Raw genomic sequence first — 144,179 nt, 5'->3', positions numbered from 1 at the left:
TACACACACTACACACTAGCAGTGTGTGTGTGTGTGTGTGTGTATGTGTGTGTGTGTGTGTGTGTGTGTGTGTGTGTGTGTGTGTGTGTGTGTGTGTGTGTGTGTGTGTGTGTGTGTGTGTGTGTGTGTGTGTGTGTTTGTGTGTGTGTGTGTGTGTGTGTGTGTGTGTGTGTGTGTGTGTGTGCCAAGTTAGATTTTACAGATCCCAGGATCGTTTATTCCAAAGTCATCCCTAGTTTCCATCATGAACTCTTCAGTCTCTAACAGCATTTAGAGATATACTATATTTTCATTACACAGGTGTATATTCCCTAAGTATGTGCATATATCGCCACACATGTAAGAGAATATATACCCTTATGTGTGTTTGTGAGCACATTACGGGCTATTCGTGCCCGTGCCACCTCTTGGATGGCTTAATCTTCATCTTAGTGAGCACAACAGCGTTCTTAAGTCACCTTCCCCTGACCCTGGAGATCGTCTACTACACTTACACCTCTTTAGCATATTTGCTGCATAAACTTGGCTTCTGTTACTGAGGCTTATAGTGAGGCAGCTGACTGACTGTTTTCAAAAGATATTTCTACAACTTTACACACACATCTTTTGCACATATACATACTTATAAACATACTAATGCATATGCACACACACTCCAATAAATAAGTGCATTAATAAATTAAATCATTGCGAGTAAATCCATCAGAGTTGGACGCAACAAAATAAAGTTTCCTGGAAAAAATAACCTGTTCCTTCCCCTAGTAGTGAGAGCTCGAACCACCGACATATTTTAATAGAGAAAACCAAACATTAAATCAGTGTCTGAAGTCTATTTCAGAATTGCCTTTAAAGTCTACGCTCAGCTTTGTAGCCAAAGACGTTGATGTTATACCCCCTCGACTACTTGTCACCTGAGTGACTACTTGTCACTCAGGTGACTGGTAAGATTTTGCGATTTAAACTGGTAAGATTTAAACTTATTATTAAACTGGTAAGATTTAAACTTATTATTAAACTGGTAAGATTTAAACTTATTATTAAACTGGTAAGATTTTGCGATTTGATGACCAAAAGGTTTGATGAGGTTGGGATGGGGGAGAAAGGATGAGGGTTCTAGAAAGCAAAATTGTAAAGATCATTTGGTTTGAAGTATAATCATCCGAGCAGAAGATTTTGGATGAAATTGCAGATTGTATATGAACTATCAAGGGTTACTCTATTCTACCAAAGACACATTCACGGGAGACATCTCCCGTCACGTAGGGTGCAGTCGCACCTCCACAGATCTCCAGTATCATCTATTGATACTGGTAATGGCTCTAAAGGGCCACCACTTACAGGCTATTCATGCCCGTTCCACCTTTTGGGTGGCTTAATCTTCATCAATCAATCAATCTACCAAAGGCGCCAGGATCTCACACAGATGCGAACGACCCGAGGCGGCACTTTACAGAAATTAGCTTACATGTTGTCGGAGTCACGCAGGTCAAGGGTGTGAGGAAGATGTATTATGATTGCATTCATTGTCTGTCTGTCTGTCTCTATCTCTCTCTTTAAACACTTCGTGCGCCATTTTCCTTCCCTCTTCACACGCCTTCATTATAAACGCACACACCGCAATAGTAACTGATTTCTCAAGGATTTATAACCGCATTCTTGAGGCATCAGGGGTCGCTTTGAGTATCTCTCGCTCGTAAAGGAATTTTAATTTGCTTATGTAAGACGAATGTGTGTGTGTGTGTGTGTGTGTGTGTGTGTGTGTGTGTGTGTGTGTGTGTGTGTGTGTGTGTGTGTGTGTGTGTGTGTGTGTGTGTGTGTGTGTACTCACCTAATTGTGCTTGCGGGGGTTGAGCTTTGGCTCTTTGGTCCCGCCTCTCAACTGTCAATCAACTGGTGTACAGATTCCTGAGCCTACTGGGCTCTATCATACCTACATGTGTGTGTGTGTGTGTGTGTGTGTGTGTGTGTGTGTGTGTGTGTGTGTGTGTGTGTGGCCTTGAAGGACCACTTGCATGATTTTTTTGTCGCTATTTAGTGACGCACCCCCATAATAATCCCATAACTGCGTATACTGTCTCCCCTATTACCACCCATGATGTCATGCCATCCCCACTAATACTCTCACCCCATCGTTCACTCCAATACTCTCACTCATCACCCATCACGTTTACAATCACCTCTCCGTCCCATCCCTATCCATACTTCCACCGCATCACCACCAATACTTCCAATCCATCACTCCATATATAATCACTCAAACGATAATAATCAACAATTTAAGTTGAATATGGTACAAGGAATAACCAAGAAATTTAGTCTTTATAAACTAATGAGTCATACGAATCCGTAAATTCCATGGCGATTACAGAGGAATGTATTTCAAGGTCTCATAAGAAATGCTAGAAACAAGAGTCCTCACTCAGACTCCTGGTCTTGTAGAAGCCAAAAATGGGGATTAATTTTGTTTATGATGGAAGCCTGGACGGCAAGATTTGAAATAAGTTTTTCATCTGTTCATTTCATTTTCATCTGTTTTTCATTTACATTTTCTGCTATATCATATACTGTGCCCACTGTTCTTGGCAGATTAATGCATCTATTGTACATACACTCATTACGTTCATTTTTAATTTTTATTTAAAAGATAATCACAGGACATTTACAGTCAACAAGGAGGTACAATCATAGCTCTTTTCTAGTTCTATAACAAAAAGAATCACAGTTTTTGCTTTCCAATCTTGCAAAGACATTTACCATTCCAGCAGAAACAATCACAGCTCGTGAACAAAACCACAAGGGCCGTGATGAGGGTTCGAACCTACGTCCGAGAGGATCCCAGACGAGCCTTAATCGACTGTGCCACGACACAGAAACAATTGCAACCGGGAGTTCACCTGCCCTCACACGGATCCTGCAGTCTCTCCGAGACACAAACCAGGTTATACACAATGAAGTAAGGGTGAAGAGGAAGAACAGCTTATTGATAAGCTGTTCTTCCTCTTCACCCTTACTTCATTCACTTCACCCGGACTCTGCACCCGTGCAGAGTCCGGGTGCACGGGGCAATTGTGCAAAACCCTGATTTTTGTCTCGGAGAGACTGCAGGATCCTTGTGAGGGAAGATGAACTTCCGGATGTAATTCTTTTCTGCGTCGTGGCACAGTCGATTAAGGCAGCGTCTGGGATCCTCTCGGACGTAGGTGCGAACCCTCATCACGGCCCTTGTGGATTTGTTCATTTGATGCATCACGCTATTGCGATTTCTGTGTGTAATCACAGCTCTTTTCCAATCATCTAGTTCCAACCCCTTTCACGTAAGCAACTTGTGGTATACTAACCTGCACTCATTTCGCTTTCCACTCACGAGAACCTTGAGTTAAGAATAGGGAAACAGAAGGATCAAACTCAAAGAGTAGGAGAAAATTTATAGAAAAGGTTCCAGGAGAATGAGAAGTGTGAAGGGGAGTGGGAAGTTTAATGAAAACATTGAAGGGGGAACTGGTCCGGCGTAAGGCGAGAAGGGAAGGTGCCCCTATTTTTAGTCCCCCCCCTTTTAGAATGATAGTGATAACCGCAGCTCCCAGACAGCGTTACGTCCTGTTGAGTCACCACTACTGCTACCTCCTCGCTCTTCCTTCTCTCCCTCTCACCCTCTACACCAGTCCTTTAGCAGTTATCATCCTGATACAATTCCCCCCCCCCCCCCTCTCCCCTTTTCATTACGTAATTCCCTTTTCACTCGTCCTCTTCTCCCCTCATATTTCCTCCCCTCCTTTTCCTCTTTTGTTCCCTTCTCACACTGGACGCCACCTCTCTCTCTCTCTCTCTCTCTCTCTCTCTCTCTCTCTCTCTCTCTCTCTCCTGTTCTGGGTTCTCTAACACACTGTCGCTGTAGTGTTTGGTGCACGTCGGTGAGTTTCGATTCCGTGTTTACAGTATTGATTGTCTCAACAGGTAAACCACGAGGGGAGAGGAAGCAGCTACCTGCAAGGCTGGCTTTTACATTTACCAGTTATGTTTTGTTTATCCGTCTCTCATCTTCACTCAGTCTATATTATTTCTTCAATCACCTTCACTTATGATAATTTTTCTCGGTATTTTTGGTAAGCGAAAATGTTCTAAGTACAGCCTCTCTACACGTGTGTGCTTGGCGTGACGACTTCCCTCACCTGCTGAATACCTGCTCGGTCGTCACGGCGGCACTTCAAGGATTAACAGACTGACGAAACCCTTAAGGCTCTCGACTGAAGCTGATTTAGTGAGAGAGAGAGAGAGAGAGAGAGAGAGAGAGAGAGAGAGAGAGAGAGAGAGAGAGAGAGAGAGAGAGAGAGAGAGAGAGAGAGAGAGAGAGAGACAGACAGACAGAGACAGAGAGATAGAGAGACAGAGACAGAGACAGAGACAGAGAGATAGAGAAACAGAGACAGAGACAGAGACAGAGACAGAGAGAGAGACAGAAACAGAGACAGAGACTCTCACAGTGAGGGGGGGAGTGGGAAAGACCAGGTATACTGTGGTGAATTTCCGGGACTCAGCAGTAAATTACACGAGTGCGGGAACACGGGGTCACCTCTGGCAGGTAGACGGCGCCAGTCATCATCTTCTAGGTAAAGGATCACAATTCGCTGAAGTAAATATAAAAGTGACTCTTCATACAGCTGCCTGGGAAGTCAGCTATGAAGAGCATATCTCTGGCAAAATCGATTTTAGTGTGTGTGTGTGTGTGTGTGTGTGTGTGTGTGTGTGTGTGTGTGTGTGTGTGTGTGTGTGGATCAAATCACCTCATTCTTTGGGGCACACGTGAGGAACACAAATGCAAACAAGCCTGAATGGTCCCCAGGACTATATACAACTGAAAACTCACACCCCAGAAGTGACTCGAACCCATACTGCCAGGAGCAACGCAACTGGTATGTACAGGGACGCCTTAATCCGCTTGACCATCACGACCGGACAAAAGGAAGTGGTTCAAATAGCTTCGGCTATCACTTCCTTTTGTCAGGTCGTGATGGTCAAGCGGATTAAGGCGTCCCTGTACATACCAGTTGCGTTGCTCCTGGCAGTATGGGTTCGAGTCACTTCTGGGGTGTGAGTTTTCAGTTGTATATAGTCCTGGGGACCATTCAGGCTTGTTTGCATATATATATATATATATATATATATATATATATATATATATATATATATATATATATATATATATATATATATATACATTATATATATATGCGAACAAGCCTGAATGGACCCCAGGACAATATGCAACTGAAAACTCAAATGTGAGAGAGTTTGTTTTTCATGTGAGAGAAACACAAATTTCAAATTGATTGAGAGTTTGCTTTTCAAATGACTTTTCTGGGGTGTGAGTTTTCAATTATATATATATATATATATATATATATATATATATATATATATATATATATATATACATACATATATACATACATATATATATATATATATACATATATATACATATATATATACATTATATATATATATATATATATATATATATATATATATATATATATATATATATATATATATATATATATATATATATATATATATATATATATATAATTCGCATATTTATAACTCACAGGTTTTTTTTATTCAGGTGTGGCAATTTTAACACTGCCCAGCTAATATGAGGGAAAAACTCTCACTTGAAAAACAAACTCTCTTTCATTGAAGAGTTAACTGTCATTTGAAAAGCAAACTCTCAATCAATTTGAAATTTGTGTTTCTCGCACATGAAAAACAAACTCTCTCACATTTGAAACACAAACTCTCATTTGGAAAACAAACTCTCCTTCTCATGAAATACAATCTCTCATTCTCATGAAATACAAACTCTCATTCTCATGAAATACAAACTCTCATTCTCATGAAATACAAACTCTCATTCTCATGAAAAACAAACTCTCTTTCACCTGAAAAACAGAGCACACTTATCTGGCAAGCGAGAGGAAATGAAGAAATCTACTTGTGTCACACTTTTTCAAACGTTCGAATTCAGGCCCACGTGTTCAGAGATGCCCGAACCTGATAACTACCACGATGAAAGGTCACTCGCGTTGCATATGATGAGCTTAAATTAGATTGTTTACTCTAGATTTTCTCTTTGTCATAATTTTTGTATTTTGACTGTGATTATTTCAACTCATAAAATTACTATTTAAATAAGAGGATAACTATTTGGACTATATATGGTACATATATTGACGTAATGGACAATTAAATAATACAATTTGGTACTTTTTAATACAATTTTTACTTTGTAGAGTCTGAACAAAGCTAAACACCAAAATTAAATATTCCTTGGCTCTAGTATGGTACATATGTGTGCTATATTTGGCCTCAGATGGCGTGTACCTGAGTACATTTGAGTACGAATTGGTTGATTGTTGGTTAACTGCTGTTACCCGAGGTGTTGAACCGCGAGCACGTCATCTGAACAACCTCTACCAGTTGACTTCTACCAGTTGACTTCTACCAGTTGAATTCTACCAGTTACTCGCACCACTTCCAGATTTGTTTCATCTGAGAACCACTTAGAAGAGATCAAACCTACGTCTAGTAGAATCTTGCCTCATATCCGCAAATCAACTCTATATTAATAAACATACATACATACATACATACATACATACATACATACATACATACATACATACATACATACATACATACATAGGCGGTGGAAACAGGAGGCCAGACACAGGATACAGAATGGGAGATGAAGTACTTCATGAAACGAACAGAGAGAAAGATCTAGGAGTTGATATCACACCAAACCTGTCTCCTGAAGCCCACATAAAAAGAATTACATCTGCAGCATATGCGAGGCTGGCTAACATCAGAACAGCCTTCAGGAACCTGTGTAAGGAATCATTCAGAACCGTGTATACCACATATGTAAGACCAATCCTGGAGTATGCGGCTCCAGCATAGAGCCCGTATCTTGTCAAGCACAAGACGAAGCTGGAAAAAGTTCAGAGGTATGCCTCTAAACTAGTTTCAGAACTAAGAGGCATGAGTTACGAGGGAACGCTGCGGGAAATGCACCTTACGACACTGGAAGATAGAAGAGTAAGGGGAGACATGATCACTACCCACAAAATTCCCAGGGAACTGACAGGGTAGATAAGGATAAACTGTTTAACACGGGTGGTACGCGAACAAGGAGATACAGGTGGAAACTGAGTACCCAAATGAGCCACAAGGACGTTAGAAAGAACTTTTGCAGTGTCAGAGTAGTTAACAAATGGAATGCATTAGGCATTGATGTGGTGGAGGCTGACTCCAAACACAGTTTGAAATATAGATATGATAGAGCCCAGTAGGCTCAGGAATCTGTACAACAGTTGATTGACGGTTGAGAGGCGTGACCAAAGAGCCAGAGCTCAACCCCCGCAAGCACAAATAGATGAGTACATACATACGTACATACATACATACATACATACATACATACATACATACATACATACATACATACATACATACATACATTACGGAGTGTCTGCTTTCAGACGAATATTCGACAGAGCAAAATACCACAAAAAATGAACCCTTAAATGGGCGAACCCTGTGAGAAGAGATGCCGAGTCTCTGGCAGTTAATGCTAGATAATTCGTTCCTAGTGTCTGGGATTTGATCTGGGTTTAAATCCTGGCCAAGGAGGATGGAGTAAAGGCGACAATTCTATACAGTTCGTTTCTGTTAACCCAGCTGTGATTGGGTACTGGTTATAAACCGACTGGCGGATTGTGTTCCAGGGAAAATTCGTGGGTAAGGCTTACCATGAGCTATGGGAACGGAAAACTCTCATTCTACTAATTGGAGTCAGAAGTCGTCTGCCTCTTTGCCCACATGTGTAAAAGGACGAGAGGGAGGGAGGGAGGGAGGGAGGGAAGGAGAGAGAGAGAGAGAGAGAGAGAGAGAGAGAGAGAGAGAGAGAGAGAGAGAGAGAGAGAGAGAGAGAGAGAGAGAGAGAGAGAGAGAGAGAGAGAATGAGAGTGAGAGAGAGAGAGAGAGAGAGAGAGAGAGAGAGAGAGAGAGAGAGAGAGAGAGAGAGAGAGAGAGAGAGAGAGAGAGAATGAGAGTGAGAGAGAGAGAGAGAGAGAGAGAGAGAGAGAGAGAGAGAGAGAGAGAGAGAGAGAGAGAGAGAGAGAGAGAGAGAGAGAGAGAGAGAGAGAGAGAGAATGAGAGTGAGAGAGAGAGAGAGAGAGAGAGAGAGAGAGAGAGAGAGAGAGAGAGAGAGAGAGAGAGAGAGAGAGAGAGAGAGAGAGAGAGAATGAGAGTGAGAGTACAGGCCAAGGAGGATTGTCTGGGCGCCAATCTTTAACTGTTCGACACTGTTCCCCCAGCTATAATTGGCTGTCTGGTTGTTACCTGATTGACGAGTCGTGTTCCAAAAAAAGCTAATGTGTCAAGGTAACTATACGCTACGGGGGAGTGAAAACTTTGCCTGTTAATACGAATCAGAAAGCCAACTATTCTTGTATCGCGTAAAAAAAACACACACACACGCTGGACTTGAACGTACAGTGTTGACTCCAAACATCGCGGGAACGTTTCGGCCCCGGAGGATATAAGAGAAGCGCTGAGCAGCAGGACAGTCAGAACTACGTGCAACCTGAGTGTCAAGGTAGGCGGTCTCTCCTTGAGGACCGAGCACAAGACATCTACGGATTTCTGAACTCGAGCAAAGCATTATAAGGCCTTTGTGAATGGAGAAAATTATCGTCATGAAGAAGCTGCAGGAGGCGAGGATGGTGGTCACTAGTGGCTACCAAGCAAGGAGTGACGATAATGTTAAGACGGACCTTAGTGATCTGAGGGGCACGTTCTACAGGACCCCCAGCAGGAAGGTAGGAAGGGGCTCCACGAGGACCAAACATTGGAGCTTTAGAGGACTGGTGACGGATGCAATGGACTTCGTGGTTGTGGCGGATGACTCTGACTTCGCGGTGGTGACACACGTGGGGCCGTTCTCTCTTGATATAGACGAACTCATCAAATTCGGAGACGATTTTGAAGATGCCAAGAGTTTACGCAGTAGTTTCAGCAGTGGCTTTTATGAGGGCAGTGACGTCAGCATCAGGAGCAGGAGCAACAGCAGCACCAGCAGCAGCAGCACTAGCAGCAGCAGCAGCAGCACCTTCAGTAACGGCGTCTTCAAACGCTTCGAATATCAGGTATTTTGTCCAGGTTTATAACGTTAGTTACGGATAGTTTAGGACAGAAAAGGTTAAGTTAAATTTGGTTAAAACAGAATAGATCAAGTTTGGACTCTTGCCAAGATGACGTCGCGTACTACTCGTAAGAACGTCAGAACGTAAGTTCTGACGATCGTCGAGATGGTCTACATTCAGTGTGCCTGGACGAAAAATATTAACACAGAACCTAAAACGCTTCACGTTGAAGCCATCATCGAGAAAGATCACCACCGAGAGGAGAGAACGTCTGGCGTCCGAGGCTGCCAAAAGAGACGCCGCGGACAGGTCGATGACAATAGTGTTCAGAGGAACACTCAACGTTTCAGATCATAAAAACTTGTTTGATTTACGATACCACAGTGAGGTCATTATTCCTCAGCGCCCCTCAGGGTGATGCCGAGAGGTTCCACAGAGCTTTCAGCAATTTTTGTTATGAGTTCAGTGACTCATGAACCATAATAGCAATTGCAGCATCAGAAGCAATTTTTTTTATTATTATTTTCACCAACCACATGGGCTGGGTGGTAAAGCGACGGTCTCGCTTCATGCAGGTCGGAATTCAATCCCCGACCGTTCAAGCGGTTGGGCACCATTCCTTCACCCCGTCCCATCCCAAATCCTTATCCTGATCCCTTATAAGTGCTATATAGTCGTAATGGCGTTGCGCTTTCTCCTGGTAGTTCCCTTCCTTCAGGTATGAATGATAACTGTTTCTTTTAGGAACTAAGAAGAACAAGCGCTTCAGTTGTTCCTATAACTCTGAAAAAAGTGGTTGAGTGTTGGTATGCAAGTGGTGAGCGGTGAAAGCACCAACTCTACCACTTGCTCTCACCACCTCCAGATTTGTTTCGTCACATAACCTCTTAGAACAGCTCAAGCCTACGTCTGGTAGAACCCTGCCTCAGATCCATAAAGTAACCATATCTCATATAATATATATCTATATCGTATAATATAGATATTTCCATTTATACATACACGGAATTTTTAAATGGGAAAACCCTCAATGTGTCCGTATGCGAATGCGGGAGAGAGCGAGCGAACGCCTCTGGACGCTCGCAACGGGTTTTGTGTTGACTCCACACACCGCGGGAACGTTTCGGCCCAGGAGAATATAAGAGAAGCGCTGAGCAACGGGAAAACCAGTACCAAGTGTAACCTGAGTGTAAAGGTAGCCAGCCAGTGTCTCTTGAGGTCCGAGCACAGGACATCTGCGGATTTTTTAATTCGAGCAAAGCATTATAAGGCCTTTCTGTTGCTAAGCCACATTTTGTAGGCTGGCTAAATTTGGTCTTTGTGAATGGAGAAAATTATCATCAGGAAGGAGCTGCAAGAGGCGAGGATGGTGGTCGTTGGTGGCTACCAAGCAAGGAGTGACGATAATGTTAAGACGGACCTTAGTGTTCTGAGGGGCACGTTCTATAGGACCCCCAGCAGGAGGAGCGCGGGAAGGCGCTCCACGAGGACCAAACATTGGAGTTTTAGAGGACTGGTGACGGATGCAACGGACTTCGTGGTTGTGGCGGATGAAACTGACTTCGCGGTGGTGACGGATTTCGCGGTGACGGATGAAGCAAACTTTTCGGTTGTGTCACGTGTGGGGTCGTTCTATCTTGACGTAGACGAACTCATCAAATTCGGCGACGATGATATTGAGGACGCTAAGAGTTTACGCAGTAGTTTCAGCAGTGGGTTTTATGAGGGCAGTGACGTCGGTAACAGGAGCAGCAGCAGCACCAGGAACAGCGTCTTGAAGTGCTTCGAATATCAGGTATTTTGTTCAGGTGTTTTAATGTTTGTGTTGAAAAACACCAATAAACCAATTTGCCTTCGTATATATATTTTTACACATAATTGATGAAATGTAAGATTCCTGGCCACACATCATACCTGTGTCATCCCACTGAATATCAATTTTTATGATAAACTATATTTTACGCATGTTTCTGTGACTTGTTTGCGTGTGCGTTTTGCATTTGCTATATCCTGGTAAGTCAGAGTGATAATAAATAATTTGTAACGAATGATAGGTGGAAATAGTAAGTTGTAGGGAACAACATCAGTAACGCAAAAGCTTACTATTAAAGCTTTAACACATGACGATTAACGTAGAAGCTTTAAGAAATACCGAAACTCCTGTGTACGTTTCTCACAAATGAGAACACCAGCCGTGACTTCACAAACGTGACTTCCCCGTCACATCCAAAACGGCCAACAGGAAAACAAATGAACATCCTTGCACGTGTGTGTGTGTATTGTAAACATTAAGACAGACTCTTAATAAAACGTTCAGTGTTGGCTCTCCCATAAGGCCATAAGGGAAGGCGTTATACTCGAGCCGACCACCCCAGACACCTCGGAAATGCCAAAGAACAGGTATTTAGCATCCCGGGGTGAAGACGTTCTTTCCGGGAACTCCGCACTCACTGACCGCGCGTTTGTTCAGCAATATGTGATGCCTTGTGGTGTCACCGGGGCGGGTCTTATCTCCGGGTGGCGGCAACGGCATCCGCACAGCTTGGGTTAGATGTTAGACGGTGTTATACGAGTTCTTACATACAAGAGTTCTTGTTTGTAAGTCGCTAATGAGGTCAGTGACGTTAGCAACAGGAGCAAAGACATCGGCAGGGATGTAGAAGTAGCAACAGGAACAACAGCAGCGCAGAGCAAGTAGCACAAACAATAGAAGAAACAGTAGCAACAGAAGAAGCAGTAGCAACAACAGGACGCAGCGATAACAGGAAGCAGCACCAGAAAGAAGTAGCAACAACAGGAAGCAGCAGCAACAGCAGCTGGAGCAACAGAAGCAGTAAAAACAACAGGAAGTAGCAACAACAGAAGCAGCAGCAGCAGCTAGAGCAACAGAAGCAGCAACAACAACAGCAGCTGGAGCAACGGAAGCAGCAACAACAGCAGCAGCTGGAGCAACGGAAGCAGCAGCAGCAGCACCAACAGTCACAGGAACACATACACCAAAAGCCCTCGGGCTCTGAATATTCTTGATTATCAGTGTACAATTATAAGCCAAGGCGTCAACGATACCTGTTGCCTTGGAGAGCTGTTAAGAACATACTCTGAAAATAGTGACATGTATATACACGTCTTTTCACTTACAAATTAAAATTATCCGTTGAAACCGGTAATGACAATAAAATTTCCATGGAAAAAAAAGAGGTGAAGCAAAAATTCCTCTTTCGATATGAAATCAACCGTGCTCATTTCAAGCAGTGAAAGCAGCCATGCATATTTTATAGCATGAAGTCAGTCATGCACATTTTGAGGGAATGAGCACAACCAAACCCATTTATATAGCTGCATGCAGTAAAGTGCCAATAGATGTAAAGTGCCTTGTATAGAGACTGTTGCGAGCCTCTTGTTGAATCACTTGTGATATAAAAAAGATTATTAATATGTATAAGTGTGTGTGTACATGGATGTATATATATGTACATGTGTATGTAACATTAACAATTGTGTAACTAGCTTCAAAAGATTGTCACTTAGCTAAACGAATTATGGGGTTTCTGAATTAATTATGAATCCGATTATGTGCCTCTGCAACCCTCTCCACCATCGCCCAGGGGATGGGTATGGGGTGCATAATAAAGAAAGAAATTGAATCCAAAGCGGGCCAAATCGCGCGCAGGAAATGTTGATGTTCCAACCAGTGCAGGAAATGAGAGGCTCCCCCGAGCAGTGATGCAGTGGACGCCTCAGGCTGCAGTCGTCTATAGCTGGTGTGTCCACCACCACTTAATGTGTCCGTATATAAGCACGTATATACTCCTTACTAAGCGTCTCAAGGTGAAGCAGACAACACGCAGGTCAGCTTCTCTTTCGACGACTCGCCCTACGTTGTGGCGACATCTGTAGTGACGTTAGCGGCGACATTAGTGTGACACATTGCCTTGAAAACAATTGATAGATTCGTTGTACAAACAGGAGATCAGCAACAATGAATCTTTGAGTGTAAAAGGCCAGCAACATCCGGTAACCAAGTAAATACTACAGGACTTTTTTGTGGACAATTATATAACAGTTCAGTTGACATTTTTGGCCTCTACAATGGAGCAAGTTCTCATCGCGAGAGAGATGCAGGAGGGGATGATGGCGGTCTTCGGTAGCTATCAACCAAGACGCCACAAAAATGTCAAAATAGACATTAGTGTTCTTAGGAGCACCTTCTACCGGACCCCCAGCAGGAGGAACACGAGGAGACGCACCAAGAAGACGCTTCAGAGGAGATTCGACGCGGTGGTGACGAACGAGGAAGGCTTTGTAGTGGTGACACGAGCCGAGTCGTTCTATCTCGACGTAGACGAACTCAACAAATTTGACGATGACGAAGTTGATGATACCAAGAGTTTATGTAGCAGTTTCAGCAGTGGGTTTTATGAGAGCAGTGACGTCAGCAACAGGAGCAGCAACAGGAGCAGCACCGTCAGCAACAGCGTCTTCAAATTCTTCGAGTATGAGGTATTCTGCACTGGTATTTACCGTTTCTGACTGATACTAAAGGCTGATGTTGCATTAGTGACCATGGAACACCTAGCAGTTAAGAAACACTAGCTAGCGTACTTGATGGGATTGTAGATTTGACTACGCTCATCTGAAATATGAGCAACACAACATTGATTTTCCAAAACACTACACAAAGGAAAACTACAAAACTCCATTCGTATTCTCATTGCTTTAACATTATATTTGTCAATACTTGATCTGTTACTCACACCTTAATAAAATATACGAAATGTAATTAAATTCCCATTCGTGGCCTCATAATTTGCATACGATAGAAAGATAAATAAGTGTAGTGAAGTATTATCGCCAATGTAGTACAGATTTTCTTTGCTCGAAAAAATATGCGTAGTCTGAATCCACACATCATTACAAAGAATTCGCTAACGCCATGTCATTTAAACCGAAAATAAGACAATCCGCACAAATTACACATCTCAACACATGGTACATATGTGTGTTGCTGTTATTGCTGCTCCATGTGGCTCCATTTAAATTGAAACAACAAAGCTTCAGAGTACAGCAAGTGGAGTTATTTTACTGTGTCAGTGGTCCAAGTGGGAGTTATTTTGTCCACATGATAATTTAACGTGACTTTATTGTCTCTATGACCATGATTTGGTGGCCTTAAAACCACCAGAGTAATTAAAAAGTGACTTCAGCGCCCCTATGACCATTGAAGTGGTTTTAATATTTATTTTAATTTTTTTTGGTGAACTGTGCCTTATAATTAATATATGAAATAAAAACAAATTGGAAACAGAAGGAAATATGAACGTACCTCAAAATTATTGGATTTCAGGTCCCTTGAAGAGTTGAGTATCTTACCTGTAATAGAAAGAAAGTGAATTATACACCCCAGTCCTCATACACAAAAAAAATATAATATAATCTCCATACTCGATATATAAATATGTCGTACCAAATAGCCAGAACGCACTGCTTGACCTAGTACGCAAGCCCGATTTGCCTAACAGGCAGAGTGATTACCGTTATTTTCAAATAGTTTTCTTCAAATTAATGTTATAATATTATATTAATAACATGAATTACTCAGTTAGGTTAGGTTAGGTTAGGTTAGGTTAGGTTTGATCAAATTGCTATGTAAGTTTAAATTTAAAAATCATATAAAATGTAACGAGAGCGTTATCATTCCACAAGAATTTTGTTTAGAAAAATATATAATTTCAGGAATACTGATGAAGTGACACTTGAGGGTGGAGGTATTGCTTACCTTCCTCTGCTGGATGAGGGCCTCGCTCTCTTCTGGCGTTTCCTACAATACTTTAAACTCTCTCGAGTCAACCTTAAGTCGCGTACACAAATAGAGAATTTCCCATGTCACAGTTTCTTGCTTAATCTTCACTGCACCATAATACACTTGAAGGATCTTTGCTAGACAAAGCACGAATAACGAAAGCACTGTTATAACACATACTAGCGAACGTACCACAAAGCCAACCATTGGCAAACTTGGCAATATCCAGTCAGTTCATAACTCACTGTTACAGATCACATGCTCGATTGGTCTCACCCGGCCCTTGTTGCCAAGATTGTCAGTGACGCTTTACACATGTTCCCGTCGCACTCATCAGACAACCCGTCCTAGACTCAAGTCCATTACATCCAGCGGTCGACCCCACAGACGCATTCATAAATTTTAACATGCTGCTCATTCAAAACGGGAATTTTCTCAAATATAAATTATTATTATAATATATTAGCATATTGTGCATATATAGACATAGGTTAGGTTAGGTGTTTAGGTTCTGTTGGCGATTATTTGTATTTGTAATACGTGGGTGAAGCATTTACAGCGTTGTGGTTCGAACAAAACTCGTCTGTGAAGCCCTTGTTCCGGAAGTGTTCGAACGAAATCAGTTGTGAGTCGTGTATAAACTGTTTTCATTCATAAACAGGAGGTTTGGCGGATGCATGAAATCACTTTTAGATCTTTGTTTAGAGGACTGGCTGTATTTGTCAACCCCTCCTCCAAACAAAGACCCAAAAGTGATTCCATGCACCCGCCAAACCCCCTGTTTATGAATGAAAACGGTTTACTCACGACTCACAACTGATTTCGTTCGAACACTTCCGGAACAAGTGCTTCACAGACGAGTATGGTTCGAACCACAACGCTGTAAATGCTTCACCCACGTACAACAAATACAAATAATCACCAACAGAACCTAAACACCTAACCTAACCAGTGCCTAACCATGCACAATATGCTAATATATAACAATATTAATTTATATTTGAGAAAATTCCTTTTTTGGATGACCAGCATGTTAAAATTAATGAATGCATCGGTGGGGTCGACCGCTGGATGTAATGGACTGAGTCAAGGACGGGTTGACAAATATAAATAAAATCGCCAAAAGAACCTGACCACCTAACCCGCTGGGTTAATTGCTGCAGGCATTTGAAGACTCGAACGGGATGATGCCGGCCTCAAAGACGAACGCGTTGATTTTGACGTGTTGTGTACCCAGTGACGTTGTTTCCTCAAATATGAATAGATAAATAGAAGAGGGGGGGGGGAGATGAGTGGCAGAGAAGGACCAAGAGTGACAGTAGATGGGGTGAGGGAAGTACATCCCTTCTAATGCGTTGTGTGTGCTTTCCTCAGAGGCTAAGAGTCCCCTTCTTCCAGCCAAAGGTGGTACTCCCTTCCATATTTTATATTGAATAGATAAATGAATATTTTAATATACACTATGTTATAGCCAAAGCGTGACATTGAGTAAATAAAATATGGCAAGTAGCTAGATCTGGAATTGTTTAGTAATAAATGCAACAATTATTGTTCATTGACTTTATCTTGCACTTTCTAGAAGTAGAGGCGATGTCAATGCAAACTTCTAATGTAATGGGGTTGGGAAGGAGCTACATAAAAGGCGGGACCCAGGAGATAGAGTGAGAAATATTAAGTAAAAACCGGGAGAGAACGGGAACGAGTGAAAGAGCAGTAGTGAAGGAAGGAGAGGAGAGGGGAAAATATAGGGAGGAAAAGGGGAAAGGGGAATATGTAGGAAGGGAGAAGGGAAGATGTAGGGAGGAAGAGTGGGAGGGGAAGATGTAGAGAGAGGGGGAGGGACAGGGAGAAAGATAGAGATCATCGGGCCAGAATCTACACGACGAGTCGCAAGGCCCAGAATTGCCTTGATTCCTTCAAATGGTTGAGAGACGCCTTATTGTACATGAGTGTAGGGATTGCAAGAGGCCAGCCAGCCAGCCCTCCATCACCGGCTGTATCACCCGTCCTTCTCAGTACAATGTTGTACTGCCATAACTGTCGCGCTCACAACAACAACCAGTACCAGTGTTGCCCCATCACCACCACTGTTGCCCCATCACCACCTCCACTGTTGCCCCATCACCACCACTCTTGCCCCATCACCACCACCATCACTGTTACCCATCACCACTATTGTTGCCCCATCACCACAACTGTTGCCCCATCACCACTACTATTGCTCCATCACCACGACTGTTGCCCCATCACCACCACTGTTGCCCCATCACCACCACTGTTGCGCCATCACCACCACTATTGCTCCATCACCACCACTGTTGCCCCATCACCACCACTGTTGCCCCATCACCACCACTGTTGCCCCATCACCACCACTGTGGCTTCACTTGGCAGTTGCATAAAAGGATCGCGTATGAGGGTTGCATGTTAGAGTGGTGATGGAACATAACTGCATGGTGGAGTTAATTGTTCATTAGTGCGTGATTCCCGTCTCTCGTGACTGCTGTTATACGCTGTTATGTGGCTCTCAATTTTGCTCATTTGTTAATATAATCATGAAGTTGTGAAATGTTGACTTTTGTCTCTTCAAGTCACTTCGGATTGGCTGCATGTTCCTCTTGTGATAATACAGTGAACTGTATTATATTCTGATGGGTGTTATACGCACTTATTGTGGGGTTTAAAGTGTACTTTAGCGTTGCATATCATCAGGAAGCCACTTGCTATACATCCACTTTTATTTAAGTTGGGGTTTGGTATTATTCAACTGGACTAAACATCATTCTTGTTGAAAATTATTAGTTCGCCAACAAATGCACTTCATGCACTGTCTCCCCATTAAATATATGGAAGAGCTAGCTAGGTCATTCATAGCCAGGCACTCCTCGTCACAGACATGTGTTTCATAAGTGTTAGGATTTCTCCAATTATATTTCGAACGGAAATTCAATCTTGCGTTATTCTTTTTGCCTGGGCAAAGTTTTTGTCGTCTTTGGTCCTGAGACTATCTAGTCATACGATGTAAGTTACTCTTCGTGACTCCAGTGACGCCAAATGACTGTCACCTGGTTGGTACAACGATACCAACGGGTTGTATTGACGGGTCGTATTCCAGGGGCAATTAAGATTAATGACCAGCTCGAAACGCTGTGCGTGCTAGTACTCACCTAGTTATACTCACCTAGTTGTGTTTGCGGGGGTTGAGCTCTGGCTCTTTGGTCCCGCCTCTCAACTATCAATCAACCGGTGTACAGATTCCTGAGCCTATTGGGCTCTATCATATCTATATTTGAAACTGTGTATGAAGTCAGCCTCCACCACAACACTACTTAATGCAGGCGATGAGTCACAATAACGTGGCTGAAGTATGTTGACCAGACCACACACTAGAAATTGAAGGGACGACGACGTTTCGGTCCGTCCTGGACCATTCTCAAGTCGATCTTGAGACTCTTGAGATTCTTGAGATTCTCAATCGACTTGAGAATGGTCCAGGACGGACCGAAACGTCGTCGTCCCTTCAATTTCTAGTGTGTGGTCTGGTCATCAAAACTACTTAATGCATTCCATTTGTTAACTACCCTGACACTGAAAAAAAATATTTCTAACGTCTCTGGGGCTCATCTGGGTACTAAGTTTCCACCTGTGTCCCCTTGTTCGTGCTCCACCCGTGCTGAAGAGTTTGTCTTTGTGGCTTTACAAGAATGTAAGAACTCCTGTATATATGAATAAAACAAATGAATAAACAAAATACTTGAGCAAGGAGTCGATGAGATCTACATTAGTTTCATCATGTACCAAGGTACTTGTCGTAACGCAGTTGCATGGAAATTCATGCGCATTCGGGCAAATATTGCGTATCTTTTTACGTAACTATTTATAGGTGTCATCCGCGATAGGTCTTTTACAATCTTAGAGTCGTGCCCTCTTTATATAAGTCATTAATTTTATAATACGCCCTTAATATAAAAAAAACTCTTGATATCATTGTTATTATTTATTTTAACATTATTATTTACCTTATTTTCTTCAGGAATACCTCTTAAATTTAATGCAATATCCCGGCAACAAATACATTCTTGTGTAAGGGGGGGAATTTTTCCACTTAGCGAAGACGAACAACAAATAACATTTAGACAATGTTAAACACGAGACAAGACCAGAGCAACGAGGACGTCTTGTAGTTACGCAGGATAACCAGGAAAGCTATGGGACGTTGGACTGGGATGCGGGCACTAACAAGGTGGTCACTATAGTGGCTCTCATTGTTGACCCTGACCAAGGGCACCTCATTTTGTGTAGGGGCTGTCAATGAGGCTCCCTGGTGACCCTTCACTCTGCTCCGCTCCCCGTCTACTTCATGTTCTGACGGCCAGAGAGAACATGAGAATATGATCTTAATCTACTTCATGTTCTCTCTGGCCGTTTCAGAGAGCACTTTACACCAACTCTGAGACAAACGTTTCACAGAGTTTCCAATTCTTAGCACTAACGTGAGGTTCAGGGAGATTCAGCAACGTCAAGAAACACAGCGAATAATACACTCATTGATATACTTGACAACACAACAACATACGTATACAGAGATAAACAAACACTTGCAAGAAACACTGGAACGTTGTCGTGACCCCTCCCCCCCCTACCCCCAACATATGTTCAGGATACAGCGAAACGTTTTCTGCGGCGGCTGGACGGACTAAGGTTCACGCACGACAACAACAGTCAATGTTGGGAAACCCAGTAGTCATGTGCTGGAGAGAGCGGGAAGTCCCCAGTGATAATGCTTTCCGACTTTAGAAGAAGAAGAAAACATACTTCTCTACCTTTGCTTCTATTGTTCTCTCTCTCTCTCTCTCTCTCTCTCTCTCTCTCTCTCTCTCTCTCTCTCTCTCTCTCTCTCTCTCTCTCTCTCTCTCTCTCTCTCTCTCTCTCTCTCTCTCTCTCTCTCTCTCTCTCTCTCTCTCTCTCTCTCTCTCTCTCTCTCTCTCTCTCTCTCTCTCTCTCTCTCTCTCTCTCTCTCTCCCTCTCTCTCTCTCATGGATAAGTTCTCACCAAGTTACTTTCTACCACCCCACAGGCCGAGGAGCTGCTGACGGATGTGCTGTACTCGGTCCACTCTCTAATGGGCGGCACGGGCGGGGGTGTGTGGGCGGTGGGCGGCCCAGCGGTCATTGCAGCTGTTTCAGCCGGCGGCCAAATCGGTTCAGGGACTTCCAACCGCACAAGCGTGTCCCTGGACCAGGTTCTCCAGGTCTTGCAAGCAGCCTTCCAGGTGAACCAGGACACCGTGGATCGACTCTTACAAGACGTTCAAAGCAGACAGGTGAGTGTCGACCACGACTATTGAGGGAGAACGGAAAAAGCGCCAAGCCATTACGGCTATATAGCACTTGGAAGGGGTTAGAATAAGGATTTGGGATGGGATCGGGGGGGGGGGGGGAAGGGAGGAATTGGGCCACTTGCATGATCGGGGATTGAACGCCGACCTGCATGATGTGAGACTGTTGCTCTACCGTCCAACCCAAGTGGCTGGACGGTAGAGAGAGAGAGAGAGAGAGAGAGAGAGAGAGAGAGAGAGAGAGAGAGAGAGAGAGAGAGAGAGAGCAATAGCAGCAAAGGTCAGGTATGTGTGCTGAGTGCAGGACGGTCAGCTGTAGAGGTTGGAAGGTGTGCGTGTGTGGGGTCGTTGACTGGGGTCAAGGAGACCAGGGGTACAGTGTTGTTTGGAGGCAGCTGTGAGATTTGGAATGCGTATTGGATAGGGGGTTATTTAGTTGGAGGTAGAGGACGGGAGGAGAGGAAGCCAAGCGTGTCGGGATAGAGTATAGGTTGACAGGTATAGAAGACTTCAGTAGATGTGTGTGGAGCCATGTATGACGTGAGGAAGGCGGGGGTATGACGTGAGGAAGGCGGGGGTATGACGTGAGGAAGGCGGGGGTATGACGTGAGGAAGGAGGGGGTATGACGTGAGGAAGGCGGGGGTATGACGTGAGGAAGGCGGGGGTATGACGTGAGGAAAGAGGGGGTATGACGTGAGGAAGGCGGGGGTATGACGTGAGGAAAGAGGGGGTATGACGTGAGGAAGGAGGGGGTATGACGTGAGGAAGGCGGGGGTATGACGTGAGGAAAGAGGGGGTATGACGTGAGGAAGGAGGGGGTATGACGTGAGGAAGGCGGGGTATGGCGTGAGGAAGGCGGGGGTATGACGTGAGGAAGGCGGGGGTATGGCGTGAGGAAGGCGGGGGTATGGCGTGAGGAAGGCGGGGGTATGACTTGAGGAAGGAGGATGGGGGCGTGGGGGGGATGTGTCGCGTCTGTTTACCACGCCACTTTTGTCTCCCATCATCCTGCACCACGAATGTTTTCCCCTCCTCGGGGCCTCGGGAACATCGGTGGGCAGCAGACTCAGTGACATCTAAACCCACGTCACCAGAAGTGGCGAAACATCCTGCCCCAGCATTTCAGAAGAGAGCTATTCGAAGCTCAGGAAGCTGGTGCCACAACTGTGTCTGCGGCGACTCGTATAGGTCATACGGGGGTTGAGCAGTGCCATTTATAGTGAAGTATTCATCTCGAGATGAATACCTGGGTAAAGTGGGAACAGATGTTGCGCTGACATCAATTGTACCGTCATTATAGAGAGTACATGCCGCTGCTGTGTTTTTTTTTTTTTTTTTTTTTTTTTTTTATATATACAAGAGTTGTTACATTCTTGTACAGCCACTAGTACGCGTAGCGTTTCGGGCAAGTCCTTAATCCTATGGTCCCTGGAATACGATCCCCTGCCGCGAAGAATCGTTTTTTCATCCAAGTACACATTTTACTGTTGCGTTAAACAGAGGCTACAGTTAAGGAATTGCGCCCAGTAAATCCTCCCCGGCCAGGATACGAACCCATGACATAGCGCTCGCGGAACGCCAGGCGACCACTACACCACGGAGACTGCTTTATTCGACATTTTTGCTGACATAGGTTGGTCATGTGTTAGCATAGCGCTCTAATATGTTCCATGTAGTACATATATATCAGAGTAATTAGGTAACAGTATGGCGCAAGAGAGGATTAACTTATTCAAGTATAAAGTTGGAAAAGAAATACGATATGAAATAATTATCTTTAAGTAAAATAATTATAACTTCTGTGAACCTCAACACTCCTCATCACACTATTTAAATAAACAAATATGCTAACTACTTGTTTATTGTTTACTGAAACAGGACTTGTTGGGTTTCCTGTGATTTATATTTGTTTTAGTTTATGAAATGTTTATATTAAGGATAATAATGCATTATAAGTAAAGAGACGAATTTATTGAACTTGACCTTCCGTAGGCTCCTGAAGTTACTCTTCACCTGAGTTTGAAAGAGGCGAAGGAACTCCGACCAAAGACTGTCAAGGGTGAGTTATTATGTGTCACTGTCAAGTGTGAGTTATTGTTTGTCATTTGTCGTGTGTGTATGTGTATCAGTGTCATGGGTGAGACATGTGTCACTGTCAAGTGTGAGTTATTGTTTGTCATTTGTCGTGTGTGTGTGTATCAGTGTCATGGGTGAGACATGTGTCACTGTCAAGTGTGAGTTATTGTTTGTCATTGTCAAGTGTGAGTGTGAGTGTCAATGTCAAAGGCGAGTCATGTGTTATTGTCAAGTGTGAGTTATTGCATGTTATTTGTCAAGTGTGTTTGTGAGTGTCAATGTCAAAAGTGAATCATGTGTCATTGCCAAGTGTAAGTTATTGTTTATTATTGTCAAGTGTGTGTGTCAATCTCAAGGGTGAGACAGATATGTCACTTTCAAGTGTAAAATGATTATTTATCATTGTCAAGTGTATGTGTGAGGCACTTCAGCTGTCACTGGGTCATGCGTATGGACATTTTTCGTTGATTCTTCCCGTCTTGCTTGTGTTGTACTGGAGTACAGATGTTTCGAGTCCGTGTTCGAGGCCCCTCTTGACTCGCGTGCCGGGATCATGTAGACATGTGTGATTTACAACACACACACACACACACACACACACACACACACACACACACACACACACACACACACACACACACACACACACACACACACACACACACACACACACACCGGCCCATCCTCCTATTTTCGTAGTACTTATGGGAAGAATGAGGACCATAGTACATATACTGACATGCAACGCAATTAGAAAGTAGAAATCGGCACTATTGAGTTTAGACAAACCGGAAAGCGATTTTCTACTTATGTTGCAAAGACATACTAAATTATCCTAGCCTATCCTTCCTAAGCCTAATACACGATATCTGAGGCCTCATGTAGTACATCTGTGTGCTATACTAGGCCTAGGATTATTTTTGTTTTTAGCTTAATTTTTGTCGGACTCTATAAAATGAATAGTACAAAATTCTACTATCTAATTACTTAATACGTTAATGTTTGTACTATGGTGCACAGAGTTACAAAAAGTACTGCTCTTTTGGCCCGCCTCTCAACTGTCAATCAATCAACTGTTACTAACTACTAACTAATTTATTTATTTATTTATTTATTTATTTATTTATTTATTTATTTTTCAACACATACACATACACACACACCCCAGGAAGCAGCCCGTAACAGCTGTCTAACACCCAGGTTCCTATTTACTGCTAGGTAACAGGGGCATCAGGGTGAAAGAAATTCTGTCCATCTGTTTCCGCCGGCGCCGGGAATCGAACCCGGGCCACAGGACTACATATCCAGCGTGCTTTCCTCTCAGCTATCAGCGCCCTGTGTGTGTGTGTGTGTGTGTGTGTGTGTGTGTGTGTGTGTGTGTGTGTGTGTGTGTGTGTGTGTGTGTGTGTGTGTGTGTGTGTGTGTGTGTTATCAAATTAATCGCCAGTGCGTAAGTCATATATCACTTTTATCTCTATAATTAAAACAATAAAGTTAATAATTTATTTCCATTCACTAGGGACAACAAACTCCTACGTGACCTTGGGAATTCCTAATTCAGGCGAGTCCCACCGGACGAGGCTTGAGAAGGATACTCTTAATCCCAAATGGAATCAGGATTTCACCTTGTGAGTAATACCATTGATCCTATACCTGGCTATTCTCTACTAGTGATACCTACTTATAAAATACCCGTTTTCTAATGCCCAGAATCCAAAAGTAATCATGACTGATAATATGATTAGTATATTCTTCTTAGTCATTATAACTGCATCATTGTCCATCATCATTAACCAGTCTTCATTGTGAATTATCATCATTCGTCAGTTATCAATGTGCATCATTACTCAATACTCAGCATCGTACACCATCATGCATCATCGTATATCATCATATATCATCACAACAATTCGGAAACACAGATTTGATAATAACTATTTAACTCTTTGTATTTCAGACGTGTAAACAATCTCCAGAAGGACGTCCTTCAAGTGGAAGTCTGGTGAGTACTGGTCAACACACCCCCAAACACCTGTCACCCCAAACACCTGTCACCCCAAACACCTGTCACCCCAAACACCTGTCACCCCAAACACCTGTCACCCCAAACACCTGTCACCCCAAACACCTGTCACCCCAAACACCTGTCACCCCAAACACCTGTCACCCCAAACACCTGTCACCCCGCAACACAAAGTTAGGAATAACATAAATAAATAAAACTCTTGAATAAACATTTTACTGTATGAGCTCACCTGCCCAACGTAATGCAGGTGTTCGTTATTTATATATATCAGCAAACACAATGATAACAAATCCACAAGGGCCGTGACGAGGATTCGAACCTGCGTCCGAGAGCATCCCAGGCGCTGCCTTAATCGACTCAGCTACGACATGGTAAAAGGAGTTGAAACCGAAGTTCTACTGAACTTACTGGATCTGTAGGCAGCGTCTGGGATGCTCTCAGACGCAGGTTCGAATCCTCGTCACGGCCCTTGTGGATTTGTTCATTTGATGCATCACGCAATTGTGATTTCTGTGTGTAAACACAACGTTATTTGTACGTTTGTAACACCGGCGTTTACTAACGTGAAAACTTTGTGGTTATTTCGTGTAATGTCAAACCGCAAGGATTGACCATACAACTATTTTAAATGTAAAAATAAGCATAAATCTAATAAAAATATGAAGAGTGTGTGATTTTCAGTTGCATTCAGACTCGTCAACACAGGTCGTATGCCGCTAATTGTTTGTGTGTGATATACAGGCACGAGCATGACGCTCTGGGGGTGAAGCAGCTGACAGCTGTGCGGGACATCAAGGGCCTCAGTCGGCTGGTCCGGGGCACGACAGCTCAAGCCCAACACCAAGCAGCTCACCTTCTGGGCCAAGTCACCTTCAATGTCAAGGTTAGTCACACACGATGGGAAGGGCAAGCTATCTCTTCTTCTGCGTCAAATATTGCAGTTTAACTCAAAACAATTATATTTGTATGTTACTGAATATGACAGAGGGTGAGATTAATGATTCTAGCACGAATCTTTTCTATGGTTCTTATATTTTTCATCACTTGAGAAGGAAGTCGAAAAATTAACTCTCCAAACCTCATTATACAATTTTATTATGGCCTGATGTTAAGAGATGTGTTTCGTTGACCATGTCAACATTGCCAAAGGTATAATGGGATTAAATTTGATTGATTAATAAAGATTAAGCCACCCTTGAGGTGGCACGGGCATGAATAGCCCGTAAGATTAAATTTGGCTGGAGCACCCGGATATATAACCGAGAGTGAGGTGAAGTGGCACATGGGCCACTGGGCCCACTGCAGCCTAACCATCTCGTATGTTTCAATGACGGCTGGAGTAGTATGTTGGATGTCCACTCGTGGTCTCGAAGATGGCAAATTGCAACATGGTGTTTGCTGGCTGTTGATAGTTGGTTGTGTTTGTTTGATGTGCAATGTCTCGCCAATGTCCAGTCTTTTATTGTCGATTATTTCAGTTTGGTTTTTCAGGAAATCTCTGGTGATGATCTGATTGTGTGCTGATACATGTTCCTTGATTGGGCTTTGTTGTTGGTGCATTGCCAGACGCCTTGAAAGAGATGATGTTGTCTTGCCTATATGCTGAGATCGTTGCGGCTGATAGTCCCCAAATGGATATGTGAAAGCACAGACGCCATTCGTCTCTTTCAAGGCGTTTCGTTTCGTGTTTCGAGAAGTTTTCTTTAGCAAATTGGTGGTCTTCTTGCACATATAGTATATTATTAGCTAAACCTTCTGCCTGATGTCGGTAAAGGGGTCACGTTTCTAACTTTAATGTCTTTCAGGACTATATCTTCCGTTTTGTGAGCACTAGAACACTATATTGTTGAATTGAAACCGTAAAAGACTTTAGACCTCCTGGCCTATTGAACTGTTTCATTGACTCAGGTGTTTTGGACGACATCCTAACAATTTATCCAAAATTTGCTTGTCCATTTTAAAGAATTAAGATTTTTTTAATTTATATTACTTCTAAGCTGCATCACTTATGAACCCATCCCTGCCCTTGTGTGGCAGTGCACAATAGAAAGTTGTTTTTACATATTCATACACTAAAATATTGATTGCAACCACGATATATACGTGCTTCAGCCTACAGTTTAGACCTATTGTCTTGTGTATGACTCTCTGTCCTGTGTGACAGTGAATACCAGCATTATCCTCACTTTAATAAGACTTAATTGAAATCCTAAGATTAGGCAAAATTGTAATTAATTTTGTCAATAAAGATGTTAATAATAATAATACGTGGAAAACATGTTCCTGTTGAAAACATATATAGGAGGGACCGGATAATTGTTAACGTGGGGAGAACTTCGATAAGTTGAATGGACTTCATATGTCCCCATGGACGGGAAACTGACCCAAGCTTGTACTGTGTGTGGCAGGACGTGAGTGAGCGCGGCCTCAATGGGTGGCATCCCCTGGAGAAGAAGAGTGAGGTAGAGGAGTCCAAGGAGAGAGGCAGCATACTTCTAGTGGGATCCCTGTCCTCTTCAGCACACCTCGAGAACAAAAATCGACAGTCATACGATTCCCTGCTGGCTCGTCTTGTTCATCATCAACTAATAGAAGAAGCAAACAACAAACAGGTGGGGATTTCTTGTTTGTTTAACAAGAAATACAAATTGCATTGTTACATAAATGTTTAATCCAAAATAAACTGATGTTAGTCTTTGAATTTAGTTGTTGCATTTCAAAACAGTCTGAATATATAAATGCATTCAAATATTAATATATATTTGTTCAAAATATATAAAATAATTGTTAGCAATATAAGGAATTTTTTTTAAGTTAATGTTTCAACAGAAAATGCTGATTGTGCATAAAGATACGAATATAAAGAACTGTGTATGATAATTAACCATTCACGATGTTTACCTTTCAGGTGTATCGGTGAATATATATATAGAGAGTTAACTTTAGTCTTGGACTAAAGTAAACTTGATGGTTGGTCATTAAGCTATTGTGGTGGCCATAATATCCCTCCCGCGGTTGATAGGCCTTAAGCCCATATACCCAACCAATAAACACAGTATATAAGGTATATACTTACTAGCATTCTGTATTCCAGAGTTTTGTAACACGTCTTATTCACTTTCAGGAGGACGAGTGGTCGCCGCCCTGGAACGGGCGAGTGAGCGGCAGCGCAGCGGCGGCCCTGGCGCAGTTCGCCATAATGTTAGGGCTGAACGACGCGGCTCTCCAGTTGTCGTGGTGGTGCGTGGGCAGCAGGATCGCCACCGTGGACACCGCCTGGACCCTCTCTCAGCTCCACCGCGTGCAGGCCGCCCTGGCCAAGGGTGCTTATCGAGACGAAGACTTGGGGGAGCTGCGGACATCTCTCTCCAGCTTCGTTCGCGCCAGTGCCGAACGGATTAAAACTCTGCACACAGCATTTCCTCCCTCTTCTGGTGTTCTGGCGCAGCACCAACTCACTTACACTCTAAAGTAGGTGGTGTTCGTAATATGTAAAGTATTGTATAGTTATAATTGCATTTTGTTCGTCATTAGATGATGTTATGATGTATTTGTAAAGTTTAAACACTCTGCTCCTTATTAGTTTGGTATAATATGCCACTTTTTATACTAAAAGTATAATTAAAGTTTTTGTTTTCATTAGTGCTTCACGTAGACAAAGAGGACAGACGTGTATACATTGAAATGTACACCCCTCTTCTCATTGTATATTGACTGAGAGTTTACTTTAGTCCTGAACTATGCCCAGGACTTTAGTATACTTGCTCGCTGGTCATTAAGTTACTTTGATGGCCTTAATACTTTTATAATACTTGCCTTTAATACTCCCTACTTTTATAGGTCTTAAACCCTATATCGAACTAGCCAACTTACAAAAAGTCTATACCCTGATGTGGATTTAACGTGCTGACAATGTTTTCAGGGTCCTGTACAGTATGCAGAACCACAATGAAACCCAAGTACTACTGGCTGAAGAAGGCCTTCCCTACCTACACGAGACTGTCACATCAAGCCTAGCTGTGCATACTAAGAACTGGTGAGTCGACGTGATCTGGCCTCACACTGCACTGACGCTCTCTTAATGTGTGTGTGTGTGTGTGTAAGCTGCTAGTATGTGTAGAAAATATTAATTACCAGTTTTATATTTGTCAAACCTTTTAAGACAATATTAAATTTACTTTGCACATTCATTTTGTCAACTTTAAATTAGTACCATTGCGTTTCCAATAATGTTTTAACTTGATACAAACTTCTTTTTAATGTATAAGAATCCATTATAAAATACAAAAAAATGCATTATTCAAAAGTTGCATTATTTTAAGAGTTTTTTAAGGCCTCGCTTTGCATAGAATGTTTTTTTTTTCTATAACTACTAAATAAACTTCAGTAAAGAAAGTTCATGGAGCCTATAGATCCCTCTATCACGTGACACAACATAGCTTCATACTGATGTGTTACATGTGGGTGGTGACAGGTGGACAGCGATGATCGAGGAACAGCTGAGAGGAGTTAGAACAGCTGATGAGCAGATCTCAAGAGTCATCAACATCGTCGATGAGTCCAACACCTTCCTCACCTACGCTGACAAATTCTACAATAGCATTTTCTTAAAGTGAGACAACTGTTTCATTTCTTCTTTATTGTGTCATTTGTGTCTTTTTATGGAATATTGATATTATATTATTAAATATGTATATATAACCTTTCATTATACTCATTTATATCTCCCTTGGAAGTGGGAGACAGAATAAGGATGCATATATATATATATATATATATATATATATATATATATATATATATATATATATATATATATATATATATATATATATATATATATATATATATATATATATATATATAATAGATATATAGATATATCATAATGTTTTGAAGGCCTATATTATATGCAGATTAGTTTATTATTTATTCATTTAAATGTGAAAACTAACACGGGTGTCTCACTAGGGAGATGAACATCCCATACATGCAGACAACCTACCTTGTGGTGAGCAAGAAGGTCAATCCCTGCGTGCGGCCTTTAGTCATGAACATCTACAACCGTATGCCCTTATTCAACGAGCAGAGGGAAGACGCTGATGACGCCCAATACGCCCTGGAGGTGGGCACGTCCCTGTGGCAGCTGTACAGGAATCTTAGCCACCTACACACGTGAGTTAGGCATTCTGATGTATTTAGAATTGATTCAGTTTTCTCACACAGGCACACATGGGCGTCCTTTTCTATTGGCTACTTCTCCATCTCGTATATTGGTAAATTGCGTCAGTATGACGATGATATCTATCTACCGTAGACAGGAATTGTGTGAAATAATAGATGTGGGATCGCTCTAGACTGACAGATGCTGATAGCAATACTTGTTGATAGGTGAAGCCTATTATTAAGATCTAACATACGCGTGTTCTTTGATAAATGAATGATCTTCATTTTATGGTATACTCCACATGTGTAAATATTTTATCTATTGCAGTTAACATTGCTGTCAGCTGATGTGTATATATTGATTAGGCTCGTTCGTTTCCCTTAAGAAAGTGTAATGTTATTTTTTGTCTCGCTTTCCTTACTCACAGGTTGGGCGAGTCACTTCCAGCTGAGGCTCGTAGTGAGTCCGGGGTGCGTGAGTACCACCGGTGGTTCTCCCGCGGGGTGATGAGGTGGCTGGAGCTGGCCATCTCTCGCGCTCAGGATATGATCAGAAAAGCCGTCGACCTAGATTGCTTCGAGCCCGTCGATGCATTCTGTAACTTCAGCTCCTCTGCAACTGATACCATTGGAATATTCCACGATGTGAGTTGCAACGATTACATGTTCCATATTGAGGTTTTATGGCAATCTTTGTAAGCGGCCTCGCTCAACATCCATCCCTACCTTCCCCACCCCCTTAAAAGTGAAAAATATGGCAGAGGTAATTTTTCTAACATTTTCATTACCCAGGTAAAAATCTGGTGGTTGAAGCTGGCCTGGCCCGACCCAGAGAACAGCGCCGTGTTACTGGCCAAGATCTTGGAAGACATCTGCTCCTGCGGGACCACCTACTCAGACCTCCTCAGGAATAAAGTTGACACCATGCTCTTCAGACAAGATAATTCCAGTCGCGTCTTCTTCACCAGTCAGGTACAATGTCACTCTTGTGTCTTCATCAACAGCTCCTTAACCTTTCAATATGTGTTGAGGATCATAACATTTCTGAAGTGTTCGAAATAGCTGCCATTGATTTTTTTAATTTAATGTATCTTAAACAATTATAGAACACCGTAGCAAAGCAAGCTTTTACTGAACGCTGGCTCGCTTGTTGCTGAACAGTTAATATGGTTTCCTTTATACTCTATTGTAACACAAACGTCACTCATCGCCCAGATTTGTGTGGGGCTCAACAACATCGAGAGAGTGCGACAGGAGCTCACGGGACTCCCAGGACACTTCGGGTTCGATGCTCAGCTGGAGGAGATTAGGAGCTCAGGGAGTGGTAACGGAGCCGCTGCCCAACTGGAGGCTACCGTTGAGAGGCTGATATTCAGCGCCGCAGAGAATATGGAAGCCAAAGTCAACGAGTTTATTGAAACTGTGATAGACAAGGTAAGTAATTAACGTGAGCTTGGCGACACTTTAATTGGAAGTTTTAATTTGTCTTAAGTATGAGTGATTGTTAGGTTCAGTTGTCGAAAATTTTCATCTGATGGAAAAGAAAATCAGCATGTCACATTGTGCAACGATTCTAGAAATATATTGTGGCCTCTATTTTTTTCGCTCAGTGTGTTTGAGAGTGAAATAGGCTGTTCCGAAATTTTCGTTCATCGCGCTCGGCTAATTTAGCCGTGTTAAGCACTTCAGCCTACTATATATAATTGTATCCGTAAATTTCAGTAAAAATTATCAAACATTTAAAATACTCTTAAATCACAGCAACAACAGCAGAGTTTTTTTAATACCATTCATTTAGAGGTGTCGCAAGTGGTTGGGCACCGTTCTTTTAGCCAGTCATTGTGTTCAGGTACTTAACCTATCATCATATCCTAACCCTTATTCCTTTCCCCCGCCTCGTACCAATCCAAATCCTTATCATGATCCCTTCCCAGTGCTATATAGTCGTAATGGCTTGGCGCTTTCCCCTGACAGTTCCCTCCCTCTTAGTCCGTCCTCATAACCCAACTCTTGGACGACTTATAACCACACTAGTTATATTAGCACTTTGATAGTCACCCTTCCTGTACTAGATGCTCATAACATTCTTTCCTCCAACAGATGAGACCGACACTTGAGAAGGCAGCGAATGACGCCTGTGAAGCCCAAGATGAGTTCTTGTTCTTAGGGGAAGTTCTTAACCCAGCCATGGAACTCCTGCGTAAACACCTCCACACCTCTAACTTCCACAGGTTCTTGTGGCGTGTGTGGGAAGTCATTATTGACATCTTCAATTCCATTGTTAGGCGAAATACTGAGGTAAGATTTTTATAAGACTGTCCATTCATTCAGAAGCTTTTCAGAGTGTTCACATGCTGTTTCGAATCACAGCAGATTGTACTCGCCTAATTTTGCTCGCCAGTGTTGAGCTTCGGCTCCTTGGTGCCGCCTCTTTACTTTCAATTATGTAGTATATAGGTTCCTGAGCCTATTGTAGTTTCCATCATATCTTGAACTAGATTTGAAACTGTATAGAGTCTCCTTCCACCACCTCACTTCTTAATACTTTCCAATTGTTCATAACTTTGACATTAACAAAATTGTGTATAATATCTTGTTTTCTGGCTCATTTATGTTCTCAGTTTTCACTTGTACCTTCTTATTCGTGTACCACTCCTGCTAAATAGTCTACCGTATCTGTCCTATTAATTCCACTGAGAATTTTGAAAGTAGTATTCATACCTCCGTTAACTTGTCTGTCTTCCAGCGATGGAAGTTAAACTCCAGTAGTCATTTGTTGAACTATTCATTCAGTTTGTCCAGGTCATTTTGTAGTCTCTTACTCCCCTACTTCATTTTAATCCTCCCTATAACTTTTCCGTCATAAACAAGGGCTAGAAGAAGGATTCTATTCACCCCCTTGAAGATCATTTGCATATATCAGGAAGAAGTAAGGAGCCCCATGAGACCGCTCGTGACATCTCGCCACTCTGAGGTCTCACTTCTCACAGTGACTCGCTGTCCTCTGGTGCTTCAATACACACTTATATACTGGAGCACGTTCCCTGCAACTTATGCATGCTTCTCCAACCTATACTCTAGTCTGTCATGCAGCATCACCTCAAATGCGCAGTTTTATGATTCGAAGCTGTTGAGGTGCATGTGAACACCCTGTATGTGGTTTGTGTCATGGACGTGATCCGTATATTGTTGCTGTTTCTTAATATTTTATTCCAAGTTACAGATGAAGATTTATAAAGTTATCGTCTTTTTCAGAGAAGAAGAGCTAATTACTTTGGTGGTGTACACAGCATCGTACAAGCGACGCTGAACTTCTTCACACCAAACGATGGAGTCGGTCTAGACGAAGTCACAGCTCAGACTCCTGGTGAGCGCTTTATCTTTAATTTAATAAGTAATCAAACGAGTACATTTTCCCTCTCTCTCTCTCTGGTGCTATATAGTCGAAGTGGCTTGGCGCTTTCCTCTGATAATTCCTTCCCTCCTGCCCCCCCCCCCTCTCTCTCTCTCTCTCTCTCTTTCTCTCTCTCTCTCTCTCTCTCTCTCTCTCTCTCTCTCTCTCTCTCTCTCTCTCTCTCTCTCTCTCTCTCTCTCTCTCTCTCTCTCTCTCTCTCTCTCTCTCTCTCTCTCTCTCTTAAAATTGAAATATATTTACTATCCAAGTACTTTAACTTTTCTGAGATAACCGTAACAAATTAACATTCATATTGTATGTGATAAAAAAATTCTCTTTCTCAGAATACACTTCTCTCATTGAGCTGCTGGAATGTCTGAGAATGTCCACAGAGGCGCTAATCTCAAAATATTACCAGGAGCGTTATGACGAACAGGTTGAGGACATTCTTCCATCTAAAGCCCAGCTTGTTGCGAAGGTAAGCTTGCACTAGCTACGAAGCCTCGTTTTAAAACGAGAATCATGTGTAGTGGAAATCTTATTTTCGTAAACGGTGTTGAATACATGCTAGTGATTTTAATGGAACCAGATTTTGTAAATATATATATTTATATATGTGTGTAAATCACGAAAGTTAACACGTGATGAAAAATGTGACAGTGTCAGACCACGGAGGAAGAATTGAAACATGAATTTCTCTAAGTAATTTCGTATTTAATAATACATCTTCAGAAGGGTAGGAAGCGTCGCCCTTCTGAAGATGTATTATTAAATACGAAAGTACTTAAGAAAATTCCTGTTTCAATTCTTCCTCCGTGGTCTGACACTTTCATATTTATATATCGAATGTGTTTTATAATAGAGGTGATTTATTGATGAAGATTATAATTAAGCCACCCAAGAGGTGGTACGGGCATATAAATGATAGTTGTTGTTGTTGTTATAGATTCAGCTACTCGGAACAAGTTCCAAGTAGCACGGGCTATGGTGAGCCCGTAGTGGACTTACCTGGCACAGGAGAGGGCGCTGTGTGTGCGTGAATGATAGTTTTTCTTTCTCTCTCTCTCTTATAGATGCTTTTCACTCGTCCCGGGAAGCTGATCGTTGAGGTGATCATGGCTCGGGACATCGTGGTTGAGAGCGACGCTGGTAGTGTGAGCTCTCGCGGCGGGGGCCAGGCTGGGTTCCACAACCAGCCTGTGGACTCGTACGTTAAAGTGCAGCTGGTGCCCCAGGAATGGTTCCCGGCTGCCTCCATATACAAGACCAAGATACAGCGCAAGCAAGACCCAGCCGTATACGAGGAAACCTTTGAGTTGTGAGTGTTTTCGCAGCGACAATTCAGGATTTGCCTTTTCCTCGCAGCCCATTCTCCTAAACTGATATTACTTAACAACAATTGTTTGGTAGAACGTACAAAACTGCACTGTTGCAGCCAACCATGTCCACTTTTTTACTACTAATTTTGCAGAGGGCATGACAAAATATACAAAAATTCATCCTTAAACATTTCTGATATATTACATACATGTGCTATATTACGCCTAAGATAGCATATATATATTAAGCAATAAGATTACACACAGAAATCACAATAGCATGATATATCAAAGGAATAAATCCACAAGGGCTGTGATCATATATATATATATATATATATATATATATATATATATATATATATATATATATATATATATATATATATATATATATAATACTGAATTTACTTTAGTCTTGGACTGTGTTCAGGATTAAAGTATACTTGTTGATAGGTCAGCAAACTAGAGATACGAACTTAATAAGTCTCCTGCAATTGACATAATCCTTAATCCCAACACCAAAAACTACTTTAAATAATTGTTTTATGAACCTGTACTTAAGCCAGTATAGGCTAAAATCCCTTTTTCTTTCTTTCCAGTGATATGAGTAAGAACGATGACGGTGTCCGCGCAGGGTTCATATTGTTTACACTCAAAGATTACAACCTAGGTCGCTCCAACACCTTCATAGGGGAAGCCTTGGTCCCTCTGGCCAACCTCCCCTGTGTTGACTCCTCTCAAGTCCATACAGTCTCCAACACTTACTTCAAGATGACCACCCCGGGACTCGACATAGGTAGGCTATAGCTGGTCCGTGATGTTCATGTACTCATACCTGATGTGTCATGATACTGCATATGTGTGTGTGTGTGTGTTTGGCTTGTACTTGAAGCGCTGAAATGCCTCATGTAATCATTTTATGTCCTGCTCTAGGCCAGGAAGCGTCAAGCATCTATACACATCAGCTTGAGAAGCCTCAGCATCATTACTTAAGCATACCGGCTTTGTTTACGTTTTATAAACAGTTTGTGAGCTGCGAATAGCTTCAAGGTTGTTTATTCCAATAATATGCTGGGATTGTGAAGTTTCAATGCTTGTTAGTTCTTTTAATAAATTTAAACAACGCCGCCATGATTGTTGACAGATGCACAGGTTTTGTAAGTGGAAGTGTAAATGTTTGAGGAATCTTGGCCCAGGTGTCTACTGATATATCGACCGTTGCGAAATTTTGCTGGTGTCAGGATGTTTTATTTTTTTTATATTCACGACTTTAAACTTTGAACCGTTAAAACTTAAATTTAATGTTGTAACATAGTATTTGTAAAAATATATATATCTTCTGTACTTATAAGAGAAAATGATTGTTTAACATTGGAGGCCAGACGCTAAGGGCTAGTTTCACTCATTTTTGCACGAGGAATGCTCTCGGGTAGGTGACGGACATAGGTCTACCTCTACCAACCTAAATTAAATGCTTTAAGAAATGTTAGCCATTATAAATACCCAAAGGCCACTTTCAAGGAATAAGGTGACGAAATATGGTGACTAACATAATGTTGTTACTGAAAGATGAAAGAAAAAAGGAAAAGAAAGGAAAATCAAAACATTTGAAACTCGTACATTTGTTTTAATGCTTCTTAAGTGGGTGTCGCAGGTGTGGTGAGGGTGGGAGGACGAGGAGCTTGATAGCTAGATAGATATAAAAACAAGTAGAGATTGAGACAGATAGTGATAAAGATAGGTAGACAGAGATAGAGACAAAGAGAAACGGGAGACAGACAGGCAGGCCCGAGCAACACCGGGTACCCCTCCTAGAATACGGAAATTTGAAGGAGAATTAAACCAGTAGTAGAGTAGTAGAGTACTTTTATGTGCAGAAGATCAGTTGTATAAGTAGTTGAAAAACTTTAATCAGCGTCACAGGAAAACTATTTAATTTCTTGTTGCAAAACTCTGGTCAACTTGAAGAAACTGAATTATAACTTACTACAATGCTTTCCAAGCCGAAGAAAGATCAAAACATAGACAGGAACTAGCCAAGGTAGTCTAAATAAATGGATAAATGCATTTTGTCGATCATGAATAAACTTTTTCTTAATATGTACATAACACGCACATAATATGCATTTAGCATGCCCTAAACATGCACTAAGTAATGTCAAATATTAATTATATATTACCTTTTTTCCAGGGTACAAATCCCTTCGTGCGCTGCACTTCAGAACGGCAGACAAGATTGCGTATTCATTTGTAAAGAGAGTTTCAAAACGACTCTTAGATGCAAGAGCCAAATTAAGTACAACGCTTCGACCAGACGAGGAAAAGTCGCGATCAAAGAGTCCCACGCTAATAGAAAGATTGAAATTTTCTTGAAGCAGCATGGCGTCACATCAGAGTTATGATGTGAGTAGACCACACCATGAGGTGCTCAACATCACTCCGGCACGCCGGAGGTGTTAACGCGAGCGGCAGTTCATCATTCAACTGGACCTCTTCAGCTATCAACTGGAATTGAAAATTACACTGATCATTTGTGAAATCAACTTGTGAGTCATTTAGAGCTTCCGGAACAGTATCTCGAGATATAACTCTTAAAGTTGGTTTGGTTGAGTTGCTGAAGCTGGCCTGCTGCAGTTGTTGAAGCTGGCCTGCTGCAGTTGTTGAAGCTGGCCTGCTGCAGTTGTTGAAGCTGGCCTGCTGCAGTTGTTGAAGCTGGCCTGCTGCAGTTGTTGAAGCTGGCCTGCTGCAGTTGTTGAAGCTGGCCTGCTGCAGTTGTTGAAGCTGGCCTGCTGCAGTTGTTGAAGCTGGCCTGCTGCAGTTGTTGAAGCTGGCCTGCTGCAGTCGTTGAAGCTGGCCTGCTGCAGTTGTTGAAGCTGGCCTGCTGCAGTTGTTGAAGCTGGCCTGCTGCAGTCGTTGAAGCTGGCCTGCTGCAGTCGTTGAAGCTGGCCTGCGGCAGTTGTTGAAGCTGGCCTGCTTCAATTGTTGAAGCTGGCCTGCTTCAATTGTTGAAGCTGGCCTGCTTCAATTGTTGAAGCTGGCCTGCTGCAGTTTCGTTCGCTGCAGTTGTCTGAGCGAACGAAAAAATACTCTACAACCACTTGAATTCAGAAAAAAAGTTTTTGTTTAATTGAAGTCGACCATAACGAATCTGTGTATATATTTATCTGTGATTTCTTGTACATAAATTATTTTTTTGGTGCAAACGACACAATGCGCAGTTTCGTGAAGCTAATACAAAGGCTATGAGGCCCAGGTGGTAATAGCTCAGGCTTGTACAGGTCGTACTAGCTCAGGCTTGAATAGGTGGCACATGCTCAGGCTTGTACAGGTCGTACTAGCTCAGGCTTGAATAGGTGGCACATGCTCAGGCTTGTACAGGTGTTTACGAGCGTGCCGCGTGCTCAGGTTTGTACAGATGCACGTGTTGAAATGGATGAAATATTATTTCTTCTCTTCTGTTGTCTGCTAATATCTGCAAAAACAACTGTCACTCAAAACACATCCAACTTAATGTGATGTAAGGAGACGAACAATAGCCTGAGTGTTGTGTTAATTATGCAGTGTTTGCATAACATATTTGAGATAATTTTAGTGAGAACATTTGTCAAGTTAGCCCAGATTTCATTGTTTGAGATGACAAGGTAGATCTGTTGTTCGGAACGACTCGGTGCCCAGATTGTGTTGCAAACACGAGTTGGTCAGTAAAGCTCTCGTGTAGAACTTACTCTAGGTTCAAGTCCAAACTCTTGTGTCAAGAGAAGGACTTGCCTTTCTGTTAATAAGTTTGAAATGTAAACATTTATTCCACAGATATATCTTTTTTCAACTGTTTGACAAATTGCCAAGCGATATTGTTCTGCCCTGGGTTTGGCGATTTGGTAAATAGGCATTTTCTTGAATTACATTGTATTTTGAATTTGAGAATTTGAATCTAAACACGTGATCTGAGTACACTCTCGGTAATATCAGAATCTCACCCAACATGACATGTGTCCGATCTCGATAATATCAGAGGTAACATGAACGAAAAGGAACGGGTGTCATTAAAGATACCCGTTCGAATCCTTGAGTCAATCTTGTCATAGACGTACTTCCCTCTCTGGCCGTTCTGTGCTTCACAATACTCTTTAGTTTCCTAAGTGTTAAACTAGTCATGCCGGCCCGAGATGCTCTCTCAAGACGTATCTGATATATTGTACCTTTTATAGACACATTTCACTGTTTTATATGATGTAAAATAATGAATATTTATGACATAAAATGTATAGTTTCATTTAACCTAATTTAGTAACAAATTGCTGTAACAAATATAAAACAAATTGGTGAAACCTAAACTTGAGATAATAAAGATGGGAGCTTTTATACAGATCTTAATAAAATAAAGATAATAATGATATTTCGTGAGAAATTCCCACAAAATACCAAAATCTCCATTACGACGCTAACACATGTTTTGTCCAGTATTCTGGACTTGCGGAAGTCTCAACTTGTATCTAGGCTTATGTCTTAATTCTTGTCTATGTCAAGACACCATACACAAGCCACGTGTTAAAACCCCCCACAGTAATATAAAAATAATAATAATCATAATAATAATAATAATAATAATAATAATAATAATAATAATAATAATAATAATAATAATAATAATAATAATAATAATAATAATAATAATAATTATAATAATAATAATATTAATAATAATAATAATAATAATCTCTCCCGCTGATAGGGAGCAGGAGAGGTAAACTTAATCACCACCCGCCGGTCTGAGACCTTCTCAAGACCATAGACGGAAGCCAGATCCACTTTCAACACGTCCAGGAGCGCCACCTCCACGACAGACCAGTCGTAGCATCGGAAAACTCCAAGCCCACGGAGTCAACCCTCTGAATCGGTTAGACTTCTAAATCTGCAGATTTGTTAGCGAGAGGTTAGCAGAACTTCGCTGCCGCTCTCACACCGCCCAATACACCTTACAGTAACAAATACCACCCCCCCTCTCCTCCCTCAAAATTCTGTGGATCACATGCATAGCACTTTTGGGGGGAACTATTTTGGCAAAATTTATTTCCCTAGATAAAGCCCAACTGATTACTAACCCTCGGAGGTATACCATATATACCGTCCTTTCAAAAAACTAGACCAAAAACTCCACTGATATACAACCAAATACGGTATGAAACTAGGTATGTACTAGGGAGAAATATCACGCAACTCAGATCTTGACAGGACCACTCGCAGCTAATTCTGGATTAGGTAAGACTGTCCACAGTCTTACCTAAAGTTATTGGACAAAATTCATGATGGGGGATGAATATCTTCAGGAAAATCAAGAGGCATTTTTGTTTTAATAATTTTATCATTTGAACGATACTCATCAATCACTCAAATGCAACTTGTAAACAGGTGATCGATGATTAGATCGTATCTATGCCAATCAAAAACTATTTCTGTAACTATAACATTTTCTTAAGTTTAATTAAGCGACGATCAGTCAGTTTAAGCACCTCAGGTATGGTTTAATAGCGTAGAATTGCCATTTAATGCTTCTCTCACATCACAATTCAATAATTACATTACAATACCTTATGGATCAAGAAGATTATTACTACATTATTATAAATGAGATAAAAATGATCAGGACATTAGCTGATGATGTCTGACAAACGACACCATAAGCGCTCACTACTTGATTGACTCGCAAATTATATTAACATAGGCACAGAGAGTCGTAATTATTTATCAAACCAGTTGTCTAGTGCTCATTTACAAAGAGGTTTTCCGGGCTTCACTTAATATGACATTTTCCTGGAGCTCATTTACAAAGAGGTTTTCCGGGCTTCACTTAATATGACATTTTCCTGGAGCTCATTTACAAAGAGGTTTTCCGGGCTTCACTTAATATGACATTTTCCTGGAGCTCATTTACAACGAGGTATTTCTGGTGCCCATTTACAATTTTTTTTTAACATTTACCATAGATGTTGCCTAGAGTTGAGATTGTTAGCAAGTTGTTATATGTTTTGTGTGTTGTCATGTTCTCTTTGTTGACATGTTCTTTGTTGTAATGTTCTTTGTGTTGATATGTTCTTTGTGTTGATATATGTTCTTTATGTTGATATATGTTCTTTGTGTTGATATATGTTCTTTGTGTTGATATGTTCTTTGTGTTGATATATGTTCTTTGTGTTGATATATGTTCTTTGTGTTGATATGTTCTTTGTGTTATGTCATGGTCTATGTTGTGTGTGTACGTGTTTATGCGCTGTTATTTAATTTTAAACAGGATTAAATGCCTTCTGGGACTTGCTAAAGAATTCATAATAGAAGCTGGACTCAGTGCGAGATGAGATGACCTTAGTGGTGGTGGTGGTGAAGCTGGTGCTGTTGTATCCTCCGGGGGGCGTGACGTAGGGCTCCCAGGGCTCCTTGCAATAGCACAGTTGGTCCGACCTCAAGTGTTTCTTGATCACAAATCCTGGTTTCTGTTGTGGGGAAAAAAACACGACATACAAAAACAAAACAGTTGATAGGCAGGCGATGAGTCACAATAACGTGGCTGAAGTATTTTTGACCAGACCACACACTAGAAGGTGAAGGGACGACGACGTTTCGGTCCGTCCTGGACCATTCTCAAGTCGACTTGAGAATGGTCCAGGACGGACCGAAACGTCGTCGTCCCTTCAACTTCTAGTGTGTGGTCTGGTCAAAAAACAGTTGATAGGTTTGTCATACGTCGCTGTAGAAAGATGTTTAAGTGGTTTATTAGATGGTTTAAAAAGAATGGATGATTTTTTTTTTTTGACAGCATTAATTCTTCTCTTGGACTTCAAAAATACTTGTGCAATGCGCTTTGGATCAAGAAGATTATTACTACTTTATGATAACTGAGATAAAAATTATCAGGACATTAGCTGATGATGTCTGACAAGCGACACCATAAGCGCTCACTATTTGATTGACTCGCAAATTATATTAACATAGGCACAGAGAGTCGAAATTATTTATCAAACCAGTTGGACTCTGTGGATTGAATCCCGATGCAAGTTATTGTTGTTGATAATTTAGTTAAAGAGAGCAATAAGTGCTAGAAACGACGTACATACGCACTAAGAGCAGTTTTATTGATCAAGCAATCACAGGCGAAACTACCTTTACAATATTTGTTGTAAAATCTATACAAGTTCCTCCAGATGAGGTGGTCGCTTAGACACCGAACATCCTGTTCAAGTACGGTACATTATAAAAATCTCAGTCCGTCTGTACTACTTTTTTGGCTTTGTTATTCCACGTTTTGAGCTGGTGCTCGTGTAGTTCCTGTGACATACCTGAGTGATGTTGTTTTCATTACATACCAGATCAGAAGCCCAAATTTGGTAGCGATCAGTGTGAGTAAAGTCAAGAGCACAGGTCATCGCCTCCAGGGACACCACCACCACCACCACTACCCTGAGGAAGGAGACGAGACTCTTCAGGTCCACTGGGACAACACCTGGGGGCTCTAGGATTCCAATGCTTCGTGTGAGCACCGAACATATATCGTGTGAGCACCCTGTGAGCACCGAGCATATCCCACCCTGTACATCAGTTGAGTGACGGTTGAAAAGCGGGACCAAAGAACCGAAGCTCAACCCCCGCGCAAGAACAGTTATGTGAGTACCTTTTGGCAAAGGTGGACCATGATATGGTCATCCACGACCACTCACTAATAATTTTTAGTGTACAATACTTTGATAAAAAAGAAAGTACTGATACTTTGAAAGTATCGGTACTTTCTTAACATATACAAATACTTATTCATATTTATGACATAAAACCATCAGTGAAAATTACTCAAGACATTCATTTAAACACTATATATTTGGTAAGAACGAAACGTAAACATTTTAGGCAGTTGATGGCCTCAAACTACAAATAGTGTCTTATATTAATCTTAGACTCTAACAACAACTCCCTTATCTGTGAGGAAAATATGTTGCAAACACTGTCGATGTTAAAAAGTAACTTTTCAACCTGATATGCAATAAGCAGTAAAATTGCATGACTCGTGTTGATAATTTTCTTATATATATATATATATATATATATATATATATATATATATATATATATATATATATATATATATATATATATATATATATATATATATATATATATATATGTCGTACCTAGTAGCCAGAACGCCCTTCTCAGCCTACTATGCAAGGCCCGATTTGCCTAATAAGCCAAGTTTTCCTGAATTAATATATTTTCTCTAATTTTTTTCTTATGAAATGATAAAGCTACCCATTTCATTATGTATGAGGTCAATCTATTTTTATTGGAGTTAAAATTAACGTAGATATATGACCGAACCTAACCAACCCTACCTAACCTAACCTAACCTATCTTAATAGGTTAGGTTAGGTTAGGTGGCCGAAAATGTTAGGTTAGGTTAGGTTAGGTAGGTTAGGTAGCCGAAAAACAATTAATTCATGAAAACTTGGCTTATTAGGCAAATCGGGCCTTGCATAGTAGGCTGAGAAGTGCGTTCTGGCTACTAGGTACGACATATATATATATATATATATATATATATATATATATATATATATATATATATATATATATATATATATATATATATATATATATAAACACCTTCGGTAAAACATATGTAAATAAGGAACAACGCAGCAGCTTTGAAATATTTATGGTCACAAAATTGATATTGAATATGTATTTTGGTGGAATAAGTATAAATAACGATAAATTTACAACCTTTACTCACACTTTATGCGCCACAATTTTAACCCAGTCGACCACAATGTTAAAATTCTGGCGGAAATTTAAAGTCAAAAGTCAATGTTAAAGACAAATTAAAGACACCAAAACAACCAGTGACTGGTAAGGTTGGCTGACTAGGTTAGATCACCTCCAGACTTGCAAAACCATTTCAAAGCTGACGATTGTGGCAACAGGTTGCACAGCGGGCAACAGGTTGCACAGCGGGCAACAGAGGGAGACAACGAATGAGTTAAAGACTCTTCATGTAGTCTTCCCACACATGGTGTGTTTTCTAAATCTTAAAACTATATATGTATCGTTATATTAGGCTGGACTAGGGAGTTAGGTTACGTTAGGCAGGGTTTAGTGGTTAGGTTAGGTTAGCTTAGGCTTGGGGATGGGTATGGGGTCTACTATACTGTCCACGGGATGAGTGTGGGGTCCAGTACATCCCACGGGATGCGTATGGGATCTACAACCACCCATGGGATTGGAATGGGATCTACTAACGTCCATGGGATTGGAATGAGGTCTACTACCGTCCATGGGATTGGAATGGGGTCTACTACCGTCCATGGGATTGGAATGGGGTCTACTACCGTCCATGGGATTGGAATGGGGTCTACTCCCGTCCATGGGATTGGAATGGGGTCTACTACCGTCCATGGGATTGGAATGGGGTCTACTACCGTCCATGGGATTGGAATGGGGTCTACTTCCGTCCATGGGATTGGAATGGGGTCTACTTCCGTCCATGGGATTGGAATGGGGTCTACTTCCGTCCATGGGATTGGAATGGGGTCTACTACCGTCCATGGGATTGGAATGGGGTCTACTGCCGTCCATGGGATTGGAATGGGGTCTACTACCGTCCATGGGATTGGAATGGGGTCTACTACCGTCCATGGGATTGGAATGGAGTCTACTACCGTTCATGGGATGGGAATGGGGTCAATTACCATTCATTGGATGGTTATGGGATGCATATGTAATATATTAACAAAATCAATCAAAATTTCACTTATTCAAGGGGGGGGGGGGGATTCATATCATTTGTCATATCACCGCTTTGACATTAATGTTCACCTATTTCAACGTTCACACAATAATTGTAGAAGCGTATAAACTGCTTACTATACATTATTTACATCAAATCAGTTACCGATGAATTACGCAAAAATCTTAAACACGTCACCTGCACAGAGTTGTGTATGCTGGAACCGTCATATCCTTGAGAGATTATCACGCGTGAGTATGTTTATCTGTGATGGTATACTGCAGATTGTGGAGGAGCTCAAGTATAGCCTCACCAAGAAGGGTTGTAATGAATAACATTCACTGCCTCTCGGTTGCGTGCGCTAAAGCATCTCGTAGCTAACAGCCACAACTATGAAGCGATCCACACCCACGCACAGACAGTCTTCTGATGGGCCCACGCACCGCCAGGCTGCGAACGACTCCGATCTGATTGGAGCGCCACCTGGCTGGTGTGTATGACTAAACTCGGCACACACTTGTGTGGGGTTAAATCCTTAACCGCTCTATACGTCTGTGGGAATGATTTAGGGTTGATTAAATGCTTAGAATATATGGCATCCGTCCAGTGGTAGATGACTTATGGGGTCAAGAATATTCATGGTATTCAGGCGAGCCTTTCTGGAATGTCTAGTGGTATTTTCGCCTTTAAAACCAATAAGTCTAACGACGTATTTATGCGACTGAGTTTACAGAAGCCTCTAATGCTTTTACAGAAATGTGGGACAAATTTGCATAAGTGAAAATTATTTCACGTTGGGTAACTAATAAATTAAAATTGTTGTGTACAAATAGGTGCACGCATGTGCACGCAAAAACAAACAAACACACGCACACACACACACACACACCCTTCACTCCATACCCTCCCTATCCCTCCTCCCCCCTCACCCAGTATCCTCCATGTCCCCCCTATCTCCTTACCCCATACCCTACCTGTTCCCCCCTTCCCTTGAACCCCCACCCCCTTCCCTTGAACCCCCCCACCCCAAAACCCTCCGAGACCCTGCACACCACCTCACAGATCTTCAAGCCAGGGAACAGCTTTCCTCACCAGCAGAATGCTCACCAAGAAGAGGACAAGGAAATGAACAGAAGAAAGTGAGCTTCAAGACAATGTGCACTAACATAGATGGGATAACAAATAAAACAAGTGAACTCGGAGAATGGGCACTGGAAGAAAACCCAGACATAATAGCACTCACAGAAACAAAGCTAACGAAAACCATAACAAATGCAGTGCTTCCACAGGACTACTGTGTAGTGAGGAAAGAGAGAGAAGGGAGAGGAGGAGGTGGTGTAGCTTTGCTGATAAGAAAAGGTTGGAGTTTCGAAGAGATGGTTAATCAGAGCTGTGAAGGTTTCAGTGACTACATATCAGGCACCATAACAACTGGAGGACAGAAAATCATAGTAGTAGTCATATATAACTCCCCACCAAACGACAGTAGATCCAGACAGGAATATGATAAAAACAACATGGCCACCATCAATATAATAGAGAGAGCTGCTTCTGTGGCTAGCAGGAACGGATCCAGACTACTAATCATGAGAGAGAGAGAGAGAGAGAGAGAGAGAGAGAGAGAGAGAGAGAGAGAGAGAGAGAGAGAGAGAGAGAGAGAGAGAGAGAGAGAGAGAGAGAGAGAGAGAGAGAGAGAGAGAAGAGAGAGAGAGAGAGAGAGAGAGAGAGAGAGAGAGAGAGAGAGAGAGAGAGAGAGAGAGAGAGAGAGAGAGAGAGAGAGAGAGAGAGAGAGAGAGAGAGAGAGAGAGAAAGAGAGAGAGAGAGAGAGAGAGAGAGAGAGAGAGAGAGAGAGAGAGAGAGAGAGAGAGAGAGAGAGAGAGAGAGAGAGAGAGAGAGAGAGAGAGAGAGAGAGAGAGAGAGAGAGAGAGAGAGAGAGAGAGAGATTATTAAGCTTTGCCTGGGCCCCATTCGCTGCGGTACCCATGACCAAGACATATATTAAAACGTGACTGTCTTCCCTACTCCTTGTGTTATCACTCACGACTGTTATCTTTATGTATATACCACAAATTACAGCGCAGCTAACGACGGTAAAAAAATACATATACGGCTGTCAGAAACATTTCAGTTCAGAGGAGTGGCAGGTGCCTCGGGGTCCCAGAAGGTACTCTGCATATGAGCAGGAACGGAGTGTGGGCGTTTCTGGCCCTCAATACCTCAGCCAAAGTAACTGAAGGAGGTGTTCAGCACTGAAGGGGGAATGCAGGCAAAGATGTCCTCTCTGTCAGACACCACAGCCGGCGAGATGAGGTAATTGTGTGCCTCGTATCTCTAGCTCACCCATCACCAGCTCGAGGCCTTGGCCCAGGGTTTTCTCCCGTGCGTATTCAAGTTATGTTGACCAAACCACACACCAGAAGATGGAGAGCCGACGACCGTCACTTCATCTTCCGGTGTGTACTCACCTAGTTGTGATTGCGGGGGTTGAGCTCTGGCTCTTTGGTCCCGCCTCTCAACCGTCAATCAACAGGTGTACAGATTCCTGAGCCTATCGGGCTCTGTCATATCTACACTTGAAACTGTGTATGGAGTCAACCTCCACCACATCACCCCCTAATGCATTCCATTTGTCAACCACTCTGACACTAAAAAAGTTCTTTCTAATATCTCTGTGGCTCATTTGGGCACTCAGTTTCCACCTGTGTCCCCTTGTGCGTGTTCCCCTTGTGTTAATTGTGTGGTTTGGTCGTCGTGTCTTCAGCCACGGTATTGTGACTCGTCGTTTGCCAGTTATGTTATTGTCATATGGCACAGGGAGGATCGACTGGGCACTGAAATTTAACTGTTCAAAGCTGTTCAAAAAATTTATATAATCTAAGTAGGTTGAAATCTTATGAATTATATATGTTTTCAAATTAACAATTTAGACCTATGATCGTCTGTCATATGTGGTAGTGAAATGAGCAGCATCTTCATTTCAATAAAACATAACCAAATTACTCCGATTAGGCAAAATTGTATGTTAATTTTGTCAATAAATATATTAATAATGACGATAATCTTAACCCAGCAATAATTGAGGATCTGGATGTAAATCGATTGATGGGGTGCGTTCCAGGGAAATCAGGCAGAGAAAGGCTTACCATTTGCCATGGAAAGGAAAAGCTCTCACTCTAACAACTGTAACACTGGCTTTCAGTATACAGTGGCTTTGATTATTATGAGAAAATAGTTTCCAATTGATGTCAAACTTTCTATGAGTGACTAGTGTTCAAGATATGGAGGAACGGTGCCGCCTCCGCCAGCGTGTGTTCTCTTGTATCTAATTCACATGTGTTCATTTACATTTATTGAAAGTCTCTCTTTACACATATATGTGCATGTAATATGTTAAGTCTGTGAGGTATAATTATCAGGTGAGAGCCATTAGTCTCAATATATATATATATATATATATATATATATATATATATATATATATATATATATATATATATATATATATATATATATATATATATATATATATATATATATATATATATATATATATATACATATATATATATATATATATATATATATATATATATATATATATATATATATATATATGTCGTACCTAGTAGCCAGAACTCACTTCTCAGCCTACTATTCAAGGCCCGATTTGCCTAATAAGCCAAGTTTTCCTGAATAAATATATTTACTATAATTTTTTTCTTATGAAATGATAAAGCAACCCTTTTCTCTATGTATGAGGTCAATTTTTTTTTATTGGAGTTAAAATTAACGTAGATATATGACCGAACCTAACCAACCCTACCTAACCTAACCTAACCTATATTTATAGGTAAGGTTAGGTTAGGTAGCCAAAAAGAGCTAGGTTAGGTTAGGTTAGGTAGGTTAGGTAGACGAAAAAACATTAATTCATGAAAACTTGGCTTATTAGGCAAATCGGGCCTTGAATAGTAGGCTGAGAAGTGCGTTCTGGCTATTAGGTACGACATATATATATATATATATATATATATATATATATATATATATATATATATATATATATATATATATATATATATATATATATATATATATGCAGAGAGGTGTACTCCTCTTCTCGGTGTATATACACAAACAGTTTACTTTAGCTGTAGACAATGTTCAGGGCTACAGTACACTTTCTAGTTGGTTAGAACGCTACTGTAGAGGTCTTAATAGCCCTCCAGAGGCTGATAGTCCTCAAGTCCAACACGAAACCAAGTTAATGACAATATGTCAACAAACTAGATAATGATCATTTAAATATAAATAATTTGATCTCAACGGTAGTTTAAAATGCAAGAAATTTTAAATTAATTAAAATGATACGTCTTATTCTTGGACAAAAAAAAATAGTAATACTAATTAATATAACTATGTGTTGAGGAAGCTTGTGTTGTTCATGTGTTTTCTTGCTGGCAGGATGTTGGTGTTGACGCTGGTGTTGACGCTGGGTATTGCTGAGGCTAGTGTTGCCACCTGGCGTGAAACCTATCAAGCTTGGGCCGACAAACTGGTTAGCAAAACTACAGTTTTCACTAAATCTTTGTGTTAGTCCTTAAATACATGAATGGCGTGCAGGTAATGTCTCTGTATGTGTATATTCGTTTACCATTCGATTAAATGATTATACCGTTAGTCATTCAATTCTCATATACCAGATCTTGGTGTGTCGTCATATCCCCTTCTAGTGGTATATTGTCCTACTAGCTTAGTGCTTTCATCTGATAATTGTCTTACGTTTCATGTTGTGACGGCGGTACAGAGACCAGGGTACAGCATCCAAGTGCGGTACATCAACTACAGGCGCTGCTACTGCAAGGTTCCCATTGGTCCCGTAGACAGTGAGTTACACATCTGTGTTTCAAAGGGACAATAGAGGGGGGGGGGGATAAATAAGGGTTTGAGTGCAGACAAAAAGCTCTTTTTCCCCAGCTAACTACTCAACTACTCACTTACGCCATTTCCTGCTGATGGTCAACTAGCATTTAATTTTGTTTCCCGTTGTCGTGGACAAGAAACCTGTACTTATCGAGTTCACCGCAGGCTAAGTTTTGACCTTCGCCAGGAGTTAGGAGAAGCGAGGTATCAGGTGAAGGGAAACGTGCCCAACCGTCTCTGTCCTGCCCGAGGATTGAACCCGGGATCCTCGGTTGAGAGCCGAACTTCACTCAGAAGAGTCGTTTTAAAGTAAATCAATCACCTTTACCAAAGTCATTCCCCGATTAAAGACATTACCTGTGTCTGACCGATATATAATCCTAACATGTATATATACACTGGCTGCCTGTCCCCCAACAATGAATTGTTACAAACGAATATATTTTTCATTATTCAAACTTGATCATAGCTCAAAATAATAATAATAATAATAATAATAATAATAATAATAATAATAATAATAATAATTCCTAGTGTAAAACTCCTTAAATGTGTAAAGTCAACTTTGTCTCACTCTGAAGACTGGTACACACGTGTTGCTTAGTCCTTCAACCTTGTTGCATTAGTATATCATAACACCGAAATACTTCACAACGTGTTACAGTTGATTAACTATAACTCAGTTTGTCACAGCTATCATGACATATATTTATAGCAACAGATTAGGTATATAACATCCAGCTGTCACTATAGAGTACCCAAGATAACAATCACCACACGACTACCTTAAAACATCAATCACCACACGACTACCTTAACACATCAATCACTACATGACTACCTTAACACATCAATCACCACACGACTACCTTAACACATCAATCACTACACGACTACCTTAACACATCAATCACCACACGACTACCTTAACACATCAATCACCACACGACTACCCTAACACATCAATCACCACACACGGCTACCTTAACACATCAATCACCACACGACTACTTTAACACATCAATCACCACTTGACTACCTTAACACATCAATCACCACTTGACTACCTTAACACATCAATCACCACACGACTACCTTAACACATCAATCACCACACAACCACCTTAATACTACCACGACAACTAAAAAAACACTATCTCTTTTTTTTCAGATGTGACCACCACCGGAGTCGGTGTCTCCGTAACTACCACTTCAACCACGCTAACCACGACTTTTATCAATACAACCACACCTACAACTACGTCAAACAACTTTATAACAACGTCAGTCTTCCCTGAAATCACATCAGTGGCCTCTACAACCACCATTGCAACGACGTCAGCTACTCCTGCAACCACATCAACCACGTCTGCAGCCACGTCAATCACTTATACAACCACCCTTATAATCACCACTACATTCACGTTAATCACACCCATAAACACGAAGTTCGACACTACAACCATGTCAGCCACCCCTACAACCACAATCACCACGTCAATCTCCAATTCTCCTACGTTACCTACTCCTTCAAACTCAACAACAATCCCGTCAACAACACTCACACTAATTACCACTACAACTACATCAACCACCCCTACAATATCTACCACGTCAAGACCCCCACCAACCATGTCATTTACCCCTACAACAACGACAACAACATCTTTAACTATGACAACCACTTCTACAACCTTAACCACAACCACGACAACAAGAATCACACCAACTATTACTACAGATACTTTAAGGGTTACCCCTACATCTACCACAATCACGTTAACTCCCCCTACAACCACACAATCCACTATTCCAACTACACCAACCACACCTACATACACTACAATCGCTGCTATAACCACACCTGCCATAACCACTTCGACCAACGCTACCAGCACAACAACTATCATTTTATCCTCGTCAATCACATCCACAACAACGTCAGACACTACTGCAACCACGCCAGCCACCACAACAAGCATACCGATATCAACAACCATCATTGCAACCAGCACTACAACCATACCTACTACCTATACATATGCTACAACCATGGTTGTAACAGAAACAACCAAGTTAATACATACAACCCTGACAACCACTGATACTGCCACGCCAACTTCCTCTACAACCATGCACACGACCTCGACACCCATCACCATAGCTATGTCAACCATTCCTACAACCACGCCAACCGAGTCCACAACCTATTTATCTACGTCAGCCAGTCCCACAACTAACACCACAACCACGTCAACAACCGTACCAAGTATGTCTTTTATCTTTACAACTACGGAATCCACCACTCCAAACATACCATCTACTTTTACAACAACTGCTACAACTACATCAACAACCACTACAACAACAACCACGCCAGTTACATTCATACCTATGTTAACCACTTCTACAATCTCCACTACAACCACGACAACAACAATCACAAAAACCACCACTACAGATACCTCAAAGACGACTACAACCACACCTACCACAATTACAACCTCTACTATATTATATATCACTCCATCCACGTTAACCACCTATAAATCAACCAGTAGAGACACTTCAATCATAACTACATCAACCATAACCCTGTCAACCACTCCCACTACACAATCAGTTATGTTGGTCACCCCTACAACAACAACTACAACAACCACGCTAATCACAACAACAGCACTTACATCAACATCTACCATTACAACAGCTACACAAACAACTTTTTCTACAACCATCACAAAAACCATCATTACACACACGTCAACAACAGCTACAACCACGACACCCACTGCTATAGATACGTCAACTACCACAACAACCACACCTGTATTAACATCTTCAACTAAAACCACAACTACAACCACCCAAACAGCTGTCGCTACAACTGTCCCAACCACCACCACCACAACAACGACGTCGACAACAGATACAACAACGACCGCAACCATATCAACTAATTCTACAACAATTCACACAACCACGTTAAACACTTCAACAACCGTTACACCCATCACTACAACTACGTCAGCCACCCCGATAACCACAATAACCATGCCAGCTACCGTTTTTATAATTTCAACCATTAATACAACCACAACCACGTCAACATCAACCACACCAACCATCTCTACAGATTCTTCAAACATCACAACTATCATATATACAACAACCACGCTACCCACCCCTACAACCACACAATCCGACATTCGAACCACGCCAACCACCTCAACAACAACGCCAAACCCAACTACATCAACTACCACTACTGGCACTTCTATTAGTACTGCAACCACATCAACCACAACCATTTCAACCACCAATACTGCCATACCAAATATAACATTAACCACATTAATCACCTCTACAACAATGTCAATCATTATTACAACCACGCAAATCACAACATCTACTAATACAACCACTACAGTAACTACACCAACTTCACAAGCAACTATTGCTACAACCATCTCTGCAATCACCATGACAAACACGTTAACAATAGCTATAACAACGCCAATCACCATAACAACCACACACATAACTACATCCACCACGGCAACTACAACCACCTCCACAACTACTAATAACACAACAATAACCACGTCAATAACGGCTGAGAACAAATTTACCACCGTAACCTCTACAACCACAACAACCATGTCATTCATGTCGTCTACTATGTCAACCACTCCTACAACCTCTCCTACAACCACGTCACTAACACCCGCACCAACAACCCCAACAGATTCATCGAAGTCCACAACAACCAAATATACCACAATCACACCAACCACACCAACAGCAAATCCAACCACTTCAACCAACTCTACAGCATCTGCTACCACAATTACACAAACCACCACTACTATAGACTCTTCAGTCACTGCTACAACCACTTCAACTATCGTTACTACCACTCCAACCATGTCACTCACCCCTTCAATAACGCCAACTACTAATACAACCACTACAACAAGTACACCTATATCAACCACCATCATTACAACCACTAATGCTACACCTACTACTCATACACCCATTCTTACAACCATCAATTCGACAACAACAATATCCACGTCAACAACAGCTACAACCACGTTAACTACTCCTACAACCACTGCAACCAAGTCAACCGCCGATTTGTTAACCACCAGTGCAACAGACACCACAACCCTGTCAACATCTGTTACATCAACAACCTCTGGAGATACTTCAGACACCACTACAACCACGTTATTTACATCAACAACCACGACAACAACCTGTACATCTACACCGTGTACAACTTCGCCATCCACCGTTGTATCAGACAATTCAACCACAATCACGTCAAACATCTCTACAATCGTGCCAACCTCTACTAAAATCACATCTACCACCGTAGCAGCTACACCTATAACCACATCCACCATCATAGTCACAACTACAAGTACACCAACCATCCATACAACTACTTCTACAACCACTCCAATTTCTCCTACAACTAAGACATCTTCGACTACAACCACGTCAGTCACTGTGCTGTCATTTACCAATAAAACTCTCTCTACAACCACAAAAACCACGTCAGTCATATCGTCAACTACGTCAACTATTCCTACAACCTTTTCTACAACCACGTTAACAACACTAGCACAAACCACCACTACAGATACCTCAAAGACGACTACAACCACAGCTACCACAATTACAACCTCTACAATATTATACATCACTCCATCCACGTTAACCACCTATAAATCAACCAGTAGAGACACTTCAATCATAACTACATCAACAATAACCCTGTCAACCACTCCCACTACACAATCAGTTATGTTGGTCACCCCTACAACAACAACTACAACAACCACGTTAATCATAACAACAGCACTTACATCAACAGCTACACAACCAACTTTTGCTACAACCATCCAAAATACCATCATAACACCCACGTCAACACCAGCTACAACCACGACACCCACTGCTACAGATACGTCAACTACCACAACAACCATCCCAATCACCAAAACAACCACACTTCTATTAACATCCCCAACTAAAACCACAACTACAACCACCCAAACAGCTGTCGCTACAACTATTCCAACCACCACCACCACAACAACAATGACGTCGACAACAGATACAACCACGACTCCACCCACACCAACTAACTCCAAATCAACTCACACAACCACGTTAAACACTTCTACAACCATTACACCCATCACTACAACTACGTCAGCCACCCCATTAACCACAACAATCAAGCCAGCTACCAATTTAACAATTTCAACCATTAGTACAACCACAACCACGTCAACATCAACCACACCAACTATCACTAAAGATTCTTCAAACATCACAACTATCATATATACAACAACCACGCTAACCACCCCTACAACCACACAATCCGACATTCGAATCTCGCCAACCACCTCAACAACAACGCCAAACCCAACTACACCAACTACCACTACAGGCACTTCTATTAGTACTGCAACCACATCAACCACAACCATTTCAACCACCAATACTGCCATACCAAATATAACATTAACCACATTAATCACCTCTACAACAATGTCAATCATTATTACAACCACTCAAATCACAACATCCACTATTACAACCACTACAATAACTACACCTACTTCACAAACAACTATTGCTACAACCATCTCTGCAATCACCATGACAAACACGTCAACAATAGCTATAACAACGCCAATCACCATAACAACCACACACATAACTACACCCACCACTGCAACTACAACCACCTCTACAACTACTCCTAATAACACAACAATAACCACGTCAATAACCGCTGAGAACACATTTACCACCGTAACTTCCTCTACAACCACAACAACCATGTCAATCATATTGTCAACTACGTCAACCACTCCTACAACCTCTACTACAACCACGTCACAAACTCTCGCACCAACAACCACAACAGATTCATCGACGACCACAACAACCAAACATACCACAATCACACCAACCACACCATCAGCAATTCCAACCACTTCAACCAACTTTACAGCATCTGCTACCACAATTACACAAACCACGACCACTATAGACACTTCAGTCACTGCTACAACCACTTCAACTAACGTTACCACCACTCCAACCATGTCACTCACCCCTTCAACAACGCCAACTACTAATACAACCACTACAACAAGTACACCTATATCAACCACCATCATTACAACCACTACTGCTACACCTACTACCCATACATCCAGTGTTACAACCATCAATACGACAACAATAATACCCACGCCAACAACAGCTACAACCACGTTAACTACCCCTACAACCACTGCAACCAAGTCAACCGCCGGTTTGTTAACCATCCCTGCAACAGACACCACAACCCTGTTAACATCAGTGACATCAACAACCTCTGGAGACACTTCAGAAACCACTACAACCACGTTATTTACATCAACAACGACGACAACAACCTGTATATCTACACCATGTACAACTTCACCAACCACAGTTGCAGCAGACAATTCAACCACAATCACGTCAAACATCTCTACAACCGTACCAAGCACTACTAAAATCACATCTACCACCATAACAACCACACCTATAACCACATCCACCATCATAGTCACAACTACAAGTACACCAACCACCCATACAACTACTTCTACAACCACTCCAGTTTCTCCTACAACTATGACATCTTCGCCTACAACCACGTCAGTCACTGTGCCGTCATTTACCAATAAAACTCTCTCTACAACCACAATAACCACGTCAGTCACATCGTTAACTCCGTCAACCATTCCTACAACCTTTTCTACAACCACATCAACAACACTCACACAAAGAACCACTATAGATTCATCAAACACAACAATAACCACATATACCACAATGACGCTAACCACATCAATTAACTCTTCAGCATTGGTAACAACTACACCAACCACCCTTACAGACACTTCAATCACTACTACAACCACAACAACAATAACCACTTCAGCTAACGCTACCATTCTACCATCTGTTACTTCAACCACGCCAACCACCACAAGAATCACACAAATATCAACAACTATCATTACAACCACTACTACACCTACTACCGATACATCAACTACAATCATCCCTAACACCACAACAATAACCACGTTAACAACACCTACAGCCACATCCACCGATATATCCACGCTAACTACCTCTTTAATCATGTACATTACAACTTCCAACACCGCAACCACGACACCCACCACTACAAGCACGCCAACCACCACTACAACCACGTCAACCACCTGTTTAACGGTGTCAACCATTCTCACAAATGTCACCACAGATACTTCAATAACCGCTGAATTCATGTCATATAACTCTACAACCACGAAATCCACCACTTCAAACACACAAACTACCCTTACAACAAACACTACAACCACTTCATTAATTACATCATCCACTTTTACAACCTCCACTACAACCACATCAACAACACTCACACCAACAGCCACTACATATGATGCTTCAAAGGCGATTACAACCACATTTGCTACAAACATACCAAGCATCCCTTTCACCATAACAACCACAACTTCATATGTTTCAATCACTACTACAACCATCTCAACCATAACCCTTTCAACCACCCCTATTGCCACACCAACTATAACAACTACCACGCGAGTCAGTTCGGCAACAACACTAACCACAACTACAACCACGTCAACAACAGCTGCATTATTGACATCCATCACTGAAGCCACGCTAACTACCTCTTCAACCAGTCATACAACCTCTTCAACCAGTCATACAACCTCGTCGAACATTTATACAAGCACGGAACCTATTACTACAGCCACGTCACCCACCCCAATAACCAAGTCAACTACCGATTTAACCACGCCAACCACTCTTACAACCGACAACACAACCGCGTCAGCCACACCAACCACAACTAGCGATAATTCAGAGACCACTACAAACACATCAACTACCATAACCACTCCAATTACCTTTACAAGGATGTCAACCACAACCACCACCACCACACCTATAATCATATCCATCATTACAGTAACTACTACAAATACTTCAACCACAAATACAAATATTACCACAACTGTTCCTACTACCATCACAACCATGTCAACAACCTCTACAACCACGCCATTTACCACTTCAGACACGACATCCACTACTACAACCACGTCGACCACCCCGACAACAACATCTACCATTCAAACTACGCCAGCCACCAGTACAGACACTTCAATCACCAGTACAACATCCATAACTATTTCAACCCCCGCTACCACCATACCAACTGTAAATTCAAACACGTCAATTAATCCTACTGCAATGTCAATCACTACTACAACCACGCCAACCATAACAACCACATCTATATCAACATCCACCATTATAAGTCTTACATCTAGTGTTACAACCATCCCTACAACCACGACAACAACGCCAATAGAAGCTACAGCCACAACATACATCACTACAGCCACGTCAACTATCCCTACAACCAAGTCAACCATCGATTTAACCTTATCAACCACGCCTACGGTATCCACAATATCAACTACATCAGCCTCCTCTGTAGATACTTCAAAGACCACTACAACCACATTATTTACTTCTATAACAACCACAACAACCCCACGTATATCTACACCATATACAACTTCATCCACCCATACATCAACGCCATCCACAACTACAACTGTCACTATATACAATGCAACCACAAGCCTAATCACGTCAACCATCTCTACAATCGTGCTAACCACAACTAAAATCATATTTACCACCGTAGCAACCACACCTATAACCACATCCACCATCATAGTCACTAATACAACTACAGCAATCACCCATACAACTATTACAACCATTCCAGTTTCTCCTACAACTATGACATCTACGACTACAACCACATCAGTCACGGCACCCACACCAATCGCACTTACAACCACATCAACTATTACAGCTATTGCTACAGCCACACCAACCACCTCTACAACTACCACAACAACCACATATACAATCCCACCAACAACCGACACAACCACTACTACGACCACAAACCAAACCCCACCAATCCCCACTACAACTACAGCACCCACCACTATAATTACATCACCCACGACACTCATCACTAAAACAACGCCAACAACCACCTTAACTACTATTAAAACTACTTCAAATACCACAACACTGTCAACAACCCCCATTACTCTGCCCACAACAAGCACACCAACTACTACCACCACCACAAGACCTATTATTAAAATCACCACTACGTCTGCTCCCATCAATACAAGTATGTTGATAACTATACTACTGTTAATTATTTCCAAAATTATCCAGTTCGACCGCACTAATCCGGAATTCAATGTAACGGAAACTTAAAAAATCCGGAAAGTCTCTTACGTGATATCCGGAAAGAATTCTGAATTTCATTATTTTTTCTTGATAGAAATATATTTTCAGATTTCTGAAGTTACTGTTCTATTAAATACAGATTTTTTTACCAGATCGGTAAATATTGAGCTATTTTGTGCTAAGAAAATATTTTGTAGAAATTATTAGCATTTCTTGGTGTATATCCAATTAATATGTTCTTTGTTTAAAAGACTGAGTAAGGACCAACAGTGGTCACTAAGAATAATTTCCATTGTATACTGATACAGTGTATTGGTACAGAATACACCTCACAAACGAATAAAGTACAATAAGTTCAACATATTAAACAAAATACAGGACAATAGGGCGGGAGCATATTAAACCAAAGATTTTGTTGCTTCCCATCCAGCATGTAACCTGATAGTACTCATCTCCAATGGCTCCCAAGCTAACTGGTGTACACCGGGTTATCCGAACAACTATCCAAAAGGCATCACCTGTAGCCTCACAGTGACGGTAAGTGACCACCCTGGTGATGGTAAGTGGCTATTCTTGTGACAGTGAGGTAAGTGGCGCCCCACTCTAATTCAAAAGTTCTGTCCTTTACACTTGTCATAAGGGCCTTTCTGTTGCGTTTATTCATAAACAAAATAATAAGTATAAATTTCTGAAAAATTTCTGAGATTTAAAGCAATGCCTAAATTTAACCATATATTGATCCTAAGTGTGAATGGTGTAATGCAAGTTCAAGTTCAAGTTCAAGTATGTTTATTGAGATAAGCAATAAATACATCTCAAAGGGATAGAGTAGCTTAGGCTATTTCTACCCCCCTCTACTTCAAGTCCGTCAAGGGGCGCACAAATTCAGTGAGTACAAATAGACATATAACAGTACAAGAATCCCATTTAACATTGCATACAGCAAGTACAGCATATAATTGTTACATTCTTGGGGCAAAATTCTTGTAGCTCCTAAGTATACTGTCTATTATACCATTGTCACACATCCAAACAATTTGATGTGGTACACTATTTATTTCCTTATTTCTATATTTTTCAATAAGGTGACACTCTAATACATAATGTTCTAAGGTGTGGGCGTACGGCATACTACATAATTTACACTCCTTATCTTGTTCACTGACATCAACACCGTATTGCCAGATATATTTATATCCTAATCGTAATCTCGTGTAAATTGAATCCTTCCAAGTAGACTTTCCTTTACCATAAGTGAAGGTCGAATTTGTATTTATTATTGAATAATTCTTAAGTGTGTTACTACTGTCCACCATTGCCATTCTCTTTATCATTTCTTCACCCTCCTGAATCACCTTGAGTCTTGTTTTTATTTGTTTCAAGGTTAACTGACATACAACATCAACAAGAGTTTTTTCAGTGGCTCTCTTCGCTATGTCATCAACTACCTCATTCAACAGTATTCCCACATGTGAAGGGATCCACATGAATCTTACTTTATACCCAGTTTTTTCTAGTCTCTTAACATTCTCTCTACACTCTATCACAATATTCTGATATACTGGGCGTCTGCTATTTAAAGACTCTAACGCTCCTCTGCTGTCAATAAAGAAGCAAGCAATGCACTAACTTTGCAATACCTTCATCTGCGATATGATGCACTAACTCTGCCAAACCTTTCTCGTGTGGTTCAGATCCCAGCATTCATGCAGACGGGCCTGGCGACCATCAGTGTAATTGGCCGAGGTAGCATCGTCATGTCACCAGGCTGCTCTGAAGACAAACTTGTGGTGAACATCATGTAAGCACTTGTGGAGATTTATTGATCTTTCTTGCAGTGGGTATTTAAGGAACATAAAGTTGAAGTACAGTACTTATTAAAGTGACACATGGTGGTTTGTTCTATGAACAGACTTTAAACAAAAATCATAATGTTGATTATGACTTTATTGTGAAGATTAAAATGTGTTTGCATATTTACCTATAATAATAATAATAATAATAATTTTTATTTAGGTAAAGGTACATACATAAAGAGATTTTACAAAGTTTGTTGGCTTTATAGATAGAGCTAGTACATACAATGCCTAAAGCCTTGGGTTTAGTACATACATACAGAGATTTTACATACAAAAATTTACATTTACATACATAAAGGTACATACATAAAGAGATTTTACAAAGTTTGTTGGCTTTATAGATAGAGCTAGTACATACAATGCCTAAAGCCTTGGGTTTGTTGGGTTATTTGTGGACCTGCGTAAAGCTTTTGATACTGTCAACCACCAAAACCTTCTTCTTAAATTACATCATTATGGAGTCAGAGGACACTCCCTACAATACCTCGAGTCCTACCTTACTGATAGGCTCCAATATGTTTCTGTGAATAATACAATTTCTCCCACCCTACCCATCAACATTGGTGTTCCTCAGGGCAGCATACTTGGCCCTCTCCTCTTTCTCATCTACATTAATGACCTTCCAAATGCCTCCCAACACCTCAAACCAATTCTATTTGCTGACGACACAACCTTCATTTACTCCAGTCCTGACCCTCTTGCTCTAAATGCCACAGTAAATACTGAGCTAAATAAAGTCCATCTTTGGCTAACTGCCAACAAACTCACCCTTAACATTGACAAAACCTTCTATATTCTGTTTGGCAATAAATCCTCTAGTCTTATAAATCTCAAAATAAACAATACCCAAATTTGTAACAAATTAGATGGCAAATTCCTTGGCATTCTCATTGACCACAAGCTGAATTTCCAGGGACACATTCTAAATATATCAAAAAAAGTTTCAAAAACTGTGGGCATTCTTTCTAAGATCAGATATTATGTACCACGCCCTGCTCTGGTGACTCTCTATTACTCCCTTATCTATCCTTATCTCAACTATGGTATTTGTGCTTGGGGTTCTACTACCCAAAATCACTTACGTCCTCTAATTACCCAACACAAAGCCGCTATTAGAACAATATCCAACTCTGGCCCCAGACATCACTCGGTACCCCTACTCAAATCTCTTAATATGTTAGATATTAAGTCACTGCACATTCTCTCATGTGTATTATACATATATAAAACGCTAAACTATAATGCCAATCCTGATCTTAAAAGCTTCATAGAAGGTTGTAACAGAACCCATGAGCACCACACCAGAAATAAATACAGTTTTGATATTCCTAGAGTACGTCTTAATCAAACTAGAAATGCTCTGCAAATCAAGGGGCCCAGAATGTGGAATGACCTTCCCAACCATGTTAAAGACTGTACCTCTCTCAACCAGTTTAAGATAAAAACTAAACACTACCTAATAAATTCCCTGTAATCTACCTCACTCCTCTATTGTCAACCCATGTCTGTTATTTTCTTTTTTTCTTTTTTTTAATAAACACTGTTTGTCAACCTATTGTATTTGTGCTGCTTTTTCAGTCATGTTCCCCCTTTTTTTTTTATCTTTATTTGTATTTGTTCTCAACATCTTTTATTCTTTATGCTCAATTAGTATTAAGTTCTAGATATTAATGTTTTTCTTGCCCGAAACGCATTGCGTAATAGTGGCTTTAGGCATTGTATGTACTAGCTCTATCTATATATCAATCCATTAATGTAACATCACTTGTATGTATATACCTTACCTGAATAAACATCTGAATCTGAATCTGAATCTGAATCTAAAGCCACTATTACGCAAAGCGTTTCGGGCAGGAAAAAACACTAATGACTAAAGCTTAAAACTAATGGGTAAAAAGAAAAAAATGCGTTGAGTACAAATAAAAATATAGGTAAAAGAGGGGGGAACATTGTTGAAAAAGCAGCACAAATACAATTACAAATTATTACAGAAAATTACATTCAAACAGCGTTGATTTGAAAAAAAAAAAAAAACATACATGGGTTGACAATCGAGGGGTAAGGTAGGTTACAGGGAATTTATTAGGTATAGCTTCGTTTTTAACTTAAACTGGTTGAGAGAGGTACAGTCTTTAACATGGTTGGGAAGGTCATTCCACATTCTGGGCCCCTTGATTTGTAGAGCATTTCTGGTTTGATTAAGTCGTACTCTAGGAATATCAAAACTGTATTTATTTCTGGTGTGGTGCTCATGGGTTCTGTTACAACCTTCTATGAAGCTTTTGAGATCAGGATTGGCATTATAGTTTAGCGTTTTATATATGTATAATACACATGAGAGAATGTGTAGTGACTTAATGTCTAACATATTCAGAGATTTGAGTAGGGGTACCGAGTGATGTCTGGGGCCAGAATTGGATATTGTCCTAATAGCAGCTTTGTGTTGAGTAATTAGAGGACGTAAGTGATTTTGGGTAGTAGAGCCCCAAGCACAAATACCATAGTTGAGATATGGATAGATAAGGGAGTAATAGAGAGTCACCAGGGCAGGGCGTGGTACATAATATCTGATCTTAGAAAGAATGCCCACAGTTTTTGAAACTTTTTTTGATATGTTTAGAATGTGTCCCTGGAAATTCAGCTTGTGGTCAATGAGAATGCCAAGGAATTTGCCATCTAATTTGTTACAAATTTGGGTATTGTTTATTTTGAGATTTATTTGATTAGAGGATTTATTGCCAAACAGAATATAGAAAGTTTTGTCAATGTTAAGGGTGAGTTTGTTGGCAGTTAGCCACAGATGAACTTTATTTAGCTCAGTATTTACTGTGGCATTTAGAGCAAGGGGATCAGGACTGGAGTAAATGAAGGTTGTGTCGTCAGCCTACCTATTAGTACCTCTAGTAATGTTCGAGAAATTTGCCCGAAATGCTGTGCGTATTAGTGGCTTTAGGTATTGTATGTACTAGCTGTATCTATAAATCCAACATTATGTTTGTAACTCATCTTCTAAGTACAGGTATGTACTTTTACCTTAATAAATATTTTGAATTTTGAATTTGAAATCGGGCTTCACCTCCTACCTTGACCACAGCCAACATTATTGCGGCGAACACTACCTGACAGCTGAGTGACAGCGCTCGGGATTAGTAGTCTTGAGGTTCTGGGTTCGATCTCTGGAGGCGGCAGAAACAAATGGGCAGAGCTTCTTTCACCCTGATGCTCATGTTCACCTAGCAGTAAATAAGTACCTGGTGGTTAGACAGCTTCTATGGGCTGCTTCCTGGGGGGGGGGTGTAACAAAATGGAGGCCTGGTCGAGGATCGGGCTGCGGGAACGCTAAACCCCGAAATCCTCTAAATATAACTGATCACTGCCACTATGTTCACTACCATTATCTTTACAACCCCAACTACCCTATGCAATACAACCATCACTACCACCAACACTGGTGTGGACAGTAGAGCAATGGTCTCGCTTCATGCAGGTCTGTGTTCAATCCCTGATCGTCCAAGTGGTTGGGCACCACTCCTTTCCCCCATCCCATTGCAAATCTTTATCCTAATCCCTTCCAAGTACTATATAGTCATAATGGCTTGGCGCTTTCTCCCGATAATTGCCTTGCCTTAACACTACCACCACTAACGGTAACACTACAAACATAACCAACAGTAACACTATAACCAGCACCAGCCAGCTGAATTGATGGCATCCCAGGAAACTAGATGCCCAACTAGAACCGTTTACAAAATGGAATTCTCATACATTTTTAGCACTTTTTAAAGCTTGAATATTTACTTCTTGTTCTTTAAGTTGCGAATTTCAAAGTTTTCCCTTAACAACTTTCTCAATTTCTCTTACAATTGATTGTAACCTATCCACCGCTGCCCACTGGATGGGGGGCGGTGTGCAGGACAAACATATAAATTTTGACACTAGCTCTCCACATATGTCAGTTGCTTAATTTAGAACCTGTACTTGAGGTCGATCTCGAAAAAATTGATGATGTGATGACTTATATTGAATTTTGTAACTAGCTCATCAAGATTGTAACTTGCTTAGCTAAATGAATTGTGGGGTTCAGTCCCTGAGCCCATTATGTGCCTCTGTAACCCTTTCCACTACCGCCCACAAGATGGGTATGGGGTGCATAATAAATGAACTAAACTAAAACTCTTACAATTTGGTATATAGTGATCATACTGCCTCTTATTTTTTTCCTTCTGTCTTCTACTTCTGGCATATTTAAGGTCTTCAGTCTTTCCTAATACTGTATCACGTATAGGTCGTTAAATCTATGCAACTTTTCTAATTTGCTGATACGCTTTTTATGGTATGGGTACTGTACCACACAACAACAAAAATTATGATCCAATTTTCTTAGTGTACTTTCTTTTATTGGAAAGCTTATGTTCTATTCCATTGGTCAATGTTAAAGGGATGAACAAGGTATATACCGAAAGGTGTATTCAACTTACTAATGCATATACAGAGTTAATATGATTTAAGCCCACCACCAACCCAAAATTTTAAATGTGTTAATGCTTTAATATTTGTACACATGGAATTCGGGACACCATCTTTTTTTCTTCCTGCTGCCTTGTGATCCCAGAACAAAATATTGTGGGAATATCGGAGGACAAACCTGGTCACTCTTGACAACCTATGATGCCCCGAAGAGCATGCAGTTCGTCTTTATGTCTGTGGTCGGAAATAGAAGCACAGACATAGGCTTCTGCCTATCAATTACAGGTTAGCACAGTATTAGTAATTATATTCTTTTCTGAAAATTAAACTTAGCAATTTAACTCAAATTTCATAAGATTTCATAACAGCACTACTTTTTAGTTAAATTTTAATTTTATTACAGTAATATATAATAGTTGCACAATACATCAATCTTGTCATATACTGTATTGAACAAAAATAAGCACCAATTATTTTATCAGTATACAGTAATGAGCAAATACATATGTTGTTGATGTGACGATTTATACTGAATTTTGTAACTAGTTCACCAAGATTGTAACTTGCTTAGCTAAATGAATTGTGGGGTTCAGTCCCTGAGCCCATTATGTGCCTCTGTAACCCTTTCCACTACTGCCCACAAGATGGGTAGGGGTGCATAATAAATGAATTAAACTGAACTGAGCAGGGTTTAATCAGGGAATATGGAAGACTACTTTAATCTGTTAAGTCTAAACTGAGGATCCATCTTCCTGCTATCTTATTAAGCACTCATAGATCAGACAAAATTAATGGGCATAATTAAGACAGAATAGCCCTCATTGAAATTTCCCAAAATATTTTGGAACTTCAAACTAACTTGTCAGACTTAAGAAGGCTGATAAGTCAGCTGCTTCTGTGCTTGACATAGCTCCAGTAGATCATGCAATCCAGATTAGTGTCAGCCTCTGTACTAATAAGTTTTTCAAATCGGAGCTCTACTCCAGGTGCTAGAACCATTAGCTATTTCTTAAGTATGACATACTTGTGTAGAGCATACTCTTTAACAATTATAACCTGTAACCACCTCAAACAGTACACAGAACATAAGAACAAATATGAGGACATGCATAAATGGTCCCTTTAAGATAGTTTACTTAAAAATTTTAAAATTTCAGCAAAAAACATAAAATTATTGAAATGGCAACAAATATCTCCCAGTAACTATGGGCATAAAAATGTATAATTGGCACCTCACTGTGCAAGCTGTCGGCAAAAACCTCTTTTCTAATACAGGAAAGTGATCATTAGAGGTGAACAGATGTATTAGTGGAAATAAATTTTTGCAGTAGGTATTGGTAAAATATTTGTAAGATTTGCTCTGATAAGTTATTTTATAGCAAGATTATTTTCTTACAACAGTTGTATTAGTCATAATGTGTATCATTATCATAATGTGATAATGAAAGTGATATTAAATATCACTTTCCCAAACAAAACATTTGACAGATAAATACTAAATTCTAAATTATTACCTGTTTAAAATTTATGTGGTCCCTAAACATATTACTGTATATAAAATTTCTTAACTTTGGTACCATAAGTTTTCATATTCATAAAAAACTTTGTAGCATTCACAGATACTTATCCACAGACGACCTTTTAATTTGTATTTACCAATAACGCTATTGGTACCTATTTATAGTATAGGAATCTTTTACCATTTGATATTAGTTCTGGTGTTATCTATCTTTTTAGTGCTTTTATCTATACAAAAGTCAAGAGTAACTTTATTCTCCTTTATGCGATGTAATACTGTCTCAGAAATGTTTTGAAAAATAAATTAAAATAAATTAATAAATGTGCCTCTTTTTCTCTTGTACAACCGTTCCACAAAATCTAATTAACTTGCTTAATCATTCACTATTCATTGGTGATAAATTTTCCACAAAATCTAATTAACTTGCTTAATCATTCACTATTTGTTGGTAATAAATTTGTTAGCTAATGGATTACATACATTTTCATTTCATTTCAGGAACCAACTATGTTGGTTAGCTTCAAGAGCTGCTCTTCTTTTGAACTGGATTTATAAAACTCCTGAACAGTTTGGACTATAGTAAGATAGTAAATCTCAAATACTGTATCCAAGAAATGCCAACCAGGCCCTTCAAAATCGTGTGACTATGATTTATCAAACTGCAGTAAATCCAATAACACTAGTATGATCAAGTGGCCTAGCATGATTTAGTGATTCTAGTGTGATCCAGTGATCTTAGCACAATCCAATAAACCTAATGTGATCCAATGAACCTAATGAGATCCAATGAACCTAGCATGATCCAATGAACCATGTGCCAGCAAATAATGCAGCCCGTCCTCGTATACAAAGATCCAAGCTTGTTAATCCAGCTGCCAAACCCCATTTATGAATGAAAAGCGGTTTACACATGACTCACAACTGATGACATCTGAACACTTTCGGAACAAGTACTTCACTCGCGTCCTAAGTTCGAACTACAATTCTATAAATGGAATAAATGCTTCTGAATTCTATAAATGCTTCACCCATGTACTTCAAATACAAATATGTACTGTAATCGCTAACAGAATCTAAACACCTGACCTAACCTATGCCTAACTATAAACTGAATATTTATGTATAATAACAATAATTTATATATGAGAACAAACCTGTTTTTAATATACAGTATGTTAAAATTTATGAATGTGTTTGGAGAGGACAGCCGCTGCTTTAAACAGCCTAGTGTGAGGATGGGTTCAATAATGAGGAAATCTGTAATTATTAGAACAGCACTGTAGTTATAATATTAAATGTAAAAGGAATAAAACAAAGATGCATTCTCTTCAAACTTTAAAATAGATGAAAATATTACAAAATTATTTTTTTACATAATTTATCTATACTGTACATTTATCTATGCAAAAATGCCTGTCTGTCTGTATATTGTGTGGTTGGAGGCCAGATACTTGGGGCTAGCCTCACCCAACTCTCCCACATAAGACAGGGATGGGGGGTGTCATAGGTCAGTCTGGGTCAGCCCCAGTGGTCCACACTAAGAAATATCGGAATGCACAATCCCCAAGGACTTTTAATTTTTCCCGAAGTCAAGTTTGAAACAGAGGCTGTGTTTTCTGTAGACTTATTAAACAATTTTAGTGCTTTGCAATAAATCTTCTGTGAGAAGGTATGTTGGAAAAGAGGGGAGAAAGGTGGAGAGGGGGGGTGTTAGAAGAATGGGACGGAGAGGTGAGGGAAGAAAGGTGGGAGTGGGGAGAAGAGAAGTAGTGTGGGGGAAGTGGGGGTGGAGAGGGGAGGGGGGGAAAGAGAGATCTGGAAATGGGGAGAGAAAAATCCAGGCACAGCTGGGAATCCCCATCTAGTAATTACATAATATATTTTATTCTATTTTCTCTAGTAAGAGTAGTCAAGGTGATGTCACGTGATGTCGAGCAAAGCGGATATTGCGCAAAAGTGCCTCGTGGCAAAGAGATGCTTCCTTTTCTGCTTCAAATACACTCTCAACTTCAGCTTCACTGCGACACACCTGTTAGGAAAATAAATAATAATAACTTTTAAAAAATTCAAATAGATAATTTCATGAACAAAAAAGTAGCAACAATGAAAAGCAACTATAAGAACCAGCATACCTGGATTCCCCAGGCACATACACTGGGGATGCAGGTTGAATCCCACTGTACTAAGAAAATATTGACACCTCATGTTCTTGTAATTTCCCTATACATTAAGTCTAACATTAAAAAATGTCCTTTCATTTCTTTACTTGACAGTCAATTTTTTCAATAAATATCTTGTATGCCTAGGTCATGTGAACATAAGAATAAAGGTAACTGCAGAAGGCCTATTGGCCCATATGAGGCAGCTCCTATTTATAACCACCCAATCCCACTCATATACATGTCCAACCCATGTTTCAAACAAGCGAGGAACCTCATCTCCACCATGTTACACTGTAATTGGTTCCAAAAATCAACAACCCTGTTACAGAACCAGTATTTACCCATGTCTTTCCTAAATCTAAACTGATCCAATTTATACGCATTGTTTCGTGTTCTGTCTTGTGTTGATACTTTTAATACCCTATTAATATCCCCTTTGTTATGTCTGTTCATCCATTTGTAAACCTCTATCATGTCACCCCTAACTCTTCACCTTACCATTGAATGCAATTTAAGCCTTGTTAATCTTTCTTCATATGACAGGTTTCTAATTTGGGGAATTAACTTTGTCAAATTAACCTCGATTAATAAATCCCGGTGTCCTATTTGCCTTATTATGAACATTCATGCATTGATCTTTTGGTTTTAAATTCTTACTAATCATAACTCAAGAACTCAGATCCCTTTTGCAATCAGACTTCGCAATCTCAACACCATCTAGCTCGTATCTTGTAACTATCATCATTACTTAGCCTCAAAACCTTACATTTGTCAGCATTAAACTGCATCTGCCAATCTTTTGACCATTTCAAAACCCTATTTAGTTAAAGTGATAACTAGTCACTTTCCGTGTTTATTTCTCTCCCGATTTTTGTATCATTGACAAATTTGCAAATGTTGCTGCTCAGACCTGAATCAAAATCATTTATATATATGATTTTATATATATATCATTTATATATATATATAAAACATAAATTAATAATTGAGTCGCAACATGGTTTTATAAATGGCCGTTCATGTTTAACAAATTTGTTATCTTTTTATTCTAGCATTGTTGAGGCAGTTGATAGTGGTAAGGATTGCGATGTTGTATACCTTGACTTTAACAAAGCTTTTGATACAGTGCCACATGAAAGACTGATTAAAAAAATAGAGTCTCATGGTATTGGGGGTGCTATATTAAGCTGGATTAGGGCATGGCTATACCAAAGGAAACAGAGTTAGTATAAATGGAATCAAGTCAGAGTGGGAAAATGTTGTAAGTGGAGTGCCTCAAGGCTCTGTCCTGGGACCTCTGTTGTTTATAATATATATAAATGATTTAGATTCAGGTTTGAGTAGCAACATTTGCAAATTTGCCGATGATACGAAAATCGGTAGGGAAATTAATTCGGAGGAGGACTCACTATCACTTCAAGTTGATCTAGATAGGGTTTTGAAATGGTCAAAGGATTGGCAGATGCAGTTTAATGCTGATAAATGTAAAGTTCTGAGGTTAGGTAATGATGATAGAGTTACAAGATACGAGCTAGATGGTGTTGTGATTGCGAAGTCGGATTGCGAAAGGGATCTGGGAGTTATGATTAGTAAGAATTTAAAACAAAAGGATCAATGCATAAATGTTCGTAATAAGGCAAATCGGACACTTGGATTTATTAATCGCAGCGTTAGTAACAAGACACCTGGTGTGGTTCTCAAGCTATATCTTGCTCTAGTTAGGCCCCATTTAGATTATGCAGTTCAGTTTTGGTCGCCATATTATAGAATGGATATAAATTCACTTGAACGTGTCCAGCGTAGGATGACTAAGTTAATTCCCCAAATTAGAAATCTTTCATATGAAGAAAGATTAACAAAGCTTAAGTTGCATTCACTGGAAAGGCGAAGAGTTAGGGGTGACATGATAGAGGTTTACAAGTGGATGAATGGACATAACCGGGGGGATATTAATAGGGTATTAAAAGTATCAACACAGGACAGAACACGAAACAATGGATATAAATTGGATAAGTTTAGATTTAGGAAAGACTTGGGTAAATACTGGTTCAGTAACAGGGTTGTTGATTTGTGGAACCAATTGCCGCGTAACATTGTGGAGGTGGGGTCCCTCGATTGTTTCAAGCACGGGTTGGACAAGTATATGAGTGGGATTGGGTGGTTATAGAATAGGAGCTGCCTCGTATGGGCCAATAGGCCTTCTGCAGTTACCTTTGTTCTTATGTTCTTATGTTCTTATATATTATGTATAACAGAGGTCCCAGGACAGAGCCTTGAGGCACTACACTTACAACATTTTCCCAGTCTGACTTGACCCCATTTATTCTAACTCTGTTTCCTTTGGTACAACCATGCCCTAATCCAACTTAATATAGCACCCCCAACACCATGAGCCTCTATCTTTTTAATCAGTCTTTCATGTGGCACTGTATCATTAGCTTTGTTAAAGTCAAGGTACACAACATCACAAACCTTACCACTATCAAATACCTCAACTTAGCTGGAATAAAATGATGGTAAATTTGTTAAACATGAACGGCCATTTGTAAAACCAAGTTGTGAATCATTTATTAATTTATGTTTTTCAAGATGAAGACGAATGGTACAGTATTTGCAATTATCGATTCGAGTAACTTTCCCACAATTGACGTTAGGCTAACTGGCCAATAGTTTGAAGCAAGTGACCTATCTCCTTTCTTAAAAATTGGTACCACATTAACAACATTCCACAACTCTGGCACTCTGCCTGATTCTAATGATTTATTATATATGGTATACAAACTATGTGTGCCATATAGTTCTCATTTTTCTATGCAATATATGACTTGGCTTGCCTTCACCTGTTCTTGAAGTTTGGCTCTCTCTAATCAGGGACTAAAGGTAACAAACTTTAACCGTCTTGATTTTTTTATAAATACTTAATGAGGTGGGAATTTTATATTTGCACTGTATACCCTAGCACTGGTCTTATGAATGCAGTATACAAGATTCTGAAAGATCCTTGTTTAGATTCCTGAATGCTGTCCTGGTATTCGCTAACTTGGCAAATGCAACGGTTGTGTTTCTGGCACTTGTTGATAAATTCTGTGTATATATCTACTCCCCGGTCCTTTTCTGAAAGATAGAGCTAGAGAGAGATTTAGGGAAGGGGATGGGGATGGACAGATAGATGGAGGGGCAGGGGTAGTGGGTATGGTATGTGGAATAGGTTAAGTATAAACATGGGCAAAATAAATAATGCCATATAATCACCTCAAATTTCACCCACTTGTATTGAGTACATTTTCTTGCACCTGGACATGCTTGTAGTACATTTTGTACACTAGGGTGTGTTAATCCAAAGAAGCGGCAGCCTCTCTCTTCACTGCCACGACCTTCTGGTCTGGAAAAGTTTGATAATTGAGCATTAGTCGAGACATGACTTACCTACATACAATAAAACATGCCAATTTCGTTCCAACTAAACGAGATGTATATATGTATGTATATACATATATATATATATATATATATATATATATATATATATATATATATATATATATATATATATATATATATATATATAAAATGTTTCATCAGACCTAATGAACCCTACATTGCATGAGTGGCCCTTATAATAATAATACTTTATTAACCACACAAAATTCATGTGTGTAAATTTATACTAGTACTGTAATAAAAAATAACATATTTCTCAAGATATTTTAATCAATCAAATAAAACAGTGCTGCATTCTACATGATATTCACCTCACTATGGAAAGCAATTTTTTTAATGAATTGGCACATAATTAGAGTGGGGAGCCAGAAGAGTACATCCTCAACCATGAAAGTAGCTACTTTATGAATAAAAAGTACATGAACAAATCACTTAACAGCCTCTGCAAATGATAATTGGGGTCTCCAGAACAACCAATTATTCCTCTGCACACTGCTGCTACTAAATTACCTATAACCTGGCTACCACAAGGTGGCATCTCAAAATACCCAACATTATGAGAAAGATGGAAACCTTACCTGAAGCCTAGACAACCGAACAGTCTCACTAAATACAGATTTCATTTGCTGGAATGGGAGAAACCCAGAGGCCAATCGGAGCTGTTATATATTACTACAGTGTATTAATTACTCAATGCCCCATTTCTGACCAACATGAAAGGTTTACCTGAGCCAGTATCATGAAGCAGGACCCAGTAAAATCAAATAATCCATAAACCAGAACAGGCAGAGTCAGTGAGACAAAGGTGGCTCTGAGCTACACATTGCACATCAAAAAGATGAGGAAGTAACTAGCTAACATCTAGTCTGATCTATCGAAACCCCATGGAATTTAATCTCCAAGCAAGCATGACCAAGAAGATTGTGTGCTATTTAATAAACATAAGGTTGACTTGTCTTAATCCAACCTCTGACTACCTGAGAGAACAACCCATCTTCCTGAAATGATAGTACTGCACAGTACAGCACTTAAAGTAATTATTTGGTCGGAAGTACCAATATGTAGTGATGGACCGCCAGTAAATCCCTTTTTGTACCATTAATTTTATAGCTCCTGGAAAAATAAAGCTAAAAACCAAACTTAAATATTTCTAGGCTTAGTATTGCACATAAATAGCATGTACTATATTAGGCCTAAGAAAGCATGCATTATGCCTAGGACTGCAAGGAGAGGCTAGGTTATGTCTTATATTTATGTTGCAGTTAAAATAATTTCAGGTTTGTCCCAATTCAATAATACAAAAGTCAACTTTCTGGTAGTCCATCACTACAGTATATACTGCTACCTTTGACCAAAAAGTAACTACAAATACTTTCATTTTAGGAGGATGGGCTGGGGATGACATGAGCTTTAGTACACAGGAGTAGAGTGAATACATTCAGAAAAGGAATGACTGATCAAGAAGCCTGCCTAGTTAAAAGTAATGGTGCAACACTGTAACCGCAGCATTTACAATGAACTACTAGATAGCCAAGTCAAAAGGTTAACTCAAAAGTACCTCTACAAAATGCAGGTGTCTCATTCTTTAGAAAGGAAGAGGAAGATGCGACTGAACAAAGCGATTGTAAGGAACAAACACCATAAACCTTGTGTCACTAAAAAGCACAGAGTATCTCATAGTATCGCCACATAATATGCTGTGTTGCTGCCTGAAATGCTGCATTTACTAGTGGCTTTACAAGACTGTAAATACCATGCTATGTATCCTCACAAACCCAATGTACCTTCTTGTATATAAATACATATATAAATAAATAAATAAATATCTTGCAGCCAATGCAAAGCAAATTATAAATCCAGATGATGTGTTCTACCTGATGGTAAGAAGGTCCATATCAAGGGCAAGGTTAATAGTCTGTAGGATGTGGTTGTGACAATCGGAGGGAGAGTTTCCAACCACTACTGAATCCTCTTCGTCTTCACACACCACCTCAAATCTGCAATTAAAATTTTGATTGAATATTCCAATGTATGATGAATTTCCACCATCATTTTTTGAAAACTAAACAAGTGATGTAACACACTTTTTCAAGTGGAAATAAGGAAAATGGTTAACTGATTTCAAACACAGCTCATCAAGTTCTAATTATATTCCGATGTTTCCAAAATTAGATATACTCCAAAGGATACCTGATCAACCAGGCTGTGACTCATACGTCAGGCTGCGAGCAGCCGCGTCCAACAGCCTGGTTGATCAGTCCAGCAACCAGGAGGCCTGGTCGACGACCAGGCCGCGGGGACACTAAGCCCCGGAAGCACCTCAAGGTAAGGTAAGGTACTATACAGTATAGTGTCAATAGCTGTATAAATGTGGCAAATACTGGTTCCATCCAATGCAACTACTATATTTTTCCCAGTCAAATGGGTTAAATTTGACTGAGATACCGCTGTATGTACTGTACTTGCTTTATCAGCCTTTACATTTCAAAAACATTCTTGTTTCATAATACATGGGTACTGCAGTTCTTGCTGTTCTAACATGTGTTTGTCACGATAACATGAAGAATCCTTCAGGAGGGGCTTTCAGCATGACTGTCAGAGCCTGACAGTGGAAGGTTTAATGGTTGCCAAAATAATAAAGATTACAGGAGTGTGTCCACGCTTTGCACTGTTATGAATGTAGGAATGGCATGCCTTTGAAAAATATATATACTGTGCACGAGAAATTGTTTCTGCAAACAAGTTTCATATTGTGTCCTTCAAGCTGAACATTTAAATAAGTTTTAGGGTTGTTTCTCTGACAAAAAAAAATCATATCTCAATAACCACATTAATACTCCAGTACCATTTATTGCCTTAATTAACACAGTTCCATAATGTCAATGCAGTCATTTCATTTATTATTTATTTTTAGCAGCTTCCAGAAAATTTCCACATTTTCTTTTTCGGATAAAATTTCTTTCTACTCATTGCACAGAAATGACAAATACCCATCTTGCATCACAAGAGATTACAGCAAATGAATTTCTTTAGCATATTTTTAAAGTGTTGCCCAATTTCAATTTCAATTTCTTTCATTGTTATGTGCCCCATACCCATCCCGTGGGCAGTGGTGGAAAGGGTTACAGAGGCACATTATCGGTTCAGGAACTGAACCCCATAGTTCTGCCCCAAAGAGCCAATTACTGCATCGAACCCACTCAGTTCAGACAATTAACCACCGGGGAGCAGTCCGAATGGAGCTAGATTATCAATCCGCGGGTGACCAGAATCCTCCGAAGTGCAAACCACACCGCCGCAAACTCCCGCACCATGCTGTGGGCCCGATGCAAGGATGGACCCCACCGCCCCTGGCTGGCCTGGTGAGCACTGGTCACAAAGCCCCAGCTGAGAGACAACGTGATCCGTGAACACATCAAGCAAGGGCTCGGGTAGGCGCCAAGGCACTGAACTCTGAAAAACCCGAAGAGGAAGCCGGCGATGCAGCAGCTGATGTAAGGCCCCTGGGGGTCGAACCCAGTGATCACGAGAGAGGCGAAAGGGACGACCCCAAAGGAACCAGAACAGTCAACGAAGCCAAACCCAACCTGGCAGGTAGACCATCATCACAAAGTTCAGGCTTCTACACAAACCCTTGAGCAACTGCCAGGTGACTCGGGAGCTCCCCAGAATCAAGTACATGCAGGACCGCACCCCCGAAGGAGAGACTCCGGAGGGAGAGACAAGGAAGTTGTCCGAGAGTCCAACACTAGACCCAGCCAGGTCAGAACCTGGGAGGGAACCAGAAGAGACTTCCGCCAATTCACCAGGAACCCAAACCCGGCTAGCTGGGAAAGCACCAAACCCCTGACGAGCAGACACAGACTGACTGGGAGGTCAAACCAGCCAGTCGTCGAGGTAAGCCAACACCTGAACACCTAACAGATGCAGACAGACCACCATGACCCGGGTAAGGCACGTGAACAGGGCCCCCCTAGACTGGGTCTGCTAAGGGTAATCCCAGGCAGGGTACTGCTAACCATCGCCCAAGCTACCAACCAACACTGCTAATGCTGAACCCCCAGGACGTGTTCACTCACGAGGGCGAAGCAGGGGGTACCGCCAAACAAATGCAAACCCTAGAATAACAGGGGGGAAAGAACATCCCTTACAGGCAGCAAAAAAAAAAAAAAAAAAAAAAAAAAAAAATCACAAGAGAACAGCGTACCCAGAGGGAACAGAGCTGGCCACCATTATAGGTGAAACTAGCTGTGCAGTACCCCGCATCCTTACCAGTGCAAAACTACCACTTACCCCAAGGCAAACAAGGGTGGAAACCCCCCCAAAACACTTGGGGCGGTCAACTGCTATTGACTGCAGAGCTGCAAAAGACCAACAGAGGTAGACCCAAGGTGACTTGTGGAAGAGAACCCCAAGCCCCTAGGGGAGTACGTACTTACAGGGCACTCAGGGAAGGTGATCCTAAGCACATACAGTCCGAATACCTGTGAATATTACTCCCAGCTCATACGCCACCGTAAGAGCTGTACTGAAACAGAGGACAGCACAACACAAGACTCCTGAGCTGAAGCCACACGTCCATGCCGGATCACATCAGCCGAAGAACTGGGGTGTGGATCGCCGGCGCGAGGGTCTGGGGCTCCCCCTTCCCCCCCTCCCGGGGAGGGGGGAGCTGCACAGACATGCGGCGCGGATCATGTGACGTCATGCTCGTTTGCTCGTTTTCAATTGGGGGTGTTCTGTCCACTCGTTTGTCTATTTTTGTCGTTTTTAAGCAGAATAAGGGTTTGTTTTGGGGCGCTTACATTTCTGGGTGCCTGTCCCGGTCGATGGCAGATATAGAATGCTCCAAATCACATGTGCATTTCTCGTGCCTCTGAGGGGGCCAGGTTCTGGTTCGTGGTCCCCGGTCGGCCTAGACCTTCACCCACATCGACTGATGCCAAAGTTAGGGATATTCATATCAGCCGGGAAGCTCTGGGAAGCTGTAGGAGCTCGCCCCAGAAAACAAATAAAACATAATACCCCCTTGAATATAATAATGAAATAAGAAAAATGGAATATATAAACTTACCGCGGGATGAGACCTCCATCCAAAATCTTACAAGTGTACAACACTGGCTTAAGGGGATCTCTGAGACTTGCATATATTCTAGAAGAACAGAAGCCAACTGGGAAGATGCACTGTTCACTATGATATGAGTCTCGCTCACTTACAATCTGTTAAAAGAAACTTCCATAATTATTTATGAATAAACTTAAGACATAAAAGAGCTACGTAATATTGAACATTCTTTCAGCCAATCTAAATAGATTGTAAAAAAATCCTCATGAAGTATCAGTAATTATTTAATGAAAATGGGCACCAGTATTTTTTTATATAGAAAAATATACTGTATCTATATTTTTTAAAAGCTCACATTATATTACTATTTCAGATTCATTTAAATACCTCGACTACAAAATTTTCCTTATGTAAAGTTCCCCATCAGTACCTTTTGCATGTATTATCGTAATCTGTACATGTATTGTTGTAATCTGTCCTGAAACCTTGCCATAACTTGTACAGTACAGTTGGGTTTTCCACTCATCTCGATCAAGATTTCACCTATCACTTTTTATTAACCTGTTCAGTGATAAGGTGCAGGTCTTGGACAAAATCCTAAGCACAACCAAGGCAGTGGAAAAACTTAAGATGATTCAAACCATGATAAAAACTACACCAAACATTCTGAAAATATATCTCTAGGGCTGAAAGTCTGTCAAACAACACCAGGAAGGATAATCCTAAAATATACCTGAAATGGTTAGTTATAATCGGTCGGACGACATTCCCAACATTCATCAAGGCCTAGTGGAGAACAACCATGGAAATTATTGTCAGAAGTAAAATAAACAGGTAGAAGATCATCATGGATGAGGTGTATATAATAATTCCGATATAGCAATTGGGACAAAGTACTGTATACGTATGTGAAACCTTCAGAGATGTAGATGTGAGGCTTTACAAACACAAGTATGCATGTCATGTCGATAACACCACTAATGTTTGCACTATGGAGAAACCAGGAGCAACCGCTCATGAACTTTAAGGATAATAAATGCGTCTTCATCAAAGATAACATTAAAAACATAGTGTATTGAATCCGCAGGCATCAAACACTACAGCATTACACAGTCAAGGAATATTCATATTGACTCAACTTGCTAATACAAATTGACATAAAAATATATAAATTGTGACATATACAGTATCCTCATCTTTCTGGCCTCATCTCATCTTCAGCCCTATAAAGCTTGGTAGATTTGAGAAAAGACCTAATAGGCAAAATCTCCTGAACAATAAAGTCTTCTCTCAACCTGCTCTTTCTTAACAGTACTCTATGAGAAAATGATTTTGAACTTCATTATCATATCTTTATGCAGTTAAATAAGTTCCACATAAGCAGATGGGTAACCACTGTTTTCAGCACCAGTTTTTCAGAAACGAGAGAGATCATGAGACGAATCTTTAATAGTTTTATAGAACAATATTTCCTAAACCTACTCTAAATTTTTTTTAGCATATTTTTCAAAGCTATTTAAAAAAAGATAAGGATAGTAATTAGACACTTTTAGAAGAGACTGATTGATTAACAGAAATATCTTTGATGCCTTGTCTTTTAGGAGAGCATAATAACCTACTCTAACATTAAAGAATCAATAAAAGCAAGATAGATTGCAGTATAAGTAAATAATTATCAAAGGAAGATACCAAGCAACTGAAGTATGAGGCTCACCTCTCCAAGACTGTGAATGGTGAGAGGCCCAAGAGTAATTGGGAATATAGGTCGTCCAGCTGAATCTAAGGTAATGGGTGGACAAAGACGCTTAGGTTTAGTACTTCCACTCTTCCTGGCTTTCACAATTTTCTCTGTCCCAACTGGAGATGTGATGGCACTTGGACTACCTATTAAGAGTGAAGCAAACACACCATGAAAATATAAAAAATTACAAATTAACTTAAACAAAGATGCACATGTGCATAGTGAACCTTGAACACTGCATTAACTGTAATAGTCAAAATATATTACCAAATCCAAAAATAATTTACATCTTGTATTAACTGGGTAATGCACTATACATATAGGACAGTTGAGCATCATTTTATTTCTCTTACCTTGGCTTGGGTCTAAAAGCTTACGCTTCAGTGATGCTAACTTGGGTTTTTTGCTGTCCCAATTATCCACACTACCACTACCCAGTATGAAGTAGCTGTTACTCTGTAAATCCAGTACAAATTTAGATAGGCAGAAGTTATATAATAGCGGGTATGAGTGTGTAACAATTAAAACAATACATTGAAACCAATGTAACATAGAAAGAGAAACACGTAATTTTTAATGCATATGGTGCAACGTAAAGAATAATATTACAGAAGAAAATGAGTTGGAGTTCTGGAATTGACTGAATGAATGTACAGAGGAGTTATAAAAGGGTACGAAGCTATTGTGCTGGCGGATATGAATGCTATGGTGGGAAATGAATGCAGAGAAGTTATTGGCAAGCATGGTATATCTAGTATAAATGCCAATTGGGATTTCTTGGTGGATCTGTGTTTGGAGAAGCATAGACACACAGGTGAAGGTTAGGAATGAAAGATCAAAAAAGTTTGATTTTGTGTGTACTGGTAGAAGATGTAAAGACAGTATTAAGAAAAGACTCAAGAGATACAGTGGAACCTCGAATGACGAGCGACTCCAGTTACGAGCATTTCGAGTAACGAGCGAGCCACTGGCAGAAAATTTGTCTCGATTGATGAGCTTTCACTCGATTAACGAGCAAACCACATGGTGCTTCCTAGCGTTCCCGCTGGTTCTCGGATGCCTCCGACGACAGTGTTGTTGTTTCGCAAGACAAGCATTTCACGTGATGAGCTCGGTGCCAGAACGGATTAAATTTGTTAATCGAGGCGCCACTGTAGCATGCAACTCCCAATTATGATACTATATGCAAGTGAAACTTTGGAATGAAAAGTGGGTGTGCTTAAGATTATGGGCAGTGTAAACAACTTTTTTTTTTAGAAAAGCAGGATGGATGTGGGATGATTATACAGTAGCAATGAGGAAGCATATGAGAGATGTATTATGAGTTAAAGGGGGTGAGGGAAGGGAATTATCAGGAGAAGGTGCCAAGCCATTACGACTATGTAGCACTTGTAAGGGGTCAGAATAGGGATTAGGGATGAGACAGGGGGGGGGGGAGGAATGGTGCCCAACCACTTGGATGGTCGAGGATTGAATGCTGACCTCCATGAAGCGAGACCGTCGCTCTACCGTCCAGCCCAAGTGATTGGGCAAGGGGGATTGAGGGAATGACATGTTGAGTGCTGGAGTGGGTAAAGTGCAATACACTTAAATGTTATGATCTGTTTGTAGAATGCTTGAGATTTGTTTTACATGAAAGGTGGAAAAAAAAACAGTGTTGAATATAATGAAACACCATTTTCTGGGCGAGACCTGAAGGCTCCCCAGAGCAAACCGGGTTGATATGAATGTATTAGACCCTGGCATCAGTCAATGCACATGGAGTTCTAGGTCTACCGGGAACCACGAGCCAGAGCCTGAACCCCTCAGAGAGACAAGAGGAGCAATGACCTATAGAAACCCCCGTGTAGTTGGAAGCATTCTATGTCTACCATCGACTAGGTCAGGCACCCAGAAAGGTAAGCGCCCCAAAACAAACCCCTATTCTGGTTAAAATATTGCTACTGAAAGCCGAACTAGTGGACAGAACTCCCCAAAAGAAAACGAGCAAACAAGTATGACCTCACCACGTCACCATGCCGCCGTCTGCGCAGCTTCCCCCTTCCCGGGAGTGGGAAGTGGGGGGGCCCCAGACCCCTGCACCAGCTATCCAAACCCCAGTTCTGAGGTTGATATGCACTGGCAAGGTGGTGCACTACTGGCTCCAGTGTTTTTCCAGTTCTGTACCTTGTGGTGAGGTCCTGTCTACTAAGTGGTGTGCGAGCCAGGAGTAATTTCACAAGTACTCGGGCTGCATGCACCGTAGGGTCCCCTTCCCTAGGTGCCCTGTAAGTACTGCCCATGGGGCTTGGGGCCACCTTCCACAATTCACGATGTGGTCTACCTCCGCAAGGTCTTTTGCTGCTCGGTGACTGACCCCCTTTGGAGTCAGCTGGAGTGTTTCATGCACCACCGTTTGCCTCTGGGTAGGGGTAGTTTCGTCACTGGTTAGGGCACAGGGTACTGTGCAGCTAGTTTTTACCTCTCATAGTGGCCGGGCTCTGTTTCACCTGGGCATGTTGTCCTCTTGCGGGGTTTTTCTTTTTTTGTTTTCCTGCCTGGTGCGAGGTGGGGTCTGCCTCTTGGTTTGGTCACACCCATTTATATCACGGTGATCTTCCACTAGGCCCCCCGTGAGAGTACACGTCCCAGGGGTTCAGCTTTAGCAGTTTGCCTAATAACTTTGGGCGCCGGTTAGCAGTACCCTGCCTAAGCTTCCCTTAGCAAAATTACGCAACTAAAGGCCCCTGGGAAACCCCGTGGGGGCTCTTTGGTCTTATGGATGTGACCCCTGGGTCTTCTCTCCCTTCGTGCGAGTTTGAAGGTTGCTCTGTCCCCTTGTCTCAGGGTGACACTCACTGTTTGTGCCTCCATCATGCTGCCTGATGGGTCGGTGACACCTTCGACCCACAGTCTTGCGGGTTTTGTTGTTTGTTCGTACTCCAATTCACCCAGCCCAATGATCATGATATGTGGGTGCAAGCAGCTTTGGCGTTGCTTGCTCGGTTTAGGTTGCTGCAACGCGCTAGGTCGGCTGCTACCCCAGATGCCCCGAGATTGCCCCGTTTTGGTTATTGGGACCCGAACGTGGGAGTGTTGGTCGCTTTGCCCTTGGTTCAGTTGTTCGCCCCCCTTGCCCTTCCCTTTCTGTTGTTCGTCCTGCCCCCCCCCTCCCCCGCTTCTGGCTCCAAGGCTTCTGAGGTTTCGGAGTCGGGGCAGGGTTTAGTTGGTGTTGAGACTGGGACGGTTTCGGGAAATGGCCCCTTCTGAAGTGGCAACGGAGATATTCGAGCATGTTCCTCCAGCCGGGGCGTCTAGGTTTGACCAATGGGCCCCCTTCATTCCTGCTTTCTCGGCTGCTCCTGCTTTTTCTTTAGAGGCAGGGGTTTTGGAGGACGGCTCGGCCCGGGTCCTCATGGGGAGGTTACCGGTGTTGGGGAGGAGTTAACTTGAGGGGCTTGGGGCCCGTTGAACCCCGCTTGTTTTTTTTTACCCTCCGTACGGGGCTTGTTGATGCGAGGAGTGGGGTTTTCTTTTCCCCCTCCTCGAACGAGTTGGATTTGGCGTCCACCCTTCCTGGGTTCAGTTCCGTGCTCCTTTAGGTTCAACGGGGCTCCCTCCCCTCCAAAATAAACAGAGTTTAATAAGGAGACTATATGGTTAAGGCAGATGATCAGTACTGTATCTTAAAAGGAAACAGTGGCACAATACATGAAACAACAGGTGGGGGGAGGGGAAAGAGAGCGTGAAAGAGTGAATAGTCTGTGTGGTGACGGAGTCTTATGGAGAAACTTTTGTTGCAGTTGCCTTTTAATAAGATCCTGGGAGGGATTAACTCTGAAAGGGCACAAATCATACATACAGTGACACCTCAGCTTATGAATGCCCCTCTTTATGAACTTTTTGGGTTACGAGCCCAATTTCTTTGTAAAATCCGAATCGGGTTACGAACTTTGTTGATACGCAAACATTCGTATGGCCAACCTAGCGCGTGGTGGCGCACTGACCATGCCTCAGTTTACCAGTGCCTCCAGCCTAGTGACAATTGCGCCTGAATTCTTTGTAAAGAATTTTAGTGTTTTTTTGGATTTTGGGGTATTTAAACATAAAAGTTATCATTATATATCTTGCCATGGGTCCCAAGAAAGCCAATGGTAAGGTTCAAGCCAAGAAAACACATGTGAGAATAACCATAGAGGAAAAACAAGAGATTATTCGTAAACATGAAAATGGTACATGGGTTGTTGAACTAGCTAGGCAGTACAACAAATCTATGTCAACACTATGCACTGTAATTGCTAAGAAAAAGGACATTATAAGTGCTAAAACGGAAAAAGGCATATCAACAATCACGAAACAAAGAACTCAAACACTTGAGGATGTTGAAAAGTTATTAATTCACCCAGAGCAAGCTGTAATAGGCTGTTGTGTTAACCTTCTTAATGACAATGTGATGCCTCACTTCAGACAAGTGTTACAATGTAGGGAAAAACAAGTGTCACTAGACAGGTTTTTAGTGTGAAAAACAAGCAGTGAGCCACAAGCAGGTCCTAGTGGTATGCAGGCAAAATGTGCCAGAGTGTTCCCAGAGAAGTCATCACTGCCTGATGTTATAATGGAAGGAGACATCCCTTGCAAACACTAACACCTTTCCTCCTCCTCTGCCCCTCACCATCTTCCATATGCCAACAAGAATCATCAATAAAGGTAAGCAATAACTTGTACATACTTTAGTACTAAAGATTTGGGTGAATTAGGTATAAAATTTACTTTGAAGTTAATTGTTTGGGGGAGTGTGGAACGGATTAATTAAATTTACATTATTTCTTATGGGAAAATTTGCTTCAGTTTACAAATTTTCGGATTACAAACCGTCTCTGGGAACGGATTAAATTCGTAAGCTGAGGTACCACTGTATATGATTGGATTAATTGTCACAGAATGGTGCAAATCACATACATACATACATACATACATACATACATATATATATATATATATAATTTCTGAGACAAACACTTTCTTTCTAGGGCCTTAGTAAGAAAATGATGACCATTGCTTGGCAACATCACCATCCAGTATCTGAACGTTTAGGGCAGCCATATAGGAGACACTAAACTTTTAGCAACAGCAAATGAGTGATTACCATGAATATATATTTGAGGCAAAATGTGTGCTATATGCAATTTTAAAATTTAGGCTTATAATATATATATACTATATATACATATATTATTATGAATAAGTATTTGGGTGTCTGTATATATATACTCGTATATTCACACACACTCATATTTTCAAAGTTATACATAATAGACAGCACCTTTGACACACAAATACATTCTGTTAGCATGAAGAAACTAAATAAATAAAGTGAGAAACAATGAAAATAAATCCTCAAAGTAAGTAAGTAAGTAATTATCAAAAGAAGGCACCAAACCGGGAAGGCTATGTAGCACCATCAAATGCGCATAAATCCTCAAAGTTATTCCTATGTGGCATCTCAACTCATTTCACCTAAAAATATGCAGCTTCTCTAGGCCACTACAGCTAAACCACAAGAGCTAGAGACTTGTTATTTGCATTTTTGTGCTTCCTGAAGGCTAATTAACAATGTCATAAGAAAAAATAAGTTTTTCAGAACAATTTTTCTCTTGAGCACACTGGGGATATCAGCTATTAACAGTTAGCAGTTTAAGAGATAGGAGTTAGGACTATATAGAATAAATAGATTTCAAATGTTAAAATACACATATGTAGCTATTAGTCCATAAGTTAATCAATTACTCAAAATATAGTATGAAAGAAGCAAAGTAAAAAATCAAGCTGTTGTAGATACTTTATAGACAATTTGTTTACCCATTGCGCCCAAGTACTGTACTAAATAAAATAAGAGATCTGTAGTGACTTCATTCTACTTATTTGATAGCATATTCTCAAATCTTTTTTACTTTTGGATTAAGTTGATTATGTTGGTCAGTTGTGGTCTGGTGCTGACACAATCTCTTCAGGAGAAATGTCCTCTCCTCCGCTGCCACAACCACTTGCTGCTGTGCCTCTGCTACCTGATCACAGAGAGCTGCATTTTCCTGGTAAACAAATAAATAAAGCAAAATAAATTATAATCTGGAGAGTATTATTGCTAGTTAATACTTATATAATAAGATATAAAGCTAAAAAATAAGATACCGGGTGAATTTCTCGGCATAAATACTGTATCGTAAGGAGTTAATATTAAACACACTGTACAGTACTTCAAATTAGGGGTATACTGTACAATATTTATTGATGTAGCAGAATTATAGAAAAGTTTCTAGGTAAGTTAAGCCAGAGGCAACTTGGAGTATGATTTTAGTTCTAGTATTCTAGTACTTCAATTTAATACAGTAAAAGTAATGTATTAGAAATAAATAACTTAAACCACACACATAAAATGAAATTAAAATAATATTTTGGTAAGATTGGTACCCATATCAAGTTATGACACAGCTCAGGGATGAGAGTGTGCACCAATATATGGCAAGACAGAAAGCGAGGCATAAGTGTAGAGGTAAAGAAAAAGATTGAGCTAGCATAAAAATGAATGAAACTGCAAAGGGTCTAATGTAGCTAAACAAAGTAAGCAGAAAAGGGAAGAAAAAAGAAAAAGAAAAAACAGCGTTGAATGTAACGAAACGCCATTTTCTGGGCGAGTCTCGGAGGCTCCCCGGAGCTTACTAGGCTGATATGCTAATGTCAGACTTTGGCATCAGTCATGTGTATGGAGTTCTTTGGGCCTACCAGGGACCACGAGCCAGAACCTGGCCCCCTCTAGAGAGGCAAGGGGAGCAATGGCCTATAGAAACCCCCGTGTGATTGGAAGCATTCTATGACTGCCATCGACCGGGTTAGGCACCCAGAAAGGTATGCATCCCAAAATAAACCCCTATTCTGGTGAAAATTGCAACCAAAAATCGAACGAGTGGATAGAACTCCCCCAAACAAAAACGAGCAAACTAGTATGACGTCACTCGTCGTCGCGCCGCTGTCTGCGCAGCTCCCCTCTCCCCGGGAGGGGGAAGGAGGAGCCCCAGACCCACTGTGATGGCGATCCACACCCCAGTTCTGAAGCTGGATGTCAAAACACGTGAAAAAACGCCGACCGGAGGGAGGGAGGAATGCCGGGGAGCCTCCTGGACTCACCCAGAAAATGGTGTTTCAATACATTCAACGCTGGTTTTCTGGGGGGAGCTCTTACGACTCCCCGGAGCTATCTACCCACAGAGGAAAGAGTAGCGACTAACCCAGGAGGCGGTTGCTGCTTACTCCTCAACCCAAAGTTGAGACAACTGGCTGCATCCACCAACCCAAAGCGACACAGGCCTGACTGGACCCAGGAACGATAACAAGGTAACGAGCAGCCAGGACCCTGTTCGACCGCCAAAATTCCAGGGCCCGAATGTCAGCCCATGACATATTGCCAAAGACGGCGGCAAGAGCCACGAACTTGCGGATGTCATGGGCACAGGGATAGACCGCAGGCTGGCTAGACTTAATAACCCTACGGACGACCTGGGAGACCCGCACCAGTTAACAGGGAAGTAGGGAAACTGGATCAACCCAAAGCACGTCCACAGACACAGAAGCCGTGGCGTGCAAATAACGGTGAAGAGCCGCAACTGGACACAAAACATGATGAACCCCCAGCCTAACCAACCAAGCATCAACAACCCAGGTTCCTCTCTGGAAAGCAGCAGTCTCATTCTTCGCCACACACAAGGCACAGCGCCGCAAAAAGACCGGAGCCAGAGCACACAACCGAGCCGATAACATCAGCCTCAAGAACTGAGGTGTGGATCGCCGGCGCGGTGGGTCTGGGGCTCCCCATTCCCCCTCCTGGGGAGGGGGGGGAGCTGCGCAGACAGTGGCGCAACGACGGGTGACATCATACTAGTTTGCTCGTTTTTGTTTGGGGAGTTCTATCCACTCGTTTAGCTTTTGGTTGCAATTTTCACCAGAATAGGGGTTTGTTTTGGGACATTTACCTTTCTGGGTGCCTAACCCGGTCGATGGCAGACATAGAATGCTTCCAATCACACGGGGATTGGAAGCAAACCACACACTAGAAGATGAAAAAGCGACAAGGTTTTGGTCCGTCCTGGACTATTATCAAGTTGATTGTGAATCAAAAAGACAATCAGTAGGAAAGATCTATTTTTCTCCTCACAACTGAGATCAAGCAGATTTAAAAGTTATGTGCAATAAATTACTGTACTTAAGACTAATCATGAATGCTGTAGAGAAGGATCATGACAATGATGGTTGCAAGAAGATGTGTTGGCAAACTCACAAAAACAAAGTCACGGATAATACACTTTAGATGCTTGAGCTTTCGTTTGAAAACTAGTTGTTCTTGAGCTTTGTGTCGAGCCAGCCTTTCTGCAATAGCTGGAGGAAGACTGCTTCCACGGCCACGACCTTTATCAGTTAACACTCGACCAGAACCTGATGAAATAGCCATGGTCAATGCATAAAGTTAATATATTAATTCAAAATATTTGATTCATATACAACAATCTTTTGAATACAGTAAAAATTCAAACTCCGATGACAAAGACTAATATTAGTACAATATAAATATGTTATATTGTTATATATAAATATAACACCTTCGTTTGCAATTTATACTACTGTATGTATACTGGAATTGATATACTGTAGTATATCTAAAAATTCTCTCCTGGTTTTGTTGTAAGCTTATTAACTAATATATTTTACCTGGAGGTGTGCCTGCTGGGGACGATCTTCCAGGTAAGTTTATAGCACTCATTTGTGGGTTTACTACTGCTGCGGTAGATGTATTTGTGATAGACAGCATGTCGTCTTCTGCATCATTTACCTATTACAAAAATAAAACCGATCAAAGAAACAAGCTTTACTCTCAAAACATATAGCAACCTACTTAGTCACATCCATTAAAATCCAAATTTAATTCTTTCAACACCTTAACAGTAGAATTTGAATAAAGTAATTATTTTGTAAAACTATATTTAAAAAGTAATAACACTTTTTGCATACTTTTAATTTATCAATAAATAAAGTAACAAGCAACTGCAATGTACATTAAATTACAGTACTGCAGTATTTTTATAAATTATAGTATTAAAGCAAAGCAAATGTGTATTACTCTACAGTACTTGTAAAGTTTAATTGTAAATACAGGCTGACCAGTTTTGGAAAGGAAAATCATTTATTTATAGAACTGTGTAAAATATACAGAACTTTACTAAAAAATTGAAGTTCATGCAAGTTTATAAATTTTCATATTGAAACTTTATAGTCAAAGGCCCAGCAATAAAGCCTTAAATATTCAAAACAGAGGTACAGTATGTTCACTTAACCAATGCACAAGACAGTGGATATATATGGCTCCTATTTAGATTACACAGTACTGTACACCAAAACTCTTAAGTAGAGGCAACTGTGATACACCAAGAAAGATCTAAATAAACTCAATACAGTATGTGTTAAACTTTGTAGATAAAATATCTATAAACTTACAGAATGAGCAACTTCTGACAGGTGGCCAGCCATGCCCCTTGCAGAGTCCATGCTTGGCCCCAGCAATAGGCTTTCCGCAGTGTTCCACACTGATGACATGCTCTATAGAAAATTAAAAATGAATGTAATCACATCAAAAAGCAGTAAACAATTATACAAGAAACTGGTACGTGACTTTTTTATTGAGGGGCATGCTCGAAATGCTATTGGGGTTTCCAGGGTATGTGCGAACTGCTCCTGTTAAGACACGTGGGAGGCTAGATAAAAGTTTGCTACTGTCTGATTGGGAGAGTGCAATCTATAAAGGTCTTTTAAGATAATGGCCTTCATTGGTTGAATTTGGGAAGGAATTAGGGACCATCTAGCCATGGTAAAGAAAGCATTTAATTTTCTCATCTTGCCCAGTCACATCCTCAGCAGCTATTAGGCAGGACATTCATGCACATTACTTATTAGTCATAACTTTATTAATTGTAATAACAGATGGTCTCCTTGAACGAACCTGTGCAAATAGCTAATCATATATTGACATTTGACAATAAATACATTACTGTATTTGAATGCAAAAGTACATGTGTGGGGACAAGCTCAATTAGGCCATGTAGGGCAGACTGTCTTCCATACACAAATTTATACATGCTAACAGAGTGAAAGTACTGCAGCTACTTTGTTTTAGTTATTTTTCAACACCAACATAAATTCTACTATATTATAAAAAAAAATTCAAGTGTCTACATATTTTTTTTTTTTTATGGCAGAGATACTGAAGGGATGAGCCACACCTAGTTTAGCAAATAGGAATTTTCACTTTATTTCCCTGTGATCTTGGTTTGTTTTTCTAAAATTGTTAGAAAATTTCTATGTTTATAAAGCTGTTGTTCTTTTATTGAGGAGCAAAAACCCCTTTTCAATCTCCCACACACTGTCAATCTCCAGTTGAGTGACAGTCGAGAGGCGAGACCAAAGAGCCAGAGCTCATTTCCCGCAAACACAACTAGGCGAGTACACCCACATTATAGCAACTTAAGTTTTGAGCATCATTGTATGGTACAGTAATCTTCTTTTTTCTGCCATACAAAACCAAGTTTGAGTACAGTACTGGTATTCAAATTTTGTTGTTGTTAATTTGTCATCTAGGTGCTCTGGGTATAAAGCCACATTTCTGGAACTACTACAGCAAAACTATAGCAACTAGAATTTTGTCAATATTTTCCTGGACATATTACAATTTTCTCTATAATTTTATAACCTAGAATTATTCGTTGAATTTTGTAAAAAAAAAAAAAAGCAGCAGCACAAGAGGTAGCCATCAAATATATGCCACAGCAGAAGAGTTAATGAAAATTAGATTATCTTTTAACACAACCAAGGGACCCCGGGTTCAATCCCAGGGCAAGATACACACATTTGGGCATGCTTCCTCTCATCAGATGCTTGTGGTCACTTAACAGTAAAATAAGTACTGTACCTGGGAGTTAGGCAATTGCTGTGGGTTGTACTGTGGAAAAGGTCAGTAATTAGCATGGGGGGGGGGGGACCTCAATATACCTAAAGTATAGTCTTCTTATTCCCAACAATGGGAATTATTATTATCTACCAGTGCTTAAAGGTGAAGCAACTCAGAAGACACCTAGATGAACCCAAACCCCCCAGAAATGATATCTCCGGTGTAGCAAAATATGATACTGGGAACAGCAGGTGAGTGAAATGAGAGAATTTTGAAGCATGAAACAAAGTGGGCAATGGATAGCCTACACCAATTACCTGTACTAACAAATTGAACATGTATCAAACAGACGGCAGCTAATCCAGGAATTATAAAGTGAGTGAGAAAGGTATGTAGCGGGGTGGGCTATAATCTAATATTGGCTGGATGAGCCTAGGCTAATGCTTTTCACCAATAGCAAACTATTATTTACCGTATTTTAAACTTTTTAAATTTATTTCTTTGAAGCACTAATTTGTTTCTGGTTGGTTTCCCTCAAATTTGGGTTCTAATCCTGAAACTTCTTTCACCTCGTAGGAAGAGCCAGATTCTTGTTCTGGTTCCCAGTACATTACCACGGGAGTCAGAGGCCTGGCACAATCCTTAGGCTTAGCAATATCAGAGAGTAAACACCTGGCAGCAACTGAGGGATGCCTTATAAAATAAAATAGTTTGTCAACAATGCTTATTAGTTGTATTTTTAATATTATATGTTTTAGAAACATGCATACACTGATAATGTATTACCTCAACATTATTTTCTAGTACCTGTACTGCAAGGTGAACCGAGACCCAAGTTGTAAGAAAACGTGCCCAAATGAGTCTGGTCTCTGTGGTAATGAAACCTGGAACTTTTCTACTGGATTTAAATCAACTGCACTGAAAAAAAATGGGTAAATTTGGATGCCATACGACTATCCACAACAGTTACATGTTATTTACATCACAAATGCAAATTTGTGCATTTTTTGTACATCATATATTGACGGAGGGTGTGCGAATAATTTTACTAACACTGTTTACATCTGGTCAGGTTTACATTGATAGGTAATGCAAATTCCCAGAGATACTTATAGCCGAGTCTAAGCTGAGCAGTAGTAACATCTAGGAGTCTGCTGATTTTATTGGATGCTCCATAGATGTGTGGCTCTTCTTACATGATATAATGATGATTGATGGAATTGCTACTGTAGATTTCACTTTGCCTCAGATTAACAAGGTTTGGTTGAAATTCTTTGTGAATTATTGTTGCTTATCGCCACTCTAAGGTTATAGTCAACTTCACTGGAGGCAGATTCTTTAGCATCAGCTCAATCAATTATTCAGAAGCCAACATGAGATGGAATCCAAATGAAATGGACTCCTGTCTTAAAGAGTTGAGTGCAAGTAACAATGATAAAACATCACAATTAATGTGTCAATGTATATTTACAATGTGCATCACAGAAATGGGATATACCTCTTGGGGTACATATTCTTTGTCCGCAGTTCTGTGGGTTTCTTAAAAATAAAGTTATCCATTTGATTCTCCTTCCTAACCCTTACCTTATTAAAATATACCTGCGAGGATATAGACCTAGCGCCTCCGATACTGGTTATCACCTGCTGCTCTTCCTCGCAGTTTGGGTGAAGATGTTCCCCTCCGGATGACTGCACGAGTCGTTATTTGGAGAGACACGTAAATGTTTATGACGTGTAAGACCTCAACGTTGAGAATTAACTCAGACTTGAAGCTTGAGTCACACCAGACCCTTGACTGCCGAGGGCTGAGTGTTGTGTTGTGTTGTGTTGAAGGCATCAGCTGATCGTTGCTGTTCACGTTGGAGCAAAAGTTACGTTTTCTATGATGGGGCGCATCCGATCCCTAGATTGAAATTGAAATTGAAATTGAAATAAGTTTATTGAGGTAAAATACACACAAAGGGATGAGGTAGCTCAAGCTATTCTCACCCCATTCAGTACAACGTGTTAATATATACATAGACACATATCACAAATAAACATATTGCCAAACATTCTGAGAGGTAAACATATACATTTCCTCCTTCACAAGGAGTATGTTACCAGACGTACACACAAATACTTTTATGACCTAGGTATACTGTATAGACAATTTGCAAGAGACATGCAGATAATTCAACAAAATATTACAATCTTGGTGCAAAATTCTTATATCTCTCAAGAATATCATCAACCTTTCCGTTGTGACACATCCAGTCTCAAGTCGATTGTGAGAATCAAATAGTTTCCGACTTTCATATTATTTCACCTGTCAGCTAATGATATTAGGTGAACATGCTTGTGCTTTAATTTTATTTAGTAGCCCCTCATATATAATATGGTATTAGTAGTAGAAGTAGTACATTGTACTACCTAAGCTTTTAATCAAAACAAAATGCATAAATTCACTACACAATTGAGGTTCTTATTTGCGTCTTATTTCATTGTAAAAGGAGTTAATTTCCAAACAGGGTTGTATAAATAAATCTTATCTTATCTTTGCATTCAATTCTGTACGGTAATTTTTCAAACTTAAAATGTAAATAGCTATATATATATACCCCCTCTAAATGAAAAATGGCCTAATTTAACATATGTGCTAAAAATATTAACATAAATAATTCGTTTGTTAGATAACAAGATATTCATAGCAATAAGGTTTCTTGGAATGGCCTATAATGCACGCAAATACTAGTTTACGCACTTTTCGGGGAGTACGAATGGAATTTCAAAATGGCGTTCAAACAGCGGTTGGTCGTTGAAGGCTCAGCTGCTCAGTATCGTCGGTGCCGCCAACGCGACAACATGTACCGCTGATTTCCGACATCAACAACATTGCTCCAGGTAAGAGTGATAATTCTTTTTGACATATTTATATCTTATATATACACAGTATATAGAATTATATAATATAATGGGGTTTCGCGTATGGAGTTAGCTTCGAACAATGCCTATCAAAGTTTAGTTCGTTTATTATGCACCCCATACCCATCTTGTGGGCTACCTTGAGGGTGCTTCCGGGGCTTAGTGTCCCCGCGGCCCGGTCGTCGACCAGGCCTCCTGGTTGCTGGACTGATCAACCAGGCTGTTGGACGCGGCTGCTCGCAGCCTGACGTATGCGTCACAGCCTGGTTGATCAGGTATCCTTTGGAGGTGCTTATCCGGTTCTCTCTTGAACACTGTGAGGGGTCGGCCAGTTATGCATGCCCCTTATGTGTAGTGGAAGCGTGTTGAACAGTCTCGGGCCTCTGATGTTGATAGTTCTCTCTGAGTACCTGTTGTACCTCTGCTGGGCGGTAATGGAAAGGGTTACAGAGGCACATAATGGGCTCAGGGACTGAATCCCACAATTCATTTAGCTAAGCAAGTTACAAAATTCAATATAAGTCGTCACATCAACAATGGGTTCGAGATCGACCTCAAGTACAGGTTCTAAATTAAGCACCTGACATATGTGGAGAGCTAGTGTCACAATTTATGTTTGTCCTGCACACCGCCTCCCATCCTGTGGGCAGCGGTGGATAGGTTACAATCACTCGGTTACTACCTACAGTTAGCAGACTGGGGATATTTGGCTAAAATTTCTGGTAGCAGATCAGGTCCCCCATTTGTTCCGATTTTTTTTCAAATTGGATTTTACAATTCAAGTGTTATGTTATTTACTGCTTTAGCAGATAGGCGGTTCCATGGGTTTAAAACCCTGTGGGTGAAAATATAGCTTATGTTTTCAGTCCTACACTGCGGCTTGTTGGACTTGAAACCGTTGTTCCTTGTTTGTGTTCCATCTGACCTTTTGAAGTTGTTCTCTGGATCCATATCTTCGAAACTGTTCAATATTTTAATAGGCAGGCGATGAGTCAATAACGTGGCTGAACTATGTTGACCAGACCACACACTAGAAGTTGAAGGGACGACGAGTTTCGGTCCGTCCTGGACCATTCTCAAGTCGATATTTTAATAGTTTCGGTGAGGTCCATCCTGGCATGCCTAGTTTGCAGTGTTGTTAGCCCTGTGACCCTCAACCGTTCATGATATGAAACTAGACCTCATTCTGCAATTATTTTTGTCGCCTGGTGTTCAATTTTCTCCATGAAAGGTTGGGCGCGGGGTGGGTTCTCTGTCGGCCTCCAAGTGGGTTCTCTGTCGGGCTCCAAGTGGGTTCTCTGTCGGGCTCCAAGTGAGTTCTCTGTCGGGCTCCAAGTGGGTTCTCTGTCGGGCTCCAAGTGGGTTCTCTGTCGGGCTCCAAGTGGGTTCTCTGTCGGGCTCCAAGTGGGTTCTCTGTCGGGCTCCAAGTGGGTTCTCTGTCGGGCTCCAAGTGGGTTCTCTGTCGGGCTCCAAGTGGGTTCTCTGTCGGGCTCCAAGTGGGTTCTCTGTCGGGCTCCAAGTGGGTTCTCTGTCGGGCTCCAAGTGGGTTCTCTGTCGGGCCCCAAGTGGGTTCTCTGTCGGGCCCCAAGTGGGTTCTCTGTCGGGCCCCAAGTGGGTTCTCTGTCGGGCCCCAAGTGGGTTCTCTGTCGGGCCCCAAGTGGGTTCTCTGTCGGGCCCCAAGTGGGTTCTCTGTCGGGCCCCAAGTGGGTTGTCGGTCGGGGCTCCGGGGTGGGTTGTCGGTCGGGGCTCCGGGGTGGGTTGTCGGTCGGGGCTCCGGGGTGGGTTGTCGGTCGGGGCTCCGGGGTGGGTTGTCGGTCGGGGCTCCGGGGTGGGTTGTCGGTCGGGGCTCCGGGGTGGGTTGTCGGTCGGGGCTCCGGGGTGGGTTGTCGGTCGGGGCTCCGGGGTGGGTTGTCGGTCGGGGCTCCGGGGTGGGTTGTCGGTCGGGGCTCCGGGGTGGGTTGTCGGTCGGGGCTCCGGGGTGGGTTGTCGGTCGGGGCTCCGGGGTGGGTTGTCGGTCGGGGCTCCGGGGTGGGTTGTCGGTCGGGGCTCCGGGGTGGGTTGTCGGTCGGGGCTCCGGGGTGGGTTGTCGGTCGGGGCTCCGGGGTGGGTTGTCGGTCGGGGCTCCGGGGTGGGTTGTCGGTCGGGGCTCCGGGGTGGGTTGTCGGTCGGGGCTCCGGGGTGGGTTGTCGGTCGGGGCTCCGGGGTGGGTTGTCGGTCGGGGCTCCGGGGTGGGTTGTCGGTCGGGGCTCCGGGGTGGGTTGTCGGTCGGGGCTCCGGGGTGGGTTGTCGGTCGGGGCTCCGGGGTGGGTTGTCGGTCGGGGCTCCGGGGTGGGTTGTCGGTCGGGGCTCCGGGGTGGGTTGTCGGTCGGGGCTCCGGGGTGGGTTGTCGGTCGGGGCTCCGGGCAGGCTTTAGCTACTCAACTGGCGGGCTCTAGGTATGTGACTGTTCGGGCTCCAGGTGGGTGTCTGTCCGGCTTCGGGTGGGTTCTTGGTAGGGCTTGGGGGGTGTGGGTTCTTGGTAGGGCTTGGGGGGTGTGGGTTCTTGGTAGGGCTTGGGGGGGTGTGGGTTCTTGGTAGGGCTTGGGGGGTGTGGGTACTTGGTAGGGCTTGGGGGGTGTGGGTACTTGGTAGGGCTTGGGGGGGTGTGGGTTCTTGGTAGGGCTTGGGGGGGTGTGGGTTCTTGGTAGGGCTTGGGGGGGGGTTCTTGGTAGGACTTGGGGGGGGGGGTGTGGGTTCTTGGTAGGACTTGGGGGGGGTGTGGGTTCTTGGTAGGACTTGGGGGGGGGGTGTGGGTTTTTGGTAGGGCTCTGGGGGGGTGTGGGTTCTTGGTAGGGCTTGGGGGGGTGTGGGTTCTTGGTAGGGCTTGGGGGGGTGTGGGTTCTTGGTAGGGCTTGGGGGGGTGTGGGTTCTTGGTAGGGCTTGGGGGGGTGTGGGTATTTGGTAGGGTTGGTGGGGTGTGAGTACTTGGTAGGGCTTGGGGGGGTGTGGGTACTTGGTAGGGCTTGGGGGGGTGTGGGTTCTTGGTAGGGCTTGGGGGGGTGTGGGTTCTTGGTAGGGCTCGGGGGGTGTGAGTTCTTGGTAGGGCTCGGGGGGGTGTGGGTTCTTGGTAGGGCTCGGGGAGGTGTGGGTTCTTGGTAGGGCTCGGGGGTGTGTGGGTTCTTGGTAGGGCTCGGGGGGTGTGGGTTCTTGGTAGGGCTCGGGGGGGTGTGGGTTCTTGGTAGGGCTCGGGGGGGTGTGGGTTCTTGGTAGGGCTCGGGGGGGGGGGTGTGGGTTCTTGGTAGGGCTCGGGGGGGGGGTGTGGGTTCTTGGTAGGGCTCGGGGGGGGTGTGGGTTCTTGGTAGGGCTCGGGGGGGTTGGGTTCTCTGTAGGGCTCGGGGTGGGTTCTTGGTAGGGCTCGGGGTGGGTTCTCGGTAGGGCTCGGGGCGGGCTCCAGGTACTCAACTGACGGGTTCCGGTTCACTCAACTGGCGGGCTCCGGTTCACTCAACTGGCGGGCTCCGGTTTATTAAACTGGCGGGCTCCGGGTGTTTGACTGGTCGGGCTCCGGGTGGGTGACTGTTCGGGCTCCAGGTGGGTGTCTGTCCGGCTTCGGGTATGTTCTTGGTAGGGCTTCGGGGTGGGTTCTTGGTAGGACTTAGGGTTGGCTCCCGGTCAGGCTCAGGGTGGGCTCTTTCGGGTTCGGGATGGGCTCTCGGGCTTGGGGTACCTCTGTAGGGCTCGGGGTAGGTTCTTGGTTGGGCCCAGGGTGGGTTCTCTGTAGGGCTCAGGGTGTTTTCATGGTAGGACTAGGGGTGGGTTCTCTGTAGGGATCAGGGTGGGTTCTCGGTAGGGCTCAGGGTGGGTTCTCGGTAGAGCTCTGGGTGGGTTCTCGGTCGGGCTCGGGGCGGGCTCCAGGTACTCAACTGACGGGTTCCAGTTCACACAACTGGCGGGCTCCGGTTCACTCAACTGGCGGGCTCCGGTTTACTAAACTGGCGGGCTCCGGGTGTTTGACTGGTCGGGCTCCGGGTGGGTGACTGTTCGGGCTCCAGGTGGGTGTCTGTCCGGCTTCGGGTGGGTTCTCGGTAGGGCATGGGGGTGGGTTCTCGGTAGGGCTTGGGGTGGGTTCTCGGTAGGGCTTGGGGGTGGGTTCTCGGTAGGGCTTGGGGGGTGGGTTCTCGGTAGGGCTTGGGGGGTGGGTTCTCGGTAGGGCTTGGGGGGCGGGTTCTCGGTAGGGCTTGGGGGGTGGGTTCTCGGTAGGGCTCGGGGTGGGCTCATTCGGGATCGGGATAGGCTCTCGGGCTTGGGGAACCTCTGTAGGGCTCGGGGTAGGTTCTTGGTCGGGCTCAGGGTGGGTTCTCGGTAGGGCTCGGGGCGGGCTCCAGGTACTCAACTGACGGGTTCCAGTTCACTCAACTGGCGGGCTCCGGTTCACTCAACTGGCGGGCTCCGGTTTACTAAACTGGCGGGCTCCGGGTGTTTGACTGGTCGGGCTCCGGGTGGGTGACTGTTCGGGCTCCAGGTGGGTGTCTGTCCAGCTTCGGGTGGGTTCTTGGTAGGGCTTTGGGTGGGTTCTTGGTAGGTATTAGGGCAGGGTTCTTGGTAGGGCTTGGGGGTGGGTTCTTGGTAGGGCTTGGGGGTGGGTTCTTGGTAGGGCTTGGGGGTGGGTTCTTGGTAGGGCTTGGGAGTGGGTTCTTGGTAGGGTTTGGGGTTGGCTCCCGGTCAGGCTCGGGGTGGGCTCTTTCGGGATCGGGATAGGCTCTCGGGCTTGGGGAACCTCTGTAGGGATCGGGGTAGGTTCTTGGTCGGGCTCAGGGTGGGTTCTCGGTAGGGCTCGGGGCAGGCTCCAGGTACTCAACTGACGGGTTCCAGTTCACTCAACTGGCGGGCTCCGGTTCACTCAACTGGCGGGCTCCGGTTTACTAAACTGGCGGGCTCCGGGTGTTTGACTGGTCGGGCTCCGGGTGGGTGACTGTTCGGGCTCCAGGTGGGTGTCTGTCCGGCTTCAGGTGGGTCCTTGGTAGGGCTTAGGGTGGGTTCTTGGTAGGTATTGGGGCTGGGTTCTTGGTAGGGCTTTGGGCTGGGTTCTCGGTAGGGCTTTGGGCTGGGTTCTCGGTAGGGCTTTGGGCTGGGTTCTCGGTAGGGCTTGGGGGGGTGGGTTCTCGGTAGGGCTTGGGGGGTGGGTTCTCGGTAGGGCTTGGGGGAGTGGGTTCTCGGTAGGGCTTGGGGGGGCTGGGTTCTCGGTAGGGCTTGGGGGGGTGGGTTCTCGGTAGGGCTTGGGGGGGTGGGTTCTCGGTAGGGCTTGGGGGGGTGGGTTCTCGGTAGGGCTTGGGGGTGGGTTCTCGGTAGGGGTCGGGGTGGGCTTTTTCGGGATCGGGAGAGGCTCTCGGGCTTGGGGAACCTCTGTAGGGCTCGGGGTAGGTTCTTGGTCGGGCTCAGGGTGGGTTCTCGGTAGGGCTCGGGGCGGGCTCCAGGTACTCAACTGACGGGTTCCGGTTCACTCAACTGGCGGGCTCCGGTTCACTCAACTGGCGGGCTCCGGTTTATTAAACTGGCGGGCTCCGGGTGTTTGACTGGTCGGGCTCCGGGTGGGTGACTGTTCGGGCTCCAGGTGGGTGTCTGTCCGGCTTCGGGTATGTTCTTGGTAGGGCTTCGGGGTGGGTTCTTGGTAGGACTTAGGGTTGGCTCCCGGTCAGGCTCAGGGTGGGCTCTTTCGGGTTCGGGATGGGCTCTCGGGCTTGGGGTACCTCTGTAGGGCTCGGGGTAGGTTCTTGGTTGGGCCCAGGGTGGGTTCTCTGTAGGGCTCAGGGTGTTTTCATGGTAGGACTAGGGGTGGGTTCTCTGTAGGGATCAGGGTGGGTTCTCGGTAGGGCTCAGGGTGGGTTCTCGGTAGAGCTCTGGGTGGGTTCTCGGTCGGGCTCGGGGCGGGCTCCAGGTACTCAACTGACGGGTTCCAGTTCACACAACTGGCGGGCTCCGGTTCACTCAACTGGCGGGCTCCGGTTTACTAAACTGGCGGGCTCCGGGTGTTTGACTGGTCGGGCTCCGGGTGGGTGACTGTTCGGGCTCCAGGTGGGTGTCTGTCCGGCTTCGGGTGGGTTCTCGGTAGGGCATGGGGGTGGGTTCTCGGTAGGGCTTGGGGTGGGTTCTCGGTAGGGCTTGGGGGTGGGTTCTCGGTAGGGCTTGGGGGGTGGGTTCTCGGTAGGGCTTGGGGGGTGGGTTCTCGGTAGGGCTTGGGGGGCGGGTTCTCGGTAGGGCTTGGGGGGTGGGTTCTCGGTAGGGCTCGGGGTGGGCTCATTCGGGATCGGGATAGGCTCTCGGGCTTGGGGAACCTCTGTAGGGCTCGGGGTAGGTTCTTGGTCGGGCTCAGGGTGGGTTCTCGGTAGGGCTCGGGGCGGGCTCCAGGTACTCAACTGACGGGTTCCAGTTCACTCAACTGGCGGGCTCCGGTTCACTCAACTGGCGGGCTCCGGTTTACTAAACTGGCGGGCTCCGGGTGTTTGACTGGTCGGGCTCCGGGTGGGTGACTGTTCGGGCTCCAGGTGGGTGTCTGTCCAGCTTCGGGTGGGTTCTTGGTAGGGCTTTGGGTGGGTTCTTGGTAGGTATTAGGGCAGGGTTCTTGGTAGGGCTTGGGGGTGGGTTCTTGGTAGGGCTTGGGGGTGGGTTCTTGGTAGGGCTTGGGGGTGGGTTCTTGGTAGGGCTTGGGAGTGGGTTCTTGGTAGGGTTTGGGGTTGGCTCCCGGTCAGGCTCGGGGTGGGCTCTTTCGGGATCGGGATAGGCTCTCGGGCTTGGGGAACCTCTGTAGGGATCGGGGTAGGTTCTTGGTCGGGCTCAGGGTGGGTTCTCGGTAGGGCTCGGGGCAGGCTCCAGGTACTCAACTGACGGGTTCCAGTTCACTCAACTGGCGGGCTCCGGTTCACTCAACTGGCGGGCTCCGGTTTACTAAACTGGCGGGCTCCGGGTGTTTGACTGGTCGGGCTCCGGGTGGGTGACTGTTCGGGCTCCAGGTGGGTGTCTGTCCGGCTTCAGGTGGGTCCTTGGTAGGGCTTAGGGTGGGTTCTTGGTAGGTATTGGGGCTGGGTTCTTGGTAGGGCTTTGGGCTGGGTTCTCGGTAGGGCTTTGGGCTGGGTTCTCGGTAGGGCTTTGGGCTGGGTTCTCGGTAGGGTTTGGGGGGGTGGGTTCTCGGTAGGGCTTGGGGGGTGGGTTCTCGGTAGGGCTTGGGGGAGTGGGTTCTCGGTAGGGCTTGGGGGGGCTGGGTTCTCGGTAGGGCTTGGGGGGGTGGGTTCTCGGTAGGGCTTGGGGGGGTGGGTTCTCGGTAGGGCTTGGGGGGGTGGGTTCTCGGTAGGGCTTGGGGGTGGGTTCTCGGTAGGGGTCGGGGTGGGCTTTTTCGGGATCGGGAGAGGCTCTCGGGCTTGGGGAACCTCTGTAGGGCTCGGGGTAGGTTCTTGGTCGGGCTCAGGGTGGGTTCTCGGTAGGGCTCGGGGCGGGCTCCAGGTACTCAACTGACGGGTTCCAGTTCACTCAACTGGCGGGCTCCGGTTCACTCAACTGGCGGGCTCCGGTTTACTAAACTGGCGGGCTCCGGGTGTTTGACTGGTCGGGCTCCGGGTGGGTGACTGTTGGGGCTCCAGGTGGGTGTCTGTCCAGCTTCGGGTGGGTTCTTGGTAGGGCTTGGGGTGGGTTCTTGGTAGGTATTAGGGCAGGGTTCTTGGTAGGGCTTGGGGGTGGGTTCTTGGTAGGGCTTGGGGGTGGGTTCTTGGTAGGGTTTGGGGTTGGCTCCCGGTCAGGCTCGGGGTGGGCTCTTTCGGGATCGGGATAGGCTCTCGGGCTTGGGGAACCTCTGTAGGGATCGGGGTAGGTTCTTGGTCAGGCTCAGGGTGGGTTCTCGGTAGGGCTCGGGGTAGGTTCTTGGTCGGGCTCAGGGTGGGTTCTCGGTAGGGCTCGGGGCGGGCTCCAGGTACTCAACTGACGGGTTCCAGTTCACTCAACTGGCGGGCTCCGGTTCACTCAACTGGCGGGCTCCGGTTTACTAAACTGGCGGGCTCCGGGTGTTTGACTGGTCGGGCTCCGGGTGGGTGACTGTTCGGGCTCCAGGTGGGTGTCTGTCCAGCTTCGGGTGGGTTCTTGGTAGGGCTTGGGGTGGGTTCTTGGTAGGTATTAGGGCAGGGTTCTTGGTAGGGCTTGGGGGTGGGTTCTTGGTAGGGCTTGGGGGTGGGTTCTTGGTAGGGTTTGGGGTTGGCTCCCGGTCAGGCTCGGGGTGGGCTCTTTCGGGATCGGGATAGGCTCTCGGGCTTGGGGAACCTCTGTAGGGCTCGGGGTAGGTTCTTGGTCGGGCTCAGGGTGGGTTCTCGGTAGGGCTCGGGGCGGGCTCCAGGTACTCAACTGACGGGTTCCAGTTCACTCAACTGGCGGGCTCCGGTTCACTCAACTGGCGGGCTCCGGTTTACTAAACTTGCGGGCTCCGGGTGTTTGACTGGTCGGGCTCCGGGTGGGTGACTGTTCGGGCTCCAGGTGGGTGTCTGTCCGGCTTCGGGTGGGTCCTTGGTAGGGCTTGGGGTGGGTTCTTGGTAGGTATTGGGGCTGGGTTCTCGGTAGGGCTTTGGGCTGGGTTCTCGGTTGGGCTTTGGGCTGGGTTCTCGGTAGGGCTTGGGGGTGGGTTCTCGGTAGGGTTTGGGGAGGTGGGTTCTCGGTAGGGCTTGGGGGGGTGGGTTCTCGGTAGGGCTTGGGGGAGTGGGTTCTCGGTAGGGCTTGGGGGGGTGGGTTCTCGGTAGGGCTTGGGGGGGTGGGTTCTCGGTAGGGCTTGGGGGGGGTGGGTTCTCGGTAGGGCTTGGGGGGGTGGGTTCTCGGTAGGGATTGGGGAGGGTGGGTTCTCGGTAGGGCTTGGGGGTTGGTTCTCGGTAGGGCTTGGGGGGGTGGGTTCTCGGTAGGGCTTGGGGGTGGGTTCTCGGTAGGGGTCGGGGTGGGCTCTTTCGGGATCGGGATAGGCTCTCGGGCTTGGGGAACCTCTGTAGAGCTCGGGGTAGGTTCTTGGTCGGGCTCAGGGTGGGTTCTCGGTAGGGCTCGGGGCGGGCTCCAGGTACTCAACTGACGGGTTCCAGTTCACTCAACTGGCGGGCTCCGGTTCACTCAACTGGCGGGCTCCGGTTTACTAAACTGGCGGGCTCCGGGTGTTTGACTGGTCGGGCTCCGGGTGGGTGACTGTTCGGGCTCCAGGTGGGTGTCTGTCCAGCTTCGGGTGGGTTCTTGGTAGGGCTTGGGGTGGGTTCTTGGTAGGTATTATGGCTGGGTTCTTGGTAGGGCTTGGGGTGGGTTTTGGTAGGGCTTGGGGGGTGGGTTCTCGGTAGGGCTTGGGGGGTGGGTTCTCGGTAGGGCTCAGGGTGGGCTCTTTCGGGATCGGGATAGGCTCTCGGGCTTGGGGAACCTCTGTAGGGCTCGGGGTAGGTTCTTGGTCGGGCTCAGGGTGGGTTCTCGGTAGGGCTCGGGGTAGGTTCTTGGTCGGGCTAAGGGTGGGTTCTCGGTAGGGCTCGGGGCGGGCTCCAGGTACTCAACTGACGGGTTCCAGTTCACTCAACTGGCGGGCTCCGGTTCACTCAACTGGCGGGCTCCGGTTTACTAAACTGGCAGGCTCCGGGTGTTTGACTGGTCGGGCTCCGGGTGGGTGACTGTTCGGGCTCCAGGTGGGTGTCTGTCCAGCTTCGGGTGGGTTCTTGGTAGGGCTTGGGGTGGGTTCTTGGTAGGTATTAGGGCAGGGTTCTTGGTAGGGCTTGGGGGTGGGTTCTTGGTAGGGCTTGGGGGTGGGTTCTTGGTAGGGCTTGGGGGTGGGTTCTTGGTAGGGTTTGGGGTTGGCTCCCGGTCAGGCTCGGGGTGGGCTCTTTCGGGATCGGGATAGGCTCTCGGGCTTGGGGAACCTCTGTAGGGATCGGGGTAGGTTCTTGGTCGGGCTCAGGGTGGGTTCTCGGTAGGGCTCGGGGCAGGCTCCAGGTACTCAACTGACGGGTTCCAGTTCACTCAACTGGCGGGCTCCGGTTCACTCAACTGGCGGGCTCCGGTTTACTAAACTGGCGGGCTCCGGGTGTTTGACTGGTCGGGCTCCGGGTGGGTGACTGTTCGGGCTCCAGGTGGGTGTCTGTCCGGCTTCGGGTGGGTTCTTGGTAGGGCTTGGGAGTGGGTTCTTGGTAGGGCTTGGAAGTGGGTTCTTGGTAGGGCTAGGGGGTGGGTTCTTGGTAGGGCTTGGGGGTGGGTTCTTGGTAGGGCTTGGGGGTGGGTTCTTGGTAGGGCTTGGGGGTGGGTTCTTGGTAGGGCTTGGGGGTGGGGTCTTGGTAGGGCTTGGGGGTGGGGTCTTGGTAGGGCTTGGGGGTGGGGTCTTGGTAGGGCTTGGGGGTGGGGTCTTGGTAGGGCTTGGGGGTGGGGTCTTGGTAGGGCTTGGGGGTGGGGTCTTGGTAGGGCTTGGGGGTGGGGTCTTGGTAGGGCTTGGGGGTGGGGTCTTGGTAGGGCTTGGGGGTGGGGTCTTGGTAGGGCTTGGGGGTGGGGTCTTGGTAGGGCTTGGGGGTGGGGTCTTGGTAGGGCTTGGGGGTGGGGTCTTGGTAGGGCTTGGGGGTGGGGTCTTGGTAGGGCTTGGGGGTGGGGTCTTGGTAGGGCTTGGGGGTGGGGTCTTGGTAGGGCTTGGGGGTGGGGTCTTGGTAGGGCTTGGGGGTGGGGTCTTGGTAGGGCTTGGGGTGGGGTCTTGGTAGGGCTTGGGGGTGGGTTCTTGGTAGGGTTTGAGGTTGACTCCCGGTCAGGCTCGGGGTGGGCTCTTTTGGGTTTGGGATGGGCTCTCGGGCTTGGGGAACCTTTATAGGGCTCGGGGTAGGTTCTTGGTCAGGCTCGGGGTGGGTTCTCTGTAGGGATCGGGATGGGTTCTCGGTAGGGCTCGGGGCGGGCTCCAGGTACTCAACTGACGGGTTCCAGTTCACTCAACTGGCGGGCTCCGGTTCACTCAACTGGCGGGCTCCGGTTTACTAAACTGGCGGGCTCTGGGTGTTTGACTGTTCGGGCTCCAGGTGGGTGTCAGTCCGGCTTCGGGTGGGTTCTTGGTAGGGCTTGGGGGTGGGTTATTGGTAGGTCTTGGGGCTGGGTTCTTGGTAGGTCTTGGGGCTGGGTTCTTGGTAGGTCTTGGGGCTGGGTTCTTGGTAGGGCTTGGGGGTGGGTTCTTGGTAGGGCTTAGGGTTGGCTCTCGGTTGTCAAGCTCGGGGTGGGCTCTCGGGCTTGGGGTACCTCTGTAGGGCTCGGGGTAGGTTCTTGGTCGGGCTCAGGGTGGGTTCTCTGTAGGGCTTGGGGTGGGTTCTCTGTAGGGATCGGGGTGGGTTCTCGGTAGGGCTCTGGGTGGGTTCTTGGTCGGGCTCGGGGCAGGCTCCAGGTACTCAACTGATGGGTTCCAGTTCATTCAACTGGCGGGCCCTGGTTCACTCAGCTGGCGGGCTCCGGGTGGGTGACTGTTCGGGCTCCAGGTGGGTGTCTGTCCGGCTTCGGGTGGGTTCTTGGTAGGGCATAGAGTTGGCTGCCCAGACAAGTACAAGGGGAATGTTGTCTACGCTTATGTCGACCGTGCTCTAAGCCGCAGCTTAGGATGGAAGCAAGTCGATGAAGAACTCTGTAGGGTAAGGCAGGTCCTAGTCAACAACGGCTTCTCCAATGGTTTCGTTGAAGACATCATAAAAAGGAAGGTGAAACACCATGCAACCTCTGAAGAGTCAACTAACACAACACCTGTACCCCCTATTAGACTATTTTACAGGAACTTCTTTTCCACAGCTCATAAAACGGAGGAAAGGGTCCTGAAAGATATTGTTAATAGGAACGTTATCCCTACAGACAAAAATCAGAAGATACAATTGACAATTTACTATAAAACCAAAAAAACAGCCAACCTACTCATGAAAAACTCTCCTGACACAAAGCAGAACGCCTTAAAGGAGACTAACGTCGTCTATACCTTTGAATGCCCACTTGGGGACTGTAAGCCTCAAAGAACTTAGTATATAGGCAAGACAACAACATCTCTTTCCAGGCGATTAACAATGCATAAGCAACAGGGCTCCATTAAGAAATATATCTCTTCCCACAACCAGGCCATCACCAGAGAAGTCTTAACAAACAACACAGAAATCATCGATAGATACAGCGATAGCAGGCAGCTTGACATCTGTGAGGCACTACACATCAAGAAGTCAACACCAGCAATCAACAGCCAATTGATGCACAACTATATTCTACCCACTTCAAGACTCCGTACCAATATAGAAGCATCAAGAGGAAGTATGGGTCAATAGGCCCTTTGCAGTTACTTCCGTTCTTCCCTCTCATTTATCCAATTTATACCCATTGTTCCGTGTTCTGCGTTGTTCAAAAGTTTGTTCACCTCTTCCAAAACTGTTGCAACACATCACCTCACCCAAATGCGAGTATATAAGACAAGCTGTTTAATGTTAGCATAAGTAAAACTCTGTTTAGTGTTCTCAGGTTACAGTTGTGTGTGTATAAACTAAAGTCTCTGAAAATGTAACAAGTTATTACGAAACGCGTTCAAGCCTCGCGTCAGACTAGAAATAAAAATGAATTTTGGAGAATTGATTTTTCAATTACCATCCACAGTAAAAAAGAAACATAAGAAATATTGAGAAAATTCGTGGTAGAATTATTAATCTTACCTTTTCGGTCATATTTAACAATATATACATTATATATAATATATATATATATATTACTCTTATTACAAATTCGGTACTTACCGCAGTTTGGATCTGGCAACCGAGGTCCCCGTGGCCCGGAACCCTCGGCCTCCACCAGCACTGTTGTGGACCAGCAGACGACATTCAGGAGCAGCTCGCCAGCAACATTCCCACTCAAAATGCAGACGTCAAACAACAGCTCTGACCCACGGAGAGTGGATAAGATTGTTAGGTAAGTGAATGTAGGGGGAGCCTACACCCCACTACTACACCGCCTCCTCATATATTAGGAGGCGGTGACCACTCGTCACAAGAAAAATACCAAATAGTCAAAGCACTGGCTAAATATCTCCAATCGACCAACAAATTGGGTCACATCTGACCCGCGCCACATTTATACCTGGCGCCACCAACAGCTAAACACAGAAAACAACTACCTCGTCGCACCACCAAGGATCAGCTGACGCCATAAACACAACACACCGCCCTACGGTGCGGCAAGTCTCCCTCTAACACACACCTCTGTTTTAATCACCGTTCCTCTATCTACAGCACAAAGCAACAAGCACCTTGGTAGCTCCGATCATCTTCAACATAAACGCGTCTAACAACATCAGTACTGGTGCAGTCATCGGGAGGACAAACCCTTCATGCAAACTGCACCTACTATCAACAAGAAGAAGAATGTAGGGGGGATATTGTAGTGCAAGATGTTATTATTGTGTAATGATGAGGATCTGTGTGTGTGTGGGGGAGGAAGTTAGTAGGTCATCATATGGACAATTCGTTCTTATATAGGCATGGGTTTTCTTGTCTCTGTACAATGCTTTGGTGTGATGTTTAAAGAATTACTTGTCTGTACACCTATATGGGTGGGATTTAGGGTATTATAGTTCGGTATTTTTGCTGTAGGGGGTATAGGTCATTACGTATACAAGATGCTTAGTTAGCAGACTTAAAACGATAATGATTAATGATAAAACAACCTAATCCATATAACATAACCAAGTCTAACTTAGTAGTACATTTTTATCAGAAAACTAGCCTTGTTGAAATGATTTTTTACTCCCATTTTGTTTGGAGTTTGAAAAGAAATGGCGAGGGTTAAACAAAACTCATTTATTTATATACAAGAAGGTATATAAGATTTTTACTTAATTTTTAGTTTTGACAGATAAGACCATATTAAATCAGATACAAGTCATACCACATACACGATGACTCACAAACAAATGTTAAAACCTATCTAACCTAGGGTTTCCGGGTTCGATCCCCGGTGAAGGCAGAGACAAATGGGCAAAATGTTTTTCATCCTGATGCCCCTGTTACCTAGCAGTAAATAGGTACCTGGGAGTTACAGTTGCTACGGGCTGCTTCCTGGTGGGGGTGTAACAAAAAAAGGAGGCCTGATTGAGGACCGGGCCGCGGGGACGCTAAGCCCCGAAATCATCTCAAGATAACCTAGCTCAACCCAACCTAAACTAACCAAACCAAGAATCAACCTAACCCAAACCAATGGAGTCCAGTACAGCTTCACCTAAGCTAATACATCCTACCATAGCAGTATAGTGTATACAGTTTTAACAAACGGGAAAACGAGCATCGTCGAATTATTTCATGTCCAAAAAGTACCATCCATAAAGTTTGATACGTTAGGATGTATTAGCCAAGATTAGGCTGTGTTAGGCTTGGTTGGTTTGAGTTAGCCTGGGTAAGGTTAGGTAAATTTTCCAATCCATTGGTGAACAGTTATGTGTACAGGGTGACACATTATTACAGACCGTTTTACTAGTGATAAAAAAGCAATGTAGGACTAACACAACTATTGGAAAACAACAGTTGTGTTATCAGTGTATAGTAGTAATTAATAATTTTGTACAAAGTTTGCATAAAAATGTTAGGTGTTTCAAGTAACTCACTAGGTTCTGGTAGACCTTTCATGACCCGTATAAAGGCCAGGCTGTGTGTGAAGAACTGTTAAAACCATCAACAGGTAATATACAAAAATGTTTATTGAACTAAATGCAGCTGGCCTAAGCAGCCATTGACATGAAACTGTTAGCGGCCAGTTTCATGTTAGTTACGTATTTATGGAAACTCTCCATCAGCGACCACATAACCAGATTTTAAAATGCACTATAATCTTAATTTAAATATATTTTGTTATTACAGTACTGTATCTGGTTTTCTTTACAAAGTACAGTATTTATATCATCCTACCCACAACAGTTGTTTAATTTCCGAGTACCTGTTTACTGCTAGGTGAACAGCAGAATTAGGTGAAAGGAAATGTGCCCAGCCATATCTGTCCTGACTGGGAATTGAACCCAGGATCCCCAATTGGGAGTCAAGGGGGAAGGCAACCGATTTTTACCTGACTTTACCTGAGGGCCACTAACGTATTAGTGGCCTCGACGAGAACAGAAAAGCTTGTCCAAAGTCCCCTCATTTGCCTTGATTATTTTTTTCCAGTTGGATTTTAAAATGTAAGAGTTTGGGCAATTATGCTTGGCAGGTAGGCAGTTCCATGGGTTTATAACCGTATGGGGGTAAAAGGCATCTCTTGTTTTCAGTCCTATGTTGTGGTTTGTTGAGCTTTTATAAGACATTATCTGGATCAACATCCTCCAAATTGTTCAGTATTTTAAAATTTCAATGAGGTCTGCTAAGTCATGTCTGGTTTGAAGTGTTGTTAGTGCTGTGGCCCTCAACTGTTCCTGGTATGAGAGTTGATTACACTGTGATACCCTCAACTATAATAAATTCTGTTTTCAGACAACATACAGCCTCTTTGCTCAAACCCCTGGACATACTAAACATTTAATCCGTACTCTTCATTCTCTTCACATTATAAACACTTGCAAAGCTCTGTTCCTTAATACTAACTCAGATTTTAAACTTCCGAATTGTATGAAATAAGAATGTTTGTGATGTTCTGCATGAACATCACTGCTGAAATATCTCTAAGATTCTCTATGCAGGTCTCTATATAGAGACCAAATGTGTGGAATTTCCTAACCCAATGTCTTCACTTTAGTATCCCACATTGTGCTAATTACTCATCTAGTGCTGTACTATCTACAAATGCACTCCATCAACATAATTTCTCATCACCCTTATTACTACCTTACCTCTCGCTTAACAATTAGCTTAGCTTAGATGTCACGCTATTGTGATTTGTGTATAATGAAGTAAGGGCGAAGAGGTAGAACGGCCTATTGACATAGCTCGAGTGCATGGGGGGAGTTGTGTAAAATCCTGGTTTGTCTCTCGGAGAGGCTGCAGGATCCAAGTAAATTCAGAAGAATTTCTGGTTGCAATTCTTATACCATGTTGTAGCTCAGTCGATTAAGGCAGCGTCTGGGATGCTCTTGGACGCAAGTTCGAATCCTCGTCACAGCCCCTTGTAGATTTGTTCTCTTAAGATTAACTGTTTCCCTTGTACAATAATTTAAAATTCACTGCAAATTTTGCGTTAGCTTTAAGATTTGCCTAAAATGCTATGCATGTTAGTGGCTTTACAAGAATGTACAGATAATGGCGATTCATTTGTACAAATAACCCATTGTAGTGAATAATATTGTAGTGTCAGGGGGGGGGCCTAACGGCTGAGTGGACAGCGCTCCGGATTTGTATTCCTAAGGTTCCGGGTTTGATCCCCAGTGGAGGTGGAAACAAATGGGCAGTTTCTTTCACCCTGATGCCCCTGTTACCTAGCAGTAAATAAGTACCTGAGAGTTAGACAGCTGCTACTGGCTGCTTCCTGGGGGGGTGTAACAAAAAGGAGGCCTGGTCGAGGATTGAGCCACGGGGACGCTAAGCCCCGAAATCGTCTCAAGATAACCTCAAAATACTGTAGTGTAGTGGTCAACACAGTCAGCTCGCAATTGAAACATTTGGGATTGATTTCTGCCGCAGGACAGGGACGTTTGGCACGTTTGCTTTTGCCCGATGCCTGTGTTCACCTAGCGGTAAATAAGCACCTAGGAGTTGGGCAACTATTGTTGGTTGCATCTTGGGAAAGACTAGTAGTTGGCCTAGAGGGGACCTTGATAAACCTAACTGGCTTTGTCCCAATGGGAAATCATACTTAAGTACGATACAAGTAAAAAACTTTTCAAAATCTTTTCTGTGGAGAGCCTTGTAGGCTCCAGGGAGCCTCTGGGCTCACCCAGAAAATGGTGTTTCATTACATTCAGTGCTGTATTTTTTTTTTCAAATAATGTTACTTTTGTGAGGGTTTGTGTACAGTAATTATTGAACTTCATTGTTGTTTGTATTTGTAATATGTTCTCTCATCTTGCCTCCTGATTTTCCATAACTAATCACTTCTTGCAAAGAGAATTATAAAACCTGTGTTTATTGAATTCATTTTATTTGCCTTCTCACTCATGCTTTAATGTTACTTGTTTGATCAATAACACCTTACTGATACAGTAATAATAATACATTAATATTACATTTTTATACATACCAACTGCAATATAATGTAATTTGACCATTGACAGGTACAAACCATCAGCACAAGGGACTCCAGGGGCCCCTGGTGAAGATCCAACTACTGACTACATGAATGTACTAGGCATGATCTTCAGCATGTGTGGTCTAATGATGAGAGTAAGTTTTGGGTTTCTGGCATTATAGGGTCTGTTCTGAAGCCCACGGTATCATCCCTATTGTCTACCACTATCATCCCTATTCATCCTGGCACTAGCTTGCTCAGTTTTTTTTGTTTTCAACTCATATTTTATGAACTACTGTATATTGTATGTAAGTGATGTTGACATTCATGGGAACATTTTCTGTGGGAGCCATGCTTTAGGTATTGTTTATATTCATGCTTCACTTGTCAGTTTAAGGCACCCATCTTGTGTGCCCTTAGCTGTTCATTCATTCTGATTTAGTTTCTCAACTCTCTGCCTTGTAGCTAGTTTGTATTACCCATTCCCACCAGTAATATTTTTCAAGATTCTGGGTGTTGTCCTAGTCAGGGCTTCTCCTTTTGAGTTGCCATTACATCAGTACTGCTTGGGACTCGGTCCACGTGGCCAGGCCCGTTGCTGGGTATTTTAGTGTGTGTTATGTCTGATTCTGACTCGTGTGCCATGTTGGTGCCTTGCATCATCTTCTGTGTGTACAGTTGGAGTCACACTAATAATACTTCAATACCTGTCACATAGGTCTGATCTTTCTAGTTTTTTAATTGATAGGAGGTTGGAGAACCGTCAACTCAACCCTTGTGACTAACATGGATGTCCATTATTCGGTAGTTATTGTGCCGAAGATTGTAATTAAGTCAATATACATTTTCACTTCACTGAAAAATTTATGGCATGAGCGTGAAGTGAGCCAAAAGTGTGACAAAGCAACAGCAGTCGGCTGAATGCTGGGCATGGGGGAAGAGGGAGGGAGGGTGTGAGACTATCCCTTCCTCATTTCCTCTCTCAAGCTTGGTGAAAAAGTTCTCTCCTTTTGAATGTTTGGTTTCAATAAAGTTGTGTGTGTGTACATCTATAATTTTAATACCAAATTATCCGTGATCAGTATCATATGCCATAATCAAGATGCATCATAAAAGAATTTTTTGCGAATAATTTATTAATAATAATAATTCATTGTGTTGGAGGACTGGCAGCCAGGTTATACATACAGTACATGTTAGGTTTGTATCCAGGTTCCCCCCCCCCTTTCCCCCCTATCCCTAGGGTCTAATTACTGACCCTCCCCAGTATGCAACCCCACAATAAGCTGACTGACTTTTGGGTACCTATTTCCTGCTAGGTGAACAGGTACATTAGGTGATAGGATACACACCCGCCATTTCTATCTTGCCTGGGATTTGAACCCAGAATTCTAGATTGCGAGTCAAGAGCGAACTCGACTATACTTCCGGTACCCTCAATTTACTGGGATTTATGTCAAGAATGGTTGAGTTTGTGTAAATCCTGGTCATTATGTTATGCCAATCCTGGTCATTATGTTATTTAGCAGTCTCCGTGGTGTAGTGGTAAGACACTCGCCTGGCGTTCCGCGAGCGCTATGTCATGGGTTCGTATCCTGGCCGGGGAGGATTTACTGGGCGCAATTCCTTAACTGTAGCCTCTGTTTAACGCAACAGTAAAATGTGTACTTGGATGAAAAAACGATTCTTCGCGGCAGGGGATCGTATTCCAGGGACCATAGGATTAAGGACTTGCCCGAAACGCTACGCGTACTAGTGGCTGTACAAGAATGTAACAACTCTTGTATATATCTCAAAAAAAAAAAAAAAAAAAAAAAAAAAAAATGTTGGGACCACCAATAATTGTCATTTACTGTAATTATGATTTTTAAATGGAATTGTTTGCCAATGATTGCTCTATCATATGCCATTGTCAAAATGATAAGTACATACTGTAATAGATCATGTTGGACCACAAATTTTAGATCCATTTGGCATAGGGTCTCCATTTTTGTGCAACTCTGGAGCTCTTCTCAGTGTTACCTTGAGGTGCTTCCGGGGCTTAGCGTCCCCGCGGCCCGGTCGTCGACCAGGCCTCCTGGTTGCCGGACTGATTAACCAGGCTGTTGGATGCGGCTGCTCGCAGCCTGACGTATGAGTCACAGCCTGGTTGATCAGGTGTAATTATGTTTAGAGCAGGGTTCTTCCCAGCTGGTTTCACCATTTGTGTTGTCTTCAAAGATTGCCTTGATAGCATTGCTCTAGTTGTTTGAGCTGCTGCTGTGGGATGTGGTTGCATATTTACACTATATGCGGCCTGTCGTGCTTTCCAGCGTGCAGTTCTAGATCATCAGGAATCTTCTTAGTTGCATTCCTTGCGGTTTGCCTCTCTTTTTACACCCTTTCTACTTTCTGGAGGGAAAGGGAAGGGAAGGGAATTATTAGGAGAAATCACTAAATCATTATAACTATATAGCATTTGGAAGGGATCAATATAAGGATTTTTGATGGGACATGGGGATGAAATTGTGCCCAACCACTTGGACAGTCGGGGATTGAAAACCGGCTTGCAAAAAAATGGGCCTTCGCTCTACTGTCTAGCCCAAGTGGTTGGGCGGGAAGGGAAGGTAGATCAATCTTTGATAGCTGGCAGTGCAGTATTTTAGCCTCAGTCTGCTTCAGTTGAGTTCTTCGGATCCAGCTTTGGGCCATGTGTAGATCCATATCTCCTGGTTCCTGGCTGGGGTAGGGGTTCTAGTGCATCGTTTGCTCTGGACAGTGCTCCTGTTCACCCTTCGTTTTTGAAGTGTTGACCTTTTAGGCAAGTTGATTGAAACCTCAGGTAACCTCAGGGCTGTCATCTGGTGGAAGATGGGTAAATCAAGGGCCTACCAGAAAAAGATGTTTAATTATACAGTATTCAATGCTTAATTTTCACATATACTGTATAGTACAGTACATGTTTTAAGTAAATAATATCAGACTTTATCTTGGATCATTTTCTTATTTAGGGTTTTAATCTTATAATACTTATATTGAGGAATGTGATTTCTACTCACTTTATGAATTTTAATCCTCCAAATACTGTATTATTAAAACTATGATTATAGAAATTTTAGACATTGTTGTTATAAATGATACTCTATAGTGAACTCATTATTTCTTACTTGCAGTTGAAGTGGTGTGCTTGGGTTGCGCTATACTGCTCCTGCATCAGCTTTGCCAACTCGAGAGTCAATGACGATACGAAACAAATGCTCAGCAGCTTCATGAAAGGTTTATCTTGTTTTCTTCTGAAATTTGTATATTACTAAACCCATAAAGGTACAACCTGTCCTCATAGCATGTCACATTTTAACATATACTTTACTTTACACAAGGCCAAAACCTGGTGTACTAAGGCAAATAAACATTGCGACGGGGTAAATACCCTAACTGTGCAACCTGTCCTCTTACAAATTACGTCTGAATTTGGTCGTTTGCCTATATGGCCGAAAATGGACGTAATTTAAAAATAAAAAAATTAAAATAAATTTTGGATTTTGTTTCAAAACAGTAAGTTAAGGGTCCTCTCGTAGGTTAGGAGGGCAGGAAATTGTCCTCAAGTTTCAAAAGCTATGAAAAACGTTAAATGAAAGTTTCCTCTCCTAACCTTTCCAAGTAAGCCAGAGGACTTAGAGAAAACGCGACAGTATGTCACTTTCGTGAGCCAATTTCATTTCAAATTACGTTCATTTTTGGATATAGCATGCATTCGAACGAAAAGCGACGTTATTTTCAAGAGGACAGGTTGAACCATGATGTGCCTGACCACCATCATATGGTGGGTCAGGTCACCTAAAGTCCCAGCTAGCCTGCCATCCCCGCTCGTTGAGCCAAATGGAACCCCCAAATATTCTATAAGGAAGAGAACAGGACTGGGAGGTGAGCGATTGACTACATGCCTGAAAAGGGCATTTCATTACCTGGATCTGGATTTGTACCTGGATAAGGGGGTTCTGGGATTTTTCTCCAAGCCTGGCCTGGGCCAGGCATGACGTGCAAGATCTTGGTCCAGTAGACTGTTGCTTGGAGTGGCCTGCAGGGCCATATTCCCACTTACAATCTAGTTAGTCCAACACTTCTTGCAGGAAACTCTAATTTTTTCTTGAAGAAATACTTTTGTTCCAGCCATACTTATTTTATTTGCTGTGAGGATATTAAGGAGCCGTGGTCCTTTGATATTCATACAGTGTTCTATGATTGTTCCTGTGGCACCTTTATTCTTCACTTGCGCTATTCTGCATTTCCTACCATATTGTTCGCTCCACTACCTTACCTTACCTTGAGGTTACCTTGAGGTGCTTCCGGGGCTTAGCGTCCCCGCGGCCCGGTCGTCCACCAGGCCTCTTGGTTGCTGAACTGATCAACCAGGCTGTTGGACGCGGCTGCTCGCAGCCTGACGTATGAGTCACAGCCTGGTTGATCAGGTATCCTTTGGAGGTGCTTATCCAGTTCTCTCTTGAACACTGTGAGGGGTTGGCCAGTTATGCCCCTTATGTGTAGCGGAAGCGTGTTGAACAGTCTCGGGCCTCTGATGTTGATAGAGTTCTCTCTCGGAGTACTTGTTGCACCTCCGCTTTTCAACGGGGGTATTCTGCACATCCTTCCATGTCTTCTGGTCTCATGTGATGTTATTTCTGTGTGCAGGTTTGGGACCAGCCCCTCTAATATTTTCCACGTGTAAATTATTATGTATTTCTCCCGCCTGCGCTCAAGGGAGAACAGATTTAGGCTCTTTAGTCGGTCCCAATAGTTTAGATGTTTTACTGAGTGGATTCTAGCAGTAAAGGATCTCTGCACACTCTCCAGGTCAGCAATTTCTCCAGCTTTGAAAGGGGCTGTCATTGTGCAGCAGTACTCCACTCTAGAGAGCACAAGCGTTTTGAAAAGTATCATCATCGATATAGCATCTGTTATAATATTGTGCAAATTTTGGACCTGGATATTCATACAGTGTTCTATGACTGTTTCTGTGGCACATTTTTTCTTCACTTGCGCTATTCTGCATTTCCTACCATATTGTTCGCTCCACTATGTTATAATACTGTGCAAATTTTGGACCTGGAGTTCAGTCCATGTATACAGTACATGATACCTCTCTTGTCTCCTTTCCAGAGTACATTTTGGGAGCTTCAAATGGTCCCAATAATTTATGTACTTTATTGTGTTTGTGTGCTGAGTATGTCCCCTGTATTCCCTGTGTTTCAACAATCTCTCTTGCTCTGATTTGTTATTTTTGGGAGAGCCCTGTCAGTAGTTTTCTGAGCTTACTTGTCAGTCACTATAGCATTGACTTCATGATTTTCCTAAGGGTGACAACACTTGCATAATTGTCTTTTGTTATTGAATGTAATTTAAATTACATTAATCCAACCCATTGTTACTGGCTAATAGTTCTGATTTTCAAAGTAAATTATCATAATTAAACAAATATACTTTTATTTGCTTGTCACAAATAATTTACTAATTATATTAACATTTCAGGTTGTCCATTTCTGCAGTTGTGATGTCCTACCTTCAAAACCCACAGCCAATGACACCTCCATGGTCCAATATATAAACAGTTCTATATTATAGATTGTTTTTGGTTGAATGGAAATGTATAATTGCCTCACCATACTTGTATTAAAATTGTACTGCTGAATGACAGTGACAATTTTAGTTTTAATAAACTAGCTAATGGTGCCAGGTTTGTATTATGATGTGCAATATGGAACAGTGCCAACATTTGATGATGTGCATGAGTTACAAAATGGCTTGGTTTGTTAATCTTTTAATTTGTGTAGCCTGCACTATTTTTTTTTTTTTTTTTTTTTTGAGAGAGATATATACAAGAGTTGTTACATTCTTGTACAGCCACTAGTACGCGTAGCGTTTCAGGCAAGTCCCTGGAATACGATCCCCTGCCGCGAAGAATCGTTTTTTCATCCAAGTACACATTTTACTGTTGCGTTAAACAGAGGCTACAGTTAAGGAATTGCGCCCAGTAAATCCTCCCCGGCCAGGATACGAACCCATGACATAGCGCTCGCGGAACGCCAGGCGAGTGTCTTACCACTACACCACGGAGACTGTAAATAATTTTACATATAATATATATAATTCTTGTGTTATACTTCCCATCCAAAAGTTTCTTGTAAGCAGCTTGTCTTTTTTTTTCTTTAACAAATGGACAAATTTGTATTGTCCCATAACATTATCATGTCATTCATGCCAGTGTAAAAGGCAATAGCATGAAGGTCAAAGCTTGAAATATCCTGGAATATGAAGTACCATACGAGTTGATCCTCGAGTGACAACCACATTAGTACAGTAGATAGCCTCCATATTAGACATAAAAGGAAGACTTGATCACCACGTTAGAAATAGAAGAGTGAAAGGGAATTGGGAGTGGAATGGTAGGCAGTCAGTATGGGGGAAGGGAGACTTTTGGAGTACAGTACAGTACTGTCCATTCAGTAGAGCCAGGCTGTCACCTGATCGGATGACAGGCAAAGTTATCAGTCACTAGCACTGATTTTATAGTTTTCTTCGAGGTGACATCAACTGCATAATATCTTTTTGATCATGAAATTACATTAACTCCAACCAGTTACTGCTGGCTAATAATTCTTAGACATAAAGGAAAGAGGACAAATCAGAAGAGCATGTTAAGATAGGGCTACCTGAATAGGTTTCAGTTGTGGTTACTCCATCAGAGGGGCGTTCATGGGGATAAAGACAGATTCTACAGTAAATTGTTAATTCCTCTTTTAGGATTGCCTCCTCTTCCATTTTGCTTAGTTATGCAAAGTTGTTGTTTTATGGTTACAAAGGAAACATATCATTCCTTAATTTCTTATTTTGACTGTATCAGAATTTAGAATTTCTAAAATATAGTTACAGGTTGTAAGTACAGTATGTATAACAGTTTATACAGTACTATACTTAGTGTATAAAATATATATTAATGCAGGTCATATGTATTATTGTTAAATATGTACTTTTGTATTTCATAGTAAACCTTTTACCATAATATATAATTATCTTCTCCTTTCAATAGTGCATTTGTCATGTTGAATTATATGGTATATCAGGATTTTATCGGTACTACCTTGTTGACTGCGTGTTCCTCCCGTTACTATACTGTATACAGTATCTCTCCTTCCCATTACAGTATTACGCTGAGATGTATCAGTAAGGTGGTTGGGCTCACTGGCTCAAGCAAAGAATATTCACTATACAATACTATATTGAATATAAATTCAGTGGATTTTGTACTACATGGGAACCTGGTCCAAGATAGGGATTTTAATCTAGCCAGTGACCTGTACAATGAATTTGGCATCTAGATAATGCAGAATTCCTCCAAGACTGATAATTTTAAATTAATATTACTAAAAAATTCAAACAGTGCTTTTTCCATGGGATTTCTGCATCAAATTATGCACAAATGTATGTCCTATCATGTGCACAAATAAAGGGTGAATGCTGTGGATCTTGTCCATTAAAATCTGTACAATAAAGCTTTGTCACATGCCATCCCTAAGGTGTGGCATTGTTTACAATTTCCCATTTAGAATCCTTTCATTAGAAAGTATTTACACCACAGTATTGTATGTCGAACATAAAAAATATTAAATGTATAAAGATATTGTACACAATGTGATAAATCAATGATATAATCTTTAGAGCAGGACAGCACGATCGAACCAATGTTGTGGATAACCACAGATGTGCACCTTAACCCATGGACTAGGATGTGCAAAAAGTTACACGACCTGGGGCCGGATTCAGGAAGGTACTTACGAAGGTTTTTCCTCTTAGCTAAGAGCGTTTTCCATCTTAGCGCCTTCGTGGCGGCTACGTCCGTATTCAATTAACTACCCTGAGTGGAAAAACCTTCGTAAGTTCATTCCTGGATTTAAGTGTGGTTTCGACCACTCGTAGCTTTACGTAAACTGGATATAAGTAATTTTTTCTCTACTACATAACACTGGGATCGATTTATGATATTGGAACATGACCAAAATATTATAGCTGGTGAATCTAGTGAAGAGGAATCCTTCGTGTTAGTTATATATGCATTCTCTGCTTGAAACTTGAAGTAAATATGTGTTTGATGATAGTAGAATTAGTTTTATAATAGCAAGATATTATACCAGTAGTTATTAAGTAAATAAACACTGGTGAACATGAAATATGAGAAGGTGATGAGCCCTGCCTGATGGGATCATTTACTATCACCAAATACGCCTGTTCACCTAGTAGTAAGGGTGTACCTTAGCTATACATACCCATTTCTAATTTATTTAGTTTGGTTTTATTTTGAAATTAAATCTGGGTGAGACATAAAATAAAAATATGCTGCACAAATGATGTTAGGTAAGGAAAAGGGTAAAAATGTCAAACTTTATTCATTAAATACTTAAAGCTATAATTATGACTATATAGATTATTAAAAAAGAGAGAGGGAAGTAGGGGTCCAAGACCTCTTCCTGTTATACAATTTGGGTGTGGAACAAGTAATTATCAAAAGAAGGCACCATGCCGGGAAGGCTATGTAGCAGTAAGGCAGTGAGGTGAGGCAGCTACTTATTTGAGAAATACTTATTTTATTTACCTTATAAGCTGAGGCAACTTATTTTATTTGAGGAATACTCAGCTGATTCCTCTACATTTAGCATGGAACAAATTTGTGTCCAAGACCTCTTCCTGTTACTCAATTTGGCTGTGTGTAACCAAACTAGAAGTGCTCTACAAATCAAGGGACCCAGAATGTGAAATGACCTCCCGAATCATGTCAAAGGCTGTACCTCGCTCAACCAGTTTAAGAGTTAAACCAAGTACTGCCAAATTGACTCCATGTAACCTAACTTACCTCCTAAATGTCAACCCATGTCTTGCTATTTTTTAAACAACGCTGTTCACCAACATGTGCAATTGCTGATTTATGCTATGTTAACCCCCTTTTTGTATTTTTTATTCCTTCTTTCAACACAATTTATACCTAATCCCGATTACTATTAAGTTTGTCTGTGTTTTTTTTCCCCCCACACCTTGCCCGAAATGCTATGAGTATTAGTGGCTTTAGGTATTGTATGTACTAGCTCTGCCTATAAATCCATCATTATGTTTGTAAATCAACTGTATGTACTTTTCCTGAATAAAATGTATTTATTATTTATTTTTTAATCAGTAAGTATTAAAAGAAGGCACCAAGCTGGGAAGGCTATGTAGCACCATTGTGTGTAACAATAAACCAATTTTTTTTTAACAAATAATGCACCTGTATGGGAAAACAAATCCTGTCAGCTGTAAAAATATTGATGCAGTTATTTAAATGAAAAATATAATGAAAGAAATATTACTGGTTTATTTTTATCCTATTTTTTTGTACTGTACAGTATATCCAAGGAAGTGAAAAATTGACAATGCACAATTTAATGAATGATTAGCAGTTCAAAAGAAATATGACTTGTATTACATATCAACATGAGATCTTAATGATCCATGGTCAACATGATTTAATAAGGATAATATAGTACTGTATTTGTAATACAAACTATAATTTAAAATCTTTATTACTGATTTTTTTTATTAAGAAGATTAGGTATACACAGCAATGCGCTGCTACCCTAGTCTATATGGAATATTAGTGTAGATAAAAAACTAGCTATAAATTTATCTAATACTCCCATCTCACAGGATGGTTAGACATAATGTACATGGAATCAATTTAGAAAATACCAGCCTCAATACAAAAAACAAATCAACTCTAACTAAACAACTCTAAGCAATTTTCACAAGAGGTAAGCACTGAATCATGGAAACATTATATTATAATTACTTACCAGTTTCTACAAAACTCCTCTCAAACAATGTATTTTTAAACATGTTTAGGTATACACAGCAATGTGCTGCTTCCCTATTCTGTATAAAGGACCACACAGTGTAGATCAAAAACCAGCTACAAGCTCACCCAACATCCTCACCTCACAGGATGGCCAGTCATACATGGAATTAGGAGAGAACAAAATACTTAATGCTGATCTATTAGCCTCCACTGGCAAAATCTGGGTGCAGCACAAGAATATCTTCCAATATTCATGAGTGTATGAAGTAATTACAGAGCTCAAAATACCTCATACCATTTGGTATGAAGTCACTGATAACAGGACAATCACAGATATAGTGTTGGAGAGTATGTTCTCTCAAGTAGGACTGAAAACAGATGTTTTTTTTCCACCAAGAGGACTATAAACCCATGGAACCGCCTACCCGCTGAAGCCGTAAATGCCAAATTCCAGCTAAAAAATATCATTAAGACAATTGGCGGGCCCTTTAACAAGCCGCCGGCTTTCTGTCCTCTTCGAGGTCACTAGATAGTTAGTGGCCCTTGGGTAAATTCAGTAAATATATACAATAATTGTCAGCGCATCTTCCGAGCAACAAGGACAGCTACACAGTATCTCTTAGAATTACGTAGGTAAACAACAAATGTAACATATTTGTTTACTACAATGTCGGTGCTGGCTGTAGAAGTTGTAAAAACATTGTTTTACTTCGAAATATACTAATTTTATAAGAAAATTCGACGTAAATAGGAGGCAGTAGAGCTCCGATAAGCCAGCGCTAAATCTTTAATATGAAGAATGTTGCTGCTCTCTGATTGGCCAAACGAAACACAGTAGTGACCTCTATCGGCACGCAGGTGAACCAACAATTTTCTTCCTAAGTATACCTTATTGTATCGCACCTAAGCATCTTCTTAGGGCGCACTTAGGAACCTTCGTAGCAAACCCACTTACGAAGAAATACACAGAGCTTCCTGAATCTAGGTCTAGGTCACTAGAGGCTGAATTTTAGGGGGATTGATTAGAGATATTTAGGAAATGCTTTGACTACTTGATATTTTATATGTAGTGAGAGGTCTCCTTCTTGTATTAATATGTGTTCAATGTTAAAAGACACTGTGAGAGTGGTAAGCAGCTACTATTCAACATTTTTGCCCGAAACGCTATGCGTGTTAGTGACTTTACAAGAATGTAAAATCAACTTCATTTCTATGTTCTCTCTTAGACCCCCTATGTACCTTCTTGTATATAAATAAATAAATAAATAAATAAATAATAAATATATAAATAAATAAATATAAATAATAAATAAATAAATAAATAAATAAATAAATCTCTAGTGACATTCCCTGATATCCTTAAAATCCACGAGTAACACCAGCTCATACAGAAGGCGATACGGCAGACATAGACTACAGGCTCACCATAGCCTGTGCTACTTGCACCGCTCCTGTTCCAGGTAAGTTACGGGCTCATCATAGCCCGTGCTACGTGGAACTTATTCCGAGTAGCTGAATCTATAAAACAGGCAGACATAACACGGGCTCACCATAGCCCGTGCTACTTGGAACTTTTTGTTCCCAGTAGCTGAATCTAAACAACAACAACAACAGACATAAACAATTACAGACCAATATCAAATCAACCAATATTACCAAAAATATTTGAAAAAATTATTTATAAACAGCTCTACGTTGACCAGACCACACACTAGAAGGTGAAGGGACGACGACGTTTTGGTCCGTCCTGGACCATTCTCAAGTCGTTTCGGTCTAGGACGGACCGAAACGTCGTCGTCCCTTCAACTTCTAGTGTGTGGTCTGGTCAACATACTTTACCCACGTTATTGTGACTCATCGCCTGCAAACAATTCTACTCCTACCTCGTAAAATTTAACATACTAAGTCCGTGTCAGTTTGGCTTCCGCTCCCAAAAAGAGTACCAATGATGCAATCATTAGTCTGCTTGATATCATTTACACAGCTCTTGACAAAAATGAGTTCCCAATTGAACTCTTTATTGACCTGAGAAAGGCATTTGATACTGTTAACCATAACTACCTCTTCCTTAAACTTCACCATTATGGAATCCGAGGCCTTGCCCTGAACTATTTTAGATCTTATCTTAGTGACAGACACCAATATGTAGCCATCAGTGATATAACTTCACCCCCCTCTACCATTAACCGTAGGAGTGCCGCCGAGCAGCATCATAGGACCTCTCCTATTTCTTATATACATCAATGATCTGCCTAATGTCTCTATAACATTCTTAAACCTATACTATTTTCTGACGATACTACCTTTTTTTTGCAGGGATATTCCTGCGCGGGCCCTAAGCCTCTGGCTGGCCCACTAAGTGTTGCTTGTTTCTGTTTTACTTGGGCGGACTATGAGTATTTATGACTCGTATGGTCGCGTCAGTAAGATTTTGCCATATGTGTTTAACAACTTCTTCTGCTCTGTTGAATCTAAGTTGAAATCTTAATGGGTTTGTAACTGTGCACTGTGTTAGATAATGTTCCAGTGGTCTGTCAGGCATTTCTCCACAGTGCTGACACACTGACGATACTACCGTCCTCTACTCAGACACCAACCCACACGCACTAAATAATGTTGTAAATAAAGAATGAAGAAAAGTCCACTCATGGATGTCAACCAATAACCTCGCACTAAACAGAAAAAACTTACTACGTATTATTTGGAAGCAAATCAACCAATGCAATTCAGCTTCAGATAGACAGTGAACACTCTCTCGTACCATTTACACGTACAAAACCTTGTTCCTAGATGCAAACCCTGATCTGAAACTCTTCTTGGACAGATGTAATGGAACCCATAATCACCACACCAGAAATAAATATCTCTTTGATATCCCAAGTGAAACTAAATCTGTGTAAACACTCTATGCAAATGAAGGGACCTAGTCTACGGAACTCACTCCCTAACGAATTAAAAAGCTGTCCAACCTTCCCCTTATTCAAAAGTAACACCAAAAGGTACCTAATTTCACTCCTCATAGTTTTCTACCTAGTGCTTCACACTCGCACTGTACCATGTGCTACCCCAAAAAAAGTGCCTAAGCCATACCAGTCTCCGAGGTGTAATGGTAAGATACTCGCCTGGCGTTCCGCGAGCGCTTTGTCATGGGTTCGTATCCTGGCAGAGGAGGATTTACTGGGCGCAAGTCCTTAACTGTAGCTACTGTTTAACGCAACAGTAAAATGTGTACTTGGTTGTAAAAACGATTATTCGCGGCGGGGATCGTATTCCAGGGACCTGCCCGAAACGCTACGCGTACTAGTGGCTGTACAAGAATGTAACAACTCTTGTATATATCTCAAAAATATATATATATATAATTTCACCGTTGTAATCACTGTCATCACCTTATATCACGGTTGTTATGTTGAACGCAAATTTGACTACAATGTACCTAGTAATAATCCTCAAATTATGCTACAGTGTACCTGTCGCTAATCCTCAAATTATGCTACAGTGTACCTGTCGATAATCCTCAAATTATGCTACAGTGTACCTGTCGATAATCCTCAAATTATGCTACAGTGTACCTGTCAATAATCCTCAAATTATGCTACAGTGTACCTGTCGATAATCCTCAAATTATGCTACAGTGTACCTGTCGATAATCCTCAAATTTTGCTAAAATGTACCTACTAATTTTGTTTACAATATACTTGTTAACTTTCTCAATTTTGCTATAAATTACCTACTTAAAGTTATCAGTTAGATTAAGGACCTGCCCGAAACGCTATGCGTGTTAGTGGCTTTACAAGAATGTATAAACATCAATGCTATGTACTTTCATAAATGCATTGTAGGAAGCCGGCGGCTTGTCAAAGGTGTCCCCATTTGTCTTAAAGCAGACGTTCAATTGGAAAATGGCAGTGAATGCAAAGTTCATTTGTTGTTATAGATTCAGCTACTTGGAACAAGTTCCAAGCAGCACAGACTATGGTGAGCCCGTAACTTACCTGGCACAGGAGCGGGGCAAGTAGCACAGGCTATGGTGAGCCCGCAGTGGACTTACCTGGCACAGGAGCGGTGCTGTGCGAAGTTCATTTATATCTGTCCTGTGTTCTCTATACTTGTGTGAGCAACCCGTCCTCCTAATAGAGCGTCGCGCTTTGACATATATTTTACCTAAGGCCAAAAATTGTCGTACTAGAAAATGGTAACGGATCGCGAAAGTGACATATACTGTTCCGTTTTCTGCCTTGGGTCCACTGGTAGGTTAGGATAAGGGCACTTTAGTATGGGAGTTTTTTAATGTTGGGAAACCTTAGAAGGCAGGACTGGTGTGTGTGTGTGTGTGTGTGTGTGTGTGTGTGTGTGTGTGTGTGTGTGTGTGTGTGTGTGTGTGTGTGTGTGTGTTGTTAGCTCAGCATGACGCGGCCCTAGTCTGGCCGTTATATCTATTTCTCTGTTTTTCCGTTGTATGTTCTTCATTTCGCTACACTATGGGGGGAACTGGATGATGTGTGGTGCGGGTTGTATTACGTCCATCGCTTTTGCTATAGTTGAGCTACAGGTTCAACTTTTTTGGAGTTTAACTTTTTTTTACAAGTTTTTTACAAGTTCAACGAGACGGCAACCAATTCAGACAAAGTAGAGCTAATATACATGGACTTCTCTAGAGTATTTGACACCGTATCACATGAAAGTCTGGCATGAAAATTACAAGCACATGGGATAAATGATAAAGCACTAGAACGGCTGAAACAAAGAAAGCAAAGGGTCGACTTCATATCGAATTCCATCCACACCTGGAGCCAGATTCACGAAGCAGTTACGCAAGCACTTACGAACCTGTACGTCTTTTCTCAATATTTGGCGGCTTTGTTTACAATTATTAAACAGTTAATGAGCTCCGAAGCACCAGGAAGCTGTTTATAACAATGACAACAGTTGATTGGGTAGTTTTCATGCTTGTAAACTGTTTAATAAATGTAAACCAAGCCGTCAAAGATTGAGGGAAGATGTACACGTTCGTAAGTACTTGCGTAATTGCTTCGTGAATCTGGTCCCTGGTGCCTTACCAATGGGCAGGAGGGTTAAGGATAAGTGCAGTTCCCTTAAAGTGTAATTGTTGACTGTGCCGGTCATGGGCAGCTGGACTTCGTGTTCGATTTTTTCTTGTTTGAGGGAGAGTTCTTAGGTGATGATGAAAGGAGTCGAGAGAGTCAATTTTAAGTAATCAGCAAAGACATTTGTACGCTCTTGAGGTATAAATATAGCGGCTTGAGGTATATAGTGGCTTAATGTTCCACTTAAAGTTAGTAAATATTATAATGAATGGTTTGTGGTCATGTCCGGTCCAGTGGGATGTCTCTTCCACTGATCATGAAGTGGAGACGAGGAGAAGGTCAGGCAGTCTTTGATTGCCTAAGCATTCTAAACATGGTATGCCATTCTAAACATGGTATGCCATTCTAAACATGGTATGCCATTCTAAACATGGTATGCCATTCTAAACATGGTATGCCATTCTAAACATGGTATGCCATTCTAAACATGGTATGCCATTCTAAACATAGTGTCATTCTAAACATGGTATGCCATTCTAAACATAGTGTCATTCTAAACATGGTATGCCATTCTAAACATGGTAGGCCATTCTAAACATGGTATGCCATTCTAAACATGGTATGCCATTCTAAACATGGTATGCCATTCTAAACATAGTGTCATTCTAAACATGGTATGCCATTCTAAACATAGTGTCATTCTAAACATGGTATGCCATTCTAAACATAGTGTCATTCTAAACATGGTATGCCATTCTAAACATGGTATGCCATTCTAAACATGGTATGCCATTCTAAACATGGTATGCCATTCTAAACATGGTATGCCATTCTAAACATAGTGTCATTCTAAACATGGTATGCCATTCTAAACATAGTGTCATTCTAAACATGGTATGCCATTCTAAACATGGTAGGCCATTCTAAACATGGTATGCCATTCTAAACATGGTATGCCATTCTAAACATGGTATGCCATTCTAAACATGGTATGCCATTCTAAACATGGTATGCCATTCTAAACATGGTATGCCATTCTAAATATCGTATGCCATTCTAAACATGGTATGGCATTCTAAATATCGTATGCCATTCTAAACATGGTATGGCATTCTAAATATCGTATGCCATTCTAAACATGGTATGCCATTCTAAACATGGTATGCCACACATTGGTCAATATCCAATGACACTTCACTCTCAGTCAGGCCTAATTTACATACAAAGCTTACCACATACACAGTAGATACATAAGGTAATAGTTTTATGAAGGGCAAATTTTAGGAAGACTTTGCATCATCTAGTTTTCCTTTATTAAAAAATCATTGGCTGTTAATATAAGATAACAGCAGAAACTTGCAACTACAATAATAATAATAATAATAATAATAATAATAATAATAATAATAATAATAATAATAATAATAATAATAATAATAATAATAATAATAATAATAATAATGGTACCAATAAATTAATCTATTTATTTACATCTTGAATAAGTGCAAAGAATCACACAGTAATAATATTTGGTAGTCACAGCAGCAACCACTAATTAACAACAATAATACAAATATTGTTGCAGAATTTCAAAGTTTACGTGCAAGGTATATATATCCTCGCCTAGTCTCCGTACTCCATACACTCAACACTGCCACTGTGACGCACGTATTCATTTCCCATTTTCTCAGCAACTGTGTGCAAATATCTATATATCGACCTATAGAGGAACGAATTGTATGTAAACACCCGTATAAACTGCATATGTCCAAACAAACTCATACATGTTTTGATATATATGCGAACAAGTCTGAATGGTCCCCAGGCATATATGCAACTGAAAACTCACACCCCAGAAGTGACTCGAACCCATACTGCCAGGAGCACTCCGCAACTGGTGTACAGGACCCCTTAACCACTCGACCACTACCACTAAAGATGATGGTAGCCGAGGCTAATTCCTCATCATCCCGCGGCATTCTGATGGTAATCTTTGGCATGGTATTTTATCAAATCACCTCATTCTTTGGGCACACGTGAGGAACAGAAATGCGAACAAGCCTGAATGGTCCCCAGGTTATATATATATATATATATATATATATATATATATATATATATATATATATATATATATATATATATATATACATATATATATGCATATTCCTGTGTATGAAATGATAATATTAAACAAAGACACTTGCAAAATTATCCCATTCTGGAGGAAGCTTCTGCAATAAGATGCAATCTCGCAAATCCATTTCTTAGATTGTTTTCTCCACTTGTGGCGAGCTATAGCAACCTTCTGTACCCAGCAAACTCTCCAGATTGATCAAGTCTTATGTTCATAAGTTAGTAAAATTAATACGATATGCATCTAAAACTATGCTGATCATTGAAAGCTGTAGCATAATGTCAAGGTATGATAGACGCCTTACAAAACACAATACCTTATTATTAACCTTATCTCAAAGGAACAGAGCATGGTAATATAAGGAAATATACTGCTCAGTGGGAATAAAATTCAAAGAGCAGTTCCAATTCAACGCCGCTTCAACGTCAAGAGCGTTGATAACTTTGATATTCGACGTCGAATCAGCGCCACTCTTGGATATTACGCTCACTGGCTGGTAATGCTTTTATAAATAATTACACGTGATATGTGGCGTGTCTGACTCGGGCTGCATCAGTCTGACCTGAGAGTACAGCCCGGTCCCACCAATTGACATTTCGTAGAAAAAATGCACTTTTTTTTGTCCTATCAAGAAACACAAAATATGCAATTGTTTCTTCAATCCAGATACATAAAAAAAATACAATTTTTTTTCCTACCCAGAACCATATAGAACAACAGAAGTACAACAGTTTTTCCTTTCAGAAACGTAAAAAATGCAATTGTTTTCCTACCCAGAACCATAAAAAGTACAAAAGTTTTTCCTACCCAGAAACGTAAAAATGCAATTGTTTAGCCTATCCCAGTATCCGAAACCGACAAAGAAGCAACTGTTTGGCCTTGTCAGAAACGCTCGAACTGGAACAAGACACCAAACTTTCCGAGATCGATGCTCAGAAAACGTCAATATTATAGTACTTTAATTTGCACTATAACCTCACTATTGTCACCAATTGGTCGATTCTATTTAAAAAAACGGACGTATTACATAAAAGAAAAGCTTAAGCCCCCCATCTAATCTTGCATGGGTAGACTTCAATACCTGAGTCTTTAACTCTATATACCACATAATATTAAACACTCCCAGCAACCTCAAAATTAATAATTTAATACATTTTTGGTTACACTGAAACCTAAACGATTCAAATCGTCGTTACAACGTTGCTAAACGTTATTGCAAGGGTTTTTAAACGTTATATGAAAGTTTCTAAATGATGTCGCAAAGTTTTTAAAAATATGTTAGAACTAACGTTGTGATTAATGTGTGTGTGTTTGCTGGTAGCAGGGATCCAACTCCATAACTACCACAACCAAAACATATATGTTCTTCCTTAACAAAGTCATTTTCATTAACCACTTATAATTCCTCTCCTTAATGCAAATGGTTTTGGCTTTACAAATACCACGGGCAGTGGTACATGGTTTTGGATTCGTCAGAGGGAAGTGGTACCTGCTCTTGGTTTCATCAACGGGTAATGGTACCTGATCTTGGATTCATGAAGGGCAATGGTACCTGTTTTGAATTCATTATGTGGTGGGGGGTGGAGGTGGGGGTGGGGGTGGGGGTGGGGGTGGGGGTGGGGGGTGATGGAATCCATTATTGGATTCATCAAAGGGGTGGCGGTACCTGATTTTGTATTCATCAAAGTGCAGAGGTACCCAGTTTGGATTCATCATCAGGGTAGTGTTACCTGATTTACATGACCTGACATATATAAACATTATGACTACCTTTATAGTGATAATATATATGATATATATATATATATATATATATATATATATAAATATATATATATATATATATATATATATATATATATATATATATATATATATATAATTTATATATATGCCATATAGTTACCTGACAAATATGAACATTATCACTACCTCTACCACCTTTTTTTCTTGGGGGGGGGGGGGGGGGGGGAGAGAAATGAGCACTTGAGACCTGCAAATAATGACTGCGAAAAGAATAATTTTCCTACCACAGCTTTTGTGCATTAATTTTGTATAAAAAACATCAAGAAGCTTAAATGTGAGAATAGATTCAGCAAACTAGCATGACAATATAACCCTGATGTGTTTATGTATTGTTTAAGCACTGACTACATCTTATTCGTTATATATCTTCACATACAAGAAGGAAGGGGGAGAAGAAGCGGAAAGGGAGGCTCGAAGTCTCGTAACTTAGAAGTATTAGTAACTTAGATCGAAGTCTCGTAACTTAGAAGTCTTAGTAACTTAGATCGAAGTCTCGTAATTTAGAAGTCTTAGTAACTTAGATCGAAGTCTCGTAACTTAGAAGTGAATGTATTGTTTTTCTGCAACATTTGCAGGGGGGTTTTACAAGCGAATTTCATACAGATGCTGCGACTGAAGATAATATAAGCTGTGAATGAAGATGACAGATGCTGTGAATGAAGATGACAGATGCTGTGAATGAAGATGACAGATGCTGTGAATGAAGGTGACAGATGCTGTGAATGAAGGTGATAGATGGTGTGAATGAAGGTGATAGATGCTGTGAATGAAGGTGACAGATGCTGTGAATGAAGGTGATAGATGCTGTGAATGAAGGTGATAGATGCTGTGAATGAAGATGACAGATGCTGTGAATGAAGGTGACAGATGCTGTGAATGAAGGTGACAGATGCTGTGAATGAAGGTGAAATATGCAATGACGTGCTTAATTGTTGTCCATGGCAGATACTACCCCAAGAATGTGATAGGCAATGAATCATATTTATCTCACTATTGCAGGCTTCGTATGTTCACTTTCAATTTGTCTCCTAAATGTATTAGATAAATTTATATTAGAGAATCTCACTGACTTTCACTTCAATGGTCAAAGCAAGTAGCAAGTGCATACATAAATATCAATTAATATACTAATTAATAGACTTGTATTCTTTCAGACGTAAACTGTGCATGCCAGATGCTGTGATTGAACAAAAAAACATTTGAACAAAAACATTTGTTCAGTGTTCTGTGTTCATGTATTCTCGAGTTCTGGTTAATTCCAGTGCTAATTCTGGTTAAATAACCAGAATTAGCACTGGAACTGTTTACACACCATTCTGTTTACATTCTGAATCTTACTTTAGCTCAGGAATCTGAATTTACTCCAGTCAGTTACAGATTCAGAGCCGAGACGCCCAGTCGCAGAGGGAGAGCTGAGAAGCGAAGAAAATTGACCAAGACAGGAATCAAAACATATCCAGATGACAGTCGAATTTCCTTCCCCGAAATTCCCTACACCGCTCGCGAGATCCTGGTTGGAGATATTTGCAGGAAATAACAACAACGTATTTCTTTTATGCAACTGGTGTGATGCAGTGACATTGTCATATAATACAAAGAAAAATATACAATAACAAATTCGATTTGTGTATGATTATCTAAATTTAAATTTCAGTGTCTGGAAACACACACACACACACACACACACACACACACACACACACACACACACACACACACACACACACACACACACACACATACACACACACACACACACACACACACACACACACACACACACACACACACACACACACACACACACACACACACACACACACACACGATGCTAAAATTATGAGAAGGATTAAAACAGAAGAGGACTGTTTGAGGCTTCAAGAAGACCTAGATAAGCTGAAGGAATGGTCGAACAAAAGGTTGTTAGAGTTTAACCCAACCAAATGTAATGTAATGAAGATAGGTGTAGGGAGCAGGAGGCCAGATACAAGGTATAATCTGGGAGAGGAAATTCTTCAGGAGTCAGAGAAAGAAAAAGATTTGGGGGTTGATATCACGCCAGACCTGTCTCCTGCAGCACATATCAAGAGGATAACATCAGCGGCATATGTCAGGCTGGCCAACATACGAACGGCATTCAGAAACTTGTGTAAAGAATCATTCAGAACTTTGTATACCACATATGTCAGGCCAATCCTGGAGTATGCAGCCCCAGCATGGAGTCCATATCTAGTCAAGGATAAAACTAAACTGGAAAAGGTTCAAAGGTTTGCCACCAGACTAGTACCCGAGCTGAGAGGTATGAGCTACGAGGAGAGACTACGGGAATTAAACCTCACTTCGCTGGAAGACAGAAGAGTTAGGGGGGACATGATCACCACATTCAAGATTCTGAAGGGAATTGATAGGGTAGATAAAGACAGGCGATTTAACACAAGGGGCACACGCACAAGGGGACACAGGTGGAAACTGAGTGCCCAAATGAGCCATAGAGATATTAGAAAGAACTTTTTTAGTGTCAGAGTGGTTGACAAATGGAATGCATTAGGAAGTGATGTGGTGGAGGCTGACTCCATACACAGTTTCAAGTGTAGATATGATAGAGCCCAATAGGCTCAGGAATCTGTACACCTGTTGATTGACGGTTGAGAGGCGGGACCAAAGAGCCAGAGCTCAACCCCCGCAAACACAACTAGGTGAGTACACACACACACACACACACACACACACACACACACACACACACACACACACACACTTACGCACACATACACACTCACACACACACACACACAGTTCCTCTGCATAGGAGCTTCAACTCCATTCTGTATTATGATATGTATTATGATATGTATTATGTATCTGTATTATGAGAGTATTATGATACTCTCAGACACGTCACAGACACGTCTACTATGCAGCAGGTGTACTCACAACTTAATTTATATAACTGTGCTGTACATGAAATACAGCCTCAATCTGAGTTAATCCTTTAAATCATTCCATAAAAACACACATACACTTCAATGTTTGTTCCCTTGATATGAATATCAATTCCAAAAATTATTGTACTATTGTACTTCCTGAACACAGATTTTGTTTTATGTCTTGAAATAGCTCTTGACGTTTGACCTGAATTGGTTTGAACTGCGTTTGCTACAGACACACATGAGGTACACTATCATCCGCCAGCACAGGTTCATCCCTGAGGCGCTGTGGGAAGCGCTGTGGGAAGCGCTGTGGAAGGCGCTGTGGGAGGTGCTACAGTACATATCCACTATCACAGATTCTTCCTTAAGGCCATATGTAGTACCCAGTACTACAGTACCCAGCGAGTGCACTCTCACACACCGCCATCGGCTCCTTCCTCAGGCCCTGTAGGAGGCTGTGGTGTCCAGGTTCCGGAGGGAGGGAGGGCCCAGGCGAAGGCGGACCGTCTGCCAGAACTGCTGCTCTCGGTCTCCCACACACACCACCTGCATGCACCTACACAAGGACTGACACACCTGTCAGGGGAAAGGAATGGGTATTGTCATAATAAGTTCACTGTAGGCTACGTCAAATATAATGTAATTATCTTGAAGTAAAGTTGTCTAGAAAATATTGTGCCAATACAGTGATTACATATTGGCACAAATAGAATGAATTATATATTTACGAGAAATCAAATTATTCCAAAATGTAGATATCTATGTTTGTTTCAAATGCTGTGCGCTTTATAATATTTATATTCTCCTTTTGAAGAGATACGTAATTATCAACAGACAACACCATTATTAAGCTGAAGGTGGAGAACGATGAAGCAGTGGTTAGTGATTGTTACTTACGGTGAAGGAGGCGGCGCGGGTCCTCCTGCAAGGGGCCAAAATAAAGGGAGTGACGGAGCAAGGAGAACCCGGGTCCTGCAGCCCAAAATCCCCCTCAGTATAGATGACGGTCCCTCCGACCTCCGTCTTTTTGTCTTTGTCGGCCTCAAGGTCCTCCCTGGAGGCGGCGTTGCTCCCGGTGATCATATTGGACAGTCGCTGACTCTTCGGGGAGTTGGACCAGGTGACCTCGACTTTATTCTCCGGGATATCGAGCTTCAGTTCCCGGTGCGGGTCCTTGCCCTCCAGTCTGATGGCTACGGCGTCGTCCAGGCGGCTCTCCTCTCCGTCTGCCGGCTGCCAACCACACACAACTGGCACTCGCACCTTCCTTACCACCTTCAGGATCCCAATTAAGGTGTTTTTCTCCGGTGAGTTCGCCTGTATCGTCACTTCCTGTTGATAAAGGTTAATTTAAGTCTGTTCAGTTGTTTTGTAACACCATAAATATGTTTTGTATTTTATTTTGACATACTAGAGTCAGTTATATATGATATTTGAGGCGCCAGACTATCGGTCTTTAGTAATTAAGAAGTAACACCTCTAGAGTGTTAATTGCAATAGGTCAGGTCGTGTGAATTGACCTTGCTTTCTGCTAAGCCAATAATTGCAGACGGTTGGTGGTGTCTTTCCATCAAACAAGCCGCTGTTTAGGCATGGTAGGCAGATGGCCTGAGGCTATCTACTTAGTAGGCGGAGCTTAACTCCCGGTTCCCCATAAATACCCAGGGTATTCGTTATAAATACCCAGTTCATTCGTTACAGAAGGATTGACATTGAGCAGAAGCGAGAGAGAGAGAGATCGCTTGTCAAGAGTTTCCAGCCGGCAGACTGGCCTGACACTGTCTGTCAAACTTAGGCTCAGAGACTTTGGTGAGTTGAACTTCATGGTGACAAATCTGGTGTGTTTCTAACTTAAGGTGTTGTGTGGTTTTCAGGGGCAGTCAGCCATAGTGTCCTCAAATTCTTGTGTGCTGACTCACCTTGTATATTAATCTTGACATAGTGAACATAAAGTTTAACTGTTTGAATTATGACATCCATATGAGTGGAGATCTAATGTTAAATATATATATTTGATTGGCTAATGTTGTTTCCTAAAACGTCTTATTTTGAAAGCTAGAGTGGAGAGCCCTCTGAGCTTACTGACTTAAAGATTCTTGCATGTACAAGCACTCACCTAATTGTACTCACCTAATTGTGCTTGCGGGGGTTGAGCTTTGGCTCTTTGGTCCCGCCTCTCAACTGTCAATCAACTGGTGTACAGATTCCTGAGCCTACTGGCTCTATCATATCTACATTTGAAACTGTGTATGGAGTCAGCCACATCACTTCCTATAAGTATATGATTTCAGTTGATACATGCTAACATTTGATAACAGCTTAAAGTAGAGATAAGTTCCATTCCTTGTCTTATAGTTAGCTAACTTGAATGGATGGTGACAGCAACTTTCATCCTTCAATCTTTCTACTATTCAAGCACTCTTACTTTCTACACTCTAATCTCCTCCGTGATCTCAGTCTCTCAATGAAAACTCTTCCTTTTCCCTGACCACACCTTCCTCACACCTCACATTTCTCTACCTCTCTCACCCCATCTTCAGGTTATCTTGAGATGATTTCGGGGCTTACCGTCCCCGCAGTCCGGTCCTCGACTAGGACTCCCTTTTGTTACACCCCCCCCCCCCCTGGAAGCAGCCCGTAGCAACTGTCTAACTCTGCGGTACCTATTTACTGCTAGGTGAACAGGTGCATCAGGATGAAAAAAACGTTTGGCCCTTTGTTTCCGCCTCCACCGGGGATCGAACCCAGAACCTCAGGACTACGAATCTGAAGCGCTGTCCACTCTGCAGTCAGGGTACCATAATGCCCCCATGCCCACACCTATTTTTTTAATTTCTTTCCAAGCCATTTTCGATACGTTACAGTTGTGCCTCTTGAAAGAATCATTTTGGAAAGTTTCCACAATTGTGAAATAAAAATTTGATTATTTGTATGAATGTCATTGGTGTAGTACTGCCTATCTCGCATGAAACTTACTAAAATTAATAATACAAAAAAACTAATAAACAGATTTATAAACACCGAGAGCATGTGTAGGGACATCGAGTGCCAGTTCACACCTGCAGGAGGAGAGCCAGGATCCTGACGGGGGAGGTGAGGGCGGCGTGGATACCGCTGTAGGTGGCCCACACGGCCCAGGGGCTGGCCAGGAGACACGGCGACACCACCACCACCACGCGACGGCACCGGGAGATCGCACCCAGCATGGACTCGGCCACTTCTGCAGGAGGGAGAGAGGAGGACCTGTGTTTGTGTGGAGTTCGATTCGTTATCTCCGTTACCTTGGGTTTTGCCCCAAGGTTAACGGCGTTGTTAGAGAGAGCAACATTTCAGTTGCAAGTTTCGTTCATTTGCAAGGAACGAAAGGTGTTGAGAGCAATATTTATAAGGAACAACAGGTGTAGAGAACAAGAGGTATAATAAGAAGCAACAGGTGTAGAGAACAAGAGGTATAATAAGAAGCAACAGGTGTAGAGAACAAGAGGTATAATAAGAAGCAACAGGTGTAGAGAACAAGAGGTATAATAAGAAGCAACAGGTGTAGAGAACAAGAGGTATAATAAGAAGCAACAGGTGTAGAGAACAAGAGGTATAATAAGAAGCAACAGGTGTATAGAACAAGGGGTATAATAAGAAGCAACAGGTGTAGAGAACAAGAGGTATAATAAGAAGCAACAGGTGTAGAGAACAAGAGGTATAATAAGAAGCAACAGGTGTATAGAACAAGGGGTATAATAAGAAGCAACAGGTGTAGAGAACAAGAGGTATAATAAGAAGCAACAGGTGTAGAGAACAAGAGGTATAATAAGAAGCAACAGGTGTAGAGAACAAGAGGTATAATAAGAAGCAACAGGTGTAGAGAACAAGAGGTATAATAAGAAGCAACAGGTTTAGAGAACAAGAGGTATAATAAGAAGCAACAGGTGTAGAGAACAAGAGGTATAATAAGAAGCAACAGGTGTAGAGAACAAGAGGTATAATAAGAAGCAACAGGTGTAGAGAACAAGAGGTATAATAAGAAGCAACAGGTGTAGAGAACAAGAGGTATAATAAGAAGCAACAGGTGTAGAGAACAAGGGGTATAATAAGAAGCAACAGGTGTAGAGAACAAGAGGTATAATAAGAAGCAACAGGTGTAGAGAACAAGAGGTATAATAAGAAGCAACAGGTGTAGAGAACAAGAGGTATAATAAGAAGCAACAGGTGTAGAGAACAAGAGGTATAATAAGAAGCAACAGGTTTAGAGAACAAGAGGTATAATAAGAAGCAACAGGTGTAGAGAACAAGAGGTATAATAAGAAGCAACAGGTGTAGAGAACAAGAGGTATAATAAGAAGCAACAGGTGTAGAGAACAAGAGGTATAATAAGAAGCAACAGGTGTAGAGAACAAGAGGTATAATAAGAAGCAACAGGTGTAGAGAACAAGGGGTATAATAAGAAGCAACAGGTGTAGAGAACAAGAGGTATAATAAGAAGCAACAGGTGTAGAGAACAAGAGGTATAATAAGAAGCAACAGGTGTAGAGAACAAGAGGTATAATAAGAAGCAACAGGTGTAGAGAACAAGAGGTATAATAAGAAGCAACAGGTGTAATAAAGAAGATACTAACGGTCGCCACCGCACATGTCCCGCTGCGGGAGGAAGCAGGTGTAGCCGCAAGTGTCCTCGAGCGCCGGCAGTAGCACCGACCACACCCAGCACGACGCCGACTCCCCGTGGACCACGAACACGTCGTACTGGTACCCGTCTGTGGGGGTTGTTATGGTGGGTTGTTATGGTGGTTATGGTGGGTGGTTATGGTTGGTTGTTATGGTGTGTGGTTATGGTGGGTTGTTATGGTGGGTTGTTATGGTGGTTATGGTGGGTTGTTGTGGTGGGTTGTTATGGTGGGTTGTTATGGTGGGTTGTTATGGTGGTGGTTATGGTCGGTTGTTATGGTGGGTTGTTATGGTGGGTTGTTATGGTGGGTTGTTATGGTGGGTTGTTATGGTGGGTTGTTATAGTGGGTTGTTACTGTATCTTGATGTTTACCACGGTGTAGTTGTGGTTTACTATGGTTCAGTACTGATAAACAACAACTGTAGTATCACCTGTCACCACCTTACTTGGCAAGTATATTTCCATTAAAATATTACGTCAACACAGATAAGGAAACACCTAAATAACACACCATCACACCATTGAGGCAACATCTGCGTATCGGGAGCCCACACGAGGGAGTCACTGAGCAGCGGCACGTGTCCCTGTTGTGTAAACACAGGTACAATAACAACGCCTGCGTACTATACGACAAAAGAACATCACTTGGCACGTGGTGACTTACCCTTGACCCTTGAGGTTCTGTGGCGCCAGTAGAGTGCCATCTGGAGGCGACAGCGGCACCAGACGCAGAGTGCCACCACCATGACTGCCACCACCGCCACTGTCGCCACCACTGCCGCCTTGTACTGCTCCATGATCACGTGTGTTGGTGGAACTGATGCATCAGGGAGAAATCACATTAGGGAATGACAAACAATGCACAAGACGGTGAATGACTTTAAACTAACCAATTTCAGGTTAGTGGCACATTTTGTAATTAATTATTTTGTTTGAATCTGTAATTTGGTTTGATTTATGCCCAGTTTTTCAATGTTTTTTTTCTGTTAATCATTTTATAAATAATAAACAAGGTTTGTTCTGTGTTTCAGTCCCCTACAACACAACCTTTGTCTGGTATCGTCTGGTATCTCTCTATGTGCGCAGTTTCTGAGAGTCGTTTAAATGCAAATAAAATTATAAATTCTTTAATTGTTTTTAATAACATTACGAATTAACAGCACTCAGCTCAGCACTCTCGCATTCCAGCACCCAGTAAAATAATCCAGTATTCCAGAGCGTTGGACAGGAAATTAAACTTTCAGCACAAAAAATATTTGTCCCAACCCAACACACCCACAACGTCGCTTCAACGTTACGGTTTACTTTGAATGTTTATATAAGCGCAATAATTCTAGTTATAAACAGACAGATAACACAATGTAACACAATTTTTTGTACTTGGGTAGTAAGTTTTATTTGTTGATGGCTTATGCCTTAAATTTTGCTCTAACCATTGACTAAGGCAGCTTAGGAAAGACGTCTTGAAGGTACCGAAGGTTGTCAACTTCTCATTAAGAGTTGTGACACATTGAGGACCAAACCACACACCAGAACAATCGACTTGAGAATGGTTCAGGACGGACCGAAACGTCGTCGTCCCTTCACCTTCTAGTGTGTGGTCTGGTCAACATACTTTAGCCACGTTATTGTGACTCATCGCCTGCACACACCAGAAGATGAAGAGACGACGATGTTTCAGTCCGTCCTGGACCAGGACGGACCGAAACGTCGTCCAACTGTAGTATCTTCTCAGGATCTTCGGCAAGATTATAAAATATATTTGAAATAACTAGGATATAGGATTATTTACCTGAACGTTTAGCAACATGATTGCTAATCGCTCAGGTAAATAACGTTAGGTTATTTACCTGAGCGTGATGTACCTTTGCTTGAACGTTGGGTTATTGGATCTTTGCATGAGCACTGGGATATTTATAAAGATAATCCTAGCTGCTCTCGGGACTACCCACCTCCTTCGGTGAGCTTGACATTCCTTTTCAGGGCGCCGTAGGAGTTGGTGATGCTGCAGTTGTACGAGCCGAAGTGCACAGCCTTCACGCCCCTGATGGTCAGCTGACTCGTCAGCATACCTTTCCTGGGGAGCGTAGAGGGAATGGCTGCAGAGGTTGTATGAGAGAGAGAGAGAGAGAGAGAGAGAGAGAGAGAGAGAGAGAGAGAGAGAGAGAGAGAGAGAGAGAGAGAGAGAGAGAGAGAGAGAGAGAGAGAGAGAGAGAGAGAGAGAGAGAGAGAGAGAAAGAGAGAGAGAGAGAGAGAGAGAGAGAGAGAGAGAGAGAGAGAGAGAGAGAGAGAGAGAGAGAGAGAGAGAGAGAGAGAGAGAGAGAGAGAGAGAGAGAGAGAGAGAGAGAGAGAGAGAGAGAGAGAGAGAGAGAGAGAGAGAGAGAGAGAGAGAGAGAGAGAGAGAGAGAGAGAGAGAGAGAGAGACAGAGAGACAGAGAGACAGACAGACAAACAGAATGAGAGTGAGTCCTATCACGACAGAGCACTTATAAACAGCCATCGAATGACTTGATGAATTTCCCCCTAACAAGATAAATACAAACAGATGTGCGACGTGTAAATTCAAGAAATGTTTGCTTGTATAGCCACCATTTTCCTAGTTGATTAAACAAATAACACATTCGGGAACATACGTATCCAATTATTATCTTGATCTTAGCCACTGTCAACAGTGACGACTATTGCAAGGTATTGTATTTTGACATTGAGTTGCTGAAACATTAACTTAGCTTTATGCTGCACTACCAACTCATCAAAAGTGCATCTGAAAATTTAAAGACAAAAGAAATCGATTTACATATCGTTAACAATGCTAAAATAAAACTTCTCCTTATAGGTGTATAGGAAAAAAATAATTTTCAACATTTGCAAGAATTCATCCACGTAATGAATTAATGCAATGATGTTTGTTCCACTGAGCTATTGTTGTCTGTGTCCCATTCCGGAGCTGCTTACTTGTCGGAGAAGGTGCGGAGTTTGACGTTGGGCAGGACCTTGGCCCAGGTGTGTACGGAGCCGTTCGGGAAGAACTTAGTCCACACCACACTGGGATTGAAAGCTCCAGGAGAACTGCCAACGAAGGCCTCGCAGGTGAAGCTGACGTTGGCGCCCAGCGTGGCCAGTGTGTCGCTGGACATCAGGGAGCCCATCGGCGCCTCCCGGTAGTCGGTGTTGTCTGCCAACAGAATTTGGAATGTTATAAAGTTGTCTTTCGTCAACTAAGAAATTCTTGCAAGTGAAAATATTTAAAGTCCTTTAAAATTTCAATATTCATTTTGATTTAGATTTTAAAAATTCCCTAAATCGCCTCCACTTGGAACCGATTCTTTAGTGAATTACTGATAATGTAAATTATTGGAAACTGTATATAAAGCAAACTAGAACTGCACAAATTAACATGTGTGTGTGTGTGTGAGAGAGAGAGCCAGGGGCCTAACCTTCTATATCTAGTTGCATGGTTTTGGTGACGATGGTGCCATTAGAGGAGGTAACGGTGCAGGTGTAATTGCCCATGTCTGTAGGTAGAGCGCCGTTGGTCTCCAACGTCTCCGGATAACATGGGTGCTTCCTGAAGGTGCTGATCTCCTGCGACCATGGGAAATTCTCTCCTTTAAACGACCTGAGAGCGACACACCCACAAGATCCAGGTCAGCATGATTATCAGAACTGGTAACTGTGTGTGTAAGATAACTGTAGTTCCACTAGAATTGGGCAAAGAAACAGTGCTGAGTCGTGAGGTGGAAGCGAGGCCAAGGAACCTACCACAGTACGGAGGCGGAGCGGTCGGGGTAGCCCAGGAAGTGGGCCACGCAGCAGTTGATGTTGCCGCTCCTGGAGGCCCCGATGGTGTCGTCGGGTAAGGGCACTTGGGTCTTAGCCATCATCAACCTGTCACACGGACACGTCCCGGCCTGACTGCTGGGGGAAGATGGTTATGGAGGTGAGATGAAGGGCTGTGAGATGGATGGTGTGGGATGCTGCCCACATCTATACCACTCCACCACCTTTTTTGTGTTGCATATGTGCCTTTTTTTCAAGCTGCATATTTGTTTTATGATGCATATCTGTTGTATATTGAACATCTGCATATTGTGCATCTGTTGCATGTTTCGTGTCTGATGCATATTTAGTATGAACGAGCAATTGTGGAGACATGACAACCACATATAAAAGGAAGATATGCAATTTATTTAAGTTCCCATGCATTAAAAATATTAGTTTGCACCACATCTTGCCGCTAACAGCTGGCCATAAAATTAGAAAACAAAGTGACAAGCCGGAATGTCACTTTGACGGTTCAATCCGCTCACAGCCGATTGGTCATGGGTTCGATTCCCGGATAACGTTAAGGAACGTTTCCGAAGAGTGAAGAATTTTATAATGCAGTAGCTAGAGAAAGGACCGTGCATGTATTACCTACTAATATTAACGAGAAAGAAATTTCAGCTCTTGGCCCTATCTTTTTAGTTACTCGTTATCTTGTGCGGATAATTCCGGTCTTATTAATTACTCAGTATCTTCTTTTGAAGATTTGGATGAAGATAACCTCCAGTATCACCTCTCCTAGCTCCTTCTGCTTGATTTCTATCTCTAAACATTTTTTTCGTTGTAGCCGGGTACCCAAATGAACCACAGAGACATTAGAAAGATCATTTTCAGTGTCAGAGTAGTTAATATATGAAATGCATTAGGCAGTGATGTGGTGAAGGTTGACTCCATACACAGTTTCAATTGTAGATGTGATAGAACTCAAGAAGCTCAGGAATCTGTACATCAGTTGATTGACAGTTGAGAGGCGGGACCAAAGAGCCCTAGCTCAACCCCCGCAAGCACAGCTAGATGAGTACACACATATGCACACTCACACAAGAGTGATGTGGTGGAGGCTGACTCCATACACAGTTTCAAGTGTAGATATGATAGAGCCCAATAGGCTCAGGAATCTGTGCACCTGTTGATTGACGGTTGAGAGGCGGGACCAAAGAGCCAGAGCTCAACCCCCGCAAACACAACTAGGTGAGTACAACTAGGTGAGTACACTCCCTGAACTCGGAGGAAAACCCGAATATGATATATATTTTCCTATTGTTGGGACAGGAAGGCTATTAGGCTTGTCGAGATTCTCCTAGTCAAGGTCGAGACGGTCCGCTCTGCCACCCAGCCAGTTACTAGCCACACTTAGTCAATTGGTTAAACACCACTAAGTAACTTGCACATGACCTACAACACCAATAAACGCAGCAACAACTCGTGGCTCAAGAAGCATCTCCACGCGTCAAGATAAAGCACCAAAAGATTGGGAGGAAGAAAATGTAGATCATGCATGACAGACTCAGACGAGATCAGCAGAAGAGCTGGAAATAAGAACAAAACCAATTAAAATGCAGAGAAAAATATTCGCAAACAATTTATTAACCACAGTCATACCATAATCACTCCCTTCCAAGCCAAAAAACACAAATTAAAGAACAGTCAAACTTCGTCTTGAGGCAACATACGATGCCATAAATCATATTGAGAGTAACCATCCCAGCAAGTTCCGTCTCTACAACATCAGTAATCTCAGGAGTCTGCCTCAGAGATCCTTGCAGTTCACTGGATGGACCTGCCATTGTCATGTGCACACCAGATCTTAAAGTTCTCTTTTTGGTTACTCTGTTGACTGAATTTTCTATTAAGGTTCCTGGAAGGTTGGAGAAGCAGGAAAATATCACGGATGACGGGAAGAAGTATGCAGCGGATATAAAAATAATGAGACATAAGAAGATGAGTATGGAGTGTAGTAGAAGTGAAAGAAGTATTTATGTAAGTGAAGGAATGGGCATACAAGTATGCCCATTCATACAAGTATGGGCATACAAGTATGCCCATTCCTTACTTTTCCCAAAATGAAAAGTAAGTTGAAGAAAGAGGAAAAACGAAGAGAGGAATGAGGAGGCAGAGGTGAACAAGGAAAGATACAGGGAAGGATATAGGTTAGAAAATGTGAGAAGGAGAGGAAGATGGAGACGAGGGGGAATTTTGGGGAGAAGAAGGTGTGAGTGTGAAGAGGAAATTGAAGAAGAGGAGAGGAGGGCAAGGCAGTGGAGGTGAGAGAAGAGGAAGCAGCGAAGTTTTAGGGATTGTAGAAAGAATTTGAAGATGGAATTTGATGAGTGATGAGAGGTGGGTGTGGACGCGGCACGTACCCAGGTGAGAGCCAGCAGAAGCAGGGTTGCAGGTACAGACAAACAAGCCAGAGTATGGTTCGTAGTCAGTAAACAGTTAATGAACTCATCCATGGTTCAGGAGGGGATGCTTACCTATCTCCCGGCTGTATCATCCAAGGAGAGAAGAGCAGCATCCACATCATCTGACGCAACACGCAACCTTCCTGCTTCTTCATCTTGACCAAGGAACCGACCACACAACCATTCCTCTGCAAATAAAACATAAAACTCTATCTTTCTGAGCATAATTTTCATTATAACTACAAATGCTTCGGAAGCCACGAAACAGTAATTTTCCGAATCAGAAACTTGATTAAAATATCCTCTGCCTTCAGAGACCTTGACGGAGGAACATACACACACACACACACACACACACACACACACACACACACACACACACACACACACACACACACACACACACACACACACACACAGACACAGACACACACACACACACACACACACACACACACACACACACACACACACACACACACACACACACACACACACACACACACACACACACACACACACACACACACACACACACACACACACACACACACACACACACACACCCAGACATAAGATAAATGAAGGGAAAATATATGAACATTTTTATGAGCGTGTGTTCCATGCAGGATGATTAGAGTGCAGGTACAAAATGCACTCCAGGTGCATTTTGTACCTGCACAAAAATAAGGAGTGCAGGTTTACATACACTGCTTAAAGAGTGCATGTAAACTCCGTTCAAAACAATCCCACCACCCTACAACAGACTCACAGAGAGAACACGAACACCTCCGCATAAATGCAATCCCAAACACCGGACGGAAAACCCTAGATTATAAGCGAAACAGAAAATTCAGTTCCCAACCAGAGCTACGCGGTCGGGGGATCAGAGATATAACAATTTTAGCAGATAGGAAACCTGCCCAACAATTTCTATCCCGCCCCATGCCAGTCGACGTTCAATCCCTGACCGTTCAAGCGGTTGGACACCATTCCTTTCCCCGTCCCATCCCAAATCCTTATCCTGACCTTTTCCAGGTGCTATATAGTCGTCATGACTTGGTGCTTTCTCCCTGATAGTTCCCTTCCTTTCTACCCCGCCCGGGAATTGAACTCAGGATCCCCAGTTATATATATATATATATATATATATATATATATATATATATATATATATATATATAGAGAGAGAGAGAGAGAGAGAGAGAGAGAGAGAGAGAGAGAGAGAGAGAGAGAGAGAGAGAGAGAGAGAGAGAGAGAGAGAGAGAGAGAGAGAGAGAGAGAGAGAGAGAGAGAGAGAGAGAGAGAGAGAGAGAGAGAGAGAGAGAGAGAGAGAGAGAGAGAGAGAGAGAGAGAGAGAGAGAGAGAGAGAGATATGAAAGAGAAGATAGATAAAATGAGAAAGTAGTTGTCAGAAGAAGACGTGAAGCCGGGAGGACTATATAGATAATAACATGAATAAAATACATATTTTTAAAAATACTTGTGATTATATTTTCCTTGAATAATTAAAAACAAAAAATAAAACGGCATACCATCAGAAAAAACCACTTGTTCTCTATAATCCATCACCATTTTCTTCGGAGTCAATTTTGAATCACACTGACACACGCACACACAAAAACATATTTTGTCTCCACTGGTATATAAACACTGAAAGCTGGCTAGAAGCTAGAAAGCTTGTATATAAACACTCAAAGCTGATCCCAGCCGTGTAGCCCAAATTCCTCAGGAAATTTCACATTAAGAGTTGTGTATGTATAGGTATGACCAGAGGTGGAACCTTTAGACTGGAAGGCCCACCGTCACAGCTGGCCAAGCGTGTGTATACA

General features: G+C 42.4%; 5 protein-coding genes and 1 long non-coding RNA gene across 13 annotated transcripts in view; 3 read left to right on the top strand and 3 right to left on the bottom strand.

Moving 5' to 3' along the window:
• The window catches only part of LOC123764950 (uncharacterized), a 142,682-nt gene extending 104,089 nt beyond the window's left edge, over window positions 1-38,593 (top strand). Inside the window, 19 exon segments of the mRNA XM_045753187.2 lie at window positions 20,087-20,332; window positions 22,341-22,407; window positions 23,944-24,052; window positions 24,382-24,426; window positions 25,192-25,333; window positions 26,859-27,062; window positions 27,575-27,921; window positions 28,373-28,486; window positions 28,925-29,062; window positions 29,422-29,625; window positions 30,045-30,261; window positions 30,409-30,588; window positions 30,832-31,050; window positions 31,717-31,914; window positions 32,872-32,983; window positions 33,355-33,488; window positions 34,084-34,328; window positions 34,932-35,128; window positions 36,524-38,593. Coding sequence (XP_045609143.1) covers window positions 20,087-20,332; window positions 22,341-22,407; window positions 23,944-24,052; window positions 24,382-24,426; window positions 25,192-25,333; window positions 26,859-27,062; window positions 27,575-27,921; window positions 28,373-28,486; window positions 28,925-29,062; window positions 29,422-29,625; window positions 30,045-30,261; window positions 30,409-30,588; window positions 30,832-31,050; window positions 31,717-31,914; window positions 32,872-32,983; window positions 33,355-33,488; window positions 34,084-34,328; window positions 34,932-35,128; window positions 36,524-36,705 — 3,300 coding nt within the window. The 3' untranslated portion in view covers window positions 36,706-38,593.
• A 1,081-nt stretch (window positions 38,594-39,674) lies between these two features.
• Window positions 39,675-44,601, bottom strand: LOC138369732 (uncharacterized). The gene is made up of 3 exons (XR_011229905.1): window positions 44,300-44,601; window positions 41,691-41,784; window positions 39,675-40,820 (listed from the first exon to the last, which is right to left on the bottom strand). It is a non-coding gene; the product is annotated as an uncharacterized lncRNA (long non-coding RNA).
• Window positions 44,602-48,563: 3,962 nt separating this feature from the next.
• LOC123765152 (mucin-2-like) lies at window positions 48,564-67,464 on the top strand. The gene is made up of 7 exons (XM_045753625.2): window positions 48,564-48,656; window positions 48,780-48,984; window positions 50,193-58,346; window positions 58,839-58,945; window positions 60,103-60,209; window positions 64,880-65,019; window positions 66,752-67,464. Exons 1-7 carry the CDS (start codon window positions 48,564-48,566, stop codon window positions 66,769-66,771), a joined length of 8,826 nt encoding a protein of 2,941 aa, XP_045609581.2. The 3' UTR covers window positions 66,772-67,464.
• Window positions 67,465-67,573: 109 nt separating this feature from the next.
• LOC123764947 (transforming growth factor beta regulator 1) lies at window positions 67,574-91,508 on the bottom strand. Of its 3 annotated transcripts, none has more exons than XM_045753184.2 (12): window positions 91,213-91,508; window positions 90,415-90,546; window positions 88,182-88,283; window positions 87,399-87,519; window positions 86,971-87,125; window positions 84,593-84,730; window positions 79,016-79,118; window positions 78,636-78,805; window positions 76,931-77,076; window positions 73,731-73,853; window positions 71,668-71,797; window positions 67,574-68,282 (listed from the first exon to the last, which is right to left on the bottom strand). In XM_045753184.2, exons 3-12 carry the CDS (start codon window positions 88,278-88,280, stop codon window positions 68,163-68,165), a joined length of 1,305 nt encoding a protein of 434 aa, XP_045609140.1. In that variant the 5' UTR covers window positions 88,281-88,283; window positions 90,415-90,546; window positions 91,213-91,508; the 3' UTR covers window positions 67,574-68,162. The 3 variants fall into 3 exon arrangements, with proteins under 3 accessions (XP_045609140.1, XP_069189369.1, XP_045609139.1); XM_069333268.1 differs by having other exon boundaries at window positions 90,436-90,546; XM_045753183.2 differs by lacking the exon at window positions 90,415-90,546 and having other exon boundaries at window positions 91,213-91,507.
• An 873-nt stretch (window positions 91,509-92,381) lies between these two features.
• LOC123764948 (protein Asterix-like) lies at window positions 92,382-119,050 on the top strand. Its single transcript, XM_069333269.1, has 5 exons — window positions 92,382-92,511; window positions 105,284-105,450; window positions 109,727-109,835; window positions 112,833-112,935; window positions 115,186-119,050. The coding sequence occupies exons 2-5, from the start codon at window positions 105,398-105,400 to the stop codon at window positions 115,206-115,208; spliced, it is 288 nt and encodes a 95-aa protein (XP_069189370.1). The 5' UTR covers window positions 92,382-92,511; window positions 105,284-105,397; the 3' UTR covers window positions 115,209-119,050.
• Window positions 119,051-130,074: 11,024 nt separating this feature from the next.
• LOC138349558 (single Ig IL-1-related receptor-like) overlaps window positions 130,075-144,179 on the bottom strand; it is a 44,008-nt gene continuing 29,903 nt past the window's right edge. For 2 of the 6 annotated variants that reach the window (XM_069333263.1, XM_069333262.1), the window contains exons 2-11: window positions 142,420-142,535; window positions 139,880-140,035; window positions 139,555-139,736; window positions 139,073-139,292; window positions 138,070-138,194; window positions 136,782-136,934; window positions 136,068-136,205; window positions 134,517-134,677; window positions 132,355-132,789; window positions 130,075-132,033 (exon numbers count right to left, since the gene is read on the bottom strand). In XM_069333263.1, coding sequence (XP_069189364.1) covers window positions 131,896-132,033; window positions 132,355-132,789; window positions 134,517-134,677; window positions 136,068-136,205; window positions 136,782-136,934; window positions 138,070-138,194; window positions 139,073-139,292; window positions 139,555-139,736; window positions 139,880-140,035; window positions 142,420-142,502 — 1,791 coding nt within the window. In that variant the 5' untranslated portion in view covers window positions 142,503-142,535 and the 3' untranslated portion in view covers window positions 130,075-131,895. Of the gene's footprint in view, window positions 132,034-132,354; window positions 132,790-134,516; window positions 134,678-136,067; window positions 136,206-136,781; window positions 136,935-138,069; window positions 138,195-139,072; window positions 139,293-139,554; window positions 139,737-139,879; window positions 140,036-142,419; window positions 142,536-143,882 lie in introns of all 6 variants that reach the window. The other 4 variants (XM_069333264.1, XM_069333261.1, XM_069333265.1 and 1 more) reach the window with 4 other exon arrangements.

Source organism: Procambarus clarkii, chromosome 29 (assembly GCF_040958095.1).
Source record: "Procambarus clarkii isolate CNS0578487 chromosome 29, FALCON_Pclarkii_2.0, whole genome shotgun sequence".
NCBI lineage: Eukaryota > Metazoa > Arthropoda > Malacostraca > Decapoda > Cambaridae > Procambarus > Procambarus clarkii.
This window is presented reverse-complemented; position numbering and strand designations above follow the sequence as displayed.

Bases quoted from the DNA above. Each gene is read 5' to 3' on its own strand.
- LOC123764948 (XM_069333269.1), top strand. From the start codon at position 105,398: ATGCAGACGTCAAACAACAGCTCTGACCCACGGAGAGTGGATAAGATT. The intron at 105,451-109,726 runs GTAAGTGAATGT...GACCATTGACAG, and splicing joins AGAGTGGATAAGATTGTTAG to GTACAAACCATCAGCACAAG. The intron at 109,836-112,832 runs GTAAGTTTTGGG...TCTTACTTGCAG, and splicing joins TGTGTGGTCTAATGATGAGA to TTGAAGTGGTGTGCTTGGGT.
- LOC123765152 (XM_045753625.2), top strand. From the start codon at position 48,564: ATGTTGGTGTTGACGCTGGTGTTGACGCTGGGTATTGCTGAGGCTAGT. The intron at 48,985-50,192 runs GTGAGTTACACA...CTTTTTTTTCAG, and splicing joins TCCCATTGGTCCCGTAGACA to ATGTGACCACCACCGGAGTC. The intron at 58,946-60,102 runs GTAAGTGACCAC...CGTGTGGTTCAG, and splicing joins CCTGTAGCCTCACAGTGACG to ATCCCAGCATTCATGCAGAC.
- LOC123764947 (XM_045753184.2), bottom strand. From the start codon at position 88,280: ATGTCATCAGTGTGGAACACTGCGGAAAGCCTATTGCTGGGGCCAAGC. The intron at 87,126-87,398 runs GTAAAATATATT...CTATTTCATCAG, and splicing joins CCCAGCAGGCACACCTCCAG to GTTCTGGTCGAGTGTTAACT. The intron at 79,119-84,592 runs GTAAAAAAGATT...CTGGATTTACAG, and splicing joins ATAATCAACTTAATCCAAAA to AGTAACAGCTACTTCATACT.